General features: G+C 37.8%; 1 protein-coding gene and 2 pseudogenes across 5 annotated transcripts; 2 read left to right on the top strand and 1 right to left on the bottom strand.

The window, feature by feature from the left end:
• The first annotated feature begins 39,637 nt into the window (after positions 1 to 39,637).
• On the top strand, positions 39,638 to 118,696 carry SLAIN2 (SLAIN motif family member 2). 3 transcript variants are annotated; one of them, XM_025385515.1, is made up of 9 exons: positions 39,638 to 40,864; positions 68,452 to 68,600; positions 76,315 to 76,479; positions 78,187 to 78,345; positions 81,111 to 81,470; positions 82,172 to 82,309; positions 93,371 to 93,448; positions 114,376 to 114,694; positions 115,661 to 118,696. In XM_025385515.1, the coding sequence occupies exons 1-9, from the start codon at positions 40,476 to 40,478 to the stop codon at positions 115,725 to 115,727; spliced, it is 1,824 nt and encodes a 607-aa protein (XP_025241300.1). In that variant the 5' UTR covers positions 39,638 to 40,475; the 3' UTR covers positions 115,728 to 118,696. The 3 variants fall into 3 exon arrangements, with proteins under 3 accessions (XP_025241300.1, XP_025241302.1, XP_025241301.1); XM_025385517.1 differs by lacking the exon at positions 93,371 to 93,448; XM_025385516.1 differs by lacking the exon at positions 115,661 to 118,696 and having other exon boundaries at positions 114,376 to 114,740.
• On the bottom strand, positions 63,445 to 66,837 carry LOC112624671 (annotated as a pseudogene). Of its 2 annotated transcripts, XR_003119458.1 has the most exons (2): positions 65,914 to 66,837; positions 63,445 to 63,457 (listed from the first exon to the last, which is right to left on the bottom strand). The product of XR_003119458.1 is annotated as a peflin pseudogene, transcript variant X2 (transcript). The 2 variants fall into 2 exon arrangements; XR_003119457.1 differs by lacking the exon at positions 63,445 to 63,457 and having other exon boundaries at positions 65,235 to 66,837.
• LOC112624672 lies at positions 107,954 to 108,219 on the top strand (annotated as a pseudogene).
• Positions 118,697 to 144,179: the final 25,483 nt, after the last annotated feature.

The following is a 144,179-nucleotide window of genomic DNA, read 5'->3' as shown; positions in this document are numbered from 1 at the left end:
CAATAAATGCAATGTGCTAGAATCATCCTGAAACCATCCCCTTTCGTCCTCCCAAATCCGTGGAAAAGTTGTCTTCCATGAAACCAGTCCCTGGTGCCAAAAAGACTGGGGAATGCTGGTCTGCAAAGTAGGGTCAATAAATCTAAAATCTTATCTGTAAGAGTAAAAATGAGAAGATATCCATATGCAGAAGAATGAAACTAGACCCCTGGTTCTCTGGACGGACAGAACTAATGGAATATATATATATATATATATAAAGGGGAGTTTATTAAGTATTAACTCACGTGATCACAAGGTCCCACAATAGGCCGTCTGCAGGCTGAGGAGCAAGGAGAGCCAGTCCAAGTTCCAAAACTAAAGAACTCAGAGTCCAATGTTCAAGGGCAGGAGGCATCCAGCATGAAAGATATAGGCTGGAGGTTAGACCAGTCCCTGTTTTCACATGTTTCTGCCTGCTTATATTTTAGTCACGCTGGCAGTTGATTAGATCGTGCCCACCCAGATTAAGGGTGGGTCTGCCTTTCCTAGTGCACTGACTCAAATGTTAATCTCCTTTGCAACACCCTCACAGACATACCCAGGATCAATACTTTGTATCTTTCAATCCAATGAAGTTGACACTCAGTATTAACTATCACAAGTCCACTCCTTGTCAACTTGGACTAATACACATCTCCTGAGATCATACATAATCTTCAAATAAAGATAATAATAAGGTCATAATTACACCTAACATAACGCAGCTATCCTTCATACAATGAGAAACACACCAATCACCAACCCAAATACAATACTTAAATGCTGATGTGAAGTCAATAAATCTTTTGTCACATGATAAAGAAGAAAGGAAATAAAATGAAGATGTTTTCTTAGTACAGGTGTATACATGCACAAACATGTTTTTAAGAAAAGAAGGAGGAAATACTCATGCCAATTACAGTCCTTGTTTTTTGCAGCTGGGCACATGGTCATAGCTGGTAATGATGACTACCTTCTACTACCTATTCTGTATTCCCTTTGCCTTCAACAAGCACCTCAGCAGGTCGTGGTTTTTTTTCCTAGTGGAGTGACTCAAACCTTCATTCTTAAAGTGTCTGGACCATTTGTAGTCCTGCCTGGTTTGGGCTGTTGTAGTTTCCCATTGACCTTAATCACAGGGCATGGTAATACTAAGAGACGCCCTAAGGATACCTTGATTATGGAGTAGTAGACTGATTTCATCTTGATAGTCCAGGTCAGTCACCCCAGCCAACACTGTAACGCCCTTCTTAGCCTGTTGACTTAAAGGCAGAAGGAGCCCAAAGTGTCCAGGTGGCAATCTTAATTTCAGTTTAATGGAATCATTGTTGTGTCTCCTGGTGGCAGTGTTCCTCCCTCTGGAACTAAGACCTCTAGGCAAGCAGAATGTAACGTCGTGGGAACAGGAAGAAAAAACTGTGCTAGTGGATCAGTAGGGGTGATGGTGAGTGGTGCCACTTTCACTTCTACCCCTTGATTCCTGAACCCATGAATCCTGGCTATGGGAGAAACAGTACCATATATTGGATGCTGATTCAGAGCATACATGGCTCTCTGGAGAGCTCTGCCCCAGCCATGCAAAGTATTGTCACCTAGTTGGCATTGTAATTGTGACTTCAGAAGGCCATTCTACCATTCTATCAATCCAGCTGCTTCAGGATGATGGGAGGAACTTGGTAAGACCAGTGAATTCCATGAGCATGAGCCCACTGCTGCACTTCTTTAGCCGTAAAGTGAGTGCATTGGTCAGAGGCAATGCTATGTGGAATACTGTAACAGTGGATAAGGCATTCTGTGAATCCACAGATGGTAGTCTTGGCAGAAGCACTGCGTGCAGGATAGGCAAACCCCTATCCAGAGTAAGTGTCTATTCCAGTGAGGACAAAACTCTGCCCTTTTCATGATGGATGAGGTCCAATATAATCAACCTGTCACCAGGTAGCTGGCTGATCACCCCGAGGAATGGTACCATATCTAGGGCTCAGTGTTGGTCTCTGCAGCTGGCAAATTGGGTACTCAGCAGTGACCGTAGCCAGGTCAGCCTTGGTGAGTGGAAGTCCATCTTGCTGAGACCATGTGTAACCTCTATCCCTGCCACCATGGCCACTTTGTTCATGGGTCCATTGGGCGATGACAGGAGTGGCTGAGGAAAGACGCTGAGTGGTGTCCACAGAATGGGTCATCCTATCCACTTGATTATTAAAATCTTCCTCTGCTGAGGTCACCCGTTGGTGAGCACTTACATGGGATACAAATATCTTCACAGCTTTTGGCCGCTAGGGAGGTTTATCCACATACCTCTTCCCCAAATTTCCTTGTCACCAATTTTCCAAGCATGCTTCTTCCAAGTCCCTGACAATCCAGCCAAACCATTGGCTGCAGCTGATGAATCAGTATATAATCACACATCTGGTCATTTCTTGTCCCATGTAAAGTGTACAATCAGGTGCACTTCTTGAAGTTCTGCCCACTGGGAAGATTTCCCTTCACCACTGTCCTTCAGGGATGTCCTAGAAAGGGGCTGTAGTGCTGCAGCTGTCTACTTTCAGGTGGTGCCTGCATATAGTGCAGAACCATCTGTGAACCCTAGTCTTCTCTTCCTGTCAACTGATCATAGGGAACTTCCCATGAGGCCATTGATGCAGGCTGGGAAAGAAGGCAGGATGGCAGGAGTTGAGACCATGGGCATTTGAGCCACTTCCTCATGTAACTTACTTGTGCCGTCAGGACCTGCTCGAGCCTGATCACATATATACCACTTCCATTTGATGATGGAAGTGCTGCTGTGCAGGAAGCATCTAGCATGGAAGAAAGATGTAGGCTGGGAGGCTAGGCCAGTCTCTCTTCTCACATTTTTCTGCCTGCTTATTTTCTAGCTGCACTGGCAATTGGTTAGATTGTGCCCACCCATTAAGGGTGGGTCTGCCTTTCCCAGCCCACTGACTCAAATGTTAATCTCCTTTGACAACATCCTCACAGACACACCCAGGATCACTACTTTGTATCTTTCAATCCAATCAAGTTGACAGTCAGTATTAATCATCACAACCCCTATCTGTTGTCATATACAAAAATCAAAGTGGATTAAAGACTTACATCTAAGACCTCAAACTATGGAACTACTACAAGAAAACATTGGAGGAACTCTCCAGGACGTTGGACTGGGCACAGATTTCTTGGGTAATACCCCACAAGCACAGGCAACGAAAGCAAAAATGGACAAATAGCATCACATTAAGTTAAAAAGCTTCTGAACCGCAAAGGAAACAATCAACAAAGTGAAGGGACAACTCATAGAATGGGAGAAAATATTTGCAAACTACCCATCTGACAAGGGATTAATAACTAGAATATATAAGCAGCTCAAACAACTCTACAGGAAAAAAAATCTAATGATCTAATTTTAAAATGGGCAAAAGATCTGAATAGACATTTCTCCAAAGAAAATATACAAATGGCAAATAGGTATATGAAAAAATGCTCAACATCACTGATCTTAAGAGAAATGCAAATCAAAACTATAGTGAGTTATCATCACATCCCAGTTAAAACTACTTTTATCCAAAAGATAGGCAATAACAAATGCTGGTAAGGATGTAGTGAAAAGGGAGCCCTTGTACACTGTTGGTGGGAACGTAAATTAGTACAACTACTATAAAGAACAGTTTGGCGGTTCCTGTAAAAACTAAAAAATAAGAGCTACCATATGATCCAGCAATCCCACTGCTGGGTATCTATCCCAAAGAAAGGAAATCAGTATATTGAAGAGATATCTGCACTCCCATGTTTATTGTAGCACTGTTTACAATAGCTGAGATTTGGATACAACCTAAGTGTCCATCAACAGATGAATGGATAAAGAAAATGTAGTACTTACAAACAACAGAGTGCTGTGTAGCCATAAAAAAGAATGAGATCCTGTAATTTGCAACAACACACATGGAACTGAATGTCATTATGTTAAGTGAAATAAGGCAGGCACAGAAAGACAAACTTCACATGTTCTAATTTATTTGTGGGAGCTAACAATTAAAACAACTGGACTCATGGAGATAAAGAGAATGATGCTTACTAGAGGCTGGGAAGGGTAGTGGGGTTGGGGTGGGGGATGGGGCGGTAGAGGGGGGATGGTTAGTAGGTACAAAAAACTAGAAAAAATGAATAAGATCTAGTATTTAATAGGACAACAGGGTGACTATAGTTAATAATTTAATTGTACATGTTAAGATAACTAAAAGAGTATAATTGTATTGTTTGTAACAAAAAGGATAAATACTCGAGGTGATGGATACTTCATTTACCCTGAAGTAATTATTACACATTGTATGTCTGTATCAAAGTATCCCATATGCCTCATAAATATATATACCTACTACATACTCACATAATTTTTTAAATGAATAAAAATTAAGAGTTTAAGGGTCTTAGGTGCATACATTATAAAAGCTTTATCAAGGGAATTTTGTAGTAAATAGCAAAAACCTTAAAAGTTTGTGTACCATTTGATCAAACAATTCCATTTCTGGAATTGTATTCTAAGGAAATACTTATGGACATGTGCAAAAAGTTATTAAGAATGGTTTTCATCAATGTTAAAATTTTAACATAAAAAGTTGGAAATGGTTGGGAATATTTATGTACGTTATGCCCCAACTCTGTGACAAAATATGCATGTTTTAAGAAATATTTAGCAATATGGCAAAATGTTATAACGAAAAATAAATTTATAAAATCGATGGACTGTATGATCTCATCTTTGGTTAAAATGAATTGCTGCATGCATAGAAAAAAGACTGAAGTCATGTTCTAAAATATCAATAGTTGTTACTTCTGGATGATATCTTTATAATTTTTATATTTATGGTTTTTGTTTTTTTACATTTTCTACAACAGTACGTATATTTTCTATGATCAGATTTTCCAAGCTTTTATAAAAAAAACTATTTTTTGTAACAATTATACTAAATTTAAAGTCATACTTTTATATAAGAAATAAAAATTTAATCATTTAAGAATAAAAACAGTCCTTAATCCATGTTAGAGATTATCATGAAAAATGAAGAAAGCTTCACATATAAACATGAAAAGAAAACATTAAAGGAAGTGATAACTTGATACAAGTTTCTGTCTGCCTCACCCAGCCGGAAGTTAAGCCCTCTATCCGTGGAGCATCAGTAAAGTAAGGGTGTAATTTTTAGTATTAGTAATAATAGGTTCTTGCAAACCTATTATGCAAATTGCTTTAAAGCCAAAATAATTCTTTGAATATAAATTTGGCTTTAATTCTATAAATTTAAAGAATTAATTTGGAAGCAAGATGGGTATTGTATCAACTTTGTATATATCCTATTATTCAAGCATTCAGCAAGGTGGCATTGGGTATGAGCTATTTCATTTTGGATAAGAAAAGTGGCCAGCCATCTAATCCTTCCAGGAAAGAAATTTTTTAACATATGGCAGAGTGTGAGGCATCAGGTGTTATAAATCCCAGTTGTCATTCACACAACTAGCAGGCTGTTACGAGAAATATTCTGGGTATTCCTATTCAGTCGTGTGATTGAAGACTTGGTGTCTTTTTTGTTAATTTATTCTTATTATTAAAAAGTAGCATATTCCAGATTATTAATACTTCCCTTTTCCATTAAACACACATTTCTTCTAAGAATAATGTAAATTATGATCATTGTTAAGCAATAAAATCCCATCTACCTCATTCAACCCTTGCCCTCCCCAAATAAAACAAAACAAAACAGATACTAAAACTGTGAGTTGTTCTGAACTTTCTCCAGTTAGCTCAGGGAAAACATTTGCCTAAACTGCAGCTTCTTGTAGTCACTCTTAAGATTTCCATCTATGTTCAAACTCTAAGAATTTGTCTCAATTTCTTCTGCTACTATAGGCATTGGTAGGGATATAGAACTAGGGAATATGTATCACAGACAAATAGGTCTCATCAAGGTAGTCTCTAATGCTGCTTGTCTCATCTTCAAGACACACAAAAAATTAAACTGTATGGTTAGTAATTTTAGCTATATTAAATTTAAAACTTCTACTTAACCGAAAGCACTATAAATAAAGGGATCAAGTAACAGGTAGGAGAAAATGTTCACAAGGTACAGAACAAAAGATTAAAATTCACAATAAATAATGCTTACAGATGAATGAGAAATGACAAACGACCCAGTAAAAATGGGCAAAGGACATAAAAAGGTATATAAGAGAGAAAATCCAAAAGCAAAAACATATCAACAGAAGCTCTATCTACTACAAATTAAGAAATGCAAATTTAAGCAATAAGAAGAAAAAAGTTCACATTCTTCTAGTTGTTAACAAAGTATAAAGTCTGATAACACCAAGCACAGAAGGATGTGAGTTGCTGATAGGCATATAAATAGGTACAACCATTGGAAATCAATTCGATACTACCTAGTAAAGCTGAAAATGTCTTTACACCAAGACTCAGGTTTTTTAGTCCAGAGAAACTTGCCTACATACACAAGGAAGAATGTATAATATAAGAATGTTTGGCCGGGCGCGGTGGCTCAAGCCTGTAATCCCAGCACTTTGGGAGGCCGAGACGGGCGGATCACGAGGTCAGGAGATCGAGACCATCCTGGCTAACACGGTGAAACCCCGTCTCTACTAAAAAATACAAAAAACTAGCCGGGCGAGGTGGCGGGCGCCTGTAGTCCCAGCTACTCGGGAGGCTGAGGCAGGAGAATGGCGTAAACCCGGGAGGCGGAGCTTGCAGTGAGCTGAGATCTGGCCACTGCACTCCAGCCTGGGCGACAGAGCAAGACTCCGTCTCAAAAAAAAAAAAAAAAAAAAAAAAAAGAATGTTTATTACCTCACCCTTTGAGGCAGAAATAAAGAAAATAAAAACAGTCTAATTCTTCATTGGTTGGGAAATAAACAGTATGTAAATATTCATACAGTAGGTTTTCATATAGTACTTAAAACAAGTAAATCATAAGTACATGTATACAGTGGATCAATTTCAAAAATTTAAGTAAAAATGAAAGTAAATCGCAATAGGATACAATCAATATGATACAATATATACAAACATTATTTTGTGCATGTAAAATTATACACAAATTATATCAAATTGAATGTATCCTACTGTGATTTATTTTTATGAACATAAATTTTTTTTCCTTTTTTTTTTTTTGAGACAGAGTCTCACTTTGTTCCCTAGGCTGGAGTGCAGTGGCGCCATCTCAGCTCACTGCAACTTCTGCCTCCCATGTTCAAGCAATTCTCCTGCCTCAGCCTGCTGAGTAGCTGGGATTACAGGCACACACCACCATGCCTGACTAATTTTGTATTTTTAGTAGAGACGGGGTTTCACCATGTTGTCCAGTTTGGTCTTGAACTGTTGACCTCAAGTGATCTCCCCGCCTCAGCCTCCCAAAGTGCTGGGATTACAGGGTGAGCCACCATGCCCAGCCTACTTAAAATGTATATATATACACACACACAGTATATATAGAGAGAGCATATATACAGTATCTATATATAGTGTGTGTGTGCGCGTGTGTGTGTGTGTGTGTCCAAAACATAAACTCATGCATGGCAATGATACATTATTGTCAGGAGCTATTTCTTTCCCCAAGGAAAGAAAGCAAAGAGATGGAAGTATGGTTTTAGTTATATCCATAATATCATGTATCTATATTATTTTATTTATTTAGAGAAAAAACATTCTGAAGCAAAGATGGTAAAATGTAAATATCATTTAAATTCAGATGGTAGGTAAATGGTTGTCTAATATTACTTACTGTATACTGGAAATATTTAATGATGAAATTAATTTTTTATTTAAGTTATTAAGAAAAATGCTCAAATTGTATACAAAAGCAAGGCATATTGAAGCAATCTGAAAAGGCTCAAGTTCACTAATAGTTCATTTTGCCCCCATAACAAATACTTAATGTAACAACTCCAGTTCAGCCGGAAGAACATCTGTTTTTCAACTTATCTTGGTGGGGGGCAGACCCGTTTTCTACTTATCTCCCATGACAGTGTGACAATTCAATTTTAAAAGGTTTTCCAGGCTTTCTTTGACCTTACATTTACAAGTCAAAAGAAAGATTTAGGCAAGTGAGCAAGTCATTCATACTTCAAATCAGTTTTTGTTATTTATTCAAATTTTTTGTTATATTTGCTTCTTGTGTTTTTTGTTTGTTTGTTTTGAGACAGGCTGTAGTGCAATGACATGATCTCAGCCAGGTTCAAGCAATTCTCCTGCCTCAACCTCCCAAGTAGCTGGGACCACAGGCGTGTGCCACCATGCCCAGCTAATTTTTATTTTTATTTTAGTACAGACAGATTTCACCATGTTGGCCAGGCTGGTTTGAACTCCTGACCTCAAGCGATCAGCCCTCCTCAACCTCCCAAAGTGCTGGGATTACAGGCATGAGCCACCGTGCCCGGCCTTTTATTTCCTTCTTTGGGTTGCTGATTTATTTGTTTGATTTTCTCTGAAATTGTATACATTTGATGAAAATACAAACCAATATAATTTAAGAAATCCCAAACTAAAGAATCACTTTGTACCATGGGTAACCATCACAGTAGCAACTGGTTCAGTCAATAATCATTAATGGGTGCTGAAACTGGTGGGCAAAAGTTCAATGGGAAAGAGGATATAGTCTCGAAGTATCTCGCCACAAATTACTGTTTAACTTTAAAGGGAAAAATAGTAACTTCAGAGTGGAGAAAACAGGCAGACATCACTTTAACCAAAGTAGCATCATGACTACTGAGACAAACCAATATTATGTGAACTGATGTGTGTATGACACAACACATTGAGATTACAGCATCACTTCTGTGCTAACCCTAACCCAAATGCATAACCCGAATCTAAGCATGAGGTGACATCAAACAAACCTAAACTGAGGGATATTCTGCAAAGTAACTGGTCCATATGCTTCAAAAATGTCAAACTCATGAAAGACAAAGAAAGCCAGAGGAATTATCCCAGATGAAAGAAGACAAGAGCGACATGGCAGCTAAATGCAGTAAGTGACGCTGGACTAGATTGGACTCTGTCACAAAATTGTTTTTATTTTCCTAAGAATGACATCATTGGATAATTGGTGATTTTGAGTAATTTGTTTCATGTTGCTTTTGTTGAGAAGCCTCAGAATGCAAATTTAATATAAAATACTTAAAGTATTTACACCATATAACAAGATTAAAACTATGAAAACATTAGTCTCACCTTGCCCCTCTATAAGAATAATCCAGTTCTAAGAGATGGTTCTTCAGACTTTGCTCTCAAAAATTACAAACAATTCTCATAGTAACATTGACAGAGAATTTCTAATATATATAGGTCCTGAATATGTTACAGATTTCATAAAATAAATTTGAGGACTGTTGGTGGAATCTCAGTAGCTGATCTATTCTACTGAAAAGTTGAAAAAGGAGAAATGATTAATAAGGCTGTCATAACCAAACAATATGAGTTGTATAGCTTATACCAGCTTTCAGAATTGCACTTAGAAACACAGTGGCAATCAGTCTAGTATTTTGACTTTGATGCAATGCATTCTACTTCGTGTATCATTTAAATGTAGTGGAATTGTTATGAAGATGAGTGTTACACATCCCAGTTTTTTGGATAGTGCTCTCCATAAATTTTATATATTGACTGCAATGCCAATTACAGTTAAAGGCAAGCTTGTTTCTCATTAACTATGTAACTTCAAGCTAATTACTTGGCTTCTTTGAGCCCTAGAGCCTGAATTTGTTATATGATAGGATCAGAATCTCTTGTCTTTGAAATTCTTTTCAAGTCTAGTTGTGGATCATTCGAGATTTCAGTCAATAGTTAAGTTATCCATAAAAATGACATATTTCTTCTAAAGCCAAAATAGAAAACCTCTCTTCTTTAAGAGCAATTCCTTATGTTAGCTTATTTTATGAAGTATTTTAGATACATGAAAAATGTATAATTAAGAATAGAACAAACTTCCATGTACCCACCATCCAGCTAAAATACAGAACATTACAGTTTGTTATCTATCATGTTGGCAAAAATCCTTCAGTCTGACAAAATGCCTTATTATCAACTCTGCAGGGAAATAGACACTTTCACATATTGTTGGCAGGAATGCAAAAACGGTATGATGGGAATTTGGCAATATCTAGCAAAATTACATATGCATTTAATCCTGGACACCACAATCACCCTTCTAAATCTATCTCAGAGATATATAGGCAGAAATATGAAATGATGTATATACAAACTTATCCATTGTAGTACTATTTGTAATAGCAAAAGATTGCAAACAATCCAAATGTTCATCAATAAAGGACTAGTTGAAGAAATAATGATGAAATACTCTTCCACTATAAAAAATACTCTATAAGATGCTGTGAATTGCATACAGCATGCTATCTTTTGTTTAAGAAAGAGGGACTATAAGTGTATGTGTATGAGTGTGTGTGGAATAAGCATTTTTTAAAAGTAATAATAGAAGGATAAACCAAAAGCCAATGAAAAATGATTACTTATAGTGGAAGGAAAAAACAGGAATCAGAGGATGACAAATATGCATAAGAAAAGATGTTCAACCTCATACATCATTAGGGAATTGCAAATTAAAATGAGATACCACTACACATATATTAGAATGGCTAAAATTCAAAACACTGACAGCACTAAATGCTTGTGAGGATGTGGACAACAGGAACTCTCATTCATTGCTGCGGGAAATGCAAAATGGTAAAACCACATAGGAAGACAGTTTGACAGTTTCTTACAAAACCAAGCATACTCTTACTATATGATCCAGCAATCATACTCCTTCATATTTGTCCAAATGAGTTGTAAACTTATATCCACACGAAAAGCTATATGTTAATTTTTACAGCAGCTTTATTCATAATTGCCAAACCTTGGAAGCAGACAATGTCCTTCAGTAGGTGAATGGATGAACAACCTGTGGTACATCTTTACAGCAGGGTATTATACAGAACTAAAAAGGAATGAGACATCAAGCCACTTAGAGACATGGAGGAAACTTAAATGCATACTGCTAAGTGGAAAAAAAAAAACAAACAGTCTCAGTAGATAATTATGACGGCAATAATCCACCCTTATCCACAGTTTTGATTTCTGCAGTTAACCAAGGCCTGAAAATATTACATGGAAAGTTTCAGAAATAACTAATTCATAAGCTTTAAATTGCACACTGTTCTGAGTAGCATGATGAAGTCTTATGCTACCCTGCTCCATCCTGCCCTGGACCCAAAACATTCCTTTGTCCAGCACATCCATGCTCTATATATTACCATAAACTTTCATTACTTAATAGCTGTCTCTGTTATCAAATCAACATATACAAGAAAGGTGAGTACAGTACAATTAGATGTTTTGAGAGAGAAAGCATATTTATATGACTTTTATTACAGTATAGAGTTATAATTGTTCTATTTTATTATTAGTTATTGTTGTTAATTTCTTATTGTGCATAATTTATAAGTAAACCTTATTATAAGTATGTATTTGTAGGGTTCTATACTATCCATAGTTTCAGGCACCTTCTCTGTAGGTCTTGTAACATATCCCTTGAGGATAAAGGGGGACTATTATGTATGACATTCAGGAAAAGGCAAAACTATGGATACAGGAAAAGGTCAGTGGTTGCCAGGATTCTGGGGAAAGAAGGGAGGGATGAATATTGGAACATAAGGGATTTTTTAGGGCAGTGAAATTACTCTGTATGTTATTGTAATGGTGGATATGTCATTAGACATTTTTCAAAACTCACAGAATGTGCAACACAAAACAACAAACCTTAATATAAACCATGGTCTTCAGTTAATAATAGTGTACCAATGTTGGCTATCAATTGTAATAAATGTACCACAATAATGCAAGACATTAATAACGGGGAAAAAGAGGCAGGTTTTCTGTAAACCTAAGGCTGTTTAAAAAAAAAAATCTATTAACAAAAAAGAAAGGCAGGGGACACGAACTGGAAATAAACCTTCTCAGATGAAATCTGTCATATGGTCTTGACTTTCAAAACATGTAAATGTGGCTATTAAATAACCAATTACTTTAAGAAGAAAATAAAAGAACAAAGCAATCCCTAAAAATCTAAACCAAATTGAGACAAGCGAACTTAGCTCTCCAGCAAGTTGGTGGCACGACCAAATAGAGAAGAGCTCTGTCTAATGACTGCAAAAGGAATATTTTGGCTTTCATTTTTTTGTGAGATATATCCTAAAGACTAAAACATCACAAAGAACTGTAACCTGTATTTAGTCATTTTATTGTTACTTACAACATTGGGGTTGCTATTTTGAAACTGTTATTTTTAAAATACCTATGATACTGGGTGTGGTAGCATGCACCTGTAGTCCCAGCTACTCAGGAGGTTGAGGCAGATTGCTTGAGGCCATGAGTTTGAGGCTGCAGTGAGCTATGATTGTGCCACTGTACTCTACCCTGGGCAATATAGCAAGCACTCTACCCTGGGCAACATAGCAAGACCCTATCTCTAAAATAAATAAATAAATAAATAGCTACATATACCAAATATATATTATTTATATGGTAGGAAAAGACAAATAAATGTTAATATTATTAAAAACCAAGATTTTTAGCTTAAGAGAACAAGGCAAAATATTAAAAAGTAGGTGAAAGTTCTAATCTTTAATTTAAATAGAAAATACCAGTATGAGCTCATTATTTACTTTTCTTCTTCTAGAAAACAGTTATTTCCGAGTTCTGCCCACTGGAAAAGGTCTGGAAGTAATAATAACTTAGTAGCAACGATCATCCCTAGCATTCAGATTATAGTCTTCAAAGACTAATGAAGCAGGGCCTTTGAAGAAATGGCTGATTTCATATAGAATAGGAAATATACATGCTGAGCCTGAGACCACTTGCTATGCCTGAAAGCCAGAAAGCTATCAGAGACTACTGGGGTCATATCAAATTAATTAAAGAGTCAAACTAAAAATGCTCCACTCACCAAAAATGGCAACAATTTGAGCATCAAAAGAGAATAACAATACACTTACTATATGATGCAATTGAGTAAAAGAATGCAGAGACATGATTCTATTTTTAGGAATTCCTAGAAAAAGCTAATATATAGTGACAGGAAGCAGATTCATGGTTGCCTAGGGCTAGGGATGGAGTGGAACTGACTGCAGAGGGACCCAAAGGAATTTTGGGGGGTGATAGAAATATTCTATATTCTAGGCTGGGCACAGTGGCTCACACCTATAATCCCAGCACTTTGGAAGGCCAAGGCAGGTGGATCACTTGAGGTCAGGAGTTCAAGACCAGCCTGACCAGTATGGTGAAACCCCGTCTCTACTAAAAATACAAAAATTAGCTGGGCATGGTGGCAGGCACCTGTAATACCAGCTTCTCAGGAGGCTGAGGCAGGAGAATCGCTTGAACCCTGGAGGCAGAGGTTGCAGTGAGCCAAGATTACACCACTGCACTCCAGCCTGGCAACAGAGCAAGACTCTGTCTCAAAAAACAAACAAACAAACAAACAAAGAAAGAAATATTGTGTATTCTGATTGTGGGAGTAGCTATACAGGCATATGCATTTTTCAAAATTCATTCAACTGCAGTTTCTAAATGAGTGCATTTTATTGCATTTAAATTATACTTCCAATAATATTGATTTAAAAAAAAAAAAGGAATAAAGACTGCAATGAATAGAAATCATAAGTGTAAAAATCTCAGAGTCCTTAATAAGTCTTTTAAAAAAATCCTCTTTGTTCACCAATTACCAGGATACCAAATGCTACAGTTTGGAATATTGTTCCCTCTAGATCTCATGTTAAAATTGGATACCCTATGTTGGAGGTGGGGCCCAATGAGAAGTGTTTGGATCACAGGGGCAGATCCCTCATGAATACTTTAATGCTCTCTCCCAGGATTGAGTTCTTACTCAGTAAGTTCTCATGAGAGCCTGTTGTTAAAAAGAGCCTGGCATCTCCTCCGTTTCTCTCTTGCTTCCTCCCTCACCATGTGATCTCTGTACACACCAGGTTTCCTTCACCTTCTACTATGGGTGGAAGCAGCCTGAGGCCCTCACCCGATGCAGATGCCTGTACTGTGCTTCTTGTACAGTCTGCAAAACGGTAAGCCAAACAAACCTCTTTTCATTATAAATTTCTCAGTCTCAGATATTCCTTTATAGCAACATACAACAGACGAAGACACCAAATCATTATTCTAAAAATCGATAAATATAAGTTATCACTTACCCTGCTTTTCTTATGTGGGCCAGACTTCAAGGTACCTAGTGGTTGAGGAGGGAAAGTTCTTTATTGAACAATTACAGTTAATAAATGCAGAAAGGATGATAAAATTAGAAAATTACTATTTTTGAAATATTTTACAAAATGATGGATCTAAGTAATAATCATCAGTGGTTTCTAAAACCATTAGGTGAAAGATAGACAAAGATCCTTAATACTATATCTATTGATGAGTCAGGTCAACCACATTTGAACCACATTTAACTGATGGATAACCAGACATTATGTGCCTCTTGATGTGATACAATAGGAAGTATAGAGCATCATATATAAAGTATCTTACCTAAATAAATAAATCTTAAAAACTGAATCAAAAACAAACCTCTAAATCTTACTGTCAGTTTGTAGTAAATACTATTTTGTACTCACTAAATGAGAAAACTTAGTGAGTCTGAGCTTAGCAAGCTTAGTGAAGATGTAGAACCCTGGAAACTCTCACACCCTGCTGCCAGGAATGCAAATTGGCCCACGCAGTTTGAATTCGACAACACATACAAAATGGGGAAAATCACCTCCTTGCCACTAGGTGGTGCTTATTGGCTTTTGAGTAGTTTATTGTATTGTTTTCTATTACATTGCTACATTCCTCTTTTTACTTCTGGTGGATCACTGGAGGAAGGGACTGGGCACTAGGGACTAGAGCCTCACCAGAATGTTGTCACTGGGATCCCAAAAGTCATATCTGCTGTGGAACTATGTTGCCCCTGGGGACACATCTCTGAGAGCTGCTGTTTCCCCTAACCACTTACATTATTCAGTTCCTTAGCAATATCTATCTCTAATCCTGTGTCAAGGGTATTTTTCTGAAGAATATATTTTTCAATATAGTCTTATTATTTTTAATTATTTCACATGATATCTGTTTTCTCTATTTATCTTTTTTAAGATAACTTTGAAATTATAAAATATGGTACAAGAAAATCCTATACACACTTCACCTAGGCCCCAGGTTCACCAGTTATTATCGATTTACCATTCTCTCTCTCTCTAAATCATATGTACATAATTTATATATGCCATATATAAATTACATGTATTATTTTATATAATTTTTATATATTATATATAATTTATATATTATATAATTTATAGATATGTATATAATTTATAGATATATTACATAATTTATATATTAATTTATATATTTTATAATTATATATAGTATATGATACATAGTTTATATATATTATGCATATATATACATTTCTAAACCATTTACTAGTGAGTTGCAGACATAATGCCCCACTGGCCTTATAAACACAGACACTATTCTATAAAACCACAGCATACCCATCAAAATCAGGAAATTAACATGGATATAGTGCTATCTAATGTACAGACCCCTTTCAAATTTTACCAATTATCCCAATAATATCCATTATAGCAAACATACAACAAAACAAAATAAGAAACAAAAAACCCACAATTGTTTAAAACCCTCTTTCCCTTTCACCCCTTCCTTTCTGTTCCAGGACTCAACTCAGGATTATCCACAGTATTTAGCTGTCATGTACATATCTTCTTTAATCTAGACAGCTCCTCGGGCTTTCCTTGTCTTTTATTATCTTGACATTTTTGAAGGCCAGATATTTATATTACCTTCAATTTGGGTTTGTCTGATATTTTTTCATGATCAAAGTTATTATTTTGCAAGGCAGGACTATCACAAGTGACACTGTGTTAGGGCATCATATTAGGAGGTGCACAATGTCAGTTTGTCCTATTACTGGTAAATTAACCTTTATCATTTTGTTTGACCACTGTTAATCTTATAAATAAATATGTTTAGCTATTATTAAATAATTTAAAAAGCATTTTATGGGGAGATACTTTGAGAATATGTTAAGTACCTTTTCTCTCATCAAACTTTAACCACTATTTTGCCTCCTATTTTAGTATGGTTGTAATCAAATGGTGATTCTCTAATTCTATTATTTATTTATTTATTTTGAAACGGAGTTTTGCTCTTGTTGCCCAGGCTAGAGTGCAATGGCCTGATCTAGGCTCACTGACACCACCTTCGGTGTTCAAGCAATTCTCCTGTCTGAGCCTCCTGAGTAGCTGGGATTACAGGCACCCACCACCACACCTAGCTAATGTTTGATATTTTTAGTAGAGACGGGGTTTCACCATGTTGACTAGACTGGTCTCGAACTCCTGACCTCAGGTGATCTGCCCGCCTCGGTTTCCCAAAGTGCTGGGATTATAGGCGTGAGCCACCATGCCGGACCTATTATTTCTTTTACGTTAACTATTTGGCTTAAATTGTAAATAAGAGCTTTCCATTTATTTATTTATTCATCTCTTTGTATCAGTATAGGTTCATGGATTCTATTTTATTCAATGACTTATAATCTGTTACTAATGTTACTTATTTTGATGCTCAAATTGTTTTATATTTGGCAAGTGGGATCCCCTTCAGTTTGAATCCTTTGTCGTTTAATGTGGTTCAAATCTACTTTGAGAGCTTTCTTATTTTCTGGTGGAAGAAGATGTTTCACACTCAGCTTATACTTTCATTGGCACAGCCCTGAAACTGGTGACTTCTCCATGAGCCTTGGTGCCTTTTAGTAAGGTATTTAAAAACCAAGATGTGGGTACGAAGTGTGCTTATCGCTACAAAGATGCCACTGTTCACAGACCCTCTTACCAAACACAGCCAGAGAATACAGATTCCTATATCTATTTCAAAATCTATATCTGCATATTAATACCACTATGAGATCACAGAAGTATCTATAATTCTAATCATTTACCACAGAGTTTTGTTTTGTTTTTGAGATGGAGTCTCACTCTGTCCCCAGGCTGGAGTACAGAGGTGTGATCTCCGCTCACTGCAACCTCTGCCTCCTAGGTTCAAGCAATTCTCCCGACTCAGCCTCCCAAGTAGCTGGGACTACAGGCACTTGTCACCATGCCCAGCTAATTTTTATATTTTTAGTAGAGACAGGGTTTCACCATGTTGGCCAGGATGGTCTCAATCACAGAGTTTATTCTAGCCTTTCCTCTTTCTGTATTTGTTCTCCTTACTCTGTAAGAAAGTTGTCTTTCATTGCCCTTAATCTATTAATTTTCCCTGTAGGTAATCAATATCCAGATGAAGTGAATTATCTCCTTGACAGAAACCACCACACCATATCCACAGTTTACTTCCTCAGCCCCAGCCCCAGCCCCTCTAAAATTTTCAGGCACATGACATCAGTCTCCCTACCCCAAATGATCTCCAGTCACTCATGATTTCTCCCTTCCCTGCACTGCGCAAGTAGGATCAAGCACCAAGGCCTGACTATCCTACCTCCTAAATTTTTCCTGAATCTGCATTTTCCTCTATATTCTATGTGATTGTATGACTAGGAAAACCTTGCCAACTGCCTAGCTAATCATTGATGTCTTTGAGAGAGCTAATACAGTCTTTCTCCCTCTCCCTCTAATTTTTTTGACTTATTAAAAATTATTAAGGGTTGGCCAGGCACAGTGGCTCACGTCTGTAATCCCAGCACTTGGAAGGCCGAGGCAGGCGGATCACGAGGTCATAAAATAGAGACCATCTTGGCTAACACAGTGAAACCTCGTCTCTACTCAAAACACAAAAAAATTAGCCAGGCGTGGCGGCGGGCGCCTGTAGTCCCAGCTACTTGGGAGGCTGAGGCAGGAGAATGGCGTGAACCCGGGAGGCGGAGCTTGCAGTGAGCCGAGATTGCTCCACCGCACTCCAGCCTGGGCGACTGAACAAGACTCCGTCTCAAAAAAAAAAAAAATTATTAAGGGCCTTATTAGTCATAGGTAAAGATCAGCATATTTCCCCGGCCATGCTTGTTATCGTCCTAGTAATTATTCAAAGCGTTCAAAAATTGAACGTGAGAAGTTAAGCCTTGGTCCTGGCCCACAAAGTGGGGAGAATGATACCCAGGTGACAGAGCTATTTTAATTAAAGGATGGAGGGAGTGGGAGAAGGTGGGAGGCCATTTCTGTCAGTTCAGCCTCACTGGTGGGCTCCTTGTCCTCTAGCTTCCAATCCTAATCTCTAATGGGTAAGATCCAAAGCTCAGCTCTTCTCTCCTATTCTGGCAGGGATTAAATTCAGTATTAATCAGCTACTAACTAATTGCTGAGCTTCTATGGGTAACTCAGGTTGATGCTGCACTCTTTCTAGTAATTTACTCAGGAGTCTAGGTGACCTGTACATGTCTTTTAACAATTTTGCTTTGTCAGCCATCTTGCTTTATCACTTCAGAGCTGATATAACAGGTGAGTGTGGGGTAGGGTTGGAAAAAAAGCAAACTTTATTCTGATTATAAAAGAAATCATTACATTATAGAAATTGGAGAAAAATAAAATGAAGAGAAGAAAAATCACCTATAATATCACAACCCCTGATACAATGTTTTCCAGTTTTTGCTATGTTTTTATAAAATAAACTTGACATTATAGTAAGTATTAACCTTTATACTGTTTTTCTTTTTCTTTCTTTCCTTTCTTTTTTTTTTAGAGACAAAGTCTTGCTCTTCCACCAAGGCTGGAGTGCAGTGACACGGTCACAGCTGATTTTTGGCCTCTTTGAACTCCTGGGCTCAAGCAATCCTCCTGCCTCAGCCTCCTGAGTAGCTGGGACTGTAGGTACAAGCCACTATGCCTAGCTAATTTTTAAAATATTTTTTGTAGAGACAGAGTCTCAAACTCTGTCTGCTGGTCTCAAACTCCTGGCCCCAAGTGATCCTCCACTTCAGCCTTGTTTTTCTCTTAACATTATAATATAAGCATTCTTCTATTTAAAAATTATTTTAAAACATTAATAAACATATAGATGTGTCTGATTTCACAAGGCACAAATTTTTTACATGGAGCTTGTTTTCAGTTTTTTACTATTAGAAATATTTCCAAAATAAACATTTATGTACATACATCATTTTTCCACATTGATAATTACTTTCTTAGGTTAAATTGCCAGATCTAGAATTATCTGGCCTAAATCTGTGAATACAGTTAAGCTCTTGGAGAATATTGCCTTATTGTTTTTCAAAAAGCTTGCTGTAATTTGCACTTTCATGCGCTGTGTATGAGAGTGAGTGCTTTTTTCACACCCTAAACATTGCACCTTAAAAAACAGAGTAAGAAGTAATATGATGAAAAGGGGAGAAATGAAAAAGGGAGATCAAGCCGTCACTTGAGAGAGAACGTTCGCTTCTGAGTTCTCCCCTTCGATGTGAGTATGTGATGGGGCTGTTTAGCCATTCTGATCTTCTTGGGGGCCTTTAATCTTGTCTTATGTACATGTCTAGGGAAACAAAAGGTCTGAAATAGTAAGATGCCCCGGTGCTGCTGGAATTTAAACTTACCATTTGACAGGAAAGAGAAGGAAATTAGATTGCAGAGGATGGATACTTTGGAACATCCTTCCTCCCTCCTTTTTTCTCACCCTTCACATCTGATCAGTTAACAAATCCTGCTACTCTGCTTCCTCTCTGTCACCACCTCTCCACACCTATTAGATGCTTTAGTTCAGGCTGTCATCATCCTTCAACCTGAATAAACACAATAGCTTCCTAACAGATCTCCCTCAAGTCCATCCTTCTCCCAGAGTAATCTGTCTAAAGCACAAATTTAGCCATCACCAGCCCCACAAACTCCTTTGAAATACCTTCAAGGATTCATTCTGCTTACAGAATGGAGGTGAAACTTTTTATCCTGAAAGCAAGGGTGTCCTGACTTATTCCCAACCTGTTATTACTGCTTCATCTTTTCCTTTCTCCTTCCTTGTACATTATGCTTAATTAATAGCAACTACTGGTAGTTACTGCCCAAACACCATTCTATTTCTTGCCTCTAAATCATTTGTTCCCACTACCTAGCATAACTTTCCTCACTCTAATAATGACTAGGGCAGTATTCTACTCAAAATATTCTTTTTCAAAAATATTAATTGCCCATCCCTGGGGTAGTATCATACTTCCCTGCTCCACAGAAATCAGGTTTGGACACATAATTCGTTTGGACCAATAGTATGTGAGCAGAAGTTATGTTTGTCACTTCCAAGCAGAAGCTTCACAAACCAGAATGTGACTTGCTATGGATTTTTGTTTTTCTTTTTCCCTGCTATGAGATCAATAATGTTCTAGAGGCTGCTTCATCAGCTTGGGTCCTAACATGAAAATATTGGCAATCTGGAATATATATGAATGAGACGTAAACCTTGATTACTGACAGCCCCTGAGATGTTGGAGTCATTTGTTACTGCAACATAATGTATCCTATCCTGACTGATATACTGGCCATCTCCTAATCATTCTTTCAGACTAGTCATTACTTCTATGAGGTTCTGTACATGTATAGCTGCCTAATACTTAATGATACAAATAAATGTTTTGTTTGGATGATATGGTTTGGACCTGTGTCCCCACCCAAGTCTCATGTTCAATTGTAATCCCCAGTGTTGGAGGTGGGGCCCGGTGGGAGGTGACTGGCTCATGGGGCAGAGTTCTTATGAATGGTTTTGTAACATCCTTCTTGGTACTGCATAGTGAGTGCATTCTCACGAGATCTGTTTGTTTAGAAGTGTGTAACACCTCCTATCTCTCTCTCTCTCTTTCTCTCTCTCGGTCCTGCTCCTGCCATGTAAGACTCATGCTCCCACTTTGCCTTCTGCCATGCTTCTAAGCTCCTTGAGGCCTCCCCAGAAGCAGAAGCCACTATGTTTCCATATAGCCTGCGGAACCATGGCCAATTAAAGCTCTTTTCTTTATAAATTACCCAGTGTCAGGTATTTCTTTATAACAGTTTCAGAATTGACTCATACATTGGGGAAGGCTCTATTGCATGACATTTGGCAAAAAACAGATTCTGCCTCCCACTAAGGAAGCCAGAAAGAGCAGATACTTGCTCTCCTAGACTCCTCACAGCTAGGGAAGTACCATGTGACCTAAGGTCAGCCATTTGGAAGTTTCCTGCTCAGGACTTAAGAGTTTTGAATCAAAGAAGCAAGAACAGGACAGTAGAGCATTAATTCTGTTGCTGGAGGCAATATCCAGCATCCAGTGGAGTGACAGTAGTGAGAACAGAGTCAATGGGTGAGAACAAGTGTCCAAGATAAGCAGACTGTTCCTGTGGTATCTCTGACTGAGTCCCAGACTGCCTAGTCCCCTCAGTTCCTGTTCATTTTCTGACTCTGCTCCTCCAGTTTTCCCAATGATTCTTTTCTTTTTCTTTCTTTTTTTTTTTTTTTTCTTTTTTTTTTTGAGATGGAGTCTCACTCTGTCACCTAGGCTGGAGTGCAGCAGTGTGATCTCGGCTCACTGCAACCTCCACCTCCCAGGTTCAAGCAATTCTTCCACCTCAGCCTCCCAAGTAGCTGGGATTACAGGCATGAGCTATCACGCCTGGCTAATTTTTTGTACTTTTAGTAGAGATGGGGTTTCATCATGTTGGCCAGGCTGGTCTCGAACTCCTGACCTCAAGTGATCTGCCTGCCTCAGCCTCCCAAAGTTCTGGGATTACAGGCATGAGCCCCTACACCTGGCCTATCATGGATCTTTGCTGAGAAAACTTACTTGAGGTCTGTAGCTTTATCTGTATATTGTATTTACATCTCCATATGAAACAGAGCATTTCAGCTCATTAATACTACATAATTGTGAACAAAAATTAAATAGCAGGTTTCAGGCTGGTAGGGAACCTATGGCAATGCTTGAAGAGGAGGGGATCAAATAAGACATGGAATTGTGAGGGAAATCCCCCTTAACATAATTCAGGTTAAATTTGGATATTTTAATATTTGTAGTAATCTATCACATCCACACTCTTCAGGGAAGGTCTGAGAGTTGAGTATTGCTTAGAAGGAAGGGAAAGTTGAGAGTAGAGAAATGCTGTGTCTCACCTCTGTTGCATGCACTTAAAAGAGATAATTTATAAATGTCAGATTTGGATTACTTTGCTATTCTATTTTAGCTTCTATTTTTGTTACTTTTATTAAATTTTCTTCTCTTTTATTGTAATATCTGATTATTTTATACATGATAACTATGGACAGCAGAATTTTTACAAACTTATTTCCTGAAACTAAAATGATAACCATTTTGGAAAGTGCTTGTGGATGTCTAGTTAATTTGAAGATGCACATGTAACCCAGAAATTGTACCTGTAGGTATATATCCTAGAGAAACTCTTACATATATGCACAAGGAGATATATACAAGACATATACAAGTATGCACTTGCAACATTGTTGGTTATGTCTTCTATTAATAGAAGAATAAACAAACTAATTGTGGTCTATTTATTGAACAGTATACCATACAGTAGTGAAAAAGAATGAGCTAGGGCTACATGTATTAACATGGGGGAATCTTGAAACCATAATGCTGAGGGTAAAAGAAGATTGCATAAGAATACCAATAATAGTAAAACAGCATTTGAAACAGTGTGGCATAGTCATGCAGATGTGCTGGTGTCAGACTCCCTTGGTTCAAACGTGCTTCCACTGTTTACTAACAGTAAGACCTGGGCAAGTCTCTAACCTTGGTTGGCCTCCATTTTCTTATCTGTGAAATGGGAATAATATTTTCCACATCTTACGGTTATTGTGAAAATTACAATAAGTTAGTACTAAAGTACCTCTCTTATACCTTTGTGTACAACTGAACTATTTTATGATAAAATGTATGGGCCAGGCACAGTGGCTCACACCTGTGATCCCAGCACTTTGGGAGGCCAAGGCGGGCAGATCACAAGGTTAGGAGTTCGACACCAGCCTGGCCAACATAGTGAAACCCCTGTCTCTACTAAAAATACAAAAACTAGCTGGGAATGGTGCCACATGCCTGTAATTCTAGGGAGGCTGAGGCAGGCTTGAACCTGGGAGGCAGAGGTTTCAGTGAGCTGAGATCCTGCCACTGCACTCTAGCCTGGGTGACAAGAGCAAAACATCACATTAAAAAAGTGTGTGTGTATATATATATAAAAAATATACATATATTTAATATATACATACATTTAAATATATATATTTTATATATATACATACATATATATACACACACACACGCAAATACTTCCTTCTTTTTTTGAGACAGAGTCTCACTCTGTTGCCCAGGCTGGAGTACAGTGGCGCTATCTCCACTCACTGCAACCTCTGCCTCCTGGATTCCTAGGTTCAAGTGATTCTCCTGCCTCAGCCTCCTGAGTAGCTGAGATTACAGGCATGCACCACTACACCTGGCTAATTTTTTGTATTTTTAGTAGAGACAGGGTTCACCATTTTGGCCAGGCTGGTAACTCCTGACCTCAAAGTCATCTACCCGCCTGGGCCTTCCACAGTGCTGGGATTACAGGCATGACCCACTGCACACCTGGTCTATTTTATGATAAAATTTAAATCAAATGAATGAAATTTATTCTTAAAACTACAGTGTAATCAAATTTCTGAGAAATTGGAAACTAGAAGAAAAACTCCAAATTATACCATCTTATCCCACAATTTTAAAAATTAAGTAATTTGGCTGGGCACAGTGGCTCACGCTTATAATCCCAGCACTTTGGGAGGCCAAGGCAGGAGGATCACGAGGTCAAGAGATCAAGACCGCACTGGCTAACATGGTGAAACTCCATCTCTACTAAAAATACAAAAAAAAATTAGCTGGGTGTGGTGGTGGGCACCTGTAGTCCCAGCTACTCAGGAGGCTGAGGCAGAAGACTGGTGTGAACCTGGGAAGCGGAAGTTGCAGTGAGCCGAGATTGCGCCACTGCACTCCAGCTTGGGCAACACAGCAAGACTCCATCTCAATAAAATAAAACAACAACAACAAAAAAAACTAAAACAAAATAAAATGAAAATGAAAATTAAGTAATTCTTCCAACAACTGAGTGAGATTCGTGAATGAGAATGTTATTTTTGCAGCATTCTTCATAATAGCCAAAACATGGAATCAACCCAAATGGCCACCAACAGGAGAAGGGATAAACACAATGTGGTATATCCACACAATGGAATACAATTCAGCAATAAAAGAGGAACGAGATGGTGATATATGCTACAACTTCAATGAAATTCAAAATCATGCTCAGTAAAAGGAGCCAGACACAAAAGACCACATATTGTATGATTCTATTTCTATGAAATGTCTAGAGAAGGCAAATCTGTAGAAGGAAAGAATAGATTAGTGGCTGCCTAGGGCTTCAGAAGGAACAAGGAGTAACTGCAAATGAGCATGAAGAATTTGGTGGGATGACGGAAATATTCTACAACTTAGTGATTGTGTTGATTACAAAACTTTGTATAATTACTCAAACTAATTATACACTTAAAAGGGTGAATATTATAGGATATAATATATGTCAATAAAGCTATTTTAAAAAGCAGTCTTGGCCAGGCACAGTGGCTCACGCCTATAGTCCCAGGATTTTGGGAGGCCAAGGTGGGTGGACTGCTTGAGGCTAGGAGTTTGAGTCTAGCCTGAGCAGCATGGTGAAACCACATCTCTACAAAAAAATTCAAAAATTAGCCAGGTGTGGTGGCAGGCACCACCTACTTGGGAGGCTGAGGTGGGAGATGGCCTGACCCCAGGAGGTTAAGGTCACAGTAAGCCAAGTTCACACCACTAAACTCCAGCCAGGGCAACAGTGCAAGACTCTGTCTCAAAAAAAAAAAAGAAAAGAAAAGAAAAGAAAAACAGTCTTAAAAATAGAATAAACATTTATGCTTGGGTGGGAAGGGAATGTTATTTCCATTTATAGGCATGAACATGGAAGTCTATGATCCTGAGAGAACCCAGAATCCTACTCCCTATGTCAGCAGAAACTCCTTTCTGTCAGCGTATCTGTGAGAAGGCCACCTTGGAGTAAGACACTTACCAACGTGGAATTGCCACAGTTAAAAATTAAAAAATAGTAGTGGTGGTACTGTTGGCTGAGAGAAAGCCTGAGATGGTGCTCCTAGTTCTTCGTGACCTGTGCGTGGTTTACAGGAGATTTAGAAGTTCCTGTATGCCCTGATTTGCAGAGGGTGAGCACCACACCTGATAGAGTGAACTGAAAGAAACCTGGAGATTGAGATTCTGGAACCATGTATCATATATATGTTGATAACCCCCAAATTTATATCTCCAACTTAAATCTTGTACCTAACTGTAGGCTCCCATCTCCAATGACCAACGGGGTGTCTACTCTTGCACAGAAAGATCAAACTAAACAAAGCACCAAATGGCACTCTTCATTTCTTCAGCCCTAAATCTCCTCCATCCCACTACTCTCCCTGATGGTCACCCTCTCTCCTTTCTACCCCTCACCCATATCCACTGTCCCAGTCTCTTCAGCATGGAATCTACTTTCTCTATCACCACTGATATGGACAGGAGACATGGAAATACTGGGCAGAGGAGAGCAATTCCTCAGCAAAGGCCCCACCCTCAAATCTGGAGACCCACAGCCCTAAGAGGGAACAGGCATTTTTGCTTTCACACCTAGAAAGTTGCCTTTTGGCCTGCCACACCCCCCTATCCTGTACCCATGGAAACCCCAAACCCCAGACTCCAGAAGCAGACGAGGAGATGAGGAGATGGGGAGATGAGGAGACAACCAGACGAATGCCATGGCAGAGAAAGAGAGAAGAGAAGGAACCTCTGAATGCCAAGAGGAGCTCGGCTGGGGGCGGTCAGAGAGGAGTTTGGCTGCTGGATGGCCAAAACTCTAAGGGAAGATCATCTTCCCACTCCATTCCCCTTTCAGCTCACCATCCATGCCACTGAGAGCCACCTCCACCACTCACTAAAACTCTGCATTCATCCTTCAAGCCCATACGTGATCCAATTCTTCTGGGACATTGGTCAAGAGCTTGGGATACAGAAAGCTGTCACACTGGTCCCCTCCTTGCAAAAAGGCAGAGGGTCCATTGAGCTGGTTAACACTTAAGCTGTCTGCAGATGGCAAGGCTAAAAAAGCATTGTAACACTGAGGCTGCAGGCACTCACCCCTAGACACTACCATGGGGCTGGAGCCCAAAGCACTTGCCCCCACTCCTGCACCTGCCCAATTGTGCTCCCCCTCTTGTCAGGGGTTTGAGCAGTAGTGGAGATCGAATGGGCTAGCCACACCCCTGTCGCACATTCTGCAGGGGCAATCAGGGAACTCTCCCTTTGCCACCTTTGCCACCTTTGCCACCACGTGTTCTTGGCCACCATCATTTGTCTCCTGGACGAAGCAACAACTTTTTAACGGGCCTCTCTGCTTCCACTTTTGTTTTCCTCCGATCTATCCTCCACACAAAAGCAAAGCTCATTGCAAATTGGGTCGTCACTCAAGTGCTTAAAACTCTTCAACAGCTTCTCATTGTACACACAATAAATCCAAACTCTTCACCTTGGTCTGTAAGGCCCTGAATAATCCGGTCCCTACCTAATTCCCTACAGCACCAAATGGCATTCTTCCCCTTACTTACTACATTTGCTTATGCTTGTTCTTCTCTCAATCTTCACAATTCCCTAAACTTTTTCCATCTCAAGAGTTTGGCATCCACTGTTTCTTCAATTTGTACCAATCCTTCACCTTCTCATCCTTCAAACTTCAGTTTAAATGCCACTCCCTCAAAGTCACCTTCCCCACTCATTCTATCTAAGGAAGCTTTCCTCTTTACTCTCTGCTTTCATTCTTCATTTGTTTTCTTCATAGCACTTCTCATAATTTGCAGCTATTATGTATTGGTTTATATATTGTTTATGCAATTTCCCTTACAAAAATTGAAATTCTATGAACCATATGCTGTTCACTATTGTAGCTCCAGCATCCAACATACCTGGAATGCTGTAGCTGCTCAACAAATGTTTGTTAAATGAAAGCACTTAGAAAATCACACAGATATTTCCCCCTATTGTCCAATTTTCAGAAAGAAACAAATTTTGTTGGCCGTATCAGGGCAGTTTTGATTATAAGTAATAGAACACCACCTAAGCCTAAATAAAAGAGAGACTTTTTTTTTTTTTTTTTTTGTGAGAAGGAGTCTTGCTCTGTCGCCCAGGCTGGAGTGCAGTGGCGCCATCTGGGCTCACTGCAGCCTCTGCCTCCCGGATTCAAGTAATTCTTCCGCCTCAGCCTCCTGAGTAGCTGAGACTACAGGCACGTGCCACCATGCCCAGCTAATTTTTGTATTTTTAGTAGAGACGGGATTTCACCATGTTGGCCAGGCTGGTCTTGGACTCCTGACCTCAAGTGATCTGCCCACCTTGGCCTCCCAAAGTGCTGGGGTTACAGATGTGAGTGCCTGGCCAAGAGAAATTTTAATATGCAGACACACTATTCTCCCAGGAAGCTGAAGGGCAAAAGCATAGGTATGTCTTAGGAAATAACTCAAAGCAGGAATTAGTGCAAGGTAGAGAACTCAAGGATTTTGCCCTACTTGCCAGCTATCAAATTAGCCTGCCTCAGTGTCATGGCAGAAGACACAAGATTCCTTCATTAGAGACAAAGGACAATGTATCACTCATAGCAATAGTAGCCAGAGTATCAGTGTTTGCTCTGGTTCACACAAGGAGACATGAAGAAAGCCAGGTGGGGCTTATACACCCAATGGGCTGTGTTACCAGTGAGAAACTCTGAGTTTAGGGAACCCAAATCTTTATAATGGTCAGTAAGTACCTGACCTTTGCTCAGAAGGGACACATTACCTTTATCTTTATATTGGATAGTAAACAAATTTGCTCTTTGCTCCACAGGGATAAATTATCTCTGTTCCAAGACTGTTTGCTATGTAAACATCCCTGAAATGATATTGCAGAACAAGAGTAGCCAGTCCCACGTCACAAGATGTACAGAAATGCAAGCGATCCATGGAGAAATGTCTCCCTGTTAACAAGCAGGTGTGGAGGAAGAGCTAAGCAGAAAAAACTATAGATATCCACCATAGATACATCTCTGGAGCTGTGGTACCTTCTACAGTGGCTAAGGCAATGAGTCTAGCACTTGTTACAAATGAATTCAGGGAATATTTATTAATTTGTATTTTAGAAAATGTTTACCATTAGATTGTTTTTCTTAAGAAAAATGTTGATATCTCTGAAAGGAAATTTTGAAAACAATATTAATGTGTCACAACAATATATATGAAGGAAAACAATTTAAATTGCTGTCAATGATGAATTTGAAATAATTTTTTCATGGACTCTTATTTTTTATTTTCTGTTTCTGTTTCTTAAAGAAATATTGTAGCAAAGGGGAAAGTAGGGTATTGTTTGACGTTTTTCCTGTTTGAGGGAATCTGAAGTATTCTGATTCTGTATGAATAAAAAAACTGGAACACTTACGGATACTTTTTTAAAATTCTAAGGCAGAACTAAGGGGATTGAATACCCTGGGAACTCTCAATAACCATTTCAGATATTTTTATTATATTTATACATGCTTTTGAAATTCTGGTTAGCCACAATTCTGTGAATGATGAAGTCATAGTCTTAGGAGATGAATCACTAGCCAAGGCTTACTGCTACCGGTATAAACTTACTCTATAATTTCTCTCTGACTGATTGTTGTAGAATGGTAGCTTGTAAGTAAACCAGTGATTTATTTGTTTATTGTATTCAAATGATGAATTTGAAATAATTTCATTGATGGCCTCTCATTTTTAATTTTCTGTTTCTGTTCATTACAGAGATACTGTAGAAAATGGACAAGTAGGCTATTGTTTGATGTTTTTCCTGCTTAAGGGCAAGCAACTTGTCTTAAGTTGTTGAAGCCATAAAATACTGGGCTTGAATTAGTTTAACTCACTTTATAGAAAATTTAGCATAGCAATTAAGCACTTAAATATTTAGTAAATTAAGAAAATGGTCCTCAAATCAATTACAATACCAGGATTTTAGATCTCAGTGAAGGATGAATATTTAGAAGCTTCCTTCCCTCTAAATCAGTGTTAATGCTTTTTTTGTCTGTCTCTGAAATTTAAGAAAGATAATCCCTGTTTTTTCCTTGTTTCTCCCATTTCTAACCCAAGAGAAAATGAAACTATTTCAGTCATATTTAGCAGTAGAGTTAATTTACTAGCAAATCTAAGTGGAACAAATTACACACTGTTTTTCATGTGAGAAAATATGTTCTTAAGTTAGAGGAATATTTCAATAACAAATATCCCTTAGAATCTATATGCAAGACACTAGCTTATCTAATGAGAAAAGTCAGAGAAGTAAAACAACAAAACAACTTCACATTCTTTAATATGGTCATTCAGAATATTAAATGCCATTAATCGACCATCATTATTATAAAATTTACTATTTAGATAAGTGAGTTTTAGTACAGTGCTATTTAAAGTATGGAACTGTTACTGGTGTGTGATAAGTACAGAAATCGAGACTAAGCATTTAGAAACCTAGAACAATTTGACATAGCAATCTTCTGTTGAATCTAATAATAAATTTTTTTTTCAATTTTTCAATTCTCCTATGGAGAATGATATTTAGAAATACAAATAAGAAAACTAGTTCTTACCACAGATAGTTTTAGAAACCTGTTTTAGTATAAAGCCATCATTTAGTATAAAGTCATCTATTATTACTATTACTCTGAAGTGGTTACTGGGCATTACAGCAGTAGGTAGGATTATAAGTTGTTTACTAAATATGCTAGATTTATTGACTCATGTATTTATTTATTGAGAATCCAAAATATTTGAAGTACTTGATGAAGTTGATGTCCTAACCATTGCCTCTCTGCCCATATTCTCTCTTGGAAATATTACAGGATTCTGCTCACTTCTGACTCCAGCCTCAGCATGCTGTACCATGGTGGGCTAATATTAGTTAGTCTAATAATACATGAGTCTAATATCATGTCATCCAAGAATCTGGAATTGAGAAACTGAGAGACTGAGTGATTAGGTCATAGGAGGCACATGAACTGAAATGTCACCAGTTGTTACAACACCAAACCCAACGCCACATGTAGGTTGATGTTAGAGAACATAGAACATGAGTAAGCAGAGGTTCTGAGATAGAATAAGGGGGAATGGGGCAAATGACAAACATGCCAGAAACAGAGAGAGCGATCCCGTCAAAATGTAAGTCAGGTCCTGTCACTCCTCGGCTCAAATCCTGCCTTGTCTTCTCATGTCACACAGAGTAAAAGTCAGTCTTCACAACTGACTACAAGCTGTAAGGAATCTTTCCTCCTCTCTCTGACTTCATCTTCTACCACGTTCTTTGACATTCATTGCAGTTTAGTCATCCAACCTTGTTCTTCCTTGATGCCAGGCACATTATTGCCTCAGGGCCCTTGTACTTGCTCTTCTGCTTGGTATGCTCATATGCAGTTTCCTGCCTGGTTGGCTCCCTCACCCTTCTTCAGAGTTTTGTTCAAACATGATCTTCCAGGTGAGGCCTGCCCTGAGCACCCTACTTAAAATTGCAATCCCGGCCGGGCACAGTGGCTCGCACCTGTAATTCCAGCACTTTGGGAGGCCAAGGAGGGTGGATCACTTGAGGTCAGGAGTTGAAGACCAGCCTGGCCAAAATGGTGAAACTCCGTCTCGACGAAAATAACAAAAATTACCCGAGCGTGGTGGTGAGCACCTGTAATCTCAGCTGCTTGGGAGGCTGAGGCAGGAGAATCACTTGAATCAGGAAGGCAGAGGTTGCAGTGAGCCGAGATTGCACCACAGCACTCCAGCCTGGGTGACACAGAGAGACTCTCTCTCAAAAAAATAAAATAAAATTGTAATCTCGGTCAGGAGCAATGGCCCACACCTGTAATCCCAGCACTGTGGGAGGCCAAGGCGGGTGGATCATCTGAGTCCAGGAGTTGAGACCAGACTGTGCAATACAGCAAGACTCCATCTCTACAAAAAATAGAAAAATTAGCTGGGTGCGGTGGTGTGTGCCTGTGGTTCAGCTACTCTGGAAGCTGAGGTGGGAGGACTGCTTGAGCCCAGGAGGCAGAGATTGCAGTGGGCTGAGATTGCACCACTGCACTCCAGCCTGGGTGACAGAGCAAGACCTTGTTTCAAAATAAATAAATAATAAAATTGAAATTCTGCCCCCACCACACTCCCTATCCTCCTTTCCCAATGTATTTGTTTCTCCATAGCACTATTTCTACACCCTTCACTCTATTCCCTCCTTCTCCATTTGTTTAACATTTTTATTGATTTTGGGCTTATTTTTCCATTGTATCTTTTTACAAACATAAGCATTTATGTATACATTTTCATATCCTTTCCTGCTTCTTGTGCTAAAGGTGTATACTATAAGCACCATTTTGAACCAGTTTTCCTGGAGCTACATGGAGATCGTCATTCCTTTTCTTTTTATTGATGCACAGTCCTCCATCATGTGGATGTATCATAGTTTTTAAACTAGTCCCATATTGATAATATTTGGGTTGTTCTCAGTCTTTTGCTATTGGAAGTAATACTATAATAAATAGCTATGTGTATAGGTCATTATATACTTTAGCCAGTTTGCTTTTAGAATAGATTCTTAGAAGCAAGATAAGTGGATAGCTCCCTTTTTAAATTGAGATGATACAAGAGGATTTCTGTTCATTATATCCAACAAGTCATGATTAAGATTGCTACCTACCCCTGTAGGTCCACCTCAAGTGACCCTTCTTCTGGGAAAACTCTTATTCCAGGCAGAAGGAATCTACTGCTAGTTCCCTAATATGCCCTCAGGTAAAAATAAAAAACAATCCTTATATTTTATATTCTTTCTTGTTCACATCACTCACATGGTACTTTTTACATGCTGCTTTGTATATACAGTAATTTATGTACCTCTGATCTCCTTAAATGGACAATAAGCTGCTACCGATTAAGGAGCACATTCTTTTTGATGTTTATCATCTCTGGTCCCTAACAATGTGCCTTGCACTGGTAATGGATGACTGAATGAATAAGTACAACAGGTATTTGTAATCCTGCACATGACAGTGCCCCATATAAAAGTGTCCATGTGATTTATGTTTCACATAACATACCAGAAAAAAAATCTCAAGTGGACTAAAGAGTTGAATGTAAAAAAGGTAAAAAAAAAAAAAAAAGAAACTATAAGAAAAAAAAAGAAGTGATATTTATTACCTGCTTAGAGGTCAGTTAAAGGATTGTTTGAGCCTTATGCCTTTACTTTTTTTCTTTTTTCCTGAACTAGTCACTGCTTGAGAAACTTACACCTTTAAATAAGACTGACACAATAAAATGAGCCTGGAACCTTCCAGCACATCATTTTGGATCCTCTTAAATAGCTCCTGCCCATATTCTCTCATGGTAACAATCCTAGCCGGTGGCACTTCAAGGGATGATTAAATATTCTTGCCCAAATCTAAGGCTCCAGAGTCAAGCCCATTGTTACAGCCGTGTGGAAGATCTGGCAACTGCATTATTGTGCTAAGGAAGAACATCAGCTTCTGTGTGGAGGTTGTGGCCTTTCGACTGAGTGTAGGAGGAGTTATTTGTTCTCTGTTCATATGCCCTGCCTGGACTCTAACAGGCTACACCTACTTTTAAAGGGGACCTTGTGCAACATTATGATGTAGCTCTGAATGCATCAGAGGTGAAGAGATAGACAGGCATGTCTTTTATCTTTGCTTTTGGAGAGGTTGGAGAAATTCATTGCCTCCCACGTAGACTGCAATCCCACCTCTGAAAGCAGTACACACTCTCTGTCTGCCCTATAGTATATAAATACCCTCTCCCTACCAGGATGATTACAGTTAACACCATGATCTGCCCTGCTGTCACTGCACAGCAGAATTTTGGTGATTTGCTCATGAGCTGTCTACAAATGATTCCATATCATGATTTGAGTCCAATATTCAAATAGTAAGCAGAGCTGCTAACTGATAGCTGCATCTGACTCAAGGTGAACTAAAATACAAGGCCACACCTCCTGATCAACTGACCTGGGCTGCAAAAATAGGCAGTAGAAAAAGCTCAAAGAACTTGGGAGGATTCTCCTGGTAGGGAAGAGGAAACCAGTCCTCCAATAATGCAGTCCTACAGTAAGACAGCCATGCCAACAGACAAAGCAGTTCTGTTGGCCATTGCTTCACGTGTAGGTGCCCTATGTGAGGTAAACCATACCCACTGATAACAGGGAGCCACCTGTGCCATACCCAACTATTCATCTCTACTATGCCCTGCCCAACACCTTACCCTCATTTTTCTAGAATAGAGTGAAGATGTGAGATGAAGGCTATCTGGTTTCCAGGAGCTCTGGGAAGATAGAATCTGTTTACACAACGATGGACTCTTCTGCATTAGGGAGCTTTGCAGTTTGGGCTCTAGTCCAGCAGATCTGGTTACCAATTTGTCTCAATGCTGGAAACTCACAACCCTGCCAAGTCACAGAATCTCTAACCCTTAAATGCAACTGTTTCTTCCACATGCCCTTTGCAAAGGGCATGGAAACAAAGGTTGCAGCTGCCTGCAACTACTTTGTTTTGGCATTCACAAGGAATCACCCTGTTATCTAGCGTTGAACCCAGTACACCTGGCTCTCATCTGTTTCCCAGGCTCTATACTTTGGCTTTTCATGTCTGCTTCTAGTCTTCCCTATATCAGGACCCGTTCGAATTTTTCTTCTCTGTTGTATAGGCCCAGGACTCTTGCCGCTAAATTCTGACTCTCAGATCTTCTTGCTTTGTTTATTTTGGTGTTATTACTGCCCTGGGTAAAAGACTACTTCTGCCCCCATAAAACTCCTACAGGCTAGGCTGGTTCACTAACTTTTGCAATAAGAAGCTCAGATGCTGAAGCTTTATTTCAGCAAACTGCTGACTGATGGGTCTTCAGCCATTCCTACCTATCTCTCCAGTACCTGGACTACTGCCCAAGTATACAGGCAAATTTTGAGCAAGAGATCCAGGAACTACCTCCCTCTCTGTCTCTCTTTTTTTTTTTTTTTTTTTTTTTTCCCTAGATGGAGTTTTGCTCTTATGCCCAGGCTGGAGTGAAGTGACACAATCTTGGCTCACTGCAACCTCCACCCCCCCGGGTTCAAGCGATTCTCCTGCCTCAGCCTCCCAAGTACCTGGGATTACAGGCGCCCGCCACCACGCCCAGCTATTGTATTTTTAGTAGAGACAGGGTTTTGCCATGTTGGCCAGGCTGGTCTTGAACTCCTGACCTCAGATGATCCACCCGCCTTGGCCTTCCAAACTGCTAGAATTACAGGTGTGAGCCACAGTGCCCAGCCGAACTACCTCCCTCTCTAAAGAACTGATTGCTTCAATGCTGGGTTCCAGAGTTGCTGAGACATCAAATCTGGCAAACCTGCTGTTAGAGGAAGATTGTGTTGTTGGTATCGCAAAGGCAATGACCCTTAAGTTCTCAACATTATCCCTCAATCCCCACCCCAGATGGTAGTTGACTAGGTATCAATACCCTTTTAAGTAAAAGAGTGGAGAACTCATCATGCTCATGGGCCAAAGTGCAATTCTGAAGTCAGAACAGCTGGGTCTAATTCAGCTCCACTACTTCCTGGCTATGGTACTGGAAATTATTTAACCTCTCTATATCTCAGTTTCTTCATTTGTAAAATGCAGATGATGATGAGAATAGCAGCTACCTCCAAAGATTAATGTGAGTTTTAAATGAATATCACTTGTCATAAAAGTGGTTAATAACTATCAGCTGCTATTATTATTGGGCCAATTTGGAGACCTGGATATTTATAGAATTAAATTTCCAGGGCACATATAACTGTCTACATAAGAAGGATGATGAATAGAAAGTAACTTTGTAGACATACTTGGGCAAACTGAACAGTTGATGATGTCAGTCGGGGTAATACTCCAGGAGTTTCCCAAAGACTCAGAAACGGAATTCTCTACAACTTCCTAGAAGGCTAATTATGTAAGTATCTCAGTGGCAGCTTAATTTCCTTTTGCTTGATACAAGTCTCTATAATCTACTCTCTCCACCACATCTCTAGGTCAATACTCAGAATAATGTATTTTAAATCCTAGGGCAGATTATTGAGACTTATCTAATTGACTTGGATATTTGGATTATTCCAAATTTTCTTCCATCTTTGAATAGTAGTTTCTCTAGAACATCAAACACATTCAGAAGTGGTTCATATTCCACTCTTCCAACTTCACTGTCCTACTGATACACTACTTAAAGAAAAAAAAGAAATAATACATGTTATTTAAGAGTTTATCTTCCCATCTGCTGCCACTGAAAAAGGGTGGAAGACAAGGTATTGTTTCATTTTGGATAAGACAGCAGCTTCTTGACAGTTCAAGAACCTGTTCACCGTCTGCTCTGATCACAGACTTACCCACCTCTACATCTGTATAATATACGCCCCCAACAGTGTGATAGGGGACCACCCTCTAGACAGAGAATCTCCCTAAAAAAGCCCCCCTTCATTTTGCCACCAAGCGTTCAATTCAAAATTTCTTATATACCCAACCTTTAAGGTTTCTAGAACTCCTTTGTAAAATTGCATTGTACCAAGACAGTGAAGAAGAGGCCTCTTGATTGACCAAAGGGAGGCACATCTGGAGGAGGGATGCTGGTGAGGAACAGATTAAAGAGGGCAAGTAGAAAATAACTGACCATGTGTACCTATGAAGATTAAATGGATGGACTGTTTAGTGAAATGATCTGTTATGTTAAAAAATGGATGGATTGGATAGCAAAGGTTTTGTCAAAGAATCTGAGCATTTTCTAAGGAAATGCAAATATTTCTGTGTCTAGCAATTTCTACTACTTTTTAGCATGTGTTTATATAGACACACACACACACACACCTCTTGATTTAGGATTTTAGGATGGCTAAATATCTTTAAGCTATTGAGTAATAGTTTTTCATTCTAAATACTTTTAGTGGTTTGTAATATTTTCCACTTTGTCAGGAGTTTCACTAAGAGCTAACCTGCATGTAGGAGCAAGTTATGAAAACAGGTCACACCTGCTTAGAAAAGAAACAACTCCTTCTTCCAGCAACAATCCAAGCTTACAAAACACAACACCTAAAAAGCTAGTTGGGTTAACTGGGATGCATACTTCAGACACCTACTAACTCTGCTCCTTGTAGCTATATAAAAGTCACTTTTAGAGTGACTTTAAAAAAACATGCTTAGCCGGGCACGGTGGCTCACGCCTGTAATCGCAGCACTTTGGGAGGCCAAGGCGGGTGGATCACGAGGTCAGGAGATCGAGACCATCCTGGCTAACACAGGTGAAACCCCGTCTCCACTAAAAATATAAAAAATTAGCCGGGCGTAGTGGCTGGCGCCTACTACTCAGCTACTCGGGAGGCTGAGGCAAAAGAATGGCGTGAGCCCGGGAGGTGGAGCTTGCAGTGAGCCGAGAGGGCGCCACTGCACTCCAGCCTGGGTGACAGAGCAAGACTCCGTCTCAAAAAAAAAAATTAAAAATTAAAAATAAAAAACATTCTCTAACACTTCTGAGTCACCAGAGAAGACAGGGTATCACAGCTAACCTGAAAGAGGAAGATCCTGGCAAGGTTAAGGATAGAAAGGAAATATTCTTGTCCTTATGCTTCTCAGTGAGAACTTAAAACTCTCTTCTCAGCAATTCTTAAAGGCTGTTGGCTCTCAGGAGGCGGAGAGTGACCTAGTTTTAAGGATGACATATATAGTATGACATGTTGCTCTTTTGGAAGGAGAAAATGTAATTTTAAAAGTCAACCATTCAAAACAATTACAAATTTCCACTTCAATGATTTGAGATATAACCATATTTATCTAAAATTCTCTTTTAGGAGGCTTCACTTAGCCTAAATCCATTCTCTCTCTCATTTAAAAAACATGTATTGAGCACTTACCATGTACTAGGCATTGTTGTAGGCAGTGTTTTAGGCACTGGAGATATAACAGTGAACTCTGTTCTCATGAAGTTCACATTCTACTGGGGAGAGACAGGCAGTGAAGAAAAAAAGAAAGAAAGAAAAGAAAGGAAGGAAGGAAAAGAACAAGAGAGAAAGAAAGGGAAAGAAAGATGTGTCTGAGAAAAAATGAAACAGGATTAAGAGGATGGGGAATGATACGGACGCTATTTTATGGAGAATCATTATAATGAGGATAGTGATTTTAGGTGCTATTTGGGCAGAGACCTGAATGAAGTGAGGGAGTCAGTCACGTGACAACGTGAAGGAAGACTAGATCCTAGACAGATAGAAAAGTAAGTGCAAAGTTCCTAAAGTAGAAATATGCTTGGCTTGTTTGAAGAAAATCAGGAAGGCCAGTGTGGCAGAGTGATGGGGGAAGGGTGTTAATGAGATACTTGCAGAAGTTGCCGAGTATCCACAGCCTTATAGGCCAAGGAAAAGACTTTGAAGTACATTGGGAAGCCAGTTGCTTCCGAGGATTCTGAGCAGGAGAGTAACCTGATGAGACTTAACACAAAGGATCATCTGGTTGCCATGTACACAAGAGACTGTAAAGAAGCAAAGTGGAATGGCTTATTAAAAGAGTACCACTGTAATCTAGACAAGAGAAGATGGCAACTTGAATTAGAGTCATAGCAGTGGAGGTGCTGGGAGGTAATTAGACATATTTTGAATGTAGAGCCAGCATGACCTGCTTAAAGATTGGATTTGGTGGGTGAAAGAAAGTGAGGAGTAGGGATTATCCTAAGGTTTTTGGTCTGAGCATTTAGAAGAAACGAGCTGTCATTTATTGGAATGATGATAACTACAGGACAAGCAGATTTAAGGGTGTATGTTGTGCAGTGTGTATGTGTGTGTATGAACTGAACGTTGTCTTATACTTAAGAGGCCTATTAAACATCCAAATACCTAGATTGGTGCCTGCCACATAGTGGATACTCAATATTTATTGAATGAAAAAGGTAAGATATTGAGTAAGGCAATAGAATTTAAAAATCCAAGTATATCTATCCACTATGAACTTCTCTATATATCTAAGTACATTTACTCTTATGTTTTGCAACCATGAGAACTCATCAGAATCCTTTACTTTTTGATCGTGGAAGAGATACTGGAGATACTGGAGATTCTCCAACTCATGCATTCTAAAGTAAATTAAGGACCAGAGATTAGAGAGCAGCGATCAAGGTCAAGCGCATTTATGCTACCGCTAGAACCCGACATCAGGCTTTCTGATTCTTAATTCATTGTTCCACACTACAACAAGCTTTTCCTGCCCCACAAACATTAGTGCTAACTTCATAATGTCCGGTGAACTATTCAAGGAGTATATTTGAACGGTTCTCCTTACAGAAACTGACTAGTTGGAATCTATTTTACAAAGCACTGAATGCAAGTGAAAACTGCTATACGTGAAGTAAGTCATGATTTTTAACCCTCTGGCAATAAGTTCAGACTGGTCAGAAAGAGCAATGATATTTAAATGAGCATTACATAGATAATATATATTACTTGACAATTATGTTAGCAAACAATCACATCCTTTGACTAGGTCTGTATAGCTAGAAAAATACTCGACTTATAGTTAGCCAGCAAACTTTTAACACGTTTTTTGCTACGAATAAATAGCTACCTGGTTTTAAGTAGAACTTACAGTCTACTTAACTTACAACACACCAAGTATTGAGTGTCCACTGTGTCAGTGTACTAGACATGGTAAGCAAAAATGAACGTCTCCTTAAAGCAAGTAAACAGACAAAAACAAACGAAAAATAATTCTTAGAAAAAAATTCAGTTTTTTAAAAAGTGCAAACACCTATTGAGAACTATTGATCAGGCAGTGCTAGAATACGCAGAATAATTAGATCTTTGTGGAATTGTCAGGAAGAGGTTTCCTGAATGAGTGAGTATGGGATTTAAGAAAGGGAATCAGATATGGCAGGCGGAGAATATGGTACTAGAAAAGCTAAAGGATAGAAGCAAGCCAGTCATGGCAATGAGTCCACACTCAGGTGTAACAGGACTGGATCATTGTTATTAAAGTAAGGGTGGAGGCGGCAACTGAAGAAAAGCTGCAAACACAAGCCAAAGCAGTTCACAATTGACATCTGAAGACCAATGAATGTGATCAAAACAAAGCATTTAAGTTTTGTTTGGGTTTGCTGCCACATTCTAAAGGCAGACTTCACATTCATACAATTTTCTGCATTCTTCACTATCTGTCAGCGTGTTTAAGTACTTTTAACACACAACTTTTAAAAAAATCAAGACACACTATGAGGAACTTTTTCCGAAGAAAATGATCCAAAGAGCAGAATGTGAGTCAATAAACGGAGAAAGGGGGTAGAGAAGCGGTTTACTATCCATCGCTTCCGCCCCTGTGGGCTGCAAACTTTAAGCCGGGAAAACTATGTTTTAACGGATGAGATAATGCCTTTAAAACTGCTTAGCACAGTGTCTGGCCAGTAGGAAGCACTCAAGCAATTATGATTATTATTTTGACCTTAGACCTCTCTTAACTGTCTGAAACTGGGGTTTATTTTCAGGGGAAGAAACAGGACACAGGCAGTCTCAGACGATCCCGCCAGCCGAGACAATCTCCAATTAAAAGTCGGCATCGATTAAATATTTGCCGAACAAAGTAAACTGTCTCTCCACCGCCGGGCTGAGCGCCCACTCGAGGTCTGGCCCGGAACAAGCGCGAGACTGGCCCGCGGGTCCCACACTCCGTGTAAAGGGTGGAGAACACCCCACACGCCCAGGCCAACAGGCGGGGCTGATCGAGGTCCGTGTTAGCCACCTCAGTCCCGCCACCGGCGAGCCTTCTTCTCGCCTCCCGGCCAGCAGAAACCCTCCCTAACCAACCCGGCCTCGTCCCACATCCGCCGACACGCCCCTTCCGGCCTAATCCCCGCCCCTCGAACACCGGCCCCGCCCCATAGGCCCCGTCAGTAGCCCCGCCCCGCCGCGAACCGGCGCCCGGTCCTCTCAGCGCCCGCCGGCGGCCGCGTCCACCTGCGACGCTCTGAGGTCACCGACGGGGCCGGCCCGCGGGGGGCGGAGGGACGGAGGGAAGATGGCGGCAGAGGCCGGATATTGGCGCCGCCTCCCCCAATCCCGGAGCCGGCGCAGATGAGGCAGCTCGGCTGGGGCCAGCGGCGCTTTGGAACCCGAGGTGGGGGGACCCTGGCGGTGGGGCCTGGTCCTGCTATATGCCGGCGCCTCGGCTAGAGTGAGTGGCGGCGACGCCTCTTTCCTCCGGCTCTTTCCCTGTCGCTGTGAGAGCGAGCGGGCGGCGGAGGCGGCGGGGCCGGGATGGAGGACGTTAACTCCAACGTGAACGCGGACCAGGAGGTGCGAAAGCTGCAGGAGCTGGTGAAGAAGCTGGAGAAACAGAACGAACAGCTGAGGAGTCGCTCGGGGGCCGTGCAGGGCGCCGGCTCCCTCGGGCCCGGCAGCCCGATTCGGGCCGGCGCGTCCATTCCCTCCTCCGGCGCGGCGTCTCCTCGGGGCTTTCCCTTGGGCCTCAGCGCCAAGTCGGGCGGCGGGGCCGGGTCGGTCCCGAGGCGGACGAGTAGCGAAGAGCTGCGGGACGCCACCTCCTTGCTGGCGGCGGGCGAGGGCGGCTTGTTGGACGAGGTGGAGCCGCTGCGGCCCGACGAGCTGGAGCGCCTGTCAGGCTGGGAGGAGGAAGAGGAGAGCTGGTGAGCTTGGGGCGCCGGGTCGGAGCTGGGCGGGGACGGACCCGGGGGCGGAGAGCGTCCTCTGAGGGTCCCTCTGGTCTGGCGCCTCGCTTTGTGTAGTCGAGAAAACTCCCGTGGGGACTCGTGGTTTTCTTGCTTTGGCAGAGGGAACCTCAGCTGGAGTTGGGGGTTCGAGGCGTGCGCAAGTAACAGGGTTGTAGCTCGTTCTCCTTTGGATTGTGGACCTTCTGGGTGCTGGACCCTATTGGGGTCTGTGGATTGGGGCAGCTTGAGAAGGGCTGTTCGCCTGGGGAGGAGTCGGAGGTGGGGAAACTGCTTTGTAGGCCGGAGTCCTGCTTTGTGTAAGATACTGGCTTTCGGATGTTGGCCCTGGGCATTTTGGATGTAGGAGAGGGGTCTGCTTGATGAGGTATCACCAGGTGTGGGGGTCGGGGGCAGACCAAAGTCGTCTACGTCTATGCAACGGTTGGTGTTTGGGACCCATGTCTGGCAGGGATGGGGAGACCGTGTGAATCAGCACTCCCCTTTGGGTAGTGGGGTAAAGCTTGCTTTGTGTGAAGAGGGCAGAGGATGGTGCTGCTTGTTTTCTTTTCTTTTTTTGTTTTTGTTACTCTTTGTGTGAAGAGTCAAGGGTGGAACTAGAGCCCCGGCTCTTATTTTCTAAAACGAGAATTGAGTCTGGCGTTTTGCAGAGCTCTGAATTGACAGTTATCACATCCATCTTTCATTTCCACGTTCCTCCTAGGGGCAGAGAAAGAGTCCTATTTAAAAATTTAAACCAAAGCTGTGTTGTCATAAGCCACTTCTTGATGAAATTGTGATCCCCCCACCTTTATATTACTTTCATAAATAGGACATGGGAGGTTTTCCCCTCGTTTTATTATAAAGATGTGTGTGGGAAATTATTTGTCTTAATTAATTTTTCTTAAAGTTAAGTTTTAACTTTTAGCTAAAATATCTCTGCTCTATTGAAATTAAAACTTCTAACTTAGTGAAATCGAAATCATGCATAGACTCTGTTATTGTGGGGTTGGAACTTTTCAGTGTTCTGAGGTAGTTAAGAGCTTTCCTGGATTCAGGCCCTGGTTTTGCCACTTACTAGCAGTATGACCTTGAGCAAGTTAGTCTGAGGCTCACTTTCTTCTTCTATTTGATGGAGAAAATAATAGCACTTACCTCTATAGAGTTATGAATATTTAGTAAGATAATTATGTATGCATTTAGCGCTGGATCTGGCACGTAGTAAACTGTCTTAAAACAAGCTGCTATTTGTTACTCTTAAGCCTAGTTACTTAAATCAAGGAACATGATGTTCTTGTAAATCAAGAATCTTACATGATGTTGTAGGAGATTCTGGAGATTCTTAAGTGTTGATCCCTGTTCATAAGGCAGTTATAGTCTTGTTGAGAACTAAGTTTTGTGCAGTTAAATAAACTAGAAAGTGTACAGTGAATTACCCAAAGAGTGATAGAACAAAAAGTGCTGACAGTACTCAGTAACTGGGAGAAAAATAGTGGTCCACAGTAGTTGGGCCAGACTTTGAGGAGGAGGTGGCTTTGGAGTCTGGAAGTGAGTAAAGAGCGGGAAGGGCATTTTATGCTCTTGACAGCTAAAAGAGCAGAGTCAGAGGTATTCGTAACTCCCAGTTAGGAAGATTTGAGTAACAGGATTACTCTTGAGTATATGATGACAAACCTTTATTACCAAGTGATATCAAATATTAGAGCTGACTATGGTAGTGACAGTTTTTGATATAAATGTGAAATTACTTTCTCCCAAAGGAATCTTGGGTATGCATGCACTTTAAAAGAATCCAGAATCTTGTAAATATTGTCACATGGCTCTTGCAAGTGATGATAATAATGATGCTCATAATAATGAGGATTAGCTGCACCCATCAGCCCATTTTAGATTATGTATTCTTAGAACACATTGAGTCCACTTGGAGGAGCCGATTAAGTTTTGGCTGCTTTGGTTCCTGAGCATGAGTTTTGTTAAGGTAAAGTAAGTCTTCCTTAAATACTGTGCCAGGAGTTTCTTTTGACCAGATGATTCCTGCTTAATGCTTCGATCCTGGCATCATATCTTGATCTTACAGGTGTCCTGTACTTTTTGTGAGATTTGTGTGAACTGTAAGTTGGATATAAATAATATTTAAAATGCGTTGGGGTATGTGATTAGGGTAAAAGTTGTAGGGGGTGGATGTCAGTGGCAGGAAGGTTCAAAGGCAGTATTTTTTCCTTTTTTAGCAAGCTAAAAATCTAACTTCTGTAACTTCTAGCTATTCACCTTCCTTTTCATCTAGAGGAATGTTTCCTCCCGAGTGTATGTGCCACAAAGTGCTAGTTCTGAAGATGTCAGTAAGTGCTATGTAGAATAAAAGTGGGTGGGTTCCGGGATGGAATAAGTGTGGGAAAAACTGATTCTACAAAAATAAGCAGTTTTCTTTAATGCTGGGCTCTTGGAAATGCTAATGTGTTTTGAACATAGTAAATCTCTAGGGAGTATGGTTTGGTCCTAAACTTAATTGAGCTCCCAAGGAACTAGTATCTTATAGAACACACATAGAAAATAGTGCTCTACAGCAGTCACTTTCACACTTTTTTTTTTTTTTTTTTTTGGACCCAGCTTCATGATAAATACATTTTAACTCATAATCAGGAATTCACATATATATGAATAATGTATATGAATAACTGAAGCAAAAGTTTAAACAAAATGTTGATTACTTTTACTACAAGTGATATGCTCAGATATTTTCCTTTCTATTCTGTTTCATTAGAATAAGAATGCTGGTAACTACCCAGCTAAGCTGATTTTGTGACCCATTAATGAGTTGCAATTCTCACTTTGAAAAACACTGTTCTAGAATAACTCAGAAAAGCTTAGGGATGAGAACTAACATCATTGTGCATCACAGTGTGTCATTCTGTGCCAGGCAGCTTATAAATATTTTTTACCTCTAATTTTGTACATTTATGAGATAGGTAGCATTTTCTAGGTAAGAAAACTAATCTCTCTCCAAGCATGAAATAACACACTAAATAATGGCACCAGGGTCTGAATCCAGGTCTTTATACATCATAGCCTATGCTGTTCCCACAGTATTTTGCTTTTTCCAAGTATAATCTCCTTTTCACATGAATGACCTCTTCACATATTTGAAGACTACTGTGGTGTCACTGCTGACTCTTTCTCCCACACACTGTGAGCATTCCCTTGTCTTCTTCAGAGTATATAATCCCAGTTTGTTTTATCATTCCTTAGATAATGTAATTTTCTGATCCTTCAATCATGGTTTTTCTTTTTCTTAATTAACTCTAAATTGCTCATTGTCATTATACATGGTTATCAGAGTTGTACCCAGCATTTTAGATGATATTTGATCAGATGGAGAGTGTGGTGGGTATGAACCAAATGCTGTTTTTTTTTTTTAACTAAATATTTCATTGACAGTTTTAACTTCTATTACTTATGCTTAATATGAGCCTGAAATATCAACTTCTCTCCCATATATTTTATACATAAGATGTTCAACTGAGTCTTCCTAACCCTATTTTTTGTGTAATGGATTTTTTTTAGCTTAAATATAAGGCTTTTATTTTATATTTTTTTAGTTGTGCTTAGATTAAATATAAGGCTTTTAAATTTCCTTTTGTTAGTTTTTATTTAGACATTTAATATTATCCTTTCTGATTTATTTGGTCATCTTTATATTTGGTAGGCATATCTACCGTGTCTTCATTCAAATTATTGATAAGAATAAATTACTATGGGCCGGGTGTGTGGTGGCTCACACCTGTAATCCCAGCACTTTGGGAGGCCAAGGTGGGCAGATCACGAGGTCGGGAGATCGAGACCATCCTGGCTAACACAGTGAAACCCCGTCTCTACTAAAAATACCAAAAAAAATTAGCCAGGCGTGGTGGCACATGCCCGTAGTCCCAGCTACTTGGGAGGCTGAGGCAGGAGAATGATGTGAACCCGGGAGGCGGAGCTTGCAGTGAGCCAAAATCTCGCCACTGCATTCCAGCCTGGGCTACAAAGCGAGACTCCGTCTTAAAAAAAAAAAAAAAAAAAAGGATAAATTACTCTGAAGTGTGCACGTCAGACTCACTCTAGATTAACACCAGTCTATTAATTAACACACATGGTTGTTCAGTAATTACTAGTTCTATCTTTTATTGTCAGGCTCATATGACATTTTGTGTGGACATTATGAAAGATTTTTGTCAAATGCCTTGCTATAATTAAGCTATTCTCTGCCTATAAGATTCTCAACTACAGTGAAGAATACTACCTTACTATTACCAACCTATTAAAATAGCCATTGCAGTTGATTTGTTTGGACTTGTTTATGATGAATGTTCTAGCTAGCACTTCATGTATTCACTTTTCTTCACAAACTTTTTTAAATCCAGTTTTGAATTTTGCAAGGAATCAGTTTGGTCTGGACTTTATAGACACTGCTTATTTTTTTCTTTAGAAGTTGCCATATTTCCTTTCATCCAGACTTTTGATCCTGCCCGTGTTCACCATTATATTAGTGATAAAATTTCTGTTCCTTTCCATCATTTGGAGTGGTAGGCCTAAGCCCATTTTAAGCTACATTCTGGCTCACTAGATCAATTTATCTTAGGTTTATGAAGACACTTCAAATTCATACTGACTTCTCATCAATAACTTTTGTTGATAAATGTCCCATTTCAGAGCTAGGTAGGTATGTGGTTTTTATACTTTTTTGTCACTCGTGGCTTTTCACTGCTGAGAGTTAATTTATTGTATGACCTCTTTGTTTATGTATGCTTTTTGTAGAGAGCCATTGGTAAAATTTGCCTGTAATTTAATTTGCTAAGCCTAAATTAATAAAGCAATTTGTGTAATTATCACCACTTATCTGAATAGTTTGGCAGTCATTCACTGATTAACATACTAACATCTTGGGAAGTTTTATGTTTTCTAGACTCTTCTGTACCAAGGAGATGTTATTTTAAAGTAATGTGGTTTGCGTATGTGTGTGGGTTAGATGAATCAGAAGTTAAACCTCTAATAAGCTTTCTATTTCCCTTTTTTTTTTCTTTTTTTTTTTAAGAGACAGGGTCTTCCCTTGTTGCCCAGGCTGGTCTCAAACCTCAGCCTCCCAAAGTGCTAGGATTACAGGCATGAGCCACTGTGCCTTGCCCTCTATTCCATTGTTAGCAGTGGTTTTCCAGTCATTCTAAAATGGCTTTAAATTTTTTTCTTTAATGGAACAAATACTTAGACTACCTGTGTGCAGCACAGTGTTGGGAACACTGAGAGACATGATTATGCAAGTTCTTAAAAAATAGAACTTGGCCAAGCAGGGCCCCATGGTTGATAAAAGTATATTACAGTCACTGTGATGTGCCCATGTTGTATATGCCAAGCATTTTGCAAGACAGCAGTCTACAACCTTTTTGGCACCAGGCACTGGTTTCGTAGAAGACAATTTTTCTGTGGACCAGGGGTGGGGGTATAATCTACAGCTCACTGCAGCTTCAATCCCTTCCCCCCCACCCCCGCCACCCCCAACCCTGCCCCGGCTCAAGTGATTGTCTTACCTCAGCCTCTTGAGTAGCTAGGACCACAGGCGCGTGACACCATGCCTGGCTAATTTATTTTTTATGTTTTGTAGAGACAGGGTCTCACTATGTTGCCCAGGCTGGTCTTGAACTCCTGGGCTCAAGTGATCCACCTGCTTCATCCTCCCAAAGTGTTGGGATTACAGGCGTGAGCCATCGTGTCCAGCTCCTTTACACATTTTAAATCATTTAATGTGTACAATTTGGAGTTGTAATTATTATTATTGTTTTTATTGTAAAATATACATAACAAAATTTACCATGTTAATAATTTTTAAGTTTACAGTTCAGTGGCATTAAGTACATTCACAATGTTGTGCAGTCATCACCACCATCCATCTCTAGACCTTTCATCTTCCTCAGTTGAAACTGTGTACCCATTAAACAGTAATTCCCTGTTCCCGTGGACTCCAGCCCCTGGCAACTACCATTCTACTTTCTGTGTCTATGAATTTGACCACTCTAGGTACCTTGTATAAGTAGAATCATTCAATATTTGTCTTTTTGTGTCTGGCTTATTTCATTTAGCATTGTCTTCACAGTACATCCATGTGGTAGAATGTGTCATGTTATCCCTATTTTACAGTAAAAGAAGCTAAACCCACAGTCACATAGCTAATAAAGTGAAATTGAGATTGACACCAAACCTAATAGTCAAGTCTGATGAAGAACTATTGATCTTGATTTATTTAGCCTATAGATATTTAGCTTGGGTAAGAGAACTTTTCGAGTATTTGAAGGACTCTTATAAGGATTATTATATAACTCTTCATCACTAGACTGATAGGTGTAAATTAGAGGCAGGCAATTTTTGATTTTGTAGAATGAAGAATTTTTTAATAGAGCTGTTTTTGGATGATAAGGACTACCCTAAACAAATTTTTGGAAATAACCTTCAAAAGACTGCTGAATGCTCCTGTTGTGGGCGATGTTACAAAGAAGTAAAAAAGTTGAATTGGGTGAATTCTAAGTGTTCTTTTAATTCTGTTGCACTCTATGTGGGAGCATAAGATAACTTCAAGACAGGCTGGGCATGCTGGATCACGCTTGTGATCCTAACACTTTGAGAGGCTAAGGCAGGAGGATCACTTGAGGTCAGGAGTTTGAAACTAGCCTGGTCAACATGGTGAAACCCCGTCTCTACGAAAAATACAAAAATATTAGCTGGGCTTGGTGGTGGGCACCTGTAATCCCAGCTACTTGGGAGGCTGAAGCAGGAGAATTGCTTGAACCTGGGAGGCGGAGGTTGCAGTGAGCTGAGATCGTGCCATTGCACTCCAGCCTGGGCGACAGAACAAGACTGTGTCTCAAAAAAAAAAAAAAAAAAAAAAAAAAAGATACCTTCAAGACAGAGTGCTAAGCTTAAGTGTGAGGAGATATTTAGCAAAGGAAGCATCATGGATGTTTTCCCTTTAAGTCTGTGGCACATTTCTCTGAATATCTTCAGTAATGGCCAGTTGTTTTCCTCTTGAGGGTAGGTTTGAATTTAGAAAACCATTAGAGTCATTATCTTGCCTGGTGAAAAAAATGAGTTAGCAGGATATTTAAAAGTCCTCAGCAGTCCAGCACTAATTTACCCTTTTCCTAGATTTACTTGCTTTTGCCAGAACCTTCAAGAACTTTTATGCCCTTTGGCTTTTGATGTTCATCCGTTTTTTCCTCCTCCTCCCCTTACCAAATTTTACTTATTATTCAGGTACGATACAGATTTTCTTTCCTTTGTGAAATTCTCTTAAATTTTTAACTTGGTTTACTTCCTCTTCATTGTTAACCTATCACTGTTTACATATCCTTTTTTAGAGTATATTTAATACAACCACCTTGTACTTTGGTCTGTGTAGTCTAGATTGTGAGCAGTTTAAGCAGGAGGACAGTATCACATTCGTTTTTGTTTTTCTAAACAGGACCACAGTATAGTAAGAGTTCAGTGATATTAATTTAAATGGTATCAATCTATCAGTGATGTTAGGTTAAAATGAGGCAAAGCTATAAAACAATGAGACCAAATTTCTTACATGACCCTTATGCCAGTTACAGATGAGATATTTCTCACAGATTCTGAATAATGGTAGTATCGAATCTGTACTTTCCCATGACGAATTAAAGAAGAAAATACTCTCTAGATGTAGTGTCTGATTTTTAAAATAAGTTTAAAAATTAGCCGAAGTACTGGCATGGCTCTGTTTAGTAGGATTACAGAAGCACTTTGTTTTAAACTTCTTCTTTGTACCTTTTGTGATTTCCAAGTTTTCTGGTAAGACGTGAATTGCTTTTATAATTTTTTTTTTTTTTTTGAGATAGAGTCTTGCTCTGTCGCCCAGGCTGGAGTGCAGGGGCACAGTCTCGGCTCACTGCAACCTCCGCCTCCTGGGTTCATGCCATTCTCCTGTCTCAGCCTCCCGAGTAGCTGGAACTACAGGCACCTACTACCACACCCGGCTAATTTTTTGTATTTTTAGTAGAGACGGGATTTCACTGTGTTAGCCAGGATGATCTCGATCTCCTGACCTCGTGATCCGTCCGCCTAGGCCTCCCAAAGTGCTGGGATTACAGGTGTGAGCCACCACACCTGGCCCTGCTTTTGTAATTTAAAAAATCCTGTTGATAAAATTTAAGTTGGTTTTATTACTCTGTGATCATGTGGGGATCATAATATAACATGATACATTAAAAGCCTTTTTACTGGTAGTTTTCCTTGTTACTTAGTGGTAGTAAGATTATATATCACAGATGGATAAATTTTGGCTTCAATAAATATGGTTTCATTTATTGAGTAACTGCCATAGGTGGAGCACTATGCTATAATGATAGCATATTTTTGATAGAATTGGAACCCAAGACATATATATGATCTTATGATCCATTATTCTTGTTTGTTTTAAATTTAACAGTTTAATTGGGCAAAAAAACATTTATTGAACTGGATAGCACCCAGGACCGAAAGTGGTTTAGAATGCTTCTTATAATGTTCTTAACTTTACATTGAAAAAGTTAAATTCCACAAGTGTAACTATTAAAACATTTATCAGATCTACCTAAATAAATCATGTAGTCTGTTTTCATGAAAAACACAACTTTGGTTTTTAGGAATATCAGATAAGGAACACTAAAGTTGTATAGCTCACATCCTATGAGCCTTCTGGATCACTGATGCTGCTACTACTCCTCAGTCACATCTTTGGGGCCACCCTGTATTCAAATTCCTATGCCAAATGGCCCAGGGAACCTGGTGCTGATACCCTGGTAGCCCAAAAAGGCTGCTTGCCTTCTACTTCCACTTATGCAGCCCCCTGCCTCCTTACTCTTCTGCTAGGAACATATCTATAACTATAAAAATTCATGTAATTTTGACATGATTTTTTAAAAAAGGCAATTTGGGCAGTAAATAACAGAGTTAAGTAGTGTCTTAATATAAATAGTTTGCATTACCTGAATACACTATTCCTTATAGTAATTATCTGTACTTGCCAGAGCACATTGCATGTGACTCCTGTTGGGCTGATTTTCAGTAGCAAAAATGAATTTGTAAAAGAATGTAGGTTTTAAGGCTTTGGTAATAGTAAGTTCTTATTTCACCTCTTTCATTTACTCGAAATTACATCTTCTGAGATCTTTCATTTTGGGATCGAAGTTACGGAGGAAATGAACAACTTTAAGACAAACTAGCTTATTTAAGAGGAAGACTTTAGGTCTTTAGGAGTGGCTTAAAGATTGCAAAACACAGTTCACTTGGATCTGGGAAAGGTCTCACATTCTGGAATAAAATAGAAATTAGAGACTTTAGAGAAAAAAATATTGATTATATCTCCTTGAAATGTGAAGAATAATAGATGCAAGATAATGTAGTACCATAGTATCACATATGAAATTTTAAAAAATATTTGGAAAGATAAGACAAAATTGTATTTAGTTAAAAATCAGGTTTATAATTCACGAGGATGAATCAAATCATCTCCCACTTCTGCAGTGTACTAGACTGAAACTCCTCCCCCACACATCCCTCCACTACTCCATTCAGGAGCTTCTGCTCCTCTGTGAGACAGTAAGAAAGTACCCAATTATGTGTGGCTCTTGAGGCTTATTTTGTTTGGAAAATGTAAATGAGAAGCAAGAGTGGGCCAAGCTAAGTCTGTAAGTGACCCTTGACTCCAGTAAGCCTGAGGAGTGGGATTTAATAGGTGCTCTCAAGTTAGGTTTTTAGTATGCATTTAATACCTAATTGGTACTATATTTTATAGTGATAATCAGACTAAATTGTGTGTTTTTGCTAATACCTATTTAGTAGATACAGAAAGAATAGTAATTTTAGGCTGTGAATGCTTGTATCTTTTGAGTGGGCCTGCTCATTTCTCCTCTGAGTGGGGGAGATAGTGAATCCTGTGTTGACCTGTCACAGTGAAATTCTTATTTGCCATTGGTTATACTTAGGACTGATCTGGAGTGGATTAAAAAGCAAAACCCCAACAACTGATAAATCCTAGAAACCTGAATCTAGAGGTTTGGAACTTGATGAGCAGGTACTATAAGTCTTGATGGTAGTGCACCCTGTGAGTGAAAGAGGCTAACAACCTTTATGTGAGGTATAATAATCTAGTTTTATCTTAATTCATCTTCAAGTTTTTGTCTAATACCATGTCTGGCCAGTGGTAACTGCTGTATGAATATTTGTTTAAATTACTGAGTGGAGCATAAGCTTTCAGGGTGTTTAGAGTTTGGCTAGGAGACAGAATGAACATAGAATTCTGTTCTCTCTGAAACCAATAATATTTTCTAGAAGAAATATTTATATGGGCTTAAAAGTGAGAGCTGGGACTTTGGATTTGGGCACAGATGGAAAGGTATTTTTTGCTGTCTGTGAGAATCAAGATGTTTAGGGAAAAGAGCAAGTGATACATTTGAGTAGGGTAGAGAAAAGGCCTGTGAAGATACTTAACTAAAGGGACGTTTGTTAGGGAACAAGTGAGAAAGTTGAATCATTGGGTTAGAGATCATACTGTGAATGGCCTGTGAAAGCTAGGAGGAGAGTTTTTGAATATTGAATGCTCTTAACGAAATGGCATTTTGGAGAGGTTAGTGTGTAGTATGTAGGCGAGGACACAAGTCATAGCTACCTTTATTGGCTAGAAAACAGCCTCTGAGGTTTGCGTCCACCTCTTGTGCCCTGAAGTATTCAAACCAAAGTATTGAATTCAAACCAAAGTATTGAGTCCACAGCGATACTCTTTCCATTTCATACCAACTACTTATATGTTGCATGAAAACCATCACATCACATCAAGCTAAATGATTAAAGATTAGGCCATTTACCTAAGAAGGAAATAATAGATATCATTTTGGTTTCAAGATCGTTTAGGTCCAGTTAAAAAAAATTCACATTGTTTAAAAATGTTATTTTGATCTTATTAACATTATTATAAGAATAATCCCAAAGCAGAATTTGCGACCTTGACATTTGGGTCAGATAACTCTTTGTTGTGGATGCTATCCTGTGTGTTGTAGGATGTCCAACAGCATCCCTGGCCAACCAAAAGTGTCTCCAGACATTGCCAGGTGTCCCTTTGGGGCAGAATTACCACAGATTAAGAACCATTGCCTTAAAGAATACTTCTGGTATGGTGTCAGAATGACCAGAAATAACTAGTACTGTATTGTAGTAATAAGTTTCGTATTCTAGTTACTTTGCCCTATTTACATTTTCTAAGTCAGAAATAGTGCTTGATATGGTTTGGCTCTGTGTCTCCACCCAAATCTCATCCTGAATTGTACTCCCATAATCCCCACGTGTTGTGGGAGGGACCTGGTGGGAGGTAATTGACTCATGGGGCAGTTTCCCCTATACTGTTTTCATGGTAGTGAGTAACTCTCACAAGGTCTGATAGTTTTATCCGAGGTTTCCACTTTTGTGTTTTCCTCATTCTCCCTTTGCCTACTGCAATCCGTGTAAGACGTGACTTGCTCCTGCTTGCCTTCCACCGTGATTGTGAGGCTTCCCCACCCATGTGGAACTGTAAGTCCAATTAAACCTCTTTTGTAAATTGCCCAGTCTCAGGCATGTCTTATCAGCAGCGTGAAAACTGACTAATACAGTGCGGTTCTGAAAATTAAGAATAAGTCAAATGATTGGGCACTACTTGAGAGTCAACGGAGCACTAACCAGATGAGATGTCAGAACAGTATATTTAAATTAGAACTGCCTTGGGGAAACTGGAATGAATGGTCTCCCAAGAAGTAATCATCAGACATTTATTGAATACCTGCCATAGGTGGAGCATTATCTATAATGGTAAGAAATAGTCATAAGAACTTTGATGGTTGGAAAGCCTCATGAAAGCTTCAAAAAAGACTTCATGGTCAGTCTTGAAAGGCAGAGTAAAGCTAGGTTAGATAAAGAAAACTTTTTTTTCACCCTTATAGTGAAAATAACTATGAACAAAGAATCCATAGGTTAAACTCTCCACAGTGCATGAAACAAACATTTATTTGGTCAGTTTGGCTGCACGCAGAAGGTTTTTTTTACTGGAGTAAAGATCAAAGGACATAGTTTTGAATCTGATAACACAGAATTTTGAAAAATAAGCTGTGGAGTATATCTGATGGGAAAGTTTTTAGGCTGTGAAACAGTGGTATGTAGATCTGTGTTTTAGAGCGTAAGTGGTGGAGTGTAGATAGATTGGAAATACGAAAGTCTGCTAGGTATGGAGAAAACAGTTAAGATTATTGTAACAGTCTGTACTTGATGAGATGGGGCCTAGACTAGATCAAGGTCAGTGGAAATGAAAAGAAAGGGATAGATTTAACAAGGATTTGTTAATTAACATAATAGGATATGTTAATTGAATATGTAGAGAGAAAACAGTCGATATTGGCTCAAAAAATTTCATTTATTGACTGGAAAAGATGATACTATTTTGAGGGTTTTTGGGGGGGATGTCCATAAGAAGCAGTTTAGAGCTCTGTGACTGACACCAAGGTGAAAGACTAGACGTATTAGAAAATTATGTATGTCCAAAAACCAATAGTTGGTTATGGCAAAACAGCAACAAAAACTTTCAAATTAAAAAAATGTTATCTGATAAACAGAATAAAATAGTAGGAACAAGTATTTAGTTGTATCTTAAGAGTTGATAGAATAACAAAAAGATCCTGGGCTATATAAAGTGAAGGAATAGAAGAGCTCATTTTTACACTGTATGTGCATTTTCAGACCCTCAAATCATCACTTCTAGCTTTGGTAATTAAACAGTTGTAAGTGATATAGAAAAAACTGATGGGAAAGGGAAAAAGTTAAGGGATTAGAGCAGTTAAATTTAGCCTCTTACAGAAATTGGGATAATTTGATTACTGTCACTTGGGAGAGAGATCCTTGTTAATTGTTATGGGTATTTTTTTTTTCCCCCTCAGGCTGAGTCTCGCTGTGTTGCCCAGGCTGGAGTACAGTAGAGCAATCTCGGCTCACTGCAACCTTTGCAGTCTGGGTTCAAGCGATTCTCCTGCCTCAGCCTCCCGAGTAGCTGGGATTACAGACACCCACCACCATGCCCAGCTAATTTTTGTATTTTTAGTAGAGACGGGGTTTCACCATGTTGTCCACGCTGGTCTCATCCTGACCTCAGATGATCCGCCTACCTTGGCCTCCCAAAGTGCTGGGATTACAGGCATGAACCACTGCGCCCGGCCTGTTACGGGTATTTTGAAAGGAACAAATAATGAAATGATTTATGATTTAATTATGAATTAAAATAGGAAAAATTTGATTCAGCTGATCTACAACTGGTAACCAAATGGTTAGGACCAAGAAAAAATGTAAAATTTTCTTTTCTTTTTTTTTTTTTTTTGAGAAACAGTCTTGCTCTTGTCACCCAGGCTGGAGTGCAGTAGCGCCATCTCAGCTCACTGCAGCCTCCACCTCCCGAGTTCAAGCGATTCTCCTGCAGGGATTACAGGCGACCCGCTACCACACCCAGCTGATTTTTGTGTTTTTAGTAGAGATGGGGTTTCACCATGTTGGCCAGTCTGGTCTCGAATTCCTGATCTTGTGATCCGCCTGCCTCAGCCTCCCAAAGTGCTGCGATTACAGGCATGAGCCACTGCACCTGGCCAAAAATTTTCATTGTTAATAGTATTTCAGGAAAAAATGCCATGCTCTTTTATGAATTCTTCATACTTATTTCCTTGTGTTCCTTTTTTACTGTGTGTCAGGAAGTTTTCTTTGTGGGTGAGGAGACATAAGGGATGATGTGAAATATTCTTATTCTTGTTCTTGGGAAGCTTAGAATCCCGTATGAAGACAGTTATATAATTATATAAAAATTGGGTATATACACAGAATCACAAACTCTAACAATGGAGGATTAGGTTAGGTTTTCTTTTAGGACAATGTCAATTCTAATAATATGATTCCTTCTTCCCCCCAAGTGTATTTTGTGCTTTCTGACCATCTCAGAATACAGTATACCTCAGGAATCCTCACATACCCATTCTTATCTTTATATATAATTCAAAAGAAAAAAGGAAGAGAATGTCTAGCCTGGTATTCTTAAATATTAACTTTAGTTCTATGAGCAGAATACAATATACCCATCTCTCTTACCTCCTACTCTGGCATGTAACATAAAAATATTGTTAACTTTCTTTAGCATTTGAATGTTGAGGTTAAACACGTATTTAATATGCATATATTTTATATATTTATAAATATATAAATGTAGATTATATCTAATTGCATGTTTATCTGTTTTCTCATTCTTATCTGGTTTATATTTTCACAAAGTTGGTAAAATATTTTAATTTTATTATAACTCAAAATAATTTTAGAACCTGTAGGAATACTGCAGGTAGAAAATTCTCTGAGATGACAACTTTTTAATCTTTACTGTGTTAATAAGCCTTTGTTATCAGTGTCTTGTGGATTCAAACTTTATGTTCCTGTATCTTTTCCAAGGTAATTTATTTGTAGATACTTTATTAACAGTATGAAAAAGTGTTAATTTTTTAAACCTAAATTATTAAGTTGACAAACTATTAAAAGTCATAGCAGTATGCATTATTATTATCTTGGATTTGAAGAATATATCATTTGCTGAAAGTATGACGTTTTAGCCAGGAACTAACATAGTTTCTATGGGTAAGATCCTGTTTTAGTCACTAAAAAGCAAAGTACTCTAAAAGAAACTGCATGGATTATGTATGTGTGTAATGTTTATATGTATATATTATATATGCACATATCCGTACATATACCCATGTATGTTTTTTGTGGACAAAAAACTTCCTGTGTTAGTAATTGCTATCTATATATGCAGTTGTAGCTGAAAAGATCTGTGCTAGTGTACATAAGGACTGTATTGCAGCTATTGCCACAGTTTGTGAGTCTGGAATAGTTTGAGACTCCTTGTCTTCCTGTCTTCTTCTCTTAAAAGGAAGCAACTCAGTTTCTGATTGATGCAATCTAGGTTGGTCTCACTGTAACTAGTGTTCCCAGCATTCCCAGGTGCATAGTTATGGCTCAGCACTACGAGTTTTTTCTTTAAAGACTTAATTCTCAACCTCAAGTTTAGTGACACTCCAAGAAATATCAAAATTGTTTTATTCTCTTAAAATTAAAAAAAAAAAAAAAACCATGCCATACTGGAATGGGAATAAAGTGAGTCATTACATGAAAATAGAATCGTAATAGCTATTTCTAAAAGTTTGAAATTCGCTTCTTTACAAGGTTTTCTTCAGTTTACTCTGCTTGCTTTGCACTGTTTTCTGGGTTCATCATGTTGTTTTGTGTTCTGTCATACATACTCATATATTCTACCCTGCAACTAATGTCACTTCAGTGCTTGAAAATAGCTCTGTTCTAAAACTTTATTAATGAAGTTTGCTTTGCTAATAATTATTAGTATTATTGGTAATATTTTTAATATTCCTCTAAAAACCAGAAGAACATATTATATATATTTATATAAATATAGTATTATATGTCTTTTAGTTAGCTGATGGGCCAAATATAATAATAAAATAGCACTATGAACAATCTAGAAGTTCAAAAAGATACTATATATTTGAACTGAATGTGTTTTTCTTCAATTTAATTGTGATTTTTGGTTGTAGTAGTAGGTGGGATTGATTGAAACCTTATATATTTTATTGTTGGTAAGGCTTAGGAGAAAGCAGGGAACGTCGTGGCTGTTAGAATGATTATATTGAAGTCTTTTTTTTTTTTTCTTTTTTTTCCCTGTTTCAAGGGGTAGGGTTTCTTTCTGTTGCCCAGGTTGGAGTGCAGTGGCACAGTCATAGCTCACTGCAGCCTTGAACTGGGCTCAAGCAGTCCTCCCACCTCAGCCTCCCAAGTAGCTGGGACTACAGGCACCTGCCACCATGTGCGGCTGAGTTTTTTTTTTTTTTTTCCAAGCGATTCTCCTGCGTCAGCCTCCTGAGTAGCTGGGACTACAGGCATGCACCACCATGCCCGGCTAATTTTGCATTTTTAGTAGAGATAGGGTTTCTAAACTAAACCATGTTGGTCAGGCTGGTCTCGTACTCCCGACCTCAGGTGTTCCGCCTGACTTGGCCTCCCTTAGTGCTGGGTTTACAGGTGTGAGCCACCGCACCCGGCCCCACTGATGTTTTAAAAAAACTTTTGTAGAGACAGTGTCTCACTGTGTTGCCCAAGTTGGTCTTGAACTCCTGGCCTCAAGTGATCCTACCACCTCCGCCTTCCACAGTTTTGGGATTACCGGTGTGAGCTACCATGCCTGGCCCTATTAAAGTCTTTAACTTAGGAATCTTTTATATTCTTTTTTAGCAATGCTATTAGGCAGTAAAGTATAATATTTAAGAGTACTGCTTCTGGAGCAATTTTGGTTTTGCCATTTAGTAGCTGTGCCACCTTGGACAACTTACTTACCTCACTTGTCTCAGTGACCTCATCTGTAGAATGGAGATTGTAATAACACCTATCTTACAATTTTGTAATGAAGATTGAAAGAGTTACTATATTTAAAATACTGAAGCAATGCCTGACATGTAATTAGCATTTAATACAATATAAATTCTTATAATTACTGTTACATTGACTAAGAAGGCTTATTAAAGCATTATAAGCAATGTATCCTAATGGTTTAGAATTATTAAATTATATTTGCTTGTGAGTAAAACCAAAGATATTTGTATTTTTTTTTTTTTGAGATGGAGTTTCGCTCTTGTCATCCAGGCTGGAGTGCAGTGGTGTGATCTCAGCTCACTGCAACCTCCTCCTCCTCGGTTCAAGTGATTCTCCTGCCTCAGCCTTCCAAGTAGCTGGGATTACAGGCTCCCACAGCCACGCCTGGCTAATTTTTGTATTTTTAGCAGAGATGGGTTTTCGCCATGTTGGCCAGGCTGGTCTTGAACTCCTGACCTCGGGTGATCTGCCTGCCCAAGCCTCCCAAAGTGCTGGGATTACAGGTGTGAGCTACCACACCCAGCCCAAAGATAATAAGATAAGCTTTTATTAATTAAAGATTAATTATAGAATTATTAAAATGGAAATAAAGTTACAAAAGTGGCCACTTTAATTTACTTTGGTATCCTCCCTTTATCTCTTTTCATATTGCTTTTTTATTTAGTGTTAATTCAGATCCAAATATTTGAGCATGTATAAGTGCCTGTGTTGGGGATTGTGCATTGAATGTTGTGAAGACAGTGTCCTGTGCATTGAATGTACCTTACTCAGTGAATAGGTAGAGAGGGATGATTTAGAGGTAGTAAAAGTCTGTTATTTTCCTCAGCCTGTAAAAAATTTGCATCTAAAGAAATTTATTTCAATAATGCTTTTAATGTAACTTTTATTTTGATCTTAAATTTAAGTCATTTTTGTCCTTGGCTTCAGTAGCCTACTTTCAGCTGGCTACAATATGAAAAGTGATTACTATGGTTACCACAGATTCAGCAAAGTAACTCCTGTCTTCTTTCCTCTTACCATTATTTACTTAATATCCATCTACTATGTGAAGAAGTATATTAACAATGTGAAGAAAAGTCTGGAGAGACATACTTCAAATTGTAAATAATTTTGGGGTGTAATTTTGGTAGAGAAAGGGAGGTTATTATTTCTTATATTTGTACATTTCCATGTTACTGAAAGTTATTACACTTAAAAAATAGTTATATTCTTAGTTGTCTTTAATCACCATATTATACAGGTATGTGTGACATATGGGCCAAAATGTGACTTCTTATTGTAAGCTTTGTATTATCGTATTCTTAATTACATTTCTAATAACTCAGTATTTAACGTTATATGTAAATTGTATTTAATAGTAGTTAGGCCGGGTGCGGTGGTTCATGCCTGCAATCCCAGCACTTTGAGAGGCTGAGGCAGGTGGATCACGAGGTCAGGAGTTCGAGACCAGCCTGACCAACATGGTGAAACCCCATCTCTACTAAAAATACAAAAATTAGCTGGGCGTGGTAGTGCGCGACTATAATCCCAGCTACTCAGGAGGCTGAGGCAGGAGAATCGCTTGAACCTGGGAAGCGGAGGTTGCAGTGAGCAGACGTCGCGCCATTGCACTCCAGCCTGGGTGACAGAGCGAGACTGTCTCAAAAAAAAAAAAAAAAAAAAGTGGTTAGTTCCCTTGTAATGATTGTTCTAAGGGAAAAAGTGGCATCTTGAAAGGACAATTTATTCCTATCACATTGTAACAGCTTTATCAAGATATAATTTATGTACCATAAAATGCACCTGTTTAAAGCGTACTGTGGGCTGGGCATGGTGGCTCGTGCTTGTAATCCCAGCACTGTGGGGCTGAAGCGGGTGGATCACTTGAGGTCAGGAGTTCAAGATCAGCCTGCCAACTTGGGAAAACCTGGTCTCTACCAAAAACACAAACATTAGCCAGCATGGTGTCGCGCACGCCTGTAATTCCAGCTACTCGGGAGCCTGAGGCATGAGAATCACTTGAACCTGGGAGACAGAGGTTGCTGTGAGCTGAGATTGTACCACTGCACTCTAGCTTGGGTGACAAAGTGAGACTCTGTCTCCAAAAACAATATATATATATAAAATAAAAAATAAAGTGTACTGTGGTTTTCAGTGTTCAATAGTTTGTACAATCACAGAATTGTACAACCATCACCGTAATTTAGTTTTAGAGTATTTTCAGCATACCCAAAAGAAACCCCGTGCTCATTAGTAATCATTTCCCATTCCTTCTCTCCACCCCCTCATCCATCCCCAGGCAACCACTGATCAACTTATCTCAAATTTGCCTATTCTAGACATTTCATATAAATGGTGTCATACAATCTGTGATGTTTTGTGACTGGCTTCTTTTACTTAGCATAATGTTTGAAGTTCCTGTGTAGCATTTTTATTGCCTGCAATACATGTTTAAATGTCTCTTTTCAAATTATAAATACCAACTCAAAAAATTCAAACGGGACAAAAATAAATAAAATATCGTCTCTTCTTATAATGAGTGTAAGGGATAGAATTTCCTTTTTGACAGGGGGAATCTAAATGTCTACAAAGATACTTTCTTAAAACATTTTGCATCTGTGTTGTACATAGTGGAGACACTTAATACAATCTTATTAGAGATGTTCCAGGAAGGTTTTCCTAAAGAATTGACATTTAAGCTGATACCCAGTAGAAAATAGAGAAGAGCTAGGTGAAGTTAAGCAGGGGAGGGTGAGGAAGCAAAAAATGGAATGAAACTTGTTACAAGGGGAACAACATGCGCAAATGACCTAGAAGCAAAAGTGTTGAACTTTCCAGGAATAGAAATTAATTCCATATGGCTGCTATTTAAATTTGTGTGGTGGAGGAAGGTGAGAAATGAAGCTAAAGAAGAACTACGACAGTTAAATCATTGGTTAGGTCTCAAGAGCTGTGGGGATCATTTTTAGAAAAAAGCCCCATCTTAAGGGCAGAGGGAAACTGGCACAGAATTTCTAGCAAAAGAATACTAATAAAGTCAGATTTGTATTTTAGAAAACGCTGACTGCAGTGTACAAGATGAATTTGAAAAGCAGGCAAGTCCAGAGATTTGCAAAATTAAAAAAAAAATTTTCCCAAAATTGTTTTATCCATTCTTTGGCCTTTGCATTTTTATATAAATTTTACGATCAGCTTGTCAGTTTCTGTTAAAAATGCCTGCTGAGGTTTTCTAGGGATATGTTGATTCTACAGGTCAGTTTGGTGGAGTTAACATCTTGTCAGTCTTGTGTTCAGATCTGTAAGCATTGTATATCTCTTCATATGTCTTCTTTTAATTTCTCTCAGCAGTGTTTTGTAGTTTGCAGTGTACATCTTGCATTTCATTTGTTAAATTTATTCCTGAGTATTTTATTCCTTTTGATGCTGTTGTGAATGAAATTGCTATATCTATTTCATATTCAAGTTGTTTATTGATAAGTGTTTAGAAATACAGTTTTTTGCTTATTGATCTTGTGTCTTGTGACCTTGCAGAACACATTTGTTACATAATTTCTTTCAATTTAAGAGTTTTAGAAAGGATTTTCTATGTGCAGGATCATGTTGTCTGCGATTAAACATGTTTTACTTCTTTCTTTTCAATCAGAATACCTTTAGTTTTTTTTTCTTGCCTTATTGTACTGTATATCATTTAATAAAAGTATGAGAGTGTACATCCTTGCCTTGTTCCCAGTCTTAGGAGAAACTATGTGGTCTTTTACCATTAAGTCTGTTTTTCTTAAAGAGTTTGTGTAGGATTGGTATTGGCATTATTTCCTTAATATTTGATAGAATTAATAAATGAAAAAATGTGGACTTGAACTTTTCTTTCTGGGAAGGTTTTTAAATTTCTTTCTTTCTTTTTTTTTTTTTTTTTTTTTTTGAGACAGAGTCTTGTTCTGTCACCGAGGCTGGAGTGCAGTGACTGGATCTCGGCTCACTGCAACCTCTGCCTCCTAGGTTCAAGCGATTCTCCTGCCTCAGCCTCCTGAGTAATTGGGGCTACAGGCCCGTGCCACCATGCCTGGCTACGTTTTTTTTGTATTTTTAGTAGTGACGGGATTTCACTGTGTTAGCCAGGATGGTCTCGATCTACTGACCTTGTGATCCACCCGACTCAGCCTATCAAAGTGCTAAGATTACAGGTGTGAGCCACTGCGCCAGGCCGGTTTTTAAATTTCTAATTCAGTCTCGTTTATAAAAGTCTATTCAGGTTCTCTTTCTTGAGTTTTTAGAGGTTTTTTTGATAATTTATGTTTCCTAGGAATTAATCTGTTTTATCTATTTTATTAGCATTAGGTTGTTCATAATATTCGCTTATATTCCTTTTAATTTAAGTCTGTAGTGTTTGTGGCGATGTCCTCTCTTTTGTTTTTGGTAAGTTATGTTTTCTTTTTTCCTAGATCAGTCTCACTTAAAAATTTATCCTTTTTTTGTCTTTAAAAAAAGAATAGGCCGGGTGCAGTGGCTCATGCCTGTAATCCCAGTACTTTGGGAGGTTGAGACAGATGAATCACTTGACGTCAGAAGTTTGAGATCAGCCTGGCCAACATGGTGAAACTCCATCTCTACTAAAAATACAAAAAACTAACTAGGCGTGGTGGCGGGTGCCTCTAATCCCAGCTACTCGGGAGGCTGAGACAGGAGAATAGCTTGAACCTGGGAGGCGGAGGCTGCTGTGAGCTGAGATCGCAACAGAGCAAGACTCCATCTCAAACAAACAAAAACAGAAAAGCAGTTTTTCCCCCTATAATTTTCCGTTTTCTATTTCACTGATTTCTACTTAATCTTTATAATTTCCTTCCTTCTGGCTACTTTGGGTTTATTTATTTATTTATTTATTTATTTATTTATTTTATTTTTATTTTTTTTTTTTGAGGCGGAGTCTTCACTCTGTCGCCCAGGCTGGAGTGCAGTGGCACCATCTCGGCTCACTGCAAGCTCCGCCTCCCGGGTTCGCGCCATTCTCCTGCCTCAGCCTCCCGAGTAGCTGGGACTACAGGCGCCCGCCACCGCGCCTGGCTAATTTTTTGTATTTTAGTAGAGACGGGGTTTCACCGTGTTAGCCAGGATGGTCTCGATCTCCTGACCTCGTGATCCGCCCGCGTCGGCCTCCCAAAGTGCAGGGATTACAGGCGTGAGCCACCGCGCCCGGCCTATTTATTTATTTTTATTTTTTGAGATGGAACCTCGCTCTGTTGCCCAGGCTGGAGGGCAGTGGCAGGATCTTGGTTCACTGCAGCCTCCACCTCCCGGGTTCAAACAGTTCTCCCTGCCTCAGTCTCCTGAGTAGCTGGGATTACAGATGCCCCGCCCCCACCGCTAATTTTTGTATTTTTTAGTAGAGATGGGGTTTTGCCACGTTGGCCAGGCTGATCTTGAACTCCTCACCTCAGGTGATCCACCAGCCTCGGGCTCCCAAAGTACCAGGATTACAGGCGTGAGCCACTGTGTCCAGCCTACTTTGGGTTTAATTTGCTCTTGTTCTAATTTTTCAAGCTTAGATTATTGATTTTAGACCTCTTTTCTTTCCTAAGTGTTTGAAATTACAGATTTTTCTCTAAGCACTTTTTGAGCGTCATCACATAAATATTGGTATGTTGTGTTTTTGTTTTTATTCAGTTCACAGTACTTTCTGATTTCCCCTGTGGGATACATTATTTGACTTTATTTATGTTTTTAATTTCCAAATATTTGGAATTTGCTAAATTACTTTCTGTTGCTGATTTCTAATTTAATTCCATTGTGGTCAGAAACCATACTTTAAATAATTTCAGTTTTTAAAAATTCAGTAAGACTTGCTTTATGTCCTAGCCCATGATCTATCTCAGAGAATGTTCCATGTGCAATTAAAAAGAATGTGTTTTCTGTTGTTGGATGGAGCATCCCATAATCCATAAATGGTTAAGTAAAGTTGGTTGATAATGTTGCTGAAGTCTTCTGTATTTTTTCTGATTCTCCATGTAGTTCTTTTTTCAGTTATTAAGAGTCAGCTATTGAAACCACAAAACAAAATTTCTGAATTGTTTATTTTTCTTTTCAGTTCTATTACTGTCGTTAGGTATTTTTAAATTTATAATGTTATATCTTTCTGATGTATTGAAATGTCCCTTTTTCTAGTAATTTTTTGTATCTTAAAGTCTATTGTCTAATAATAGCCACTCTAGTTCTTATAGTTACTTTTTCATGGTCTTATTTTTTCCCATTCTTTTGCTTTCAACCTATTTATGAATTTGAATCTAAGATGTTTCTTTTGTAGACAACGTATCATTGTGTCTTATTTTTTAATCCAGTCTGACTATCTGCATGTGAATAGGATGTCCCAGTGCCTTGTTTGCCAGGTTGGAGGCTCAGCTCCCCATTGAGCCTCCATGATTTAATTTTAGTAGTAATAGGATAATGAAGTAATGTTTGTTTTTTTAAGCAAGTAAAAACTTGTTGAATCTCAACCTGTTTTAGGTTGCATTAACTGTAAATAAACTTGCTGTGTTCATCAGAATTATGTCCCTCTTGATTAAATCATATTCTATGATTTAAGAAATTCTTAAGTGTCAAAATGAAAAAAAATGTTTTTAGTGGGCAAAATAGTTATTTCGAACAAGTCCATGTGTTTGTAAGAAATGAACAAAGAATATGATATATATTGTTATTACCAATAGATTTATTTGTAATGAGAGTTTACTTAGGATTTCCTTTTAAATTGAGAGACTTAACTCGGTCCTGCTAAAGGTGAATTCAGTTATGTGATACAGCTCATCTCATGTGTCCTCTGGCAAGTTTAGAAGTATGTACTTTGAAACCTCAACCAAAGGTTACCTGACCAAGGAATTTTGTGCCAATATCATATGGGCCAACGCCCTTTGTTTTTAGACTTCAGATAAGAGGATAGAGTGATATAGAAAGTTAGTGTACTCAGGGCTTACTGTATCATTTTCTCCCTTTTCATCACTATGAATAAGTATGGACAAGTTGCTTTAATCTGCTAATGGAAGGAAGGAGCATTCTGTATTCCCAATTAAGGGAGCAAGTACAGGAATGGGAGAAAAAATAGTTTATTTTGATAAGGGTAGAAAATAAAAAAGATGGCGCAATCCTAAATTACTCACAAGGTTTTAGTCTTTATAACTGAAAGAATTATAATGCTATTAACAACAGGAAAGAAATGAGGGATTTGCGGGGTGGGGGGGCAGTTGTGATGTTTTAGTTGATTTTGAATTATTGTTGTATTAATTTAGTTTGTAGTAGTTTCTGTATTTTTAAAGATGCCAAAGCACGTTGCAACTTTTTAAAAACAGCTTTATCAAGATATAATTTATATACCATAACATTTATTAATAGCTTATAATCAGCATATCATAAAAAGTCATTATATGTTAGTGAATTTAGTATATTTACAATGACAAACCATTACCATAATTATCACTACCGTATAATTTTAGAACATCTATATCACCCTAAAAAGAAACCTCATTCCCATTCCTACCTCCAGCCCTAGGCAACCACAAATCTCTTTTTCTGCTCCATATGCTTTTCTAGACATTTCATGTAAATGGATTCTTAAGTGTCAGTATGCATTCACTAAACATAATGTTTTTGAGGCTTTTTTTTTTTTTTTTTTTTTTTTTGACAGTGTTGCTCTGTTGCCCAGGCCGGACTGCAGTGGTGTGATTGTGACCTCGGCTCACTGCAACCTCCACCTCCTGGGTTCAAGCGATTCTTGTGCCTCAGCCTCCTGAGTATCTGGGATTATGGGCGCCCACCACCACACCCGGCTAATTTTTTGTATTCTTAGTAGCGATGGGGTTTGTATTTTTTTTTTTCCCCAGAGTTTCATCCTTTTATTGAAGCTTACAATTTCACTGGACTTTTGGCCCCAAATGAAAAAAAAAATGCAAATTAAAAAAAGTATTGGCAGGGAGAGGTGCCCACTGTCCCCTGGAGACTGAAGCCGAGCAGAGCATGGCAGGCAAGTGAGGGCTCCCAGCCGCGGAGGCAGAGCCTGGCCAGAGAGGCCCAGGGAGCAGATTTGTCTGAGCAGGGCCAGCCCCAGGCAGTTAGAAGTTAACATACAAGGATTTATGGGTGTAGCGGAATCCAAGCCACTGGTCCCATGGGCAGATCTCTCTCATGCTTGGTCAGATTCCACTTTGGAGAAAATGGGCTCGTGTGACAGGATGGCCTGGTGAGGGAACACAGGTAGTAACGGTAATGGGCCAATGAACACTCACCACTGGCATCAGGGTGGAGCTCAGCTGACTGGACACTAACTCCATTACAAGAACCTGCTCCTGGTGCCAGGCTGTGCCACTCAACTAGGACATTCAACTTCCATCCTCTCCTCCATCAGTCCCCTACCTGTGTGGCCTCAGCCCCGGTCCTCACTATTTGGTGGCTATGATGCAGGACTCTCAACCCTCTTTTGGAACAGTGTTGCATCAAGCAAGGGAGAATGTTCTTCTAAAGGGACAGGAAAAGAAGAGATGTCCACGTACTTCTCTCACTCTAAGAAGCCAGGAAAGGTCCCTGGTGCACTCCACTCTCCACAGATGGGTTGGGTCATAGCATCCGAGAAGCTGTCATGGTGATGAAGTCCTCGAAGCCGAGCCGAATGTTGCCTTGTACAGCTGTGTCCTTCTCCCAGAAGGCCTCTGTCAGCACCTGCAGCTGGGTGCATACCTGGATGAAGCGGTCCAGCTGCATGGCAGGACTGGCAGAGCGTGGGCAGTAGCGGGAGACCAGAAGCTGGGTGAACTGGGGGCTCAGGTTGTAGCCCATTTGGGACAGAGCTTGCTGCAGCTCTGTGTAGCTAACGGAGCCCGAGTGGTCCCGGTCATACTGCTGGAAGAGGTTCTTCCACTGCTGGATGAATTTCCACAGGGCTGAGAAGCCGTAGACATTGATATGGCCTGACTTGGTCTTGTCAAACATGTTTATCATCATGAGGCAGGTCTCATCATTGAATGAGGACCAATTGCAGTTGACCAGGGCCTGCTTTAGCTCCTTCATGGAGATATAGCCACTGTGATCTGAGTCCACTGACTGGAACCAGGAGTAGGCCTCAGGATCCACATTGGGAGGGGCGCCACCCTGTCCATAAGGCCCAGGCTGCTGGGCACCATAGGAACTTGGAGGTGGCTGACCATAGGGGCCCCCTGGAGCTGCACCGCCATATGGTCCTCCTGGAGTTCCAGAGGGGAACATCCCAGGATTGGGGTATCCATAAGGACCTCCACCAGCTGGTGGTCCATAAGGCCCTCCAGGGGCAGGACCCTCATAACCACCAGGGGGTAGCCCACTGCCATACTGCCCTCCACTATTGGGGGGTCCAGGGTAGTAGCTACCCGGAGGGACTCCTGGTGCTTGTCCTGCAGCTCCTGGGCAGCCCTGCCAGTTCGAATGGCTGGCCATGGCGATTCTGACGTCACACGCAGGCAAGGGGTCGGGGTTTGTATTTTTAGTAGAGATGTTGGCCAGGCTGGTCTTGAACTCCTGACCTCAGGTGATCCACCCGCCTTGACCTCCAAAGTGCTGAGATTACAGGCATGAGCCACTGCACCCAGCCCTGCTTTGCACTTTTTAAAAAGGAATTTTATAGCCAGCAGTAGGGGGACTATGTACTTAGTACATGTGAGCCATGTGGGTAAATTATGTAAAACCAGTCAGTGTAGGAAAAATATATATATTGAAAGAGTAGTGATAATGTCATAAAATTGTTTTATTATTGTTTATTATTCATCTATAGAGGTTTACCTTGCTAAACATTCGCTGACATAGGATATCAGTATGTAAAATTTACGACAATTTTTAAAGTGGAGTTGCTGAGGTAGAGATTTTTGTTAAGGAATCTTTGCAGTATTTAAATTGGAAATAGAATGAACCCCATTGATTTCATTTTGAATTGACAGTTATTCCATAAATTGAGATTTTATTTCACTATTTTTGTCAAATGAATTTGGATTGTAGACTAAAGAAATGGTCATCTACCCCCATTAGTTAGCCTTGATGATCTTGATCAAAACTAAATAATGCATGTGAGTGACAGACCTAAGTTATAGATGGGGAAAAGAGACAAGTGATGGAAAAGGTACTGTTGCCACTAAAAGTAGTTTGTCTATTGTAGTTCTGTAGATATGCATTTATTTAAATATTTACAGTGAAACAACACTTCATATTATTACACTAACTTGATTAATGTAAATGTGAAATTATCCTTATTGAAATCTTTCACTAGATATACAGTATCAAAGCCTAATTTTGCTTCATAAATTCCACTTAACGTGTCTTAATTTGAAAATCACCCTGGTTAGAAATCAATAACTATTTGCATTTTTCATAAGGGGTCACACTTGAAATAAATTAATAATAACTGACATAATCTGGATTAATCTGAGAAACATGTAGAAAATTTATGTACACGCCTCCGTATTTTCTGCTCAACTTTTCCCTTCTGTATACCTTCGCCATTAGCTTATAAAATACTGTCTCTTGGTTCTTTTCTGAAACTGAAGCAATTTAGTAATTGATTCACATTTAGTTATTTAGGGTTTAAAGTATTGCTTTTGTCCAACACATTGTCATTTGAAAAGAGGACTACACATTGGATACTGCTTAACTAAAAGGAATGAATCACTAATGGTAGATGTTTGTGTATGTGGTGGGAAGGGAAATAGGTGCAGAGCAAGGAATTTAGCTCCTCCTCCTGCTTCCTAGCTAGATTTAATAATATGGATATATTAAGGAGTTAGTCAAGTACTGTTGAAAATAGAATAAACTGCTGGAAAGACAGGTGTTTTCTCATAGTCTTAATAAAGCACCTACTTTAGGAATACCTCATTTGGGTTCACTTAGTATTTGAAATTTGGATTTATATTGATTGTTTTACTATAATTTCCTGTGCAGTAAGTAAATGTGGGTGATTTAAAATATACTCCATGATTTTTACTCCGTTCTCCCCTATTTAAATTGATCCAAAAGGATCCCTGTTTTATATAACCTTGTGCTTAATAAGGAATTTTCTGTTTTTTGTTGTCTTCTTCTAGGCTGTATTCATCACCAAAGAAAAAACTTACACCAATGCAGAAATCGGTTAGTCCATTAGTTTGGTGCAGGCAAGTTTTGGATTACCCAAGTCCTGATGTTGAGTGTGCTAAAAAATCTCTTATCCACAAACTTGATCAAACTATGTCAGGTATGTCTATAATTTTATTTGTAAATTCATCTCTTTGCTTTCTTTAGTCAAAAACCATACATGTTGAGCAGTGTGTTTTTAGGAAGCAATTCTTTGCTTGGAGCATTTTTCAAATTTCATTGTTCATACGGTCATGAGAGTTTTTCCCATGTTCATATAACCCTGGCCTATCATTTACTTAATAGCTTTTTTAAAAATCTTGTTTTTATTTAGCCTCATCCTAAAGAATAATATCCATGAAATAATGAATTTCGTATGATAAGCTTTTTTTTAAAATACAAGTTACATAACTATTAAAATATAAAATGTCTGGTGTTGTATAAAATCATCTCACATTCCACTCCTTGGGGAAACTGATGTGGTAGAAAGATACAAGTGGAGAACTACAGAGACCTTGTTCTCACTCTAGCCCTTAATTGCTCTGTCACTGCATTATTTGATTCTGTGAGCTCGGTTGTCTCATAAGAATGATGAGCCTTGAAAGGTAATTTTAAGGGTTAAGTGTTATGTGAAAGAGCCTAGCGTGTTTTCTGGCTAACAGTAAGTGCTAAGTAAATGTATTCATTTCCCTTGTTATGTAAAACTAGTTGGCATTTTAGGTTTAAACTGCTTTTATGCTCTTTTGTTTAATAGCATTCAGAAAGCTGACAAAATGTGTCTGTGGCTATTTATGACATTTAATGTAGCATGCCAGTGTGGGCAGAAATGTAGGAAAAATATTGTTTATTTCTTCTTGTATTTCTCTGAGTCTGTTTTATGACTCTTACTGTTTTATGAAATACTCAGATAGTAAAAGATGGATGCATGATTAGTTTTGTTTTTGTTTTTCTGCTTTATATTTACTTGGCAGCCATGTACTTAAAATTACTTATTTTGGCTTTATTATAGAAAACAATATGTGCCTTGTGGTTAGACTTTAAGCTGAAAATGGTCACAAGAAGCAGAGGGGACAGTTAAAGTGGCATACATAAAATGAAGTTTATTTGGCTATAAGGGGTAGTGGTTATTACATGCAAATAACTTATGGGATGTTATTACAGAGGTTCTGAATCTGGGTCAGTTTTGACACTAAAGTATTACTTTTCCTCTATGAAAATAAGCCGTTTTGTTTTTGGTTTTTTTTGTTTTTGTTTTTTTTTGATATGGAGTTTCGCTCTGTTGCCCAGGCTGGAGTGCAGTAGTGCGATCTTGGTTCATCACAGCCTCAGCCTCCTGAGTAGCTGGGACTAAGGTGCCCACCACCACTCCTGGCTAATTTTTGTATTTTTTGTAGAGATGAGATTTTGCCGTGTTAGCCAGGCTGGTCTCCAACTCCCTACCTCAGGTGATCTACCCGCCTCGGCCTCCCAGTCTGCTGGGATTACAGGTGTGAGCCACCGTGCCTGGCCAAAGAAGCACTTTTGAAAAAACAATAGCCTTTATGTGATTTTTAAAAAATGTTTAGTATGACTGTCAGCTTGTTTGTTTGAATTGTACCCTGGAGCTTGATTTAAGTTATATTCATAAGAGATTATTTGAAATAATGTAGACAAGCTAGTAGACCATTTTAAATAACTTAACATTTTCTGACCAAATTCTGGCATTAATGTACTACTTAATGCCACAGAACATTAAGTATGGAAATTTTCTGACTATGTATTGAGAATATTCCTACAGAAGGAGCATGACTGAAAGAAAAAAGAGTATTTCTAGAGGGCTAGGTGTGGTGGCTCACACCCGTAATGCCAGCACTTTGGGAGGATCACTTGAGCCCAGGAGTTCAGAACCAGCCTAGGCAACATAGTGAGACCCCACCTCTACAAAAAATAAAGAAAAAAAAATAGCCAGGCGTGGTGTGCGCCTGTGGTCCCAGCTACTTGGGAGACTGGGGCAGGAGGATCCCTTGAGTCCAGGAAGTTCTTGCAGTGAGCCGTGTTTGCACCACTGCACTACGGCTTGGGTGACAGAGCAAGACCCTGTTGCCCAAAAAAAAAAAAAATTTTTTTATATATCCTAGAAACTGTTTTCAATACCCCAACTTAGAAATAATATAATTTGGCCGGGCGCGGTGGCTCAAGCCTGTAATCGCAGCACTTTGGGAGGCCGAGACGGGCGGATCACGAGGTCAGGAGATCGAGACCATCCTGGCTGACATGGTGAAACCCCGTCTCTACTAAAAAAAAATACAAAAACTTAGCCGGGCGAGGTGGCGGGCGCCTGTAGTCCCAGCTACTCGGGAGGCTGAGGCAGGAGAATGGCGTAAACCCAGGAGGTGGAGCTTGCAGTGAGCTGAGATCCGGCCACTGCATTCCAGCCTGGGCGACAGAGCGAGACTCCGTCTCAAAAAAAAAAAAATAAATAAAAGAAATAATATAATTTACAATTTAATTAGGAATTTTCATCATTCAACAGTATGTATTGAGAATCTGCTATAATAGGCATTGTTCTCAACACTGAAATTATGGCAGTGAATATAATAGACCAAAAATGACTTACTTCTTGGAGCTTATATTATTATAAGAGGAGTCAGACAGTAAACAAATAAATAAAGCTCTGGCAAACTTTTTCTGCAAAAAGCCAGATAATAAACAATTTTAGTCTTTGTTGCCTGTAAGATCTCTGTTGCAGTTACTCAGCTTTGCTCTTGTAGCATGCAAGCAGCCATAGACTATACATAAATGAGTGAGCATGGCTGTGTTCCAGTAAAACTACTTACAGAAACAGGCGGTGGACTAGATTTGGCCTGAAGGCTATTTTACCAACCCCTGGTTTAAAACGTCCTAAGGAGTACGAATTATTAGCAATTGGTGACTAGCAATTTGGACTTGAGGGATAAAAGCAAAGCTGTTGCACCTCAGAAATAGCAATTTTGAGTGAGTGGCTTTTTGCTTTATTGTAAGGAGGATATTAGGAGTGTGTAAGAGAGGCAGTTACTCTTGAACCATAACTAGATGTAATTAAGTACTGCATCCGTTTAACATGGTTTAAATTTTATAGCTGTATTCATAGAACAATAGCTATAGCTATAAATACAATGTCTATTTGAAATATATATGTTTAAAATTTTTTAAGGAAAAAAATTTGGCTTTTACAAGTTTGAACTTTGTAGTTGTAAGTCCCCCATTTCCCAAGGAGATTTTTTTTTTTTTTTTTTTTTAAATGCACTGTTTTGGTAAGGCAGAACTTCCTAGGAACTTAAGTACTATATTGCAGCAGAACAGTTTCTACTCCTTCACACTCAGGTTCTCTGCAGTGCACTATCACTCGTTCCTAAAATTTTCTTCACTTGTTTCTTTTGATAGTGTATTGTCTTTTTAACCCTCATTTACCCTCCCTGCTCTTTTCTTTTCAGTCTTCATTGAAGGTTCTTCCTTTTCCGCCCATCTTTTAAAAATTGTCATAAAATTATATAATACAAAATTATCCATTTTCACCCTTTAAAATGTACAGTTCTGTGGCATTAAGTACATTCACGTTACTGTGCAACTGTCACTATCATATCCAGATGAACAGAACTTTTAATCATCCTATACTAAACTTTTTCATCATCCCATACTGAAATTCTTTACCCAGGTTAACCAATAACTTCCCATTCCCTTTGCTTCCTCTCTGCCTGTCTTTTAAGTTTAGGTTGCCCCAGGTCTCTCTTTTGCCTCATGTATATCCCTGTTTTGGTGTTTGCATCTGTTTATATCGTGTCTAGTATCACTTCTATTGAATCACATTCATTCGTCATATATTCAAATAATTTTTAATGCAAACCTGTTAAGTATCAGGCTTTGGGGAAAGGAGGTGGGGTGCTTTATAAAGAAAAATTAACATTGTACTGGCACTTACTGGAGTTTTATCATCTAGTAGGGGAAACATACTACAAATAATCTTTTTAGTGATATATATATAAAATAAAGGAATAAAGGTATAGTGCTTTGAGAAATAGAAATTTTCCCTTAGGAATTGATGTTTGACCTGAAACCTTAAGATTCAGAACAATTTAAGTGTGCTAAGAAAGAGATGGGGCCGGGCGCGATGGCTTACACATGTAATCCCAGCACTTTGGGAAGCCAGGGTGGGCGGATCACCTGAGGTTGGGAGTTCGAGACCAGCCTGACCAACATGGAGAAACCCTGTCTCTACTAAAAATACAAAATTAACCAGGTGTGGTGGTGCATGCCTGTAATTCCAGCTACTCGGGAGGCTGAGGCAGGAGAATCGCTTGAACCCAGGAGGTGGAGGTTGTGGTGAGCCAAGATTGCGCCATTGCACTCCAGCCTGGGCAACAAGAGTAAAACTCCGTCTCAAAAAAAAGAGATGGAGTAGAGCATTCCAGATAAAAAGAAAGGCACGTGCAAAGGTTCCATATGGGATGAAGCATGACATATATGAGGAAGTCACTGGAGAAGAGTAAGGAAGGGAGAAATGTGAGATAAGGCCAGAAAGATACATAGGAGCCAGACTCTGTAAAGCCTTATAAGCCATGTTAAAGATTGTGGACATTATTCTTTTTCTTTTTTTGGAGACAGAGTCTTGTTCTGTTGCCCAGGCTGGAGTGCAGTGGTGTAATCTTGGCTCACCGCAACCTCCGCCTCCTGGGTTCAAGTGATTCTCCTGCCTCAGCCTCCTGAGTAGCTGGGATTACAGGTGCCTACCACCACACCCAGCTAATTTTTTTTTTTTTTTTTTTTTTTTTTGGTATTTTTAGTAGTGACGAGGTTTCGTGATGTTGGCCAGGCTGGTTGCGAACTCCTGAGCTCAAGTGATCCACCTGCCTTGGCCTCCCAAAGTGCTAGGATTACAGGTATGAGCCACTGCACTGGGCACCCAGCCAATTGTGGACTTTAAGAGTACTAGAAAAATATTGAAGGGTTTTCTACAAGGGTGTAGTGTATGTGGACAGGAAGGATGTCATCAATTTTATTTTGGAAAGGTTATTCTAGTATGGAAAGTAGGTTGGAGAGGGGCAAGAGTGAATGTAGGGTGCTTTTGAGGAGGGTTGATAATGATAGACCGTGTGTGCTGAATAGAAAGCGTAGTAGTAAAGGTGAAAGGATATAGTAATAAAAAGAGAATGAACCAAATATGAGGAAATGGTGGACAAGAATATCAGTAGTGATTTCTAAGTTGCCAGCTTCTGCGACAAGGTGAATATTGGGATCATTCTGGAAGAGAGACCTTTGGAAGAGAATTAGATGTTAATGCAAAGACCATGAATTGATCTGATATGTTGACTTAGATACATTTGCCATACCCAAGGGGAGAGACATTAAATGGGTGATGTGTATAGGTCTCAAACTCAGAGGAAAACTTAAGATTAGAAATATAAATAATGAGGAGTGTTTAGTATATAGATAATAATTGATGTTGTATGATTGAGATTCCTTAGGAGAAAGAATATGGCATAGAATGAGAAGATAAAAGGCTCAGAACTTTGAATGCTAGTGATTAATAAGTAAAAGAGAATAAACTCCAGAGGAGATGGAGGAGGAGGAAAAAGATAGAATTTAGCAACTGTATTTCTGTACAGGTTGATAGTTCCAAGATCATGCCACATACTTCATACTAAATATATATAAAATATTGTTTTGTCTTGCATCTTGTCTCATGGTGAATATGTACAAAACTACATGGTCCAAATTACTGTACTGTCTTAACAGAAAACATATGTTCCTCCTCCCCAAAACCACTATTCTACCAGTAGGCAAACCAGACATTTCATTTCGCTGATTTCTTTTCTTTAGCAATCCTTTCCAGTTTTTAGTATCTATCCTTTTGTTCTTTTTTTTCCTTTTTTCTAGTCACCGTGTACCACCTAGTTCAGTCTAACTTATTTAATATCAAGATTTCCGTCATTTTTTCTCCTTACACTGATCGGATCATATCACGCTTGATAAAATCACTGCTACTAAATAGGTTTAGTAGCCTACTAAATAGGTTTAGAAACCTACTACGTAGGTTTCAGACTTCTGAGGGTCTGGGTAAAACACATACTTTCCATACTTTCAGCATCAAATCAAGTTACTGCTCATCGTCTCAAGACTGCTTCAGTGCGTCTCCTTCCAAAAAGCCTTACCCAGTTTCTCTCAGTTGTAATGAATTATCCTAACTCTTCCTTTCCATTGCCCTTTGGACCTTTATGATAGTACTCATTTCATTTTGCCTTGCAATTTTTGTTGTCTCTGCCTGTGCTACTTGGCTGCAAGCCTCTTAAGAGAGAGCACCATATCATATTTCTTGTATATATTCTACAAAGTGCTCTTGCCAGTACTCATAAATATTGAATAAGCTGTGGATATTAAAATATGAAGGAAGGGGCTGGGCACGGTGACTCACGCCTGTAATCCTAGCACTTTGGGATGCCAAGGCAGGCGGATCACCTGAGCTCAGAATTTCGAGACCAGCCTGGATGGCAAAACCTTGTCTCTACTAAAAATACAAAAAACTATCCAGGCGTGGTGGCACATGCCTGTAATCCCAGCTCTTTGGGAGGCTGAGGCACAAGAATCGTTTAAGCCTAAGAGGCAGAAGTTATAGTGAGCTGAAATCACGCCACTGCGCTCCAGCCTGGGTGACAGCAAAACTTTGTCTCAAAAAAAAAAAAAAAGATTGAAGGAAGAAATAGTATTTTAAGTGTTAATTTTTTAAGTATGTGCATTTGATATCTTAGTCCTACTGTTCTATTTATTTAATTGTATATGCATAGCACAGTTTTTTTTTTCTTTTTTTGACAGAAGTAGTCAGGTTGGCTTTTTTTTTTTTAAGGATTTCCCATGTCTTGACCTTAAACTGGCTTCATAATAGTCGGCATTGCTTTAAAAAAAAAAAATCCAAACTTTGCAAAGGCTATTTAAACAACTTATTTCTTAGCTTTTTAAAAAAGTCATAGGTTGAGTGCAGTGTCTCACCCCTGTAATCCCAGCACTTCGGGAGGCCAAGATGGGAGGATCACTTGGGGCCAGGAGTTTGAGACCAGTCTGGGCAACATGGTAAGATCACATCTCTCCAAAAAATATATATATATTTTTTCAAGACGAGTCTCACTCTGTAGCCCAGGCTGTAGTGCCGTGGCACGATCTCTGCTCACTGCAACCTCTGCCTGCTCACTGCAACCTCTGCCTCCCGAGTTCACGTGATTTTCCTGCCTCAGCCTCCCAAGTAGCACGCAACACCATGCCTGGCTAATTTTTGTATTTATTTTTTCTTTAGTAGAGACAGGGTTTCACCATTTTGGCCAGGCTGGTCTCAAACTCCTGACCTCGAGTAATCCACCCACCTCAGCCTCCCAAAGTGCTGGGATTACAGGCGTGAGCCACCATGCCTGGCCCAAAGAATATTTTTTAAAATGAAAAGTAATACGTTTGTTACAGAAATGAGAAAACATAAGTATGCTTTTATATTCCATTTATTTTTAAAGGTCACTCAGGATTGATACAGCAAGTATCAAATAATAAACTTTCCAACATGGTAGAAGTGAATTAAGCGGCCAATAATCTGTTCAGGAGTTACTTTTCCTGCATTATTTTTGTTGTTTGGTGTGGCTACGGTTTTATTTGCATACACAATTTAAGATAATAGAAACAATTTGTTGGGATTATTATATTTTTCTCCCACTACCATAAGAATATTTTTCATTTAAATTGAGATAGATAATGATTTAATTTTCTAATAGGAAAACTTTAGAAATGAAATGTTAACTTTTTCTCAGTTATTAAATTTGATTTTCCCCTTCTCATTAATGCAGCTCTCAAGAGGCAGAATTTATATAATAATCCTTTCAACTCTATGAGTTATACAAGTCCTTACAGTCCAAATGCCAGTAGCCCATACAGCAGTGGCTTCAATTCTCCATCCTCAACACCCGTGCGACCTCCAATAGTCAAACAGCTTATACTTCCTGGAAATTCAGGTAAGGAGAAAATGATATGGAGCTATTAAGGACTGTTTTTTAGCTTACTGCACTGTATCAGAAAATAACATTCATCTGTAGTTCGAGTTCATTTTACTTATGAAACTTTTAACTGGCTAAAGAAAATATCATTGAGGAGCAACTTAGCACCAGGTACTATATCAGGCACACATAAGCCAGTGTGTAAAATACATAAAATTTTTTTTAGCATGTACCTAAAAGTTTTTAAGTCTGGCTTAATTAAATGGGTTACAAACATGATTCTTTAAATCAATAGAGCCTTATTGAACAGCCTACCTGGGTTGTAAAAACGCCAGAGTTAAAACCTCTTTATAGGAATTTTAATAAATTTTGATACTGCAGCTAAATAATAGTATGAGGTTAGGGGTGAATGTACCAAAAGAGTGAGAGGGGCTGTAAATGATGTGGGAAGGCCAGATTTCTATAAACCAGGGAAAGAATGTTCTGCGCTGGTTCTTTGTGTGAGACTGTTACTGTGTAGCCTACTCTTCACGAATTCACCCATTCATTTACTCTTATTGTCGCTGAAGCTGTTGTTATGGCTGATTATTATAACTTCCTTAAAAATTAAGGTTAACCACCTCAAATTTTGACCTCTGCACTCCCTAGTCTAATGATCCTGCTCTTTGCTTAGTATATAGGTTGTTACTTGCTACTTACTTCACCTACGATGATACCATGTTAAAAAATTTAAGCTGCAATATTTGTTTAAAATAGGTAATTTCGTTCAGGCATTATTTGAGCCTGACCTTGTAGTACTTTTAATATCATGTGCACTCTGCTCTTCTTTCATTGATAGTATAAAGATTAATTATTTTGTACTCTTCTTGCTCTCCTTACATGCTTTTCATGTTGGAGCTGACTGTTATGGTGAAGAATAATGGAAAACAAGTGTTTCAGATAAATCTGTAATAGAAATATTAGTGGCAATGTTGGGATTTTATTATTTAGTAAAAGTTGGTGATCTGATGAAAATATTTCATTAGAAACAAGTTAGACTTTTTTTAGATGTGTGTATTCTTTATCTCTCTGGTCTGTTTTCTGTCTTGGTTTAGAATGATAAGTACTTTTTAAAAATCTAGTCTTTTTTTTTTTTTCATCACATCTTTCGTGCTTCACTACTAAACTTCAGAGAAATCCTTAGATCCCCATTACTAATTTGGTAAAGAAGTTTTGTAAAACATGGCATAATGTAGGAGAAACAAGCCTCATGGTCTTTGTTCCTAAAATCTCTAAGGAATCTAATTTTATTCAAATTATAATTTTCTCATTTAGAAAAATGAGGGAAAAGATGATGGTGTTTGTTAATGACTGTGAATTCGAGTGAAGAAAACACTACATCATAAACTGATCTATTTATAGAGCAGTTTCATTGGCTATCTTGTGCAAGTTGAAATCCTTAACATATAGTTATTGAACACCAATTACTTTGTGTTGAAAGCTGAATTGTTACATAAGAGAATAGATAAGTTATACTTAGATGAAAATATGTTTATGCCATAGCATATAAAGGAGTCTCAGTAGCCTCATTTTTCTTAATGAAGTCAATTTCTAATTTCAGGGAATTTTTTAAGCAGAAAAGGCAGAACAAGAATGAATTAAAAGATACAATATCAAGTTAGTTACAGTAGGCATTTATTCAATAGTTGCTTTACCAAAGTTTGAATTTTTTTTCTTTTTTTTAAGGTAACTTGAAAAGCTCAGACAGAAATCCTCCACTCAGTCCTCAGTCCTCTATAGATAGTGAGTTAAGTGCTTCAGAATTAGATGAAGATTCAATTGGATCCAATTATAAGCTAAATGATGTAACCGATGTACAGATTCTAGCCCGGATGCAGGAAGAAAGTAAGTATTCTAATTTTTAAGAGTTGAGGTTTTTTACTATTGCATAATTTTGTTGTATATTGAATATGTCTTAAAGTGTTGTGAGGATACTAATGTAGTGAAAGTAGAAATGTTGCAGTAGACATTTCAGAGGCTTAGTCAACATATGTACATGTTTATTCATGAACTTGTTTTCAGAGTCCATTTTTTCATAGAGCAGTTACGCTGTGTGAGGGACAAAGAATAGTATTTATGCTGCTCTGCTTCTATGACTCGTTTTCATACCCTGCATGTTACTCTGCACTGGCACTTACTCTTGTAATTGTTATCTGTTACCCTTTGTGTTTTTAGTGTAAACCAGCGTTTCTCAATTTTTTTCTTTTTAGTTGCTCCCCTAAGGAGCCTTGTTAAAAACTGTTTTTCCTTTTCACCCACAGTCCCCATGAAATCTTAATACCACAAGATACACTAAGTACTATGAGGGCAATATACGATTATGACATCTAGGAATTTTTTCACACCCCAAGAACCAATTTTTGCCTTCTTGGGAGTAAATATCTCCTCACTTGAGAATACATGGTGTAAACTATAAAAAAGACCGTTAGGAGAACATTGGAATTGTGACATTAAATTAAATGAAGCATGCGATGGTGCTTTGCAGAGTGAACCATGAAAACTTTTTAGGCCACAGATACCTTTGAGAATCCTATAAAAATTATAACTCCTTTTATCACCAAAATGTACATATGCACAAAATTTTTAATACTTTTTAAAGGGTTCATGGCTGCTTGCCCTGGTACTCATCTGAAGGTAGTTATTCTTGCCAATGCATTTCATTAGAAGATGCCATCTGCATAACTATGAAGTAAGAAATCTCTCTGAAGTAATTTCTTTAACCTTTACGGTGAAAAGAATCCTTGAAATACATATTTTGACAAGTCTTGACAGTTGGCTGAGGGTAATGGAGCATTGCTACGGTTTAGTTCAAAAACGTTCTGTTGTCTGTATATATAATAGGTTATCTTTAAATATGTGGTAAGCTTTATCAAGCTGTAGCATTTATTAAGAAACTAAAGTGTTTCTTATTCTGCTGATTCACTTCCCATTTCCATACAGCTACCCCTAGGAAGATAGAAGGACTTAGTGCTTGCTTTATTTAGCCCTACAACCTAATAGCACTCTTTTCTTCTGTAATTTTAATTAACTCCTCACTGAGACTGTGGTATTGTCAGCTGTTTAGGGGCTGGTTATTGTTGTGAATGTGAAAAAATAAAGAATGCTGCCTAATAGAGTAAGTTCTCTCATTTATTTGAACCCTGGCTTTTTAGATCCTAGTATTTTGTTAGAAGCTCAACCAGCTCTTTGCTTTGGTTTTGTATTGTGTTTTGGTAACAATAGAAGTTTTAGTCTCTAATAATTTTTTCTAAACCATCCACATGCATGAATATTTATTTTCCTGGTGAATACAAATGGTAATAAAAATATATGTGATAGTTCTTGAAAACTACAGCTTTTTTTTTTTTTTCTTTGTTAGAGATGATTTTCCTTTTTACAGCACTGTCTTTTGTAATGATTAGAAATGTAGAACTACAGATTTGGGCAGTTGCCTGGTCAAGGTCCTTCAATTTTAGATGACAAATGCAAGATCCTATAGTGATTGTGATTTCCTTAGGATCCCCTTGTTAGGAGAGCCTACATCGGGAAGTGGGTTTTTCTTTGCTAACAGTACTGTTTTCATTGGTCTGTTGTCTTTTGTTAGGTGACTTTAGTGCCATGTTGTCTATAACTAGACACTAAGTAGCTTGTTGGTTACTATTTTGGTTCCCAAACTGACTGAAGGGCTGAGTGGACTCTAGGAATTTGTAGTTTTGAAGATACTTTAGGGTGATTCTCATCCACTAGTTTGATGAACCATGTTGATAGCACTTTCTTTGTGTGAATACATGACTTAAGGATTTGAATACCACTTTATAACAGATCTTTTTGACTGGAGTGCTAATAGTTAGCAGGATGTGCTCAGAATATTACCTAAATTCTATACGTTTGCATTGGAGTTTGTTTCTTCATTGACTATGTTACGTATCAACTTTTTTTCTGTTGTTCTAGCAGCATCTGTACTATTTGAAGGGCTCCCAAGGTTGCTTGGGTGTTTTCGAAGGTATCAAGCTATATAGGAGAATTCTTTGAAAATTCTTACTTGAAGACTTAGAATTTAAGCTTGAAAACAAGCTTAAAACAATAAAAATGGAAGTCTCTTGGGTAGTGAAGCAATCAAGATTTCGTTTGTGCCCAAGTACTGAATTCATATAAGTGGGCTAGAAGTTTCTTTGGTACTTTATGATCTTCATGAGTAAGATTATTTCAGTAATTAAGTATCCAAGTAGTTTTATTTACTCACATACATATTCTTTTTCCACTGGTTGGATGGTAATTGTTTCCCCTCGATATTCCTTTAATATTAGTCTCAAATTTGGATTACTATCTTTAGGGGTAGAAATATTTTTAAATTTATGATTCTACCATGTGAGACAGATTTTAGCTTTAAGAAGAAATCTGGAAATTGGGCAGTGGTTTAGGGGATTTCATTCAATTTAAAAATAACCTTCAGATGTGATTTATTTCTCCTTATATGGGCATATAAGCCTATATAAGTCTAAAAGCAGAAAGGAAATTTTCTTGTACACTTTACACCCTCTTTGAATTTCTTAGTGATAACCTTTTACTTTAAATTTTAAAAATATTTAAATGTTTAAAAATATAATTTAAATAACATTCATTGTTGCCAGGTCTCCGGCAAGAATATGCAGCCACCACGTCTCGGCGCAGTTCTGGTTCATCTTGCAATTCTACAAGACGGGGTACTTTTAGTGATCAGGAACTTGATGCACAAAGTTTAGATGATGAAGATGACAATATGCATCATGCAGTATACCCTGCTGTTAATAGGTTTTCACCATCACCACGCAATTCACCTCGACCGTCACCCAAGCAGTCACCCAGAAATTCACCTCGTTCACGATCTCCTGCTCGGGGAATAGAATATAGTAGAGTGTCCCCACAGCCTATGATTAGCCGCTTACAGCAACCTCGCCTTTCACTTCAAGGCCATCCCACAGATTTACAGACAAGCAATGTTAAAAATGAAGGTAAAACAGCATATTTTACTGATAATTAGACAGTTTCTGCTAGCCTGTGCAACATAGCAAGACCCCATCTCTAGGAAAAACTTTTCAAAAGTAGCTGGGCATGGTGGTGCACATCTGTAGTCCTAGTGACTTGGAGGCTGAGGCTGGAGGATTGGTTGAGCCCAGGAGTTCAAAGCTACAGTGAACGATGATCACACCATTACACTCCAGTCTGGGCAACAGAGTGAGACCCTGTTTTCAAAAAAAAAAAAAAGTTTCTAGATTAAAAAAAAAAAGTCTCCTTTATATTACACTATGAAAGTAATACAATTTTTGCCAAGTTTTTGTATTCCAGATAAGTAAATCAAGAGTTTAGTCAGGTTTACTATTTTATTAATAGTGAATCATTACAAAAATAAAAGAGAAAGTGAATATCATTCTACTTGGTTGTTTTTGCTTCATTGTTTTATGAAGTTTACCTGTATTTAGATTTTGATTTAAATATATAATTTGTGGTTATCTTTAAGGGTTCTCATATTCTACCCACTTACGGATCCTAGATTGAGTTGTTTGTTTTTTTAATAAGACAAGTCCTTCCTGTTTTCTCATATAAAATAAACAGAATGTTTGATAAACAATTTGATTTTTGAATGCTAGTTAATATTTTAATTTTCTCCATCTGAAAGAATATGATTTTTTTTTAAATTAAAATTCTTTTGCAGAAAAACTAAGACGCAGTCTTCCAAACCTGTCTCGAACATCTAATACACAAGTTGACTCAGTGAAAAGCAGCAGAAGTGACTCAAATTTTCAAGTGCCAAATGGAGGAATACCTCGCATGCAACCTCAGGCTTCAGCCAGTAAGTATCCTTCTTATGCTTTCGTGTATCAATTAAAGAGAAATGAAAATTTTAGATACTTGTTTTGTGCTGAAAAACTGTTTTAAGCCATAGCTGTAGTAAAATTTAGTGTTTATTAATTGCTGGATGATAATCAAAGTTATATTAGTTTTAAATTTTCTGTGTAGGATACTGGATTCTGCCAGTACATCTGTCTATACAAAACTCTGGTCTCTCCAGAATTTTTAAAATAAGCAAAGTGTAACTATTAAAGTAGGTGTAGCTTTTGCTTATAGATATTAGAATTAGAAATAATAACCGGTATAGCGTCCAAAAATGTATGTCCCTTAGTATGTAAATTTTCTTTAATAACCTCCACTTTAAAAATGTCTAGAAGTTTATTTGGGTATTACATAATTTTAGAGTCATACTCAAAATATTATCAATTCATTGTTCAAACCTGCAGTATATTAAATCTATTATCAAAGTTGGATTGTTGAAGTTCTTTTCTTACCAAAACAAAAGTATACCAGGAGAACTCTTGGATGATCTCATTTTATTTCTGCATCTGTTGAGGTAAAATTTCTGGTTTTGATTTAATTTTCTGTGTCTGTTAAGGCTATTTTAATGAAGAAATACAATATTGAATCAATATGTATGCCAAATTAATTCATAATCCTAATCCTACTTATAACATAAATTAAAATTTGAGATAAATTGCCAGAAACCATCACTTTTTAAGAATTGATCAGGACTTACCTATTTAAATTATCTTTCAGAAAACAAATTCTTAGAACTAAAACTAAACTCTTACAGTAGGTGAATTTTAGAACTATAGTAGAATATTTAGAACATGTAGATTATAATCTTTAATAAGTTTTGGTCATTGGATGGATACTAACCCATGAATGTGACAGTATTTTTATTCAGCTATTATTTGTAATAAATACTTGAGTTTTTGTTTTGTGGCAAGTAGTACGTTAAATGAATACAGGCATTTCTACTATAGCACAAAATATACATTCCTTGAAAACCTCACATTCTGCAGTATTACACAATACAAATGATGGGATGATGAAGAGTGGAGGGAATAGTCCTGGAATAGACCACTGAAAACCCAAGCAACTTTCTTAGAAAACATTAATAAAAACAGTAACTATACTAGCACAGTTAAATTCATGTTAAATCTTTATTAAATACTCCAGGAGATACAGAACTTCATTTTTAAAGAAAGATTTGAAGGTAATGTGATGGAAAGGAAAGGTTGAGACTGTTGAATTAAGGAAACATGTGCAACATAGACAAAGATCAGAGAGAATCATACAGTAAGAACATATAGGACAAAGTAGCCAAACTGAGCCAAGAAGTAGTGATGTGGGAGTAAATGGGCATTGTGTACATTAATATACAAGTCGATTTTAAAGGAATGGAACACTTTCAATAAATTACTTTTTAACTAGGATAGATTTGAGCATGTAGTCAAAACAGTTTTAAATAAATGATTACAGTTATTTTTATGATTTTATAAATGCTCAGTATTCATCCCATGTGTTTCACAGCTCACATCAGTCCCGTATATGAGCTGTGAGACACAAAGGATGCATATTCACTTGGGTCCTTGTAGGGACACAAGGGATGCTTATTCACTCGGGTCCTTATAGGTACACAATAGATGCATATTCTCCTAGATCCTTGTGGCATATTACTATCAGTGGTTGAAGTGAAAGCTGTGTTATGTTCTTTCATTTTCTCAAGGCTATGAAGAAGTGATACAAACAAGAGTTGACTGTTCGCTTATAACTTGTTAATTATTAAACAATTAAAAATGTGAAGGTATTTAACCCTTTTTTCATTTTCATCTTTTTTTTTCCTTTTTTCTTTTTTTTTTTATTGAGACAGAGTCTCACTCTGTCACCAGGCTGGAGTGCAGTGGCACCGTCATGGCCCACTGCGGCCTCACCTTCCTGGGCTCAAGTGATCCTACCTCAGCCTCCTGAGTAGCTGGGACCACAGGCGTGCGCCACAATGCCCAGCTAATTTAATTTCTTTGCACTTTTCCTTCGCCCTGTTGTGTTTAGCTGACTTCATATACTTCATGTTAAGCTGTTGTTACTTGGTGGCTGAAAAATCAACAGTCTAGCAGGAGTTTGAGACCAGCCTGAGCTGGAGGCTGGTCTCTAAAAAATCGTTTTTTTAAATTAGCTAGGCATGGTGGTCACATGCCTATAGTCCCAGCTACTTAAGAGGCCGAGGTGGTAGGATTGCGAGAGCCCGGGAGTTTGAAGCTGTTGTGAGCCATGATCATGCTCCTGCACTCTAGTCTATTGAAAAAATAAACAACAAAACAAGCTAGGAAAAAAACTATATTTGAATCAAAATGACTTCTGTGATATATTGACAAATTTTCCTTGTTTACCAGGTGCATATGATATTACTTATATAACAGAAATTTTTATTATACTGTATTTAGATGCATAATCTTATTTAATCATTAGAACAATTCTGTGAAGGAGGTATGATTATTACCATGTTTTACTGATTAGAAATTGAAGTTTTGAATGGCCAAATAAACTGTCTCTGATTATACAGCTTATACGTGGCAAGTTAGAATTTAAACCCATGTTGATTCAGCTTGAGCATTGGATCTCACTAGGTGAGAGTCTAGATTCACCTAGTGAGATTTGTCACATCTGTAGTTTAGACCATGATATAAAAATTATCCAGAAATATAATTTCCATTTTTCCTGAGATTTAAAATTCTAACATTTAAAGCACTGTAGAAAATTGTTACCCAGAGATTTGTAAACCACATGTATTCAGCTAGATATATGCTAAAACCTGTTTTTGTAGCAAATTACATTTTAAGCTTAGTACTCCAAGTCTTATATGATATTGTGAACTCTGTAATTGAGAGTGCGATTATAATACTCACTGTGGTACTAATAAATAGCATAGAAAACAGGAATTCACAAAACACTTGAAATGAAAGGAAGGATAGAATTTGAGCTTTATCTTCGAAATGGTGAGCGATACAGATTAACTTAATTTGACACTTGAGAATATCCTGTTTCTGGCTTCTTTTTTCCCCTGACACATTTGGCTGATGCAAAAAAACACCCACAATGTTAATGTAACAGGAAAGAAAAATAGTAAATCATTAAGAAGGTTAAATAATAAAACTTACGTACATTATAAGCCATGCTTTTACAGCATATGAACAGATGATCCAAAACAATGTTTGTACTTGGCTTTCAAAGATGCTTTCATGTTTAGTTTGAATTGTTACATTGTGAATTTCTCAAAACTTTACATGATACATGTCCAAACAGCAACCGGATACTTTCTTTCTTTTTTTTGAGACGGAGTCACTCAGTCGCCCAGGCTGGAGTGCAATGGCGCGATCTCGGCTCACTACAAGCTCCGCCTCCCAGGTTCACGCCATTCTCCTGCCTCAGCCTCCCAAGTAGCTGGGACTACAGGCGCCCGCCGCCACGCCCGGCTAATTTTTTGCATTTTTAGTAGAGACGGGGTTTCACCGTGTTAGCCAGGATGATCTCGATCTCCTGACCTCGTGATCCGTCCGCCTCGGCCTCCCAAAGTGCTGGGATTACAGTCGTGAGCCACCGCACCTGGCCCGGATACTTTCTAAAACTAGCTATATTTATATCCTCTTTACCTCATCCCCTCATACGTGCTCTGTATTTGAACTATTCTAGCATGTCAAAGCTTTATGGAAATGAAAAATAATTTTTTACAAAAACAGAAGGAAAAAGAAAAGGTTGGGAAGCTAAGATAAAAATGTGTTTAGAAGTAATGCATTGTCTGTGTCTTAAACTTCACAGTGATTGCTTGCCTTCTCTAATGGTGGAATTACCATTGTGTAATTATAAGCACCTGTTGATAACCTATCGTTTTTTTTCTGTAGGTGAATTACTTTTCCTTTTTTCCTCAGAAGTTGATAATTAAGAAATATATATAGGGAAAACACAATGGGATTCCAATCATTGATTTACTTTTAAGTGGAAAATATGTATGCAGTTTTGTAATGGTGTATTTCAATACTTGAATATATAGGCAGAAGAGAAAGTAAGGTACCATGTTTTTTTTTTTTTTCAATTGTATGTAGTTGTTTATTTCTATATTTTTGGCTGTAGTAAAGCTTGTAATTAAAATATCACATATTTATTTTGATATAGAATTATACTGTTCTCAAAAAATGTATTTTGAAAGTTGTAAATTCAAAATATTAGCAAGTTTAAAACTTAGTATAGTTTACTTTAAAATATTTAAGACTTTGTTGTAGTGTAACATGAAGCAAAAAAAGTGTTATCGATTTATCTTGAAATTTCCTATATATTTGATACATGAAATATATATGTAAGCATTCTTTTAATTAGTATATATAGTTTTCATAATAGTCTTTATTTTGATATATAATTTGTACAATTATAATAAGCTTTATATACTTTGTACATGAATTGGTATTTTGTATTTTTTGTGTAAACTTCAGTTGTTAGTGTAACAGATGTTGCATTTTGTTTTAAGTATTTATTTTTTCAGCTCTTAAGTGGTAAAGCTTTGGTTCTTACTTGCTGGTCTGCATGAACCTAACTTTGCAAGGTTGCTGTTACTTCCACCTAAGGGATCACTTCTTTTGCCTTGTTACTATGCCAATCACTACTTTTATATGCTTATTTGCTGTGGCTGCATTATTGTGGATGCTGGCATTCAAATATGAGATTTATGAGAGTTCTAATGTATTTTCATTTTTATAACTATTACCAATTTTTCACTTTTATATCTGGAAAATACAACTTAAAAAGTTTAAGAAAACCAGAGCATTGCAGAGTTCATGGATACATGTCAGTTTCTTAGTTTTGTCAATTAAAGGAAGGAATGTTTGTGAGAGTCAGTTTTTCAAAAGGCTAATGCCTTGCTTTCTAAGATTGTTAGAGCACAGGTTTAGCAGAAAGTTTAGTTTCCAGAAAATCATAGGAATAATTGGTTGAGAAATAAGGGAAGGGAGAAAAACCCAACACAATCTACTGATTTGAAAAATAATAACCAAATTTTATTTTTTTGTATATGTTTAAGTGTATTATTTCATTTAAACCTCACAAATCATTTATTTTTATAGAAAGGGAGCAGAGATCCATATAAAATTATATGAATTGTACAAGGCCATATAACTAGGGAAGTGGTAAAAGCAAGGCCAGATTTCTCCCTTTTCCCAGGGCCTTCCTGAGTCTCCTATTTTCCTCTTCCTCATTGTTTGGATGAGATCATGCTTACCTAATTACAAATGAGTACATCTTGGAAAACATTCTTGAATGACTATCAGACCATGATTTGAGATTAACTAAGTATTTTGTGAATTATCGTAGAAGAGTAAAATAATTCAATGTAATATTATCCATTTGCTTACATTTAACCAAACAGAAGAATATTTTTGCATGGAGTACAGAGTTATACCCCAGAGAAAATACATATAGGATCAACATTCTACTTTGGACCTCTTACCGAAGAAAGGCAGACGAGTGTCCAGAGCAGTTGTCAGCTTATGCATAGCCATCCTGTTATGAGACCCATGAGGAAGGAATTCCCATCCAGATTTCACTTACTACCAAAACACTAGTAGATTACACTTGAATTATACATAATTTTGAAACACAAATTGAAACAAATAAGTCATGATTAATATGTGTAATGTGCTAATCTAAGAATGAATGAAACATTTATAAAACATCTGTTTAAGTAGTGCAATGATGTTGGCTCAGTTATCTAATCACAAGGACACTTTATAAAAGTAGTTTTTCAGGCCTTTCTCCCTGGAAATTTTGATTGAATGCACTTGGGATAGGGACCCAGATTCTATATTTTAGAAGCATCTCAGCTGATTCTGGGGGCATGTTCAAGTTTGAGAACCAGTGGGTTAGACCCTGACCATGGTGGACCTTGAATGCTTAGTATAGAGTTCTGGATTTTATCCAGTGGTCAGTCACTTATGTGTTCCTTAATTATTCAGTCGATATTATTGGGTATACGTTATATTTCCAGCGCTGGGAATATAAATGTTAATAAAACAGCCCATGCCTTCCAATAGCAGGGAGTGTTAGGCAGGAACCTCTATGGGAACAGAGGAGAGGCATTAAATTCAGCAGTATGATGGGATTTTCAGGAAAGATATTAAAAGATATTTCAGCCAGCCCAGGAGGAGCTTATATGAGTTGCCCAACAAAGAAAGGAGGTATAGGTTTTCCCAACGTTGGAATCAGTAATGAAAAGTCTTGAGAATGGCAGCCTGAACATAGTGATTTTGTATAACTAAAGTGTAGGGTGTATGATGGGTAAGGGAGTGGGTACAGCATCCCATGAGGGATGATAGCTGTAGAGAGAAGACAGGCTGTAGCAGTATTAAAATATCATAGGATTTGAATTTCATCCTCTAAGTGGGAGGAGCTATAGTAGGTTTTTAATCAAGGTGGTTTCTTAGAAAGTTCACTCTGATATCAATGTGGAGAATAGATTCAGTGAGGTGAGACTAGAAACCACTTAGGCTATTATTGCATAATCTAGGCAAGAAATTAAGATCTGAAGACACAGCAGTAAGGGAGTGAGGGTGATGAGATCTGGATGAGGTTTTTTTTTTTTTTTTTTTTTGAGACTCTGTCTCTCAGTCTGGAACGCAGCGGTATGATCTCAGCTCACTGCAACCTCCGCCTCCTGGGTTCCAGCAATTCCCCTGCCTCAGCCTCCCTCTCAGTAGGTGGGATTACAGGTGCACACCACCACGCCCGGCTAATTTTTTGTATTTTTAGTAGAGACGATGTTTCACCATGTTGGCTAGGCTGGTCTCGAACTCCTTATCTTAAATGGTCCTCCCACCTCGGCCTCCCAAATGACTCTAAATCAAAACTTGTAAGCAATAAAAGATTTAAACAAAAATGAGGATATGGGACAATGGGATATTTTACCTAGTAATAATTAATCTTCACTCACAGAGGCTATGCTTGCTTAGTATTTGGCACCTAGAGAAGCTAATTTTTAACATCCTCCTGTATATGAAAAATCATTTTCAGTTACCATGAAATGAAATTAATTATAGTACTAATGGCCAGGAAAAAATGCAGACAGTGAAAATATTCTTCTATTGAAATTGTATTTTATAACTGTCAGTAAAAAAAAATAATAAAATCACCATTATAATACCAAAAAGACAGTTGGTTAATAATTTGAAGTTACGTTGATCTTTTTTTAAGAAGGAAAAATGTTTTTATATATTGATCTGTCATAGTGGTGAATAGTATAGCTTTTGTTTTTGAAAACTTAATAACTTCTTCAGAATTGATCTTTCAATATTGAATCTGTCTCTACTCTTGATGGAAGAACACTATCTTTAAATTTTAATTTTGAAAGTTTTTTTCATGAAGCAACTGCTACACAGAGAAAATCTTCAACATAAGGATAAGTTCAGCAGAGAATCTTAAAATTCCATTCTCCAGTAAATTCCAGAAATTGCCATACTTTCCATGCCTTTGGTTTTGAGGGATCAGGTCTAATGATTTTTCAATGTCTTGGCAGTTAAAATATTTTAAACACAAGCTCAAAATCCCATATAATGACAGAATTGAGGCAACCCCAAATCCTTTCATTTTCTTTAAAAATCACTGTACCATTGTTTATTTCTAATGTGCTTAAATATAATAATATATTGTACCACAGGGTTGGAGGCACACACTTCGCTGAAGTGAGCTTGAATAATTTCAGATTGCTACCAACTTTCTCTTGAAAGGAACATGTATAGCCAAATCCACCTGTATCAGGGGAGACTATAAGTAGAAGACTGTAATTGGGTGCTTTCCTAATTAACTCTTACATGAAGTATGGTATTTATTAAAGTATAAGTCATAAAATGTGCTTATTTAAAGCTTACATATATGTTATTAAAACTCAACAGTTGTTTATAGCTTAGACCAACTTTTTTTTCAGGGAGGAGTGCTTTTATAACTGATGTTTGTTATTCCTGGGACATGATGATAATAGAAAGCAGACCAACTTGGTTTTATTTTTGTTTCTAAATTGCCTACAGGCAATACAGCCACTTATTGTCTGCTCTTGGGGAGGTGAGCAGCACTTTCACCACCCTTCCCTTGATGTACATGAATAGAGTGAAAAGGATTAAATATAGGGAGACCACAAAAACACCGATTGGAATCAAGAAATAGGGTGTGATGAAGGCCTGAATTTGCTTATTTAGGAGACAACAGGAATATAAAGGAAGCGATAGATTTAAGAAATGACCAGAGATTAATAAATGGAATTTAAAATAAGAAAAATTTGAGCTAGAATGACTTGGACAATGGTGTTTTAACAGAAAAGAGATTTTTTTTAAGGAGCTGGTTTGTGGAGGAAGACATTATAATGGTGGCATGAAACAGTAATTGTTTTGCACTAGCATCTTTGCTTCTCACAGTAGGGTATTGCTGAAGTGGAATTATGTAAATATTAAAATAACCAAGGAAAGTTTTAAACCATAAATATTTTCAGACAGCTAACACACTGAACTCTATTATTAGAAAGATTCGAAGTTTCACTTAAACTACTACACTTTGTCATTTAAAAATGATTTTGTCTTAGAAAACTGATCAAATTAAGATAATTTAGAATAACATTGGATTTTTGTTGTTTGAGTAATGTTATATGACTGTGGTATTTTAGGAAAATGATTCATTTCATTCTTTCTGTATCAAGTGAATTTAGAGTTTACTGCCTGGTTCTGTGTGTAATCTGATTCTTCAGATTCCCAGTTCAGTTTTTGCTTGTCTGTAGATAACCATTGTTAATTACAGTCATACATGAAACTTGAGGGATAAATAGGGGTAGGGTCCATTGGAGTCACCGTAGCTATTAATTCAAATAGGATCTTTCCAGACAAGTTCATTATAGACATTATTTAATATTGAATCCTTAATAAACTTTTTTAATGGTTAATAGTGTGGACTGTGGTGTGAACTGTAGTGTATGTTCAATTGGTTACATTTTGCCCTCATTTATGCCACCCAACAACTGGCCTACGTTCTGTTCTTCAAACATACAAGGCATGGTCCTATCTCAGTATCTTTTTCCCTCTATCTGGAATGCTTTCCCCCACATATCTATGTAGCTTACTTCCTATCTTTTTTCAGATTGCTATGCAAATATCATCTTAGGGAAATCTTTCCTGATCACTCTATTTGTAATTGCAACTTAAATCGCCTACTTCCTGTCCCTCTTTTCTACTTAATTTTCTCCTTAGCAGCTATCACTATCTGGCAGGCCATATATTTTACTGCCTCATTGTCTATCTCCCTTTTCCTAGAATATTAGTTTCATGAGAGTAGGAACTGTATCCATCTAGTTGCCTACTGAATACATTATACCTAAAACAGTACCTGGAATAAAGCAGATACTAAACTATTTGAATGAATGAAAAACAGGAACAAGTGAGTGGATGAATAAAAATATAAATGGTTGAAAACATGTATGAATATATATGTAGATGAAAAATACTCTGATAGTAACCTGTATTTTTGTGCAATAGAAGTAAGATAACTCATTGGCTGCGCGCAGTGGCTTATGTAATTCTAGCACTTCGGGATGCCAAGGCGGGCGGATCACTTGAGGTCAAGAGTTCCAGACCAGCCTGGCCAATATGGTGAAACCCTGTCTCTACTAAAAATGCAAACATTAATACAAAAATTATGGCAGAACCTTCATCGACCATGCTGAATGGAGTGCAGTGGTGCAATCACAGCTCACTGCAGCCTCAACCTCCTGGGCTCAAGCACTCCTCCCACCTCAGCCTCCCGAATAGCTAGGACCACAGGCACAACACCATGCCTGGCTTATTTATGTGTGTGTGTGTCTGTGGGTGTGTGTGTGTAGACAGAGTCTTCCTATGCTGCCCAGGCTGGGCTCAAGCGAATCTTCCTGCCTTGGCCTCCCGAAGGCCTCTAAGTGCTGGGATTATAGGCATGAGCCACCTCACCTGGCCAAGAAATCTTACTTCTTTCTGATAATGTATCAAGTATCCCTTTATCAGCCCAATAACGTTTATGCAATCTGCCTAGATTTAGAGTGACGAGAGCTCTCTTTTTTTGCACATAAACACTAAAGGTATATGAAATCTGACTCTCAGTAGAGTAACTAAAATATTTTAGAACCACTTAAATACACTGGTAGGTGTGAGACTCATCAGTCTGTTAGAGCCATAGTAACTGTATATTGGGGAAATTGGAACCACTTTATCTTGGATGCCCCTGAGCTGCTGCTTACCTGCTAATTTTGAGTTTCAGTGCAGTTAGTAGATTAGGAGTTTGGAAGAAAGCTTAGCTTTCCTCATGGAAAACTTTAAAAGGTAGATGGTCTGACTCCTCCAAACCCCTCAACCCACACCAACATTACATACAGTGCTCCCCACCTGCATACATATGTGCACAGCTTAGATATGGTGCTTAGATATCCAAAGTCTGAGGTAAAAAATTAGTTGTATTAGTTGTACTCTATAAGATGATATTGAACATATTAATGCTACTAGATTGTGACTCCCCAAGGACCTGCTGGGTTCTGAGTTTTCTTCTCCTTTTTGAGTATGCAGATTATGGTTTCACATTAGGGTAATTTATCTAACAATAACTGCTTTGCCAAAATCTGCTTTTTTTGCGTTAAACAAGTGCTGCACTTTATACTGTGTGCTTGTGTTCATCACTTTTATCTTTGTATTCTTTGTATCCCTAGCATGTTTGTGGTGGTTTGTTTTCTCTTTGATATTTTGACCAATTGACATATTGGAGATTTTCTCATCTATAAGAAACTCTTTTAAAAAGTTTATGTTCTTTCCCCTTTTCTTTCCAACTTAATGCACTAAGCATCACTTTAAAATTCTTTTGCTTCTAGGATTCTAACATATTTGCACCTTATGGCTTCTGTTCTTTGATAAATTTTTAAGTTTGTATTAAAACATTCAAGTTTACAAGTTTATAGACGCTATAGCCTTTATCTTGTACTTCCAGGCAAATATTACAGTTCCTTATTTTTCAACAGCTTCGCAAAGGCTGAAAAATTTGCCTCGCACTTCCCTCAAAGCCAAACAGTTGCTTCAAACTTCATCTACAAAAAGAGGTAACTACAGCCTCTTACTCAGTTTAAAATTTCAGCAAATGACCTAGTTAAATCTTAAGCCATTTGGCATACTGAGTCAGTGGTGTCTGTAAGGCACATTTTAGTCTTATTTTTAAAAATAATAAAATAATGAGGATTTATTCTGTTATTTGGATAAATCCAGAAGAAACATTTTCTACAGAGGTATGTATCGGGTTGCTTCTCTCAAAGGAGTAAATGATATATAGAGAATATATTTTTCTTACCAACTTAAAACGAAAGGGCATCGTTTCAATTTTATGCCAACTGAACTTCATAAGTGCTTTAAAATGAACCAAATGTCAGACATTCTGTATGTTGATGTTTTTTCCTTGGACTTCGATTTTTAGTTTTACTTATCTGTATAAAATGGGAACACTTCCACATTAGAAGGTAGTTGAAGTTAAATCAGAAGTTGTGGTTAACTGATAGGTCTGGAATGTTTATGGAGTTGTAGCTTTCATAAAAATAGTTGAAGAAATATATGAAGGTTGTACATCAAAGCTGTCCGGTATTGGTTCCAAGACACTGAATGGGCAGCTAGACAGAAGTAGAGTTAAGAGAAAATGGTGGGATTGGATAGACCTACAGTAATAAAAACAAACAGGCCTCAGAGGAAATGGTATGAAACAAGGAGGAAAAATGTTTTCCGTATCCAGAACATGTAGGTTTCCTGATAGCTTTAGACCTCAGTAAATAACCAAAATATGTAACAGAGGTAAAGCGCCAAAGAAAATTACGCAGGAAGAAGAAATTAGATTTTTTTGGGAAAAAAAAAAGATTTGATTATGTTTACAAAAGTGCTATAATATAAGTTTTGGCAAATTTACTGCAAATGGTTTTGCAGTGATTCCTTAGATTGAGTATAATTTAAGGAAATTGTTTTAGATAATAGAATTTGAAGGAAAGTCAAATAGGCAAATAAAAAAGCAGAATGTATGAATGTTTGTGTTTTGATTATCGGAAGTTGACCATGGGCCTCCAATATGAATGTTTGATGGGAAAGGAAGTGACAAATAGGGGTCATTATAGAAAGGGATTTTTATGTACTTATTTGGGAACCATAGGCTTCTTTTTTTGGAGACTTCTCAATATTTTTTAGTACTTCCATGGCTAGGTGTGGGAGGCATATAAATACATGAACCTGAAAACACTGTGGTATCTAAACTAGGGCAGGAGATCACTATACCGTAATAAAAGAGTAGAAGATTTTAAGTTGATATAAATTTTGTTGTTTGCTTCTGTAAGCTGTTTCATAATGTTTTTTAGAATTAAGTAGGTTTACATAACTTAAAATTTTTACCTAAAGATTTCATGTTGCTCCATTGATCAGGTTAAGAAAACCATAACTTCTAGCTGAAATTTTAAAATTTGCCTATAGGGGTTACATTATTTTTATCACTCCAAGCCACCAAACTACGTACCCTCTGTGATAAGATGACAGGAAAGCCCAAACTTAGAACTGTTATGAACTGGAATTCTTGGCATCTCTAGCTGTCTTATTGACTTAGTAAAGGGAAAGAAGGGGGAGGGAGGCAGGGGGTATGCTATTCTGTTTTGTTTAATCTCTTAGTTATTTAACTTGATCCAGACTTTTATATTTTCTGATTGGTATTTTGACGTGGGCATTACCATTACCTACCTCTTCTCTATAAATTTTTAACCAGTTGAGAAATGGACACAGGTATAAGGTAAGATTTAAAATATTAGCTTAATTATTGATGAAGCTGAAGTGGAGGATATCTTTTGGATCCAAGGTCAAAATGGATTTTCTGATTTCCCCTCATACCGAGACATTAAAGGGAGGGGTCTACATTGACTGGCAGGAGTCTCTTCTCTTGTAGGGATGTGAGGCACCCAGGAGACAGAGGCCACCTGTTCACAGGTATATTTGGCATATTAAACGTGTCCAATAAAGAAACATGGACCAACAGATGATAAATTGGCACACAAATCAATTCATCCATCCTGGGGATGAACCTGTACAATTTTCTAGAAAGCTAGTATATCGTAGGTCTGACAGGATCATGGGAGGAGGAAAAAGATTACTTAACAATTGGAAATATAGCCACTTTGATTTTAATTGCATTTAGTAGTAGCAGGTATTTGAAAATGGAAAGTAAGAACTGTGTTGCTTGACAGAGTCACTCCATAAGTATTTGTTGAATGAATATAGTCATGCTGCTAAAGTCAAAAAAGGATGGACACGTTCTTTGCATTTTCTTTTTGCAAGTTTTTTGTGTTTCTTCAGCCTGTCCCACCCTGAGGAAAACAGTCCAGTCTATGTTTTTAAGACTTCATGGAGGTGACTATTTAAACTGCTTTAAGAAATATTTTATTCATTCCCTGTTGTTGGGCACTTAGTAAAGTGGAGGTAAATAGGGCAGAGACCTCACCAAGTCGGGGAAAAAATGAAGACTAATTAGACAAAGTGAATGCAGAGATAACAGGATATTAATTCCTTCTTAGTTGCCTCTTTCCTTCTAAACACCCTATTAAAAAGTGGGCAAAGGAGATAAACAGACACTCTCAAAAGAAGACATTCATGCGGCCAACAAACATGAAAGAAGGAAATACAGAAGGAAAGAGGCAACAACATTTATGTTTTGCCTGTTTCATAGTTATTTAGAAAGAAAGAGGCAACTAAGAAGGAATTGATGGTAATTGTTTAATACTCTTCACTATATTTTGAGATACATAATTCTGTAAAGAATGTCAGTGGTAGTTTAATGGGAATAGCATTGAATCCATAAATTACTTTAGGCAGTATGACCATTTTCATGATATTACGATACTGATTCTTCCTATCCATGAGCATGGAGTGTTCTTCCATTTGTTTCCTCCCCGATTGCCTTAAGCAGTGGTTTGTGGTTTTCCTTGAAGAGGTCCTTCATTTCCCTTGTTAGCTGTATTCCTAGGTATTTTATTCTTTTTGTAGCATTGTGAATGGGAAACCATTCATGATTTGGCTCTCTGCTTGCCTGTTGTTGGTGTATAGGAATGCTAGCGATTTTTGCACATTGATTTTGTATCTTGGGACTTGGCCGAAGTTGCTTATCAGCTTAAGAAGCTTTTGAGCTGAAATGATGGAGTTTTCTGGATATAGAATAATGTCATCTGCAAACAGAGACACTTTGACTTCCTCTCTTCCTATTTGAATACCCTTTATATCTTTCTCTTCCCTGATTGCCCTGACCAGACCTTCCAATACTGTGTTGAATAGGAGTGGTGGGAGAGAGCATCATGGTCTTGTGCCGCTTTTCAAAGGGAACGCTTCAGACTTTTGCCCATTGAGTATGATATTGGCTGTGGGTTTGTCACATGTGTCCCTTTTTATTTTAAGGTATGTTCCTTCAATACATAGTGTATTGAGAGTTTTTAACATGAGGGGATGTTGAATTGAAGACCTTTTCTGCATCTATTGAGATAATCATGTGGTTTTTGTCTTTAGTTCTGGATGTGATGAATTACATTTATTGATTTGCATATGTTGAACCAACCTTGCTTCCTAAGGATAAAGCCAACTTGATCTTAGTGGATAAGCTTTTTGATGTGCTGCTGGGTTCAGTTTGCCACTATTTATATTGAGGATTTTTGCATCAGCGTTCATCAGGGATATTGGCCTGATGTTTTCTCTTTTTTTGTTGTGTCTCTGCTAGGTTTCGGTATCAGGTTGTCGCTGGCCTCATAAAATGAGTTAGAGAGGAGTCTCTCCTTTTCAATTGTTTGGAATAGTTTCAGTAGAAATTGTACCAGCCGTTCTTTGTACCTCTGGTAGAATTCAGCTGTGAATCTGTCTGGTATTGGGCTTTCATTGATTGACAGGCTATTTATTACCTCCCCAATTTCAGAACTAATTATTGGTTTATTCAGGGATTCATTTTCTTCCTGGTTCAGTCTTGGGAGGGTGTAGGTGTCCAGAATTTTATCTGTTTCTTCTAGATTTTCTAGTTTATGTACATAGAGGTGTTTATAGTATTATCTGATGGTGGTTTGTATTTCTCTGGTCACTGGTGGTATTCTCCTGATAATTTCTGATTGTGTCTATTTGATTCTTTTTTTTTTTTTTTTTTTTTTTTGCGACAGAGTCTTGCTCTGTCGCCCAGGCTGTAGTGCAGTGGCACAATCTTGGCTCACTCCAAGCTCCTCTGCTTCCAGGGTTCAAACAGTTCTCATGCTTCAGCCACCCAAATAGCTGGGATTACAGGTATATGCCATCACGCCTAGCTAGTTTGTTTGTATTTTTAGTAGAGACGAGGTTTCACTATGTTGGCCACACTTGTCTTGAACTCCTGTCCTCAAGTGATCACCCACCTTGGCCTCACAAAATGTTGGGATTACAGGCGTGAGCCACTGTGCCTGGTCCCTTTTCTTCTTTATTATTCTAGGTAGCAGTCTATTTTATTAACTAAAAAAAAAAAAAAAAAGCTTCTGAATTCTTTTTTGTTACTGTTTGTGTTGTTTTGTTTTAAGGGTTTTTCTTGTCTCTGTCTCCTTCAGTTCTTCTGCTAGCTTTGGAGTTTGTTTCCTCTTGGTTCTCTAGTTGTTTTAGTTGTCATGTTAGGTTGTTAATACGAGATCTTTCTAGCTTTGTGATGTCAGCATTTAGTGATGTAAATTTCCCTCTTAACATTGCGTTAGCTGCATCCTAGAGATTCTGATATGTTGTCTCTTTGTTCTCATTAGTTTCAAAGAAAGTCTTGATTTTTGCCTTAATTTCGTTGTTTACCCAAGAGTCATTCAGGAACAGGTTGTTCACTTTCCATGTAGTTGTGTGGTTTTGAGTGGATTTCTTAATCTTGAGTTCTAATTTGATTGTGCTGTGGTCTGAGAGACTGTTATGATTTCAGTTCTTTTGCATGTGCTGAGGACTATTACGTGATCACTTTTAGAGTAAGTGTTGTGTGGTGATCAGAAGAATGTATATTCTGTTGTTTTTTGTGTGGAGAGTTTTGTAGACCTCTATCAGGTCCACTTAATCCAGAGCTGAGTTCAGGTCCTGAATATCTTTGTTAATTTTCTATCTCGATCTTCTGTCTGATATTATCAGAAGGGTGTTAAAATCTCTCACTATTACTGTGTGGGAGTCTAAGTCTCTTTGTCGGTCTCTTAAGAACTTGCTTTATGAATCTAGGTGCTCCTGTATTGGGTTACATATATATTTAAGATAGTTAGCTCTTCTTGTTGAATTAAAAACCCTTTACCATATGTAATGCCTTTCTTTATCTTTTTCAATCTTTGTTGGTTTAAAGTCTGTTTTGTCAGAAAGCAGGATTGCGACCTCTGCTTTTTTCTGTTTTCCATTTGCATGGCAAATTTTCCTTCATCCCTTTATTTTCAGCCTATATGTGTCTTTGCATGTGGGGTGGGTCTCTTGAAGACAGCATGGGTCTTGACTCTTTATCCAGCTTGCCAGTCTGTGTCTTTTAATTGAGGCATTTAGCCCATTTACATTTAAAGTTAATATTGTTATGTGTGAATTTGATCCTGTCATCATGATGTTAGCTGGTTATTTTGCAGACTTGTTTATGTGGTTGCTTCACAGGGTCACTGGTCTGTGTACTTCACTGTGTTTTTGTAGTGGCTGGTAATGGTTTTTCCTTTCCATATGTAGCGCTTCCTTCAAGAGCTCTTGCAAGGCAGAACTGGGGGTGATGAATTCCCTCAGCATTTGCTTGTCTGAAAAGGGTCTTATTTCTCCTTCCCTTATGCAGCTTGGTTTGGCCAGATACGAAATTCTGGGTTAGAAATTATTTTCTTTAAGAATGTTTTCTGTTGCCTCCCAATCTCTTCTGGCTTGTAGGGTTTCTGCTGAGAGGTCCTCTGGTAGTCTGATGGGCTTCCCTTTGTAGGTGACCTGGCCTTTCTCTCTGGCTGCCCTTAAATTTTTTTTTTTCCTCCATTTTGACCTTGGAGAATTTGATGATTAGGTGTCTTGGGGTTGATCTTCTCGTGGAGTATCTTACTAGGGTTCTCTGGATTTCCTGAATTTGAATATTGGCCTTGTCTTGCTAGGTTGGGAAGTTTTCCTGGATGATATTATGTATTCCAACTTGGTTCTGTTTTCCCCATCTCTTTCAGGTACCCCAATCATTCATCGGTTTGGTCTTTTTACATAATCCCATATTTCTCTGACTTTTTGTTCATTCCTTTTTATTCTTTTTTCTTTATTCTTTTCTGCCCATCTTATTTCGGAAAATAGTCTTCAAACTCTGAGATTCTTTCCTCCTTTTGGTCTGTTCTGCTGTTGATACTTGTTATTGCATTGTGAAGTTCTCATGTTTTTGTTTTTCAGCTCCATCAGGTCAGTTATGTTCCTCTCTAAACTAGCTGTTCTGGTTGTCAGCTCCGGTATTGTTTTATCATGATTCTTAGCTTCTTTGCATTGGGTTAGAACAGGTTCCTTTAGCTCAGCAAAGATCAGAACCCTACTTCTGTCAATTCAGCTATCTCAGCCTCAGCCCAGTTCTGTGCCCTTGCCGGAGAGATGTTGTGGTCATTTAGAGGAGAAGACACATTCTGGCTTTTTGAGTTTTCAGTGTTTTTGCGTTGATTCTTTCTCATCTTTGTGGACTTATCTACCTTTGACCTTTGAGGTTGCTGACCTTTGAATGGGGTTTTTGTGGGGTCCTTTTTGTTGATGTTGTTGCTTTCTGTTTTTAACAGTCAGGCCCTTCTTCCGTAGGGCTGCTGTGGTTTTCTGGGCGTCCATTCCAGACCCTAGTCACCTCAGTCCCTCCTGCATCTGGAGGTATCACCAGTGAAGGCTGCAGAACAGCAAAGATGGCAGCCTGCCCCTTCCTCTGGGAACTCTGTCCCAGGGGGACACTGACTTGCTACTGGCCTGACTGCTCCTTTATGAGGTATCTGGAGACCCTTGTTGGGAGGTCTCACCTAGTTGGGAGGAATGGGATCAGGGTCCCACTTACAGAAGATGTCTGACTGCCCTTTGGCGGAGCAGGTGTGGTGCTCTTGGGGGAGCCCCCTTTGTCCAGACTGTCCGGACTCTCCAGAGCCAGCAGGCTGGAAAAGCTGTTGACTGAACCACAGAGACTGCGGTTGTCCATCCTCCACAGGCTCCGTCATCAGAGTTTCGTTCATATAACCCTGGCTGGAGTTGCTGAAATTCTCACAGGGAGGCCTTGCCCAGTGAAGAGGGATGGATCAGGGTCCCACTTAAAGAAGCAGTCTGGCCACGATCTGGCACAGCAGCTGTGCTGCATTGTGGAAAACTCCTGGTCTGGACCACCTGGACTTTCCAGAGCCACCAGGCTAGCACAGCTGACTCCAACCACAGCGATGGTGGCCACCCTTCCTCCCAGAAATTCGGTCTGTGTCAGGCAGTCTCCAGCCTGCTACCGCTGGCTAGCTGGAATTCCAAGCCAGTGGGTCTTGTGAGGTGCTGTGGGAATGGAGCCCACAGAACACTGCTGCCTGGTTCCTTGGATTCAGCCCTTGGATTCATACCCCTTCCTAGGGTAATGCATGGAGGGATCTCCTACCTTGCATGAATTCCTGAAACTGGAGTATGCAAAACTACTGGGTCTCCGTGAGTGCCTGAGTGACCATACTGCGGAGACTCCACACAGCTTTGTGCTTTGGATCCTAGGTCATGGTGGCGTGGGCTTGTGAGGGAATCTCTTGATCTGTGGGTTGCAAGGATCCGTGGGAGAAGCGTGGTTTCCCAAGTCAGGGCACGGTTGCACAATCACTCACCACCTTTCTTGGCTGGTGGTGGGGGCTCTCCTGGCTCCATGCTGCATCCAAGTGGGCCATTGCCTCACCCCGCTGCTTTTCCTCGCTCTCCATTGGTCAAGCGTTCGCCTAGTCAGTCCCAGTGCAAGAACCTGGATACTTCAGTTGAAGGTGCAGAATACACTCACTCTTTTCTTTCCTCTTTTCATTCCTCTCTGTGAGAGCTGCAGACCACTGCTACTTCCAATTGACCTTGGCCCACCCTCCGACTTTTGCATTTCTAATTATTAGATTTTAAAATGCCTTTTGATATTAGACTACCTGAAGATGGAGAATGAAAGAATTTTGTGATTACCTAGAAATCAAAATTAAATTTGTCTTTTCTATCAGCTGACAAGTATTTATTGAATCTGTATCATAAACAAGATACACTAATTGTATCTTTTCCTCTTTTCTTCTCTGTTCTAGCCCCTTTGCTTTCTCCTCTTACAGTTGTGTTCAAAACTAGCTTCTGACATACACAGACTTCTTAGAAACAATTAAAATGATAGGAGTTGTTTCCCCTCCTGTGATTTTGATATGTAAAATTTGAAGAATGAGAGAAGAAAGAGTGTGGAGACTATTGTTGAGGTTCCCTTCAAACACACATTCTTGTTAGACCATTTCATGCTATTTTTGGAATGATAACTGAACATTATAGATTTTATTTTACATTTAGACTTAATAATGTTTTTATGGTTTTCTAAGGCCTTTGTCTTTCTCTGTAGTTAAATCTTGATTACAGCTGTCAATTTCCTTTGCTGAGAAAGTCCTAGGTCAAAATTTTCTCCTCTCTGAAATTTGTACCTTAATTTTTCCAGTTAAATGCTGACTGCCTTTTAGAATATGAAAGTTACAGCTCTTTAAAGTTCACCTGTATCCAATCAACCTCATTATATTTTTATTGTTCCCTTACCCACTTGTTTATAGATAAGTCAAAATGCTGCTACCATGAAACATTTTTTCCAATAGTATCACTACAGCTTAGTATACCTCTTCAGATCCTCTCTAGTTTCCCCTCCACTTATACATTAACTTTGTTAACATATTTCTCTCCATACCTTGATGTTCTAGGACTTGACTTATTCTTTCATAGACTGTATTGCGTTTATCTAATAATTTAGGGATTAATAAATTTACAATGATTGCTGATTTATAAATCTGTTTTTAAACTTTATTATTTTTAAATAAAACATGAAATCAGAAAACCAATACATAGTTTAATTAATTCTTATAAGGCAAACACCCTTGTAACTACCATCCGTATCAGGAGACTAGAACTTGGCACCTCAGACATCCTCCACCTGTCTGCTTCCAAATACAACCCTTTCTTGACCCCTCCCCAGAAAGTATCTACTCTTCTGAACTTTTATAGCAGTCACTTCCTTTTTTGTATAGTTTTATCACCCAAGTTTTGAAACTAGTTTTGCCTTTTTGATACATCTTTTTAAGTTTCTCTTACTTTATAGTTTTCTTCCATTTCTTTTCTTTGTCTCATTGTTTCTTTGAAGAAACCACCAGATCATTTGTTCTGCAGAGGTTCTTACAGGCTGGATTTTGCTGATTACTTTTTCATGGCTTTGTTTAGCAAGTTCTCTTCTATTTTCTATAAAGTGATAGTTGGATCTAGGCAGTTCATTAAATTATTTTGCTATTTTTGCAAAACTTTTTTTTTGTTTGTTTTTGTTTTTGCATAGGTAGTGGTGCTTCTTTATCCAAAGGTGCATAAAGTGGGGTTTCCTCTTTTCATGATGTTAGCAGTCATTGATGTGTAATGCCTAGATTCATAATTCATTAGGTATTACAGAATTGGGAATTGGGAATTTTAATTCCAGTGTGCCTTTTTTTATTTGTCACAGTACTGTATAAAGAGAATTTTTTCTTTATTTGGTCACCCAGTGGTAGTTTCTTTAGGAAATTCAGACCAAATATTTGTTTTTTCCCTTTATTTACTAGTTTACAAAATTTAAAAATGGCAACGTGGCACCTTCCAAAGGTGACCAGTTTTTTAAAATGGTTTTCATTATGAAATTACAGATTTAAACATATTTTTAAATATGTTTCAGTTCATTCTAGATGTTTTTCCAGCTTTACTGGAAGCCTTTACAAGTTGGCTTCCAAGTCTTTTTGACACAACTCTAGTAGTCTTTGATACCATCTTGCTAGCTGGTATGGCAAGATTGGCTGGTCTTGTACATTTCTTGCCAGAGACCTGGAGTCAAGCATTTCTCCAAAAAGTCCTGCTTGCTTTTGGTATTTCAAGACCAAACTCTGTGTGTTTAGCTATACTTACTGCTACTAGGTTGGTCATTGTTTCCCGGTCTTTTTAGTTACTAGAGCTAGGAAACATATGTGTAAGTTTGTGTTTGTATATTTTTTTAAGATTAAATGCAGAGCTTCTGGGCAATTATTTAACCTCCTCTAGCATTCTCCCATCCTGAGAATCTTATTTCTCAGCAACACATAAAAGTAGAATATCATAATAATTTGTTTTGTCCCATATTTCACATAAAGTGTTCTTAGGATAACATTAGCATGACATACAATATGATTACTGAAAACAATTTTTACAACTTTTGGTTATGCTTTTTTTTTTTGTTTTTTTTGTTTTAAGTTAAGCTGTATCCACATTGTCAGATACCTGTTACATACTGTTTTCTCCTTCACATACCTCACTTAGTTTAGGCTCTCCATTTAAATGCATATTTGATGCTTAACGCTAGTTTATATGTCATTGTCTCATCAGTCATTTTTCTTGTCTGAAACATATTCTTTGATTCCTTAAGGAGTTATGAGAACAGTATTCATTTTTTCAGTTTTTACATGTTGATGATAGCTTATCTCTTGTTTTCATACTTGAAAGTCATTGTCTAGATATGAAATCTTTGGCTCACATTTTCTTTAACTTAAATGTATTTACTCCACTTTCTGCAGGAATAAAGAATTGTTTCTGTTATAATCATTTGGTCTTTTTATCTGGATGTACAATGGCTATTTTCTTTTTCTTTACAATAATTTACTAGAATATGTCTTAGTATTGATCATTCTGAGCTGCTTTTCCCAGATTCAGGGTGTGTTCTTTCATTATAGAGTAGCAAACTTTTTTTGTTTTTCAGAAAAGTTTCATTGAATTGTAGTTTTTTATATTCTGTTCTCTTGGTTTGGTTTTCTTTTTTGTGGGGACCCCTGTTGTACACATGTTCGAGGTTCGTTTCTTGTTTCTATATTTGTTGCCTTCTCTTGAATTATTTTTTTCTTTCTTCCCTTCTATAAAAGTTTGTTTTCATTGTCTGTTTCTCTTACATTATCTATTGTGTATATTGACTCTCATATTTCTCCTTAGACTTCATCTTAAAATGATTCATTTTATAGCTGATTCCTTCCTGAGTTCCATCAGCTCATTTCTGAGTGTTTCTCTCTCTGATTTATGCTATTCTTTCGTATCTTGTAGCAATATTAAAATGTTTTTAAAATTTGAAATATTAGATAATTTCATCTTTGTGTGTGTGATTTCTTACCATGATTTCTGGTAAGGTTTCACTTCTTGTAGAAGTGTTACTTTACTCCTTATTTATTCTTTTTTTCTTGTAATAACTTTATGTGTGATTTGACTTCAGTCCTTTTCTATTGCTCATTTTTCCATGAAATTGATTTTTCTAAACACTTAGCTTGATTTAAGACTTACTAATTTTATGGTTCTATAGCTCTTTCTTGTATTTGGAAGTGTTCAAAAACATGGCTGCTTCTTTTCTGAGATTTCTTTCCTTTATTCCCTCCCTCCACTTTCAAAATTTATCCTTTCTTAAAGTGTACTATTTGGTATTTTTTAGTATATTCACAGAGAGAGAAACCATTACCACTATCTTATTTTAGAAAATATTTATCACCCCCATAAGAAACACCATACTTATTAATAGAACTCCTCATTCCTCACTTCTTCTAGCCCCTGGCACCCGCTCATCTACCTTCTCTGTCTCTAGATTTGCCTGTGTTGGACATTTAATATAAATGGAATTAAACCATATATGATCTTTTGTGACTGGCTTCTTTTACTTAGCATAATGTTTTCTAAGTGCATCATTTTGTAGCATGTATCAGTATAGTCATTTGCTGCATAACAGCGTTTCAGGGCCAGGCACAGTATCTCATGCCTGTAATGCCAGCACTTTGGGAGGCTGACGTGGGAGGATCATTTGAGCCCAGGAGTTTGAGACCAGCCTGGGCAACATAGTGAGACTGCATCAGAAAAAATAAAATAGCCAGGTATGGTGGCACGCACCTGTGGTCCCAGCCACTTAGGAGGCTGAGGGTTGGAGGATTGCTTGAGCTTGAGAGGTTGAGGCTGCAGTGAGGTGTGATTGCACCACTTCCAGCCTGGGCAACAGAGCAAGACCCTATCTCAAAAAATCTAAAACCAAAAAACCGACATTTCAGTCAACAATGGATCGCATGTACGATGGTGGCAATTTCTGTCACCTAGTAACATCATAGACCTTCCAGTGGGACAAGATGTGGAGGTGGAAGATAGTGATATTGATGATCCTAACCCTGTATAGGCTTAGGCTCATGTGTGTGTTTCTGTCAGTTTTTAGCCCCCCCAAAAAATTGAAGTAAACTAAATAAAGATTTAAAATTAAAAAACACTTGTAGAATAAGGATATAAAGAAAGAAAATATTTTTGGACAGCTGTACAACATGTTTGTGTTACAAGCTATGTGTTATTACAAAAGAGCCAAGAAGTTTTTAAGTTAAAGTTTATAAAGTAAAGTAGTTACAGTAAGCTAAGATTAATTTATTATTGAAGAAAAATAATTTAGTGTAGCCTAAGTGTGCAGTGTTTATAAAGTTTGCAGTAGGGTACACTCTACTCACTTACCACGCACTCAACTTCAGTTCTATAATCTCCATTCATGGCAAGTGCCCTATACAGATCTACCGTATTTTGTCTTTTATAACATTTTTACCGTACTTTTTCTGTGTTTAGATATTTTTGGATATGCAAATGCCCTTCTGTTACAGTTGCCTACAGTGTTCAGTACAGTAACATGCTGTATTGGTTTATAGCCTAGGAGCCATATACTATTTTTAAAAATTTTTTGTGGGTACATAGTAGGTGTGTATATTTATGGAGCACATGAGATATTTTGATACAGGCAAGCAATGTGAAGTAATAACATCACAGAGAATCGGGTCCCCATCCCCTCAAGCATTCATCCTTTGTGTTACAGACAATCCAATTACACTCTAAGGTATTTTAGAATATATAATTAAGTTATTGTTGACAATAGTCACCTGGTTGTACCATCAAATAGTAGGTCTTTCTCTATTTTTTTTTGTACCCATTAACCATCTCCACCTCCCCCGGCCCTGCCATCGGCTGTTCCTTATAGCCTAGGTGTATAGTAGCGTAAATAACTTAGGTTTGCGAAAGTACACTCTGATGTTCCTACAAAGACAAACTTGCCTAACGAGTCATTTCTCAGAACATATCCCCATCGTTAAGTGACACATAACTGTACTTTGTTCCTTTTTATTGCCAAATATTCCGTTGTGTGGATGCACCACATTTCGTTTATCCATTCATCACTTGGTGGATACTTGAGTTGTTTCCACTCTTTGTGGAAACAAATTCCTATTGTGAATAATCCTGTGGTCAGGCCCGGTGGCTCACGCCTGTAATCCCAGCACTTTGGGAGGCCGAGGTGGGCAGATCACCTGAGGTCAGGAGTTTGAGACTAGCCTGGCCAACATGGTAAATTGAAACTTCGTCTCTACTAAAAGTACAAAAATTAGCTGGGTGTGGTGGTGGGTGCCTGTGATCTCAGCTACCTGGAAAGCTGAGGTAGGAGAATTGCTTGAACCCAGGAGGTAGAGGTTGCAGTGAGCTGAGATCATGCCATTGCACTCCAACCTGGACAACAGAGCAAGACTCCATCTCAAAATAATAATAATAATAATGCTCTGAACATTCATGCACAGTTGTTTACATGGACAGACATGTTTTCAGTTCTCTTGATTATATACTTAGTGGAATTACTGGATCATATGGTAGCTTTATGTTTAACATATTAAGGATCTGCTAAACTGTTTTCCAGAATGGCTACAACATTTTAGAATGTCACCAGCACTATATGAGGGTTCCAGTTTCTCCATCTCCTCAGTAACACTTACTGTCTTTTATTTTAGCTATCCTGGTGAAGTGTTATAAAGTGGAATCTCATTGTAGTTTTTATTTTGCATGACTAACGTTGAGCATCTTTTCATGTGCTTATTGGCCATTTGTATATCTTCTTTGGAGAAATGTCTATTCAAATTCTTTGTCTCTGGTTGTTTTTTTTTTTTTTTTTAATATAGTAGTAGCATTCCTTTATATATTCTGGATTCAAGTCCCATATCAGATCCATGATTTGTAAATATTTTCTCCTACTCAGTGGACTTATTCTTCACTTCCTTTATGGTATCCTTTGAAGCACAGAAATTTTTAATTTTGATGAAGTATCATTTATCAATTTTTGATCTTATGGATCACACTTGTGGTGTCATAAGAAATCAGTGCCTAACCCTAGTCATTACTCCTGTCCCTTCTGCTCTACCCTGCCTGCTCTTCCCAGACATGAATCTGCTACATGAATCCGCTGCGTTTTCCCCTTCGGTACTTGGAGCTTTCTGCGGCCCTTCCCTTCCCCAAGTCTGGCTCTGTTTGTGGTATCCTGCCCTCCTCCCCGTCTGGCCTGCAGCACCAGCACCAAGACTATGCTCTTCTATTCCTTTTTCAGTCCCTGTGGGCAAGGATGTGGATCTGGAACTCAAGAATGACCTGCATATCTGTGGATCCTTCCATTCTGCGGATCAGTGTCTCAACATCAAATTAACTAACATCAGTGTTACAGACCCTGAGAAATATCCTCACATCTTCATTAGGGGCTTAGTGGTCCAATATGTGCAGTTGCCAGCAGACAAGGTAGACAAAGTTGCTGCAGAATGCAGCAAGGAAGGAAGCCCTATAGCAGAAACAGTGATGGCTCCTCCTTTTCCTCTTCCCTCTTCCATTGCTGACCCATAACCCCAGGTCCCAGCCTAGGACCCCTGACCGTGAATACTTGAAGGAATTTTGTTTCGTTGGTGTTTTTTTTGTCATTGTTGTTTTAACTAGTGAGTGAGTGTGTGTATGTGTGTGTTTAAGGGATGACTGGATGAGAGGGATAATAGGGAACAGCTCTCCTTGTTGAGAAGGGGAGGATAAGTAGGCTGGGAAACTTCAAAGCCTTCCTAGTCCTCAGCATCTGCCTTTCTCACTACTTCCCTAGAGATGGTGCGAGAGTTTCCTAAGAACTTTATAGGGTTAGCTCTTACATTTAGGTCTGTGATCCATTTTGAGTTAATTTTTTAATAGTGTGAAGTGTAGGGGTCCAACTTCATTCTTTTGTACGTGGATATCCAGTTGTCCTCACAGGATTTTGAACTCTTTCCTGCTTTTATCTGGACTTCATTTTCCTTTATCTGGAATGTCCCTGTTCTGCTCTATTTGGATTATTTTCTGAGGTTTTTTCCCCTTAGCTTGAAGTTTTACCTGGAAGAGGGATTTGACTGGTTAATTTTGAGAATTCATAGCCACTCATGTTCCTCCTAGACCTTACAGTAGACCTCTTGTACTCACTCACTATTGGAGTGTGCAAATTCCTCCCAGTTCAGCTTCTGTTCAGCATTTTTTTTATATGAGTACTTGTTGGTTATTTTGGAATTTTCAGGACATTGAGATATTCCTCTACTTCCTTCTGCACAGATGCTGATAATTCATGTGGTCTTGTAGTTGTCAGTGGCTTCTTCCTACCCACTTGTATTTTGGGGCTCATGGAGATACTCCATCACCTGGTTTTACTGTAGCTGTTGTAAATGGGTTTTGGTTTGACCTTCCTAGTTAGTTGCTCTGTATGTTTTTATGGAGAGAGTTGAGAAAATTCGTAAATTACACCAATGCCGGTACCATCTTTCAAGAATCCTCATAATTATGTTTCTTAATCTTGACATTGACATTTTCCCCTTTCCTTACTAGATACTCTAAGGTTAGTTATATGTTAGATAATTTATTAAACTAAAATACAATAAGTTAGATAGGTATAGATGTACAGCTGTTTATATATACTGTGTACTAAAACTAACGTGTCTCTCAATAAATCTTGATATCATATATTTTGATACATAATCAATTCCCTAATTTTGGAAATGTGGCTATTTTGTTAAAAACTTCCCCTGTCAGGGTGAAGATATCTAATGAATGTTAATAGTTCCTGTATTGTGTGTTTGTATATACACACACACATTTTCTCTCTCTCTCTCAGCTTTTGTACCCAAAGGGTGGTTACAGTTTTCAGTTGAATAAAAATATTTCTTTTTAAAAAGTTTATTTCTAAAAGTCATTATTGAGGTTGAGGCAGTTATCTTGAAGAGGATCAGTTCCAAAGTTATTTTCTATTTAATAGAGTAAATTCGAAGATTAAGCTGTAAATGTTTGCTGGTAGCTTATGCATTCATATATATCTTTTTGTATTTATGGAAGAAAAGGTATTGAAGCCCTGTTCTTGGGGCATTTTCTGCCTCTTATGTTTAATGCATTTTTCTAATAACTAACAAAATTTTTGTATGCTTACAAAAATAATAGTCATGTACATTAATGGAAGAAGAAATCAAAGGCTTCTATGGCTTTTTTATGGTTACTTGTCAGCAATTGCCATTTTAATATGCTTTGGAGTCATACCTTATAAAACCTGCCTAGGATAGTAACCCCACAAATAAACTTTCTGAGTCTAGTTGAAAATTAAAGTGTTGATAATGACACTTTGGCCAGGTACGGTGGCTCACTTATAATCGCAGCACTTTGGAAAACTGAGATGGGCAGATCACGTTAGAGGCCAGGAGGTTGAGAACAGCCTGACCATCACGGCAAAACCCCGTCTCTACCAAAAAATACAAAAATTATCCAGACCCGGTGACGTGCACCTGTAGTCCCAGCTACTTGGGAGGCTGAGGCATGAGAGTCGTTTGAACCTGTGAGGCAGAGGTTGCAGTGAACCAAGATTGTGCCACTGCACTCCATCTTGGGCAGTAGAGCAAGACTCTGTCTCAAAAAATAAATTTAAAAAATGTTGATAATGACACTTTGGTTTCTACCCCCAGAGATGTTTCTCTTTTGGTTCCTGGTAAAGAATGCTGATCTGGGAATCGGCAGACCTGGGTTCAGTTCATTTATAACACGACATCCTGACTTTCCTATTTATTTGCTCAGTTGGCTTCTGTGGTTGTGGTAATTTCCCTTGTCCATGAAGTGAGAGGGTTAGAGTACATGGTCAGTAATAATTTTTTTTTTACAAGGATTCTTTAATTCTGTAGTGAGATAATCATATTTAATTCATCTTTTTCTTTAGCAGCCAGAACTTATTTTTAAATACTTATTGTTTCAGTAAATTGTGATTATTATTGATAGTGTAGAGACCATTGAATAATTGAAATGATATAACAATATAGTAAGGCATAGGTAACAAGGAGATATTTTTGTCCTTCATTTGTTAATAATGGAATTCATATGTGTTTTAATAAATGATGTTTCCCGTTGGTCATGATGACCAGTGTTTATTTTTATTACTATATACTTACTGGGCATTCATAGGTTTTATAAATTATGCAGCTAATGGAAGTTGTAGTTTGAAGGAAGACTGCTCTGTGAAGACAACTTGGAATATCTAACTTTTGTATTGCTAGGTACATGTTGGATATATTTTTATAAAGCATTTTGTATTCAGTGAATATCAAGCTAAAAAGATATGTATAATTTATTCAGTTTTTTCATTTTAGGGTTAAGTGCATGCCTGAATTATAGAAACCTTAATTAGAAAGCAAACTTAGCACAATTATTAAATACTTATTGAAAGAAAAAAATATTTTAAGATATGAATTCTCTATTACACTTCATCCTAATTTGGAGATAACTTAGACATCAAGGTTAGGATTCTTAGTCATGTCATTTTTATAAATAGAGTTCTAATTTTTGCTCAGAGCAGATAGCTCTCCTTCACATTATGCCTGACTCGAGTGTAATTCTTGGTATTCAAAAAGAGTAAAGAGAAATTATAACTTGTCAATATCAATTTGGGTAATACATTTTGGGTAATAACACGTTTGAGTTAATTTATAAGGAAAGCCTAGGAGACTGTTCTTTGTGGCATTGTTGAATATCTTTCTAGGAAACTCATCTGTAGCATGCTAAAGGAGCCCTATTCTTTAGATAAGAAAGCCACAGATAAGAATGCCTTACAATTTGTTTAATATTTTACATTTTACTAACAGTTTACACATTTATTACTCGTTTGCTCTTCACAGCAAACTTACATTGGCTGAGATTTATTAGATTCATACGTAAGTGGTTTGGTTTTCGAGCAATGCAATTGGTATGGTATTTTTAATCTTGATTTCTAATGTTTGTTGCTGGTGTATAGAAACATAATCAGAGTTTGTATTTTTATCCAGTCCCGTGACCTTACTGAATTCACTTATTATTTCTAGAAGTGTGTGTGTGTGTGTGTGTGTGTGTGTGTGTAGATTCATTGGGATTTTCTGTGTAGACATCATGGGGACAGTTTCTAACCTCTGTGCCTTTTATTTTTCTTTTTTTCTTTTTTCCTTCTTTCTTTCTTTCTTTCTTTCTTTCTTTCTTTCTTTCTTTCTTTCTTTCTTTCTTTCTTTCTTTCTTTCTTTCTTTCTTTCTCTCTCTCTCTCTCTCTCTCTTTCTCTTTTCTTCTCCTCCTCCTCTTCCTGCTCCTCTTCCTCTTCCTCCTCCTTCCTCCTCCTTTCTCCTTCCTCCTCCCTTCTCCTTCCTTCTCCCTCCATCCTTCTTCTTCTTTTTTTTTCTTGCTTATTGCACTGGCTAGAATTTCTACTGGTGAGAGCATATGTTCTTGTCTTGTTCCTGGTCTTAGGGAAGGCACATTCAATCTTTCTTCATTAAGTATAATGTTAACTGTAGGGTTTTTGTAGACGTTCTTTATGAGGTTGAGGAAATTTTCCCTATTTCCATTTTTCGGAGAATTTTTTTGATTACTGTTGAATTTTGTCAGATGCTTTTTTTGAGTCCACTGTTACGATTCTGTGATTTTTCTTCTTTATCCTGTTACTGTGGATTACACTGATTGTTTTTCAAATATTGAACCAAACTTTGCATCTTGGAATAAATCCTACTTAGTCATGGCATATAAATCTATTTATATATTGCTGGATTCTATTTTCTAATATTTTCTTAAGGATTTTTACATCTGTATTTGTAAGCAATATTGATCTGAAGTTTTCTTTTTTGGTACTGTCCTTTTCTAGTTTTGGTATCTCGGTAATACTGGCTTCGTAAAAATCAATTGGGACATGTTCTCTCCTATTTTGTGATGGAGATTATGTTGAATTTGTGTTCATTCTTAAACATTTGGTAGAATTTCCCAAGGTTGCTTCCAACCTCCAACAAACATTTGATCTGCTTCTTGTTACCATAAATTAGATTTGACTTTCCTCAAATTTCTTTATAACACAACATTTTACAGTGTGTGTGTGTGTGTATACACATGGACTGTTTTGTGTCTGGCACTCATTTCATTCAACAAAATTTTTGAGATTCATCTTTGTTGTATACATCAGTAGTTTACTCCTTTTTATTGCTGAGTGGTATTCTGTTGTGTGGTTATGCTACAAATTGTTTATCCATTCACCTGTTGATGGACATTTGAGCTTTGTTCAGTCTTTGGCTGTTACAAAGTTGTAGTCAAGTCTTTGTGTGGACATAAGCTTTTTTTCTGTTTTCCTTTTTTTTTTCCTTTGAGACAGAGTCTCGCTCTGTCACCCAGGCTGGCATGCAATAGCGTAGTCCCCGCTCACTGCAACCTCCTCCTCCTGGGTTCAAGCAGTTCTCCTGCCTCAGCCTCCTGAGTAGCTGAGACTACAAGCATGCACCACAACACCCGACTAATTTTTGTGTTTATAGTGGAGACGGGTTTTCATCATGTTGGCCAGGCAGGTCTCGAACTCCTGACCTCAGGTGATCCGCCCACCTCGGGCTCCCAGAGTGCTGGCATTACAGGTGTGAGCCACTGCACCTGATCTTCTTTTTTGTTTTTGAAACAGAGTCTTGCTCTGTCACCCAGGCCGGAGTGCAGTGGCTTCATCTTGGCTAACTGCAGCCTCTGCCCCTCAGGTTCAGGCAGTTCTCCTGCCTCAGCTTTGAGTAGCTGGGATTATGGGTGCATGTCACCGGCTGCCTTTTTGTTTGTTTTTTCATCACGTTGTGCTTTGTGAAGCACAGCAATGGTAGCACTTTTTAAAAATGATTTTTAGTTTCTAAATTTTTTTTTTTTTTTTTTTTTTTTTTTTGAGACGGAGTCTCGCGCTGTCGCCCAGGCTGGAGTGCAGTGGCCGGATCTCAGCTCACTGCAAGCTCCGCCTCCCGGGTTCACGCCATTCTCCGGCCTCAGCCTCCCGAGTAGCTGGGACTACAGGCGCTGCCACCTCGCCCGGCTATTTTTTGTATTTCTTAGTAGAGACGGGGTTTCACCGTGTTAGCCAGGATGGTCTCGATCTCCTGACCTCGTGATCCGCCCATCTCGGCCTCCCAAAGTGCTGGGATTACAGGCTTGAGCCACCGCGCCCGGCCTAGTTTCTAAGTTTTTAATTACAGTGTCAATAATGTGGGATTTGGACATAGAGCCTCCAGATACTTGATACATGTTTACATGAATGTTTCTTTTCGGGGGAAATATGTTTCAAATTCTAGACAACAATTGGATAGTCAGTCTGTTTTTCACCTCTAGAATGGTCATTCACATGTGGCCCAGATTAGTTGCTACAGTGAGACAGAATCCTGCAGTGCCTTTTCTCTTCTGGTGTTATGCGTTCCAAGCTGACCTATTTAAAATACTGTTGTCAAAGACAGTTGTAATCCTCTTTAAGTACTTGGTTATTTAGAATTCAGTTACATTTTTTTCTTTTAGTAGCCCAGGAATAGCTTTTATTTTTTGCATTGCTATGAAGTTTCCTGACTACTAGTGACTAATCATCAGTTGTAAGTTAAAGCAATGGTTTCATATATATATATATATATATATATATTTCCACTCAAAAATTGACTTTTCTTTGCTATTCCACAGTACCTTCTCCAGGCAAATTCCGTTCCCCTGCAGCACCATCTCCTTTGGCTCTTCGGCAACCAGTGAAAGCATTTAGTAACCATGGCTCTGGTTCTCCTGGTAGCCAAGAAATAACACAGCTCACACAAACCACCTCCTCACCTGGGCCTCCTGTGGTTCAGAACACAGTCTCAGCAAATCCTCCCAGCAATATCAACAGCGCTACTCTAACCAGACCCGCAGGGACAACTGCAATGAGAAGTGGCTTGCCCAGACCCAGTGCCCCTTCTGCTGGGGGCATACCAGTGCCTCGCAGCAAACTTGCACAGCCTGTTCGCAGGTAAGTGGCAAATGTTCTGTTTCAGCATTCTTGAGTACCTGAAAGTGGATAGACTGGAATTAATTAGCTTCATCTCTATGTTTGATAGTAAACAGAAAGTCATGGTGGATTCCCACCAGAGTTTTAATACAATTTGAATAAAACATTACTACATTGTTTTGAAGAAATCCTCATTTGGGACTTTTACCATTTTGGTTCAGATTAAATGTGTCCAGTTGCCTACCATGATTAAGCATCTCAGAGGACCCCTAGAAAAAATTTGTTAGAACCACTCAATTTGATTGTGATATTCATTCATTTTGAATAGAATTATATTCAATGAAGATGATAAAGGTATATTAGAATATAGAGTGATATTTAAGATAAAACTTATAGCTACTAAGTCTGAGTATAATCTATAAGCATGGTTTTCAAACCCTTATTCTACAATTCAGAATTATCTATGAGATTTATATAAATGTAGGGTCTGAGTTTTACCCTCAGAGAGTCTAACCTATTTAATGAAATTAAGTAATTTGCCTAAGGCCACATAGCTAATAAAACTATGAGTTCCAAGTATGTCTGACTTCGGAGCTCTTTTAATCACTATTCCATGCTGCCTTTCTAGTGATGCTGACTCTGAGCTTCTAATATCACATTCATCATTCTGCCTCTCAAAATAATAAGTAAATGATAAGGTTGGTTGTCTATGTGCTTGAGAAAAGGTGAGACCATCTTTTCCCTTCTTTGATATAGTAGCTATGTTAACAAAATGGGAAGTCATCTGTTGTCCAGTAAAACTTGGAAGTTGTGAAAATGCAGAGTGTTGGGAGGTTGTACTAGTACCTGTTTAGAGCTTTTGCCTTGGTACAGCCTTCATGGGATCATGATGCCACCTGAAGAGTAATTAATATATGTGTGAGATAGTATGGTAATATTTCATAAAGACATTTATCAAATTTTAATTACAAAATTGCTTTATTTCAGATCCTTGCCAGCTCCTAAAACCTATGGTAGCATGAAAGATGACAGTTGGAAAGATGGCTGTTATTGACCAGCAAAGACAAGAATGCAGAAGTCCACGGCTTCATGGATACCCTTCACCAGGCTAAAAAACAACTTTTATATGCAGACTGTTCAGATAAGACTCTTGGGATTTATAAAATCCCAGCCCTCTCTGTCTTAATTAGCACAAACTGACAGAGATCATCAAACAGCACTTTAATGACATTTAACATCAGATGTGTTTGGTAATCATACAATCACTCTCCATAGAATCACTTTTAGTTTTGTTTAATAGAAACTAGGTTGATTTTTTTTAACATATTTGACAGAGGCCAATATCTGGGCAAATACTTAATGGATGCCAAAGAGAAATGCCCATTTGTAAATGAGAAAAATGCCCATTTGTGCACAAGAAAATAGTGAATTCAAGCTATCCAAAACTTCACATTCAACCTAATTTACTGTATAAATAGTATCAATAAATATTTGTGTTAATGAGAACTAATATTCTGACTAATTATCTAAAATGTTTCACTAGTACACCAGGAAACTACAGATTGAGATTAGGGGGTGGGAGGAAAGAAACCTGGGCTAGAGATTTAAAACATTCCTAAATTTGGGAGAATTTCAGAAATTATTTTTGCAGATTCATTAGAAAAATTGTCATTTAATCTTAAGTTTTGGATGTAGCTCATGTATCACCACCACCAGATAGTGTTACAGCATGCATCCATCATGTTGCATTGACACATCGAACTTCTGTGTGTTTGTTTTGATTGCCAAAAGGGCTTAATATCAGTTGTACAATCTTTCTAAACTTTATAGTTCCTGGCTCAGGAAAGATGGCCTTTGCTGTTGAAGCCAACTTCTTCGCATGCTGTTATCTTTACAGAACTAAGAGATCTTGTTTCTGTTAGCAGGTTTTCATGATAGGAAAGAACAAGTAGTGTGTGTCTTTATTCTTGATACAACACCACCTCAGTGCTTACAACCTGGAACAAAACCATACAATGAGAGAGAGGGGGAAAAAAATCTATGCACTTAACCTACAAAATCTCTGGTGATGACAGTTGTATTGTTGCTATTACATGGCATAATGATCTATTATGTGGTAGGAAAATATAGCCTGCTAAATCCTACTTAAGTTGATCCACTTTAAACTGAGTAACTGTATAAAACATCTATTGAAAATTCTTTCCCTTTTGACTTAGATTCTGCCTTATATTAATTTTTGCATTTTTGGTAACAAACCTACTACATATGACTCTAACCTGATAAATACTTGGTCTCTAATGGCTCTTAATAAATCCTTGAAATCACCTATTTCAATTTTATCAGACTATTACCAGAGTAAAACTTCCTTCTGTAGCAGCCTCTCATTTTTTATTATGAGGTCTGTTTTTAAATCCTTAATTTGAACAGCTCTAAGATATTGTCACTTAGGTCATCTAAAAACTTTTACAGATTTGAACGTAAGTTCATTTCCTGTTCATCAAAGACATTCCGTAAGTTGGCAAAAGAAATTGGAAGAGAGAAAATGGAAGGCTTGATACTCATGATGGCATTAAGGTTGGTAGGTTGAAAGAATGATAAAAACTTAAAACCAGGACCTCCATTCTGTCATGACTGACACCATGGTAGTCTGTCAACTTGACCAGTGGAAAGTCATTCATTTAGCACAAGCAGCTGGAGATTGAAACTGCCAGTAATATGTATTTGGTGTCTAACGCAAAGAAGAAACTTTATCCTTGAATTTGAGGGTGATGGGGTGGGTCAGGAAAGGATGGCGCAGAATTCTACATGATAATGAACTAAAAAATGTTGCTTTTCAAAGGAAGATAAAGCATCTTCTTTTGGGAGGGGGGTATCTCATGTCTAAGTAAGTAAAAAAAAAAAGAACTAGCTACTGTCTCTTTTAAAAACCACGTACAAAAGCAAAACAAGTCTCAGTTTTCAGTACAACATTTCAAAAAATATATATGCTGCAATCTAATAATTGAAAGGAATTTTACCTATTATGAAACACATTACATTTTTTAAGTTAGATAATCAGTTTCAAAAGAGTATTCAGGTTATTTAACTTTGTTTTGAAATGGCTGCATCAGAAAAAAATGTCTATTTTTTTTTATTAAAATATTTCATCACTTGTTAAAACGTATTTTGGATCTGAGTTTGGTAAAGTATTATTTTACGTGCTTTTGTACTACCACAGACTGTTGACTTTTAGTTTCCTAAAGAGAAAAATTGCCTTTTTACTAGAAAGCCTTTGTATATCGCAATTTTTCTGTTTGGGAAAATCTAAGGATTTACTGTGGTTAGTCTTACAGAAGAAATGTGGATTTGATAAACTAGTGCCTATGATTTTAACTTATGTTTGATATATAGTAGTAAGGGTTTTATGAATGTTGATTATTTTGTGCCAACAGCCCAGAATTGTCACTTACGTGTAAGCAGAAAACAATGAGCTCTGCTTCCAAAGTTATTTAATTTTCTCAGTGTTTGAATGTTATTTTTTGTAAGTGTGTTAATAAAAGTGTAAAGAATTGGAAAAAAATATAAATATTCTTAACTCAAGCATTTGCTGGATCATTTTTCTACAAAACTTGTTTGTATAATATAAAACACTCTCTGAAGAGTTGACTTTTTTTCAGTTTCGTATCCTGGAAATCACATTTTGTAAAACTGGGGACCATTCATAATTGTCAGATACTTTTTAAAATTATCTCAATACATCACTTTTATAAGAAAAAAAGTTTTTTTGAAAGAAAATTAGATACATACGTGGCCCCAGATGTTTGTATAACTCTAGAATGATCTAGACTATGTATGTTTAAATTAACTTTTTATTGAATGTACAGGTGTCCATTTTTGACGTTACGCATGGTCCTTTTAGATCACATGACGTTTGATTTGCAAACATTTCTATAGCCGAACTTGTATATGTGGTTGCCTCCTTAATAAACAGCCTGACCATAATGTTTATTATTAAATTTATATATTTTTTAATTGTTTAATTAATCTCTGGATATGGTAAGATTCCTTTTTTTCTCTCATTTGCCTACACTTGGTTTTAATAAATTGTTCAGTTGAGTTTTTCTTTAAACACAGAAACCCAAATCATATTGCCCTTTCAGGCTTAGTCTTCATGGGGTTGGATTTATGTCTTACATTTTCTCTGTCAGAGTTACTTCATTTATGGATTTTACTTGGAGGAAATTTATAGTTTACTCTAAATTGATTTGTTCTTGGAACTTTTTCACCTGCTGTGAATTGATATCTAGTTAGAAAAAGCTAGCATTTCCCTACATCATAACTATATATGATATCTAGTTAGAAAAAACAAGCAAAAAGCTATTGCGAGTTTCCAAGAGGGACGATTAATGTATTTTCATGCCAAATGCAAATATTTAGGTGATCACGTATATTTTTTCTTGTATGAATGGAAAAATCAAGAACTGTACACTGTTTAATGAATTCTCCATATTCCTTTAGGAGATACTTGCTTTGCAATTACGTGTTACAATTAGAATAATTACCATTAAAATAATATTACATGTTACAATTAGATTAATACTGATGAGAGGGGGAAAAAAGACACCCTTCTGTTTTTTTCTCTCAAGTCAGTCTAAAGACTTGAAGAGCCATTTAAAATTAAATGTCACTATACTTGTATTATAAATCAATACATGAGAAATTTAAATCTGTTACATACTCAGTGCAACAGAAGAACCCATATGGAGGTTCAACTACTAATGTATTTTGAATGATCCTAAATATAAGTCTTGGGTGGCTAAATTGGCCCTCTGCTTACTAGTCTGAAAATGAAACCGATTATACTCATTGGCCTTATTTGCTGTAATACAAATTGGTTAAAAACTGTGTTAACTGAATGCCAGTTTCAAACAAATTATCTACATTAAGTCATCTTAATGTTTTCTCTTTAAAAGTAAGAAAAAAATCTTTTTCTTCTGATTTCAAAAGTAATAGAAACTCATTGCTGTAGAACATAAACTAAAAGTATTAAAAAGTATAAAGGTGAAAAATGATAGTTGCCTGCAATCCCATCATCCGGAAATATTGAAGCACTGTCCTTCACATGGTTGTAACATGTTAAGTGGAAGGGTAGGTCTTTTTTTTTTTTTTTTTAAATGAGAAAATGCTTCTTTTAAATAAATGTTTCTTATGTAAAAATGTTGACATGTGTTTGCTTTTGCACAGAAGTATACATTAACTGCTATTGAAAGCTTGGCATATATCTTAATTCCTGATTTTAGATATTTCTTAATAATAGTATCATATGTATTGTTTGTGTTGTTTATAACATTAATTGGTTTTTTACAATTTATACTTTTTTTTTTTTTTTTTTAAAGAGTCTTGCTCTGTTGCTCAGGCTGGTGGAGTGCAGTGACATGATCTTGGCTCACTGCAACCTCTGCCTCCCGGGTTCAAGCAATTCACTTGTCTTAGCCTCCCAGGTTGCTGGGACTACAGGTGCATACCACCATGCCCAGCTAATTTTTGTATTTTTAGTAGAAACCGAGTTTCACCATGTTTGTCAGGCTGGTCTCAAATTCCTGACTTCAATTGATCCACCCACTGTTGTACCTGCTGTTGTATTTTTACCTGCTGTGGTACTACCACAGACTATTGACTTTTAGTTTCCTAAAGAGAAAAACTTTTTTTTTTCTTTTTTTAAGAGATCAGGTCTTACTATTTTGCCCAGGATGGTCTCAAACTGCTGGGCTCACGCGATTCTCCCACCTCAGCCTCCCAAAGTGCTGGGATTATAGACATGAGCCACCATGCCCAGCCTCTACATACTGAAATTTGAGAAATATATAGTAAATTATAAAGAAGAAAAAGTACTTAATAGGTAGTCAGCCACTTAAATTTGAAGATAATGTATTTGTTTCTTTTTCCTTCTAAAATTGTAATCATTTATGCTTGACAGTTAACTTTTTCTTAAGTCTGAATTCGTAACTACCATGATTTAGATGGATTCTGCTGCTACAAAAAGCCATTTAGTTCTGGAAAGAGTATGTAAATAATTCTAAACCTTTTCCAAACTGTATTATTTTAATCCTTCATATCATATCCTTTATTGATACTTGAATGCTCCCCACCACCGCCCCTGCCTCCCATCTACCACGAATTGACAGTATTGATTGAGTACAATGCCAGTTTTAAAATACCTTTAAAGAAATAACAGGCGCAACCAAATGAAGAGTTAAACTAGTCTCTAGTAGAGTTCTTAAACTTGGTCACCTGAAGGGCTATTAAAACAGATTTCTGCACTGTACTCCCGAGAGTTTCCAAGTCCCAAAATTCTAGGGATAGGGTTCCCAGGGCAGGTCAGGTGCACATTACTGGACTAATTGACTGTGGCTAGAGGATTGGGGTTAAGGTAGAACACTGGCTATGGTTTCCTACTGTGAAAATCATATGGATGGAATGGGGAAAGACCATTATCCCTGAGGGTGGTACTGTCCCCAGAAAGTAGGCAAGGTCTTAAGCAAGCAATACAGTAGGTGCACATCACAAATGTCTCAGTGCATATTACATAAAATGATTATACCATGTCAGTGGTCACTGACCTGGAGGAAACATTTGTAGTAAGAAGAGAAGTTTCTGGTAGTATTTGAGCTTCTGGCTCAATTGTTCATGAGGTTCTGTATTATTCCTGTCCGTGGATTCCACTAGGCATCTTGGTATGCTCTTTAAAGATGCCCCTTAGTACATTGACCAGTTTAAGTAGGGTTCTGTCATTTGCAAACAGAAGGAAGAGGTAATTTTTCAAACGTTTTTAAAATTGATACATAAAGTATGTACAGAAGAGTTCGTGCAACTCAAATGGTCAGCTCAAGGAATTAAATTACTACATGTGTGATCACCATGTAGACAAGAAATAGAATGTTCACAGCACCCCAAAAACTCTCCTAGTGTCATCTGACAATCACTACTTCCTTCCGCCTCTACAAAGATAACAGTTACTGACTGGGTGGGGTCACTCACACCTGTAATTCCAGCACTTTGGGAAGCTGAGGTGGGAGGATCACATGAGCCCAGGAGTTCAAGACCATCCTGGGCAACATAGTGAGACCCCCATCTCTCAGAAAAAAGTTAACAGCTATTCTGACATCTAACGTTGAAAAGCATCAATGCATTATACAACATCTCAAGTCAACATGGTCTGCCTATAGGTCAATACTCCAGTAAAATTATAATGGAACTGAAATATTTCTATCACCTAGTGGCATAGCCCAATGCATTCATTACTCACATGTTTGTGCTGATGCTGGTATAAACAAGCCTGCTGCGCTGCTAGTCATAGAAGTATAGTGCATAATACTTGATAATAAAGAACTTTGATACTGGTTTACATATTTACCATACTTTATTGTTATTTTAGAATGTACTCCTTATTTTTAAGTGAACAGCCTCAGGCAGATCTTTCATGAGATATTCTAGAAAACATTGTTATGATAGGAGATGACTGCTCCATGCATTTTGTTACCCCTGAAGACTTTCCAGTGGGACAAATGTGGAGGTGGAAGACAGTAATATTGATGATTTTGACCCTGTGCAGACCTAAGCTAATGTGTGTGTTCATGTCTTAGTTTTCAACAAAAAAATTTTTTAAGGAAAAATGTTTATAGAATGAGATATAAAGAGAATAATTTTGAACAACCATACAATGTATTTTAAGCTAAGTATTATGAAAGAGTCAAAAAGTGAAAACTATAAGTGGTAAGATAAAAACCTTGCAGTAACCTAAGGTTAATTATTAAAGAAAAAAATTTATAAATTGAGTGTAGCCTAAGTACAGTGTTTTATAAGTATAGTAATGTTCTAGGCCTTCACATTCACTCACCGACCCACCTCAAGCAACTTGCAGTTCTGCAAGCTCTGTCATGTTAAGTGCCCTTTACAGGTATCTCATCTTTTATCTTTTATACGGTATTTTCACTGTACTTTTTTTATGTTTAGATATGCAAATACTTACCACTGTGCTACTGTCGCCTACAATATTTAGTGCAGTTAAATGTTGTACAGGTTTGTAGCCGAGGGCTATATCATATTGCCTGGGTGTGTAATGGGCAGTCATCTAGGTTTGTGTAAGTACACTCTGATGTTCCCACAAGGGTGAACTGAGACCTACCAATGCATTTCTCAGAATGTATCTGTGTCAAGCAACACATGACTGTAATTTAGTTTTGCCTACTTTTGAACTTTATATAAGTAAAACCATACAATTTGTATTTTTTCTTCTTTGAAGGCTAATTTTTTCTTTGAAAGCTAAAAATGATTTTCTCTTAGCCACTAAACAAAAATAATGTGAGATTCACCCATGTCGCTGATGTCATTGTAATTTGTTCGTTTTCATTGCTGCTGTTATATGCCATTGTATAAATATATCACAGTTTGTCCATTCTCATGTCAAGGACAGTTGTGGTGTTTCCAGTTTGGAGCTCTTAAAGTAATGCAGTTTTGGATTTCAGTATAGTCAAAATGACATAAGTCCACTGAAGCCTCTCCCACTGACTAAAAATTCTGTACAAAATGTAGAAGACAACTGAGAACACTGGGGGTAGGGATGGGGGGTAGCAGTAGGATAGAAGACAGAGTCAAACCTGCAGAAAAGACCCATACAGGGGTGAACTTCTCATTTCTCCCCTCTTCTTTCTTGACCCTGAGCCAAGGGAGGGCACCCAGAAGAGCTGTCACAGAGGCACCTCTGGCAGATTAAACTTTGAGGAAAAACCCAAAAGATCAGCAAAAGGAGTTCCTGGAAGCTAGAGAACATCAGGGGAAATCCACAGGTTTTTATGTTTTCTCTCATGGCTTGCCGTGGGTAAGCCCTCAGGTAAGCTGTGCTAGCAAGTGGTGCCAACAGTTAAAATGGATGGAAGCACTCTCTCTGGGCAAAGGAAATGGGAAAAGAGCCTTTGCAGTCTTGAAGACTGTGGAGGTCATCTGGATTTTTCTCTATTTACTCTCTGTTCTGAGGGTGGCCTGAGGAGTGGGAACTGCATAATAATAGTGATGGAACTAAAATTCCAAGCAAAACCCTTGTTTCTGGTCAGAGGACAGAGGAATGGGCTGTCTTAGGGCATGATGGGGAAAACCAGAGAGAACAAAGCAGAAGGAATCCCTTTTTTGTATGTGTTAATTAGTACAAGCTCTAAGCTTACATACTTAGGACAGACCCAAAGCAGCACAGCAGAGGCTTTAGGAACTAACGTACAATTTAAACCACTGGCCAAGACACAGATTACTGAGCAGTACATGTTAAGATTGATCCAATATAATATCACCCTTTGAAAACAACTGGGAACCACAGCCACAGAAGATGGCAGAAAACTTTCAGTATGAACCTATATGGGTTTATTGTTAAACAAAAATCAACATTCTCCAGAATATTTTGACAAGACCTAGAGTCTAAATTATAATATTCAGAATGTGCAGCATTTAATCTAAAATTACCTGGCGTACAAAGAACCAGGAAAATGTGATACATTCTCAAGAAAAAAGACATGTCAACACCAATATGATCCAGATGTTGGACTTACCAGTTTTAAGGCAGCTATTATAGCGTGGAATAGCACTCTTATGAAAGGAAAGAAGTCCTCAGGAGAGTAGAAAAAATAAGAACCAAATAGGAATTTTAGAACTGAAAAGATATGTAAAGGTATTTAAATTTGATGGATTCAACAGCTGACTGAAGATGGCAGAAGAGTCAAGAAGTGGAAGACAGCAATACCATTTATTCAATCTGGAGAACAGAGAGACAAAAAATTCAAAAAATGAGCAGAGCCTCAGAAACCTGAGGGCAATATTGAAGGTCTAACAGTTGCATTATTGGAATCCAATGGTAAATTGGCTCTCAAAAGGTTCTTACTTGTATTGTTTTCCAATGTCCAAGTGCATCCATTTGGGTATTCTCTGTTGTGAAGTCTCTTTCAAATCATTTGTCTGATTTTACATTGAGGTGTCTCTCTTACTAATTTGTAGGAGTTCTATAGGTATTGTGGAGAGAGAGAGATAGATAGTAGATAGATTAGATAGATGGATAGGCAGATAGATAGATAGATAGATAGATAGATAGATAGATAGATAGATAGATAGATAGATAGATAGATAGATAGATAGATAGATAGTTTTTAGTAAAGTTGTTTGTAACCCTTTTTAATGAATGCAGGATCTGAAGTGATGACCCCTTAATTCCATGTGTTAGTATTTGGATCTCTCTCTGTCACCTTCCCTCCCTCACTCTTTCCCCTCCATACCTCTTATCAGTTCCACCAGGGGTTTCTTAAGTTTAGTCTTGTAGTTATTAATTTGTTGTGTCCCAGTACCCAGTCCTTGGTCCACCTCTCTGTCTACTCTGTGTACACTCTTGCAGTGTTTCATGGCTTAGAAACCATTTGTTGTATGTCTGGAGACCCCAGACTCACATACCAAACTGCCTTCTCAGTGTCTTCATTTGGATATTAGACAGCTCAGAGTGTACCTGTGCAAAGCTGCAATTCTGATCTTGCAAACCTACTTCATTCATCTCAGCTAATAGCAATTTTGGAGTCATTCTTTGTATCTCTTATCCCTCACTCACTCTCTTGCTCTGTCTCCATACACACCTAACCAATCTGTAAATAAATCTCATTGATTCTACCTTCAAAATATATACAGACTCTAACCACTTCCTTGCCTCAACCCTCACTCCCACACAGCCACAAGTGATCCTTTTAAAATGTAATTCAGTCATGTCAAACCTCATCTCAAATCCTCCAGGGGCTCACCAAGTATTTATTGTAAAAGCCAAAATGTCTATTGCTCCCCCCACTTATTTCTCTGGCATTATCTCCCTCACTCCACTCCATTTCAGCTTCCCTGGCTCCTGGTTCCTGGCCTCAGGCACATTCCCACCAGAGACCCAAGAAAACACTGCCTGTTTCCTCTGCTGAGACACTCTTTGCCCCAGATGCCATTATGTCGAGTCCCTTACCTGCTTCAAGTCTGCTCATGTGTCACCTCAGTGAAAATTGTGACTCAGCCCCTCCCCCAGCTTCTTATCTTTTTTTTTTTAACCAAACTCTCTTTTCCATAGCACTTATCACCTAGCATCCCATATAATTAACTCATTATTATGCCAACTTTCTCTTCTCCCTCCACGCGGCACACACACCCACACACACCCGCATGTGTGTATACCATATATGGTTCTTGGAGGCAGAGATCATTTTTGTTTATCAATTCTTGGCAAATACTTAGACCAGTGCCTGGCACATGGTAGGCACACAAATATTTATTGAATGAAAGCATTGCTGTTGGGAGTCTCTAGAGAGCAACTTGAAACACTTAACAAAATTTAAAACATACCTTTGGCCTGGCTACAGTGGCTGGAGGATTGCTTGAGGCCAGAAGTTTGAGACCAACTTAGGCAACATAGTAGACCCCATCTCTACAAAAAAAAAATAATAAAGAATGTACTTTGGATCCAGTGATTCTACTTCTAATAATCTATCTTATGAATATACCTGCATATGTGCTTGTATAGATAAGAATACAAGAATATGTATTATAGTATTATTTGTGGACAAACAAGGCTGGACTTAAATGTCCCTCAATAGGAAACTGGTTAAATTATGAAACATTCACTGAAATATTAGGCACCCATTACCAAGATCAAGATATAACTCTATGTAATGATGTGGAAAGACACCCATGATACATCATGAAAAGTAAAAACAAGGTGCCAAAGATGCCATTTGGAATAAAAAGGTTTGTGTGTCATGTTTGCTCTGTTAGCAATGACTGCCTCTGAAGGGATACAAAAGAAACAGGTAACTGGTTACCTGTGAAGAGGGGAGTGGGAGACACAGCTAACAGTGGTAAGAAGATAAGGAACCAGCATTTTACCTGAGTATTTTAATTCTTTTTTTTCTTTTCTTTTTTTAGAGGCAGGGTCTGTTGCCCAGGCTGGAGTGTAGCGTGATCTTAGCTCACTACAGTCTTGAACTCCTGGGCTCAAGCAATCCTTCCACATCAGCCTCCTGAGTAGCTTGGACTTAGGGGTGCACACCACCCCACCTAGCCCCGTTTGAATTCTTTATCGTATCCATATGTATACGCACTGCTTTTTCAAACAGTAAAAGAGAAATAGAACCACTGTCTTCCTTGCTCCCCTCAAAAAACCTGTTTTACTTAATGAAATGAGTTCAATGTGGTCTGTGCATGCACTCTTCATTGTTTCAGCCTTCTCCATTATGGCATCATAAGTTTTATATTTGCACCACAAGAAACATTTACATGAATTTTACTCTAATATTATGCATTTGGCTTTATCGAGGGTTTGTGAAGAACAAAAGCTGCTTCTGCCTCTGGTGTAAAATTATCAAGAGCATTGTTCATTATGTGACTCAATATCCCCTATATAAAGGCCCATGTGAGAATTTTTTTCTAGAATGCAGTATCTGGAAAAATCATTGTCTCTTTTGAGGAACTGGGGCTCTCCTTCAATACAAGACCTATGTGATTTGTTATGTTTGCATTTTTGTCCCTGTTGCCAGAAAGTTTAGATCCATATATGACGCTCAATTGCAGCAACTGAATTTTTTTTTAACCCAGTTTTGTCCCCAGAAGGATTTAAGGTGGTTTATAGAAATATGAGATGAAGATGTGGTTTTTTGAGTCTCATTCTGTCACCCAGGCTGGTGTGCAGTGGCACGATCACAACTCCCTGTAACCTTGGACTTCTGGACTCAAACAGTTCTCCCACTTCAATCTCCCCAGTTGCAGGATTACAGGCATGAGCCACTGCACCTGGCAAAGGTGTCTTGTTTGTTTATATATTTATTTATATAATTTCAACTTTTATTTTAGATTCAGGGGGTACATGTGTAGATTTGTTATGTGAGTGTCTTGCATAATGCTGGAATTTGGGGTTCTATTTAACCCATCACCCAAATAGCGAACATAGTATCCAGTAGGTGGTTTTTCCACCTCTCCCCTTTTGGAATCCCCAGTGTCTACTTTTCCCATCTTTTTATCCATATGTACCCATTGTTTAGCTCCCACTTATATATGAGAACATGCAGTATTTTCTGTTTCTGTGTTTAAGATGATGGCCTCCAGCTGCGTCCATGTGACTGCAAAAGACATGATTTTTTCTTTTTAATGACTGTGTAGTATTCTGTGGTGTATGTATATCACATTTTCTTTATCCAGTCATTTGTTGATGGACACTTAAGTTGATTTCGTTTATATATATAATTTTTATATATTAATAATATAAATAATATAAATGTATTAATATATAAATGCTATTGTGAATAGTGCTGTGATGAACATACACGTGCATGTATCTTTTTGATAGAACGATTTCTTTTGAGTAGACACCCAGTAGTGGGATTGCCAGATTGAATGGTAGTTCTATTTTTAATTCTTTGACAAATCTCCATACTGTTTTCCAAAGAAGTTGAACTAACTTGTATTCCCACCAATAGTGTATAAGCATTCTCTTTTTCGGCAACTTCGCCAGCATCTGTTATTTTTTGACTTTTTAATAATAGCCGTTCTGACTGGTGTAAGATGGTATCTCATTGTGGTTTTGATTTGCATTTCCCTAATGATTAGTAATGTTGAGTATTTTTTCATGCTCATTGGCCACTTGTATGTATTCTTTTGAGAAGTGTCTGTTCATGTCTTTTGCCCACTTTTTAATGGGGTTGTTTTTTTTCTTTTTGATTTGTTTAAGTTCCTTGTAGAGTCTGGATACTTGTCCTTTGTCAGATGCATAGTTTGCAAATATTTTCTCCCATTCTGTAGATTATCTGCTTACTCTTTTGATGGTTTTTGTTGCTGTGCAGAAGCTCTTTAAGTCACATTTGTCAATTTTTGTTTTTGTTGCATTTGCTTTTGAGGTCTCAGTCATAAGTTCTTTGCCTAAGCCAATGTCCAGAATAATTTTTCCTAGGTTTTCTAGGATTTTTATAGTTTGAGGTCTTACACATAAGTCTTTAATCCATCTTGAGTTAATTTTTGTATATGGTTAGAAGTAGGGGTACAGTTTCATTCTTCTGCATATGGGTAGCCAAGTTTCCCTTTCCCCACTCCTTATTTTTGTCAGTTTTGTCAAATATCAATTGGTTGTATGCGTGCAACTTTATGTCTGGGTTCTCTGGTCTGTCACATTGATCTGTGTGTCTATTTTTGTATCAGTACCATACTGTTGTAGTTACTATAGCCTTGTAATATAGGCGAGCTCTTGTGTGGCATCATTGCTTACTCTTTGTTTTTAGAGACCTGATTGTGTTTTTATTTTATTATATAAATATTCTCTTAGAATTAAAGTGAACAGAAGTGAAAAATTTATATTTACATTTTTAATATATATAATCAGATTTTTCCATCTATTTTCATTCTCAGCAAGCTAGCAAGGCTTCTGTAGGTTTATTTTGCACAGCCCTATGCTATGGACTGAGAACAAAACCACTCCTAATAATGTAATTTTGTAATCAGGTTAAAATATTAGCTTCATAGGAAATAAAGGAGATTATGATTACTAAGTAAATGTAAGCAAAACCTGTTAGTCTTTTACAGAAAGTGTTTCTATAAGAGTTTATCTATCTTCATTACTTGTAAATAACATGAAAAACAGTTTTAATTACAAAACTCAAGTTTCTGTGGTAGACACTCTTTTTTTCCCCCACACTTTTAGAAAGTTGAAGGGGAAAAAAGCTATATTTGAGAACTGGAAATTTGGCCAACAGCTGCTTAAGATATGTACATTTCAAACATCTTTTAGACAAAAGGTAGTATCTACTTTTTTTTTTTTTTTTTTTGTAAGATGCCACCAAACCAGACATAAATATCTAGAGTTATTTTAATGCTAACTTTTTCTTTTAAATCCAACATGTTTCCACCATAATCTGAAGCACAACAACCAATTTTCATTGAGGCTTAGGTTTTCTTCTCACAAAACTTCAAAAGGAGATCTGTGAATCTCCAGAAGATGGATGTTACTAACATTTGAGAAAAAGAAGAACATGATTTTGAAATGTCTAAATCTCAGAATCAGGAAAGAATGATAAAAGAAATATGTATTCATCTGACAATTATCATTTAGCATCTTCTATGTGTCAGTACTTGTGTTATGTGCAGTTTTCATAAAATAAGGAACACTTACATTATTAAATTCACATCCTAATTTATCTTCCCCAAACATTCTCACGTTTCACTAAGAAATTGATAGTGATTAAGCCTACCACGTTATCAAGAAGCAACACTAGATACACTCTCCTTGACCTGGAAGAAATAAACCAGTCTTCAGACATGTTTTATACAAAGGGATCACTTCTTAGGGTAACAGCACCAAAACCGAAATTGGCATTCATATCCATGAGCCTTTACAATAGAGCTTCTCTGGAAATTGACTGAGATGTCATCCTTGTTCATAGACATGTGATGTAATAATTTTTGACTAATTTATCCTATTGTCAATTTCATAGACTTCCTAATTAACAGGGTAAATAATCAAAAATCAATAGTATGAGTGGAAAAGCTTGATGAATTTAATAATATAGCATTTTTAAAAAATTATTTTAAATGTTTAGAACATTCCAAGTGGACTCAGTATTAAGTCATACAAACAGATTTTTGAATTCCTTATAAAGGAGCAATGATTATATTGCAGGGCTGATGAACCCACCTGATAACAGAGTAAACAAGAATAAGTCACCAGGATTGGTAGGGAAAGAAATAATGCCTGTTTTTAAATAGCTATTTTTACTTGTTGAAGCATTTTGCTCTTGTAGACTTCAATTATTTTGGTTTCATTGTCCAAAAGAGAGCAGAACAAAAGTCTTTAAAGGATGTGGTCAGCTGAGATGATAATGCTAACAATAGCAACAATTTGTGAAGTGCTTACCATGTGTTTGCTGGGCATGTACATGCATCATTTCAAAACTATGAGGTAGATACTAATATTTTTCCCGATTTTAATACAGGGAAATTTTGGCTTCTGTAGGGCAAACAACTTGCCCTAGCAACACATAGCTAGCAAGTAGCAAACTCAGGATCTGACCCACAGCCAAGTTACAAAGCCTTCATTCACCCTTTCCACTACACCCACCTGCACAGTTGAAAGTTCCAAGCAGAGAACTGGTAAAATATGATAATGGTAGTTTTATTTTATTGTGGTCAGAGAGGATTCTTGATATAATTTTGATTTTCTTGAAAATTTTAAGATGTGTTTTGTGGTCTAACACGTTTTCTATCCTTGAGATTGACCCATGTGCTGAGAAGAAGAATGTGCATTCTGCCACCACTGGAAGAAATATTCTGTAAATATCTATTAGATACATTTGGTCTATAGTGCAGATTAAATCTGATGTTCCTTTGTCTGGATGATTTTGGTCCAATACCAAAAGTGGAGTGGTGAATTCTCCAGCTATTATTACATCAGAGTTTCTCTCTCTCTCTCTCATTCTCTCTCTCTCTCTCTCTCTCTCTCTCTCCCTCCAGCTCTAATATTTACTTTCTGTATCTCGGTGCTCTAGTATTGGGTATATATATACACATATATTTACAATTATTATATCCTCTTGCTGAATCGAGTCCTTTATCATTATATAATGACCTTCTTTGTCTCACTTTATAGTTTTTGTCTTGAAATCTGTTTTGTCTAAGTATAGCTACTCCTGCTCTTTTCTGGGTTCCATTGGCATGGGATATCTTTTCCGATCCCTTTATTTTCTGTCTGTGTGTCTTTATAGGCAAAATGTATCTTGTAGCAACAGATTGTTAGGGTCTTTTTGTTTTGTTTTTTGTTTGTTTGTTTGTTCATTTGTTTTTAAATCCATTCAGCCAGTCTACATCTTTTGGTTGGGGAGTTTAGTTCATTTACATTCAAAGTTATTACTGAGAAGTAAGGACTTATCCCTGCCATTTTGTTATTTGTTTTCTGGTCTTCTCTTCCTTCTTTCCTTCCTATTTGTCTTCCTTTTCATGAAGATGATTTTCCTGGTGGTATGTTTTAATTTCTTGCTTTTTATTTTTTGTGTCTTTACACTTTTAAATTTGAGGTTACCATGAGGCTTGCAAATAATATAACCCATTATTTTAACCTGATGGCAACTTAACACTGATTGCAAAAACAAACAAACAAACAAAAAAAAAAACAAGCAAAAAGAAAATGAATATAAACTCCACACTTTAATTTTATCCTCCTGCTTTTAACTTTTTGTTTTTTCTATTTGTATGTTTTTTTGTTTTTTTGTTTTTTTAGACAGAGTCTCGCTCTGTCACCCAGGCTGGAGTGCAGTGGCATGATTTCAGCTCACTGCAACCTCTACCTCCCAGGTTCAAATGATTCTCCTGCCTCAGCCTCCCGAGTAGCTGGGATTACAGGTGCATGCCACCACACTTAGCTAATTTTTGTATTTTTAGTAGAGACAGGGTTTCACAATGTTGCTCAGGCTGGTCTCAGACTCCTGACCTCAAGTGCTTTGCCCACCTCGGCCTCCCAAAATGCTGGGATTATAGGCATGAGCCACAACGCCTGGCCAGCTTTTTTCTATTTATACCATAGTCTTTGTCTTGAAAAGTTATTGTAGTTGTTATTTTTGATAGGTTCATCTTTTAGTCTTTCTACTCAAGATTGGAGTAGTTTACACACCACAATTACAGTGTTATAATATTCTGTATACCTACTATTACCAGTGAGTTTTGTACCTTCAGATGATTTATTATTGTTCACTAGCGTCCTTTTCTTTCTGATTAAAGAACTCCCATTGGCATTTCTTGTAGGATAGGTTTGATTTTGATGAAATCCCTTAGCTTTTGTTTACCTGGGAAAGTCTTTTTTTCTTCCTCATGTTCGAAGGACTGCTGGATATACTATTCTAGAATAAAAGGTTTTTTTCCTTCAGTACTTTAAATATGTCATGCCACTCTCTCCTGCCCTGTAAGGTTTCTGCTGAGAAGACTGACTCCGGACATAATAGAGCTCCTTTGTGTGTTATTTCTTTTATCTTGCTGCTTTTAGAATCTTTTCTTTATCCTTGTGGGAGTTTGGTTATTGAATATCTTGAGATAGTCTTATTTTGGTTAAATCTGGTTGGTGTGATACTGTGATCACTCACCTGATTTTTGGTTCTTATAAAAGTGCTATTTTTTGTGCACCGTTGTTCAATTTGGTGTTCCTTGGGGGAGTGGGTGGGAGATGATCACTGGAGTGTTCTATTTGGCTTTGGCCATCTTTGAAATTCATTAACATTTAATGGTAGTTATTATAAGTTTCTAGAACTTAAAAGTCTATCATCATTGAGATATCAGTTACCAATACAAATTTACTGACTTGAGTATAAAAATGTATGCCAGCAAGATCCATGAAATATAATAAACTGAAACAGAAAAGTGGTAAGTACAGCGATGAAAAAAAATGTTTATAATGCAGAAAATCACGGAAAAACCCAAGAGCTATCAGACCAGCCTGCTCTACAAAAATCTATGGTATGGTTTGGCCATGTTCCACACAAATCTCATTGTAATGAGATCAATCAATTGTAATCCCCATAATCCCCACGCGTCAAGGGAGGGACCTAGTAGGAGGTGATTGGATCATGGGGGCAGTTTCCGCCATGCTGTTCTCATGATAGTGAGTGAGTTCTCACGAGATCTGATGGTTTTATAAGTGGTTGACAGTTCCTCCTTCCCACGCACTTCTCCCTCTCCTGCTGCCTTTTGAAGAAGTTGTCTGCTTCCCCTTTGCCTTTTGCCATGATTGTAAGTTTCCTGAGGCCTCCCCAGCTATGCAGAACTGTGAGTCAATTCAACCTCTGTTTATAAATTACCCAGTCTCAGGTAGTATCTTTATAGCAGTGTGAAAGTGGACTAATACAATCTAATACTGTAATTCTCATTTTTGAGTGAAGGTTTGAGAGAAATATAAGACAAAAGACATAGAAAACGAGATCCTGAAGACATAATGTGTGTGCAAAAATTCTAAATGGAAGTCTTTCAGCAATATTGTGGAAATGATACTATAACTGCATGGCAGAGTGAATAAGAAAACATCTGGGGTCAGACCTGAATTGAAAGCTTGTTCCACCACTTACTGGCTGTGTGATCCTTAGCAGCTAACTTCATTAAATTTTAGAATCCCTCCTTCACCCCTGAAAAAAAGAGCTTGATGGTAAAATCTACATAATGAACTTGCTGTGTGGATTAAAAGAGCTTTACATGGTGCCTTCAATAAACATTACTTATTTTTATTAATACTAAAGATAATATTTAGGAATAATTAATTGGTCGGTATATAATATATTGGGTTGAAAGTAACAGAAAACTTGATTTTCAGGGGACATAAACAAGTGTGGCAGAAGTCCATATTAGGTTATTGGTGATGCTGATTTGGTGCTCAACAAGAATTTTGAGGATACAGGCTCTTCCTAACTTTCTGCCCCACCATTCTTAGAGTTTCCTTGTGGTTCATTATTGCTGCTGCAGATCCAGCCAGCACATCTTTACTCAAGGCAGGAATATGGGCAGTGCCAAGGGTATGTGTTCCCTTGTGTCTGGAAAGCAAAAGCTTCCCAAGAGGCCCAGCAGATTTCTGCTTGTATCTTATTGATCAGAACTGTCACAAAGCAACTTCTAGCTTAAAGGAAGCTGGAGAAATATTTATCTGAGTTAATTATCTTCCCAAATAAATGAATTCTGTTAGCGGTAGAAGAGGGGGAATGGATGTTAGATTAACAGTCAACAGGGTCTGCCCAAATAATGAATTTAGTAAATCACAGAAACTTAGCTAACTTTCAAAAACTTCTAAATTTTTGAGTCATTTTTAATAAACATCTTTTTCTGACACTTTCATAAAAAGAAGATGCTGATTATGATGTGAATGTTGTTTAATATAGGCTCATCAATAAAATAAAGGCTATACTCTGCTTTCAGTAGATTTATTTCTTCCCTGGCTACCAGTTGTCAATCATGCTGCCAGAAATCCAGTGTTGAAGCTATCCTTATAAATGTGCTCTTTTCTTTCTGCCAGCGCAAATCAACCCAAATTATTAGAATTTCATATTAAGTAATAATAGCCGGTCAATTCATAACTGTGTTTATTTCTACATAGATACCTAGTTTCTTTTTGCCTGTCTTTGTGATAGTTATTTCGCAGGGCTATTTTCGCATACTTCCTGATTTTTCACTACATTCATTGGTTTGGGTAGTCAGAAATCTGATGCCCAGTTAACTCAGAAGTGAGAGTGAGAAGTGGGAGGGGGTAAGTGTCACCAACTATACTGCTCATCGAAACTAACAGACAGCCATTTAGAATATTAATATCTACGGAGATTGAATACCTTATCTTTTAGATTCCTTAATCCTGATGAATGCACTCCAGCTCCACAGGTTTTTTACATAAATACCTCCCAGGTTTGAGACTCCATCTCTCTCTTCAAGGGCATTTCGCTATTGAATTTATTTGCCATTTTTGTTAGTAATTGACTGTGTCTACCCTTTCTGTTGGTGATATTGAAACCAAGATGTTTATTTCCAAAAAAAAAATTTTTTTTAAATCGAAGATTTGTTCTTCTGTGTTAGCACTACGTTGGAAAGTTGAGGTGCTATTATTTATCTAAACACTAGGGGGAGATCTTGATTTCTCTCGGAGTGTTTTATTTATTATTTTATTTTTAGTTTTTTTTAATTTTAATTTTTAATTTTTTAATTTTTGTGGGCATGTAGTAGGTGTATATATTTCTGGGGTATATCAAATACTTTGATACAGGAATGCAATGTGTAATAATCATAATAAATGGGATATCCCCTCAAGCATTTATCCTTTGTGTTACAATCCAATTATACTCTTTTAGTTATTTTAAAATGTAAAATTAAATTATTATTGATTATAGTCACCCTGTTGTGCTATCAAATTCTAGGTCTTATTCACTTTTTTTTTTTTTTTTTTTTAACTTTTGAGACAGTCTCGCTCTGTTGCCCAGGCCATAGTGCAGCAGAGCAATCTCAGCTCACTGCAACCTCCACCTCCCAGGTTCAAGTGATTCTCCTGCCTCAGCCCCCTGGTAGCTGGGACTACAGGTGCACACCACCACGCCCAGCTAATTTTTGTGGTTTTAGTAAAGACAGGGTTTCACTCTGTTGGCCAGGCTGGTCTCAAACTCCTGACCTCAAGTGATCTGCCCGCTTCAGCCTCCCAAAGTGCTGGGATTACAGGCATGAGCCACTGCAGCTGGCCCTTATTCACTATTTCTAACTACTTTTTGTACCCATTAACCACCCCCACGTCCCCCTCTCCCACCCCCACTACCCTTCCCAGCACCAGCTTTTTCAGCCCTTCCAGGTGAGCTCTTCGAAGTTTGTTTTTTAACTCTAAGGTCTTGAAAAGCTCAACCAGCCAGTATGCTGATTTCATGTCTTCCTAAGGAATCCTTGGGTGCCGCTTCATTTTCTGAGCACAGCATTTTGCTCATGCTTCTCCTTCGGCACTTGTTCTGCACCATAGTTACCTGCTCATCTTTTGCATTAGACTATGAGCACTAAAAGAATTCATGTATTCTCATCTTTTTGTTTCTTATGCCCAGCATAGAGCATGACCTGTAATAGATGATCATAAATGTTGATAGAATGATTCACCATTCCAAGGTCTTCTACAGAAGTCTTTTGCATTAGTCTATTGCTTAAAGCATATTCACACTAGCATAGTTTAACCAAATATTCTTAAGAGCAATAACAAACAAGTAAAAAACCACGTAAAGGCCTACTCCACCCACACTGAGTTATCAGTTTCTTTTATGAAGTCAGAAATGCCATAATCATGAGCTTAAACTTAAAATTAACTTTACTTGGGATATAATTCATATACCATAAAATTTATCTTTTGAAAGTATCCAACTCAGGTTTGTAGTATATTCACAAGGTTGTGCAACCATCATGACTATCTGATTCCAGAACATTTTCATCACCCCCAAAAGAAACTCATACTCATTAGTAGTTACTCCCCAGTTTCCCCTCCCCTCATCTCCAGCAATCACTAATCTACTTTCTGTCTCTATGAATTTGCCAATTCTAGACATTTCGTATAAGTTGAACCATACAATATGTGACCTTCTGTGTCTGGCTTCTTTCACCTAACATAATCTGTTCCAGGTTCATCCATGTTGTAGCCTTTATCAGTGCTTCATTCATTTTTATGGCTGAATAATATTCCGTGGTATGGATATACCACATTTTGTTTATCCATTCATCAAGTGGATTGATTCCATTTGTTTGTTCGTTTGTTTTAAACTTTTGTTTTAAGTTCAGGGGTACATGTGAAGGTTTGTTGTATTTGTAAACTTGTGTCATGGGGGTTTGTTGTACAGATTATTTCATCACTTATGTACTAGGCCTAGTACCCAGTAGATATTTTTACTGATCCGCTTCCTCCTCCCATTCTTCACTCTCAAGTAGGCCCCAGTGTCTGTTGTTCCCCTCTTTGTGTCCATGTGTTCTCATCATTTAGCTCCCACTTATACTGAGAACATGTGGCATTTGGTTTTCTGTTCCTGCATTCTTTTGCAAAGGATAATGGCCTCCAGTTCCATCCATGTTCCCACAAAAGACATGGTTTCATTCATTTTTATGGCTTCACAGTATTCCATGGTATATAGGTACCACATTTTCTTTATCCAGTCTGTCACTGATGGACATTTAGGTTGATTCCATGTCTTTGCTATTGTCAATAGTGCTACAGCAAACATTCATGTGGTTGTGTCTTTATGGTAGAATGATTTCTATTCCTTTGGGTATATACCCAGTAATGGGATTGCTGGGTGGAATGGTGGTTCTGTTTTCAGCTCTTTGAGGAATTGCCAACACTGCTTTCCACAGTGGTTGAACTAATTTACACTTGGAGTATTTTAAATCCTTCCCTCAGCTTGCTCTGTATTAAATTTGTTCTATTTTCAGTATAAGTGACTCAGTGTGAGATTTGCATATTTATCAAAATGAAAGGATATATGACAAGTAAATGTAATGTGGTGTCTTGGGCGAGATCCTGGAACAGAAAAAGAACATTAGGTAAAAATTAAGGAAATCTGAATCAACTGTGAAATTTAGTTGATAAAAGTGTGTCAACATTGGTTCATTAGTTGTGACAAACATAGAATACTAATTCATGTAAGATGTTAACATTAGGGGAAAATGAATATAGGGTATATGGGAACTCACTGAACTATGGGAACTATCTTTGCAATTATTCTGTAAGTCTAAATTATTCCAAAATGAAAAGTTTATTTAAAAATTTTTTTTCAAAAAATGAGGCCAGAACCTAATTCCCATTTTATTTCTTTTTGAAACCATAAAAATACTTTGAAAAGAATATATCTGAAGAATAAGTTGACTATTAGGAGTTTGCTAAATGAGCTATAAGTATCTGAAGATATAATTAAATAGGATTAGATAAACTAAAAATACTTAAATATAAAAACACGTGTTATTGAACTTCTCCACCTGCTACCAAAGAATCCCTGTCACCAGAGGAGGTGAAGGGGGAAGAGGCTCTGGGGACTGAGTCCAGGAAGCCTGCTTCAAGTGCCAAGTGTTTGGTAAATTTCTTGGGTCCTCATGGTAACTCACGCGTATAGGCTACCTTGAGGCTTGTCTTAGCCTGGCGTTCCATCTGGAGAAAACATAAAACTGATTCTAAAAAGCACTGAAAAGTGACAAAAGTCTGTTAATGTTTCTTAAGGAGCCATCACAGAGGTTTATTGACCACAATACCTAACAAGAGTTCCCACAAATCCACTCAGACCTCTCTCACACTCTCACGTTCCCACTCCTCACAGGAACTCTCTCATTTCTCTCTTCTCTCTCAAATCCAAAACTCGCTGTCCCCAGACTCATTGCTCTCTTCCCCTCTCCTGTCCTTTTCCTTACTCCCACCTCTAGAATCCATTTGTTCCTCCCTCCAGGTGGCTCCACTCCACTTCTTTAGAGCCATGGTCCCTTCTTTGTGGTGGGAGGGATTAGGGGTCTGTGGTTAGGGTGTCCATCCACCAAGACTCTGGTTCTCTTCCGCCTGAGCATGAGGTAGGATTTAACATCCCTGGCCATTCTCTTGCCTCAGCCAATGGAACATGAGCAGAAATGACATGTCATTTCTGGGCAGAAGGCTTCAGGGGCTGGCATGTGACTCCTGACCTTCCCTTCCCTCCGCAAACGCTGTTACTCCAGGTGGTGGGGCCTCCCTCAGCGTGCTTTCCCTCAGCGTGCTTGCTTGAGTGAAAAAACGTGAAGCCCTCTATCCAACCACAGGGACATACAGAAGGAGAAAGGAAAATATCTTTGTGGTTTTAAGCCCCTGAGTTTTGGGGGTTGTTACTGCATATAACATAACATAGTTCATCCTATCATGGAGCCACCATACCTCCAAGCAAAACATAGTCTAACTTCCCTCATTCTACACGTGAAGAAACTGAAGCACGGGGAGGTTGAGTCACTTGCCCAGTATCACCTAGCTACAAAATCGTGAAGCCACAATTGAAATCCAGGAAGTCCGGCTCCAGAGCCTATGCTTTGACACCATCCCCTAAAGACTCCCAAAGAAACCCAAGAAAGCATGGGACCGTCCTCCCTGCCTTTCCTCCTCATTCTAGGGCCATTGCTACTCCCATCTGCCTGGGTGATTTCCTAGGCCTGCTAGGTAGATGTTGTCCTGAAACTTACCTGTGTTAGAACCTTTCCCTGGATCTGTGTTTTTTCTTTCTTGGTTTACTCCCTTGTTTTGCTGAAGCTTCCTAAGTGGCTCATAGGAAAGGATACATGAGAGGTAAACTTTTGAAGCCTTCCTTGAAAGTTTAAGATTATATTTCTAAATTATATATAAATATATATTTATTATAAATATAATGTATAAATATATACAAATTTGTTATAATGTATTAATTATATATCGACATAACATATATTAATATATTATATTAATATGTTATATATAATATAATTAATATACAATTATAATTAATATATTAAATATATAATATATAACTATTAAAATATTAAATATACAATTATGTATGAGAGTATTAGTCAGGTAATAAATATTTTCTTTTATATTTATAATAAATACATTATAATATAAATATTATATTAACTGACTAATACACACTTCATAATTGATAGTTCAGAGGATATATTTATATGTAATATAAATATATAAATAAAATATATATTCATATGTAATATATATGCAATATTTTATTTATACAATATAAATATATAAAATACATAATAGTTACAATAAATTTATAAGTGTATATTTATAATATAAATTATATATATTATATAACATTTATAATATAAATATATAACATAGATTTATAATATAACAAATTTATTATAACTACAATATACATTTATAAATATGATATAAAATTATATATAAATATTATATTTTAAACTTCCTTGAAAGTTTAAAAATGTTAACCATTGTGATGGTTAATTTTATGTGGCAACCTGGCTGGGCCACAGAGCCCAGATATGGGTCAAAACTTATTCTGAATATTTCTGCAAGGGTGTTGGGATGAGATTAACATTTACATAGGTGAATTTTGAGTAAAGCAGGTTGCCCTTCATAATGTGGGTGGGCCTCATCCAGTCATTTCAAGGCCTGGATAGAACAAGACTGACCTGCCCTGAGCAAAAGGGAATTCTGCCGGTGGATGCCTTTCACACCTGAACTGCAGCATTAGCTCTTCCCTGGGTCTCCAGCCTACAGGCCCACCCTGCAGATTTTGGACATGCTGACCTCCATAATTGTGTGAGACAGTTCCTTAAATCTTATAAATATTTATATATGCATCCTGTTGGTTCTGTTTCTGTGGAGGACCTGACTCATACATAATTCATATAAGTGACTGTTCAGAGGATATAGTATTCTCGGCCGAAAATAGTAGCTCCTCAGAATGTTGAGGGTATTCCTCCATGGTCTTCAAATATTTAAGGTTGGTACTGAAAGACTTATTGTCATTCTGTTACTGTTGCTTTGAATGCGGCTTTTTGCCCACTCTTTCTGGGGAAATGAAAAGGATTTTTTTGTGTGTGTCTCAAGTGTTTTGATATTTCAATGCGCGCGCGCGCGCACACACACACACACACACACATTTGTTGTTGTTGTTGTTAAGATCTTTTTAAAAATGTGCTGTTCTGGAAATACCATTCTGGATATGAGCCCTGGCAAAGATTTCATGACAAAGACTCTAAAAGTAATTGCAACAAAAACAAAAATTGACAAGTGAGACCTAACTAAAGAGTTTCTGCCCAGCAAAAGAAACTATCAGCAGAGTAAGGAGACAACATACAGAATGGGAGAAAATATTTTCAAACTGTGCATCTGAAAATAGTCTAATATCCAGAATCTATAAGGAGCTTAAACAAATTATTAAACAAAAAAATCCCATTTAATAAATGGGCAAAGGACATGAAGAGACACTTCTCAAAAGAAGATATACACACTGCCGGCAAACATATGAAAAAAATGCTTAACGTCACTAATCATTAGGGAAATGCAAATTAAAACCACAAGGAGATACCACCTCACACCAGTCAGAATGGCTATTATAAAAAGTCAAAAATTAACAGACGCTGGTAAGGTTGTGGAGAAAAGAGAACAGACATTGCTGGTGGGAATGGAAACTAGTTCAGTCACTGTGGAAAGCGTTTTAGAGATTTCTCAAAGAATGTAAAACAGAACTTCAACCCAGCAATCCCATTATGAGGTATGTACCCAAAGGAATATAAAGCATTCTACCAGAAAGATATGTGCAGATCTATGTTAATCATGGGATTATTCACAATAGAAAAGACATGGAATCAATCTAAGTGTCCATGAACAGATGACTAGATAAAGAAAATGTGGTATATATACACAGTGGAATATTACACAGCCATAAAGGAGAATGAAATCATGTCCTTTGCAGCAACATAAATGCAGCTGGAGGCCATTATCCTAAGCAAATTAACACAGAAACAGAACACCAAATGCTACATGTTCTCTTGTATAAGTGAGAGCTAAACATTGAGTATATATGGACACAAAGAAGGAAAAACAGATACTAGTTCTACTTGAGAGTGGAGGGTGGGAAGAGGGTAGTCTCTACACCAAACCTCCTGACCTGTAATTAAACCATGTAACAACCCTGCACATGTACCCTCTGTAAAATAAAAGGTGGGAAAACAACAACAACAACAACGATAATAATGATAGGGAAATAACCCAATTAAAAAATGGGACATAGACCTTAACAGATACCTCACAAAAGAAGATACGCAGGTGTCAAATAAGTATATGAATGTACATTCTACATCATATGTCATCAGGGAAGTGCAAATTAAAACAATGAGATACCACTACACACAAGAAAATGGCCAAGATGCAGAATACTGACAACATCAAATGCTGACAAGGGTGTGGAGCAACAGGAACTTTCATTCATTGTTGTTGGGAATGAAAAATGCTACAGCCATTTTGGAGGACAGTTTGGTAGCTTCTTACAAAGCTAAACGTGCTCTTACCATATGATCCAGCAATTGGGCTTCTTGATATTTACTGAAATGGGTTGAAAATGTATCTACACACAAAAACCTGCACGTGGATGCTTATAGCAGCTTTATTCATAATTGCCAAAACTTGGAAGCAACCAAGATGTCCTTCTGTAGGTGAATGAACAAATATACCCAGACAATGAAATATTATTCAGTGCTAAAAAGAAATGGACTCTCAAGCGTGAAAAGATAAACAGAAAAATTAAAGGCATATTACCAAAGAATTAATCTGAAACAGCTACATACTGTGTGAATTCAACTATATGATATTCTGGGGAAAAAAATATGGAGACAGCAAAAAACTCAGTTGCTCCCAGGGGTTAAGGGGTAGGGAAGGATGAATAGGCAGAAGAGGATTATTAGGACAGTAAAAATACTCTGTATGATACTATAATGGTGTACACATGTCATTATACATTTGTCCAAACCATTATACATTTCCCCCCACGGGAGGTTGATAATGGGGGAGGCTATTCCTGTGTGGGGCAGAGGATGTATAGGAAATCTCTGTACTTTCCACTCAGTTTTGCTGTGAACCTAAAACTATTCTAAAAACTAAAAACTATTACAAATAAATAGAAATATGCTGCTCCAGGCCCTCAACAGGCCTTTTCAGCCTGGAAACTCGTGAGCTCCTATTCTTCTATTCTGGAAATGTTCTTCTTTCCTCATGCATGTACTTCATTCAGCCATAATACGCTTTGTTAAGGCAGGAGCCATGTGAATCTTGCTCATGTTTATTTTATGGTGCCTAGTGAAGTACCTGGAGTCCAATAGCTATTTGAATAAGTGAATTGAATGAATGAAGGCAAGAAAGAACATGAGTGCTTTGGGAAGAAGATATTCAGCTGAGCTTTGGGGATGCCAAGCTTAAGGTGTACATTGTATGTAAGAGCCTAGACCCAAGAAATATATCAAGGCTGCAAATGTAGGCTAGGGAGGTAACTGCATATATTTGGTACTTGAAGCCCTGGTGGTGATATGGTCTCCTTGGAAAGGTACATGGAGTGAAAAGAAAAGAAAGTGGGTAGTAAAGGGCAGTAAAGTCCATGGTTTCTTTGAATGAAGAAAAAATGTTGTTTTCCAAAATTTCCAAACAAAGGCAAAACTCATGGAGAATGTTCCATTATCCTATGGCTTTCTCTATCTCTCAGCAGAATTTTTTGTATTCTATAAGAAGCATGATACTAGAGTACACTAATTATTAAGGTTCATCACCAAAACTCACCCCTTCTATATCCACAGAGAAAGACGCATATGTGGGTAGATAACAGAAATGACAGGAAAAGTTATTGACAGATGAGAAAAGTGGCCAGAAGAGAAATATAGGTGAAGTGTTCTGGCCTACCCAAACCCTCAGTCTCCAGCTCAGATCCTCTGCTCCCGAAAACACTACAAAATACTCCCCCAGTACTCTACCCCTGCCACTAGCAAATATAACATGCAGGCCCATGCTTTACTCTCTTAACCATACCCACATGCCCTTTCCCACAGAGTCTTATTCCTCCTCTCTAAGAAGGCTTATTCTCTGTGTAAGAAAGCTTAAGTCCTCTGCTTGTTCAGCCTAGCTTGAACTGAAACCAATATCCCCAATACCAGCTAAAGTTAGCTAACATGATCTAATTCCTGGATATTTGGGGTTCCTTCTGACTGCCTCTATCACCAGCAAAATCACCTGCTGGGAATTGACTCTCAGCCCAGGTTCTATTTCTGTTCCCCATCCCACTCCCTTCATCTACCTCTGCAAGTTCTGAACCATCTCAGAATGAAACTCCCAGAGAAACCCTGCCCTGCAGGGTATCTTCCTGCCAGTACATGCTTGCAGATGCGCTCATAATTGAATTTGTTCATTTTAATGGTGGAAGTTTGGGCACCTGGGAGCCAATTTTAGAAAATG

The sequence above is a fragment of the Theropithecus gelada genome, chromosome 5, assembly GCF_003255815.1.
Source record: "Theropithecus gelada isolate Dixy chromosome 5, Tgel_1.0, whole genome shotgun sequence".
In the NCBI taxonomy this organism is placed as follows: domain Eukaryota; kingdom Metazoa; phylum Chordata; class Mammalia; order Primates; family Cercopithecidae; genus Theropithecus; species Theropithecus gelada.
Note: the sequence above shows the minus strand (reverse complement) of the source record. Positions and strands in the feature narration are given on the sequence as shown.

Bases quoted from the DNA above. Each gene is read 5' to 3' on its own strand.
- SLAIN2 (XM_025385515.1), top strand. From the start codon at position 40,476: ATGGAGGACGTTAACTCCAACGTGAACGCGGACCAGGAGGTGCGAAAG. The intron at 68,601-76,314 runs GTATGTCTATAA...TCATTAATGCAG, and splicing joins ACTTGATCAAACTATGTCAG to CTCTCAAGAGGCAGAATTTA. The intron at 81,471-82,171 runs GTAAAACAGCAT...ATTCTTTTGCAG, and splicing joins AAGCAATGTTAAAAATGAAG to AAAAACTAAGACGCAGTCTT.